The following is a 144,179-nucleotide window of genomic DNA, read 5'->3' on the forward strand; positions in this document are numbered from 1 at the left end:
TATATGTTTAAATATGTCTATAGTAATCATGTATTACTATATTAAGCATGTATTTAATTTAAATGTATGAATGAATAGTAACATGATATATTGCCATTTTGTAAAGATTGCCATTAAAACACACATATATTGAACAAAATGTTGCTACAATAGATGTTAATGGGGATTTTAAGGACAATAATTTATATAAAGTATAACTTAAATGAAATTAAAATAATTATCTTTGGTAGATTACTTTATTAATGATACTCAAAAACATCATGCCTCTCTGTATCTATCTATGTTTTAGTCCTCTCATACCTTGATTTGGGGCTTGGTCATGTGACTTATTTAGATCAATAGGATAATGCAGTCTGCTTGTGTCCCATTGTGACACAGCAGAAATGTTCTGCTTGTGTCCTATTGTGACACAAACAGAAAATGCAATCTTTGGGGCTTTTTTCCTTGGAATGCTGCCCTGAGACTGTCAGGTAGGAATAGAATAGCTTACTAGAGCAGGAAGAGGAAAAGTACAGCCTATCAACCAAACCTAGTTTGGTATATGTGTTTTTATAAATAAAGTTTTACTGGAACATATTCAATTTGTTCTCATATTTTCAATAGCTGTTTTCACACCACAATGGCAGAATTGAGATGTGGTGACAGAGAGACCCTATGGCCCACAAAACCTAAAATATTTACTACCTCAGACTTCACAGAAAATGTTTGCTGAATTATGTAAAGAAGAATAAAGGTTATGTGTAAGAGAACAGAGGTACACCTGCTGGCAAGCAGCACAAGCTACAACAGATGTGAATGAAGCCACCTTGAAACTTTCATCCCAGTCACATGTCTGGGTCCAGGTAGAACCAACAGAGAATCACCCAGCTAGATCACAGAATCATGAGAAATAATAAACCACTTGTCTTTCTAAGTCCCTAAGACTTTGAGTTGATTTATGATACAGTAATGGATAATTGAAATTTGTGCTGCTCTAAGAATAAAACATGTGTCAGTGACTTTGGGGTCATGTGGCAGGTAGAGTTGGAAAGGACAGCAAATCAACCATAGTTACAGGCTGACAGAACACTAAGAAAGTTATTAACCAAGGCTAGATAAAAAGCAACACAAGCTACATAGTGGTCAAAAAAATTGGCAAAAATGTTTGCCTGAAGTAACTTGGAAAAACAGAAAATTTACCAAATTGACTGTGTACCTGGCTAAGGACAGTTCTGGAAGAATGAAGGAAGTGCCAGCTAGCTCCTCTTAATTGGAAGCAGGACCTACTGGGTTAAAAAATGAAACTGTTTGTGTTACCGGAGAGTAGGTTCTTATATAGTCACAGAAAGAATTCAGAGACGAGACACAGAGGTAAGGAAAGTAAAGCAAGGATTGATCAAACGATAATATACTCTCTAGGGGAGAGCAGGCAGACTCAGGTGAGTAGCTGTTATGAGTTTGTTTGGCAAGCCAGCTACATGGGATGTAAAAATGAAAGGGTGGAATATTCATTGAAGAGGGAGGGGTTTTGGGTAGTATTCCCTGATTTTCATCCCAGCTGCACCTCCCTAAGGGGAGGAGGGATTTTTGTCCTTATTTAGTCTTCACAGGAAGTGTCATGGCCTTGGTGCATGATGGGTACTTCTTATCTGCAAGGCTAATTTTATTATAATGAGAGAATAATGTGCAAAAGGTCACATTCTGATGCCAGAGCTCTATCTTTTCCCACCTTTCTTTGTCTGCCTCCAGGACAGATGTCCCCCCAAAATGTGTGGTTTCCTGTTTGTCCAGTGTTCCTGTTTCTCTTTGCCCAAGAACCCTAGTTTATAAGATGTATTGTTTCCTGCAATTTGGACCATATTCCTCTTTCTCTGCTCATATCTAGCTATCTTCATGCTCTAACATTTGTTCTTCGTAGTCTCTCTATAAGAATAAACAATCTCAAAGTAAGAGCTCGCCTCAGTGCAACAATTAAGGGTAACAATAAAATTCCTTGTTAAGATCTCCCTATTAAAGAATTATAGTGTTTCCTAGTATATCCTCTCAGCCAGATAATAGGAATTCTAGGAATCTTAAGTTTCTTGCCCCAAGTAGCCTCCCATATGGCCCAAAGTCAGCAGTGATTCAACAACTAGTTAGAAGGATGCGGTTGGGCATTCACATGCTGTAAATATTCCTAATTTGGCTTGCAAAATTCTTTAACATTTGAAAATTGGATCTTACCACTTGTAGGTTACTGCCAGCTGGCTCCTGCATTCCACTGTAAAGTAGATAGATTTAGGATGCTTAGAGAGTTTCAGATACCATTATTTTTGTGTGTATGGAGAAGAAACCTCACCTCTCAACTTCATTCGCTATGACATCTCAAAAGCTATGCAAAAATAGAGCCATGGACCTGAGACTGACAAAAGGCAGTATCAGAGAAGGCTGAGATATTTGAAAATCTGACAACTTAGAAGGGCTAAACATGCTTTACAGAAGAGAAAATCTTTTGGAAAAAAAAATCACTCCCATGATAAAACGTAGATTTATGAGAGTGAAAATGGCAGAGATATTCCTAGAGGAAGTATGCATGAAATAAGACCTCTTACTAGTTCTCAGTTTTGCCTTTCCAGATTTGAGTGACTGGGGAGCAAAAGAAAGTGGAAGGCACTATAGAAAACTGCACACTCTGACACTGGGGGTCAAGGGGTTCAAAGGGTTTGAAAAATAAAGTAGAGGGAAAGTTTGCATAGTGTTATTGTGGTCTGCTGTTTGAGCTTTTATATTGGTAGGATATTCAATTGGTGATTTAATAACCTTAGTTACAACTTAAGGGAGATAAGCATAAACAATGTGAAGTAATCTATTAAGACAATGAAATCAAATTAAATCCTTTAGAAAATACCATTTCAAGGCAAGGACCTATATCAGGGTATCAAAAGGAAAAGAGAAACCAATATTCATCATTATAGAATTTAAAATCTGGGTGGATAAATGTGGAAATATGCTCCAGGCAAGGTGAGATTAAGTAAGTGTGAAACTTCATCTCAATTAGTCAGACTGCAGTTTTTAGTCTGCCGATAAGACTACGATGGTACGGACAATGGTTTAACTGTTTTCTATTGAATGGCTACCTGAAAGAGATTATATTAATTCCACTGAAACCTATATCCTTATAATAACTGATGACAAATACTGTTACACTACTGTTTTCTGACATATTTCAAACTGATTCTGGACTGTACAATTTTCCAGATTGAAAACATTTTCCACTCATAGGCCTTTATGATCAACTGACTTCTGATAGGCATGGGGCAATTTAATCATAATAGTGTTGTCTCTTAGATTCAGATAGTAGTTATCAGCATGAGATATATAAAGCATAGGGCCACACATACAATATACTTAATGAATGTTATAAGGCTATCCAAATTGTTATAAATGACATTTCTCAGCACAGCTATAGTTGCACAAAAAGGATTCAGTGATTAAGATGGCTGGCATTTTAAAATGGGTAATGAATAATGTAAAGTATTATAATTAATTTTAAGTATTCTCATTGCCATTGATTTTAAATTTGGAAAGGAATATAGCTTGACCAAAAACAAATTAATTAAGATTGTTGCCACAAAATATGTTTCCTTGTTTGTGTTAAAATATGCCATTAAAACAAATAGGCTTTACACGCCCACTGAGCTGATAAATCCCATTACCGACTCACTTTTCCCTGAAGGATATTTTTTATGGCTGCTATTCTGACACTGTTAATAACTTGCATGATAATAATCAATTTTTTTTTCACATCTCTATTGTGCTAAACTTTCTATTTTTTGCAAGAAATTCAACAAGAAAACACTGAAAGAGAGTCTAATTTTAATAGCAACTTGATTCTCACTTTAAAGAATTTGCACTCCACAGAAACGGATAATGTTAACATGGCTTTGGGGTGGAAATACAGCTTCAAAGTTCTGAATACTATTTTTCTAACCTCATAAAGAAGTCTTGGGACACTACCAAAGAAAAGCCTGCTTAGAATGATAATGTTTGTGACATAAAAATAAATGAAAGCATAGAACATGTTATTGAGATGCCCATCACAAAATCATATACTTGTGAAAGTAAAAGCCCATGAAACTGCTAAGATTAAATTAAAAAAAAAATAGCCCTGGTTCTTTATTTTATTATCTGGAATAGATACAGGCATACCTCAGAGATACAGTGATTTGGTTTCAGACCACAATAAAGCAAATATTGCAATAAAGCAAGTCACATGATTTTTTTGTTTTCCCAGTGCATATGAAAGTTATATTTACACTACACTGTAGTCTATGAAGTCTGCAACGGCATTATGTCTAAGAAAACAATGTACAAATCTTTTATTTTTTATAGTAGGTGCTTAATGAATATTTATTGAATGAATGCTAAATGCCTATTAAAATTTTAACCGAATAAACTACAAACAGGAAAACAGAAAATAAACACATGCTCCCTCTAATCACAGAAATACATTTATAAGCCTGCAAAATCACTGCAGTTTTTTTTTTTTTAACATCTTTACTGGAGTATAGCTACTCTACATTGTTGTGTTAGTTGCTGCTCTATAACAAAGTGAATCAACTATACGTATACACATATCCCCACACACTCTCCCTCTTGCATCTCCCTCCTACCCTTCCTATCCCACACCACTAGGTGGTCACACAGCACTGAGCTGATGTACCTGTACTATGCACCTGACTCCTACTTATTAGCTATTTTACATTTGGTAGTGTGTATATGTCAATGCCACTCTCTCACTTCATCTTAGCTTACCCTTCCCCCTCTCCGTGTCCTCAATCCATCCTCTACATCTGCACCTTTATTCCTGTCCTGCCCCTAGGTTCTTCACAACCATTTTTTTTTGAATTCCATATATATGTGTTAGCATACGGTATTTGTTTTTCTCTTCTGACATACTTCACTCTGTATGACAGACTCTAGGTCCATCCACCTCATTACAAATAACTCAGTTTCATTTCTTGTTATGGTTGAGTAATATTCTATTATATACATGTGCCACATCTTCTTTACCCATTCATCTGTCGATGGACACTTAGGTTGCTTCCATGTCCTGGCTATTGTAAATAATGCTGCAGTGAACATTGTGGTACATGACTCTTTTTGAATTATGGTTTTCTCAAGGTATATGCTCAGTAGTGGGATTGCTGGGTCATATGGTAGTTCTATTTTTAGTTTTTTTAAGGAACCTCCATACTGTTTTCCACAGTGGCTGTATCAATTTACATTCCCACCAACAGTGCAAGAGGGTACCCTTTTCTCCACACCCTCTCCAGCACTTATTGTTTGTAGATTTTTTGATGATGGCCATTCTGACTGCTGTGAGGTTACCTCATTGTAGTTTTAATTTGCATTTCTCTAATGATTAGTGATGTTGAGCATTCTTTCATGTGTTTGTTGGCAATCTGTATATCTTCTTAGGAGAAATGTCTATTTAGGACTTCTGCCCATTTTTGGATTGGGTTTTTTTTTTTTTTTTTCTTTCATATTGAGCTGCATGAGCTGCTTGTATATTTTGGAGATTAACCATTTGTATGTTGCTTCGTTTGCAAATATTTTCTCCCATTCTGAGGATTGTCTTTTCATCTTATTTATGGTTTCCTTTGTTGTTCAAAACCTTATAGTTTCATTAGGTCCCATTTGTATGTTTTTATTTCCATTTCTCTAGGAGGTGGGTCAAAAAGGATCTTGCTGTGATTTATGTCATAGAGTGTTCTGCCTATGTTTTTCTCTAAGAGTTTGATAGTGTCTGGCCTTACATTTAGGACTTTAATCCATTTTGAGTTTATTTTTGTGTATGGTGTTAGGGAGTGTTCTAATTTCATTCTTTTACAGGTAGCTGTCCAGTTTTCCCAGCACCACTTATTGAAGATGATGTCTTTTTTTCAATTGTATATTCTTGCCTCCTTTATCAAACATAAAGTGACCATACTGTCCTGATTACTGTACCATTGTAGTATAGTCTGAAATCCGGGAGCCTGATACCTCCAGCTACGTTTTTCTTTCTCAAGATTGCTTTGGCTATGCAGGTTCTTTCTGCTATATTTTGGAAGAGTTTGAGAAGGAGAGGTATTGGCTCCTCTCTAAATATTTGATAGAATTATGCTGTGAAGCCATCTAGTCCTGGGCTTTGGTTTATTACAAGAAGAAAACTGGAAAAAATCACAAATATGTGGAGATTAAACAACACCTAATGAACAGCAAATGAGTCAATGAAGAAATCAAAGGAGAAATCAAAAAGTACCTTGAGGTAAATGAAAATAGAAATATAACATATCAAAATCTATGGGATATAGCAAAAGAATTTCTAAGAGGGAAATTCACAATGATATGGGCCTACCTCAAGAAAGAAACCAAAAAGTTCAAATAAACCATCTAACTTACACCTAACTGAACCAGAAAAAGAAAGACAAATAAAGGCCAGTTTACTAGAAGGAATAAAATAAAAATCAGAGTGCAAATAAAACAAAAAGAGACTAAAAAGGAAAATAGAAAAGATCAATGAAACTAATGGCTGGTTCTTGGAAAAGAGAAACAAAATTGAAAAATGTTTAGCTAGAATTACCAAGAAAAATAGAGAAAGGGCTTTTATAAATAAAATCAAAAGTAAAAGAGAAGTTGCAACTGATACCACAGAAATATAAAGGATCATAAAAAACTACTATGGACAATTATACACCAACAACATAGTCAACTTAGAAGAAATGAATAGATTTCTAGAAACATACAATCTTCAAAAACTGAATCATGAAAATGTAGTAAATTTGAATAGAGTGATTACTAGTTAGGAGATTGAATCAGTAATCAAAACTTCCCAACAAACAAACACTCAAGACAAAACAGCTTCACTGGTGACTTCTACCAAACATTCAAAGAAGATTTAATGCCTATCCTTCCCAAACTCCTTGCAAAATATTGAAGAGGAGGGAATACTTCCAAACTCACTTTACAATGGACAGCATTATCCTGATACCAAAATCAGACAAGGATACCTCACAAAAAAGAAAATTATAGGCTAACATCACTAATAAACATAGATGCAAAAATCCTCAAAAAATACTGACAAATTGAATTCAACAATACATTAAAAGGATCAAACATCAAAATCAAGCAGGATTTATTCCAGGATGCAAACATTTTTCAACATCTGCAGATCAATCAACATGATACACTACATTTAAAAAATGAAGGATAAAAATTATTTGTCTCAATGGATGCATAAAAAGCATTTGGCAAAATTAAACATTCGTTTATAATAAAAAAATCTTAACAAAGTGGGTATAGAGAGAATGTATCTCAACGTAAAGGCTACATATGACAAGGCTACAACTAACATCATACTCAGTGGTGAAAAGCAGAAAGCTTTTCTTCTAAGATCAGGAATAAGACAAGGATGCCTACTCTCACCTCTTTTAATCAACACAGTATTGGAAGTCCTAGCCAGAGAAGTTAGGCAAGAAAATAAATAGAAGACATCTAAATTGTAAAGGAAGATGTAAAACTATAACTCTATGTGAATGATATGATTATATATATATATATATATATGTGTGTGTGTGTGTGTGTGTGTGTGTGTGTGTGTGTATATACACAAACCCTAAAGATTCCATCAACTAACTTTTAACACTAATAAATGAATTCATTAAACTTACAGGGTACAAAATCAATACACAAAAATCTGTTGTATTAATTTACACTAACAGAAAACTATCAAAAACAAATTAAGAAAACAGTCCCATTTACAACTGCTTCAAAAAAAAAAAAAAAAAAAACTGGGAATAAACTTAACCAAGCATGTGAAAGACCTGTACACTGAAAACTGTAAGATACTGATGAAAGAAAATAAAGACATAAAACAAACAAACAAACAAAAAAACCAGAAAGATATTTCATGCTCATAGATTGGAAGAACTAATACTGTTAAAACATTCATACTATCCAATGCAACCTACAGATTTCATGTATCTTGTATAAAAAGTTCAATGGCATTTATCACAGAAATGGAAAAAAAAAATCTTTAAAATTTGTATGAACACATGAAAGATCCTGAATAGCTAAAACAACCTTGAGCAGCAAAAGCAAAACTGGAGGCATCACACTACCTGATTTCAAACTATATTACAAAGCTACAGTAACCAAAAGAGTATGATATTGGCATAAAAATAGACACATAGGTCAATGGAACAGAATAGGGATCTCAGAAATAAACCCACATATATATTGTCAAATAATTTACAACCAGGGAGGCAACAATCTATAATGGGGAAAGGACAGTTTCTTCAATAAATGGGGTTGGGAAAATTGGACAACCACATGTAAAAGAAAATAGATTACTATCTTACACCATTCACAAAAAACTCAACATAGATTAAAGACTTGAATGTAAGACATGAAGCCATAAATCTCCTAGAATAAAACATGGACAATTAGTTCCTTGACATCTGTCCTGGTGACGATTTTTTCTATCTGACTCCAAAATCAAAGGCAACAAAAGCAAAGCCAAACAAATGGAAGTACATCAAAGTATACATCTGTATAGCAAAGGAAACTGTCAACAAAATGAAAAGGCAATCTCCTGAGTGGGAAAAATATTCATAAACTGGGTATCTGATAAGGGGTTAATGTCCAAAATGTATAAAGAACTCATACAACTCAATAGCAAAAAGAAAAAAAAAAAAAAAACTGCCTGTTCAAAACCGGGCAGAGGATCTGAATAGACATTTTTTCAAGGAAGACATACTAATGGCCAACAAGCACATGAAAATATTCTCAACCTCACTAATTATCAGGGAAATGCAGATCAAAACCACAATGAGATAACACCTCACAAGTGTTTGAATGGGTATGACAAAAAGGACAAGAAATATCAAGTCTTAGTAAAGATATGCAGAAAAGGGGACCCTCATGCACAATTTGTATTGGTGGGTAAACAAATTGGTTTGGTCACTATGGAAAACAGTATGAAGTTTCCTCAAAAAATTAAAAATAAAACTATTATATGATTCAGCACTTCTACTCCTAGGTACTTATCTGAAGAAAAGGAAAACACTAATTCAAAAAGATGTACGCATTTCTGTGTTTACTGCAGCACTATTTACAACAGCCAAGATATTAAACAGCCTAAGTGTTCACTGATGGATGAGTCAATAAAGAAGATGTGGTATACATATGCAATGGAATAGTATTAGCCATAAAAAAGAAAGAAATCTTGTCATTTGCTACAAAGTGGGAAGGACCTTGAGGAAATTATGCTAAGTGAAGTAAGTCAGAGAGAAAAAGACAAAATACTGTATGATTTCACCTATATGTGGAATCTATAAAACAAAATAAAAAACAAAAATCAGAGATACAGAAAACAGGATTGTGGTTGCTGGGGATAGGATGAGGTTGCGTGAAATGGGTGAAGGGAGTCAAGAGGTTCAAACTTCCAATTATAAAATAAGTAAGGCATGGGGATGCAATGCACAGCAAGGTGACTGTGGTCAGTAATATTGTAGAGCATACAAAGTTTCCAAGAGAGCAAATACTTAAATTTCTCATCACAAGAAAAATAATATAATTTTGTATGGGAAAGGATACGTAGACTTACTGAGGTGATCATTTCACAGTGTATACAAATACTGAATTATTATATTTTATATCTGTGACTAATATAATGTTATATATCAATTATACCTCAATTTAAAAAAAAAACAGCTTGAAGTTAGTATCCAATATATAACTAGAAAATACCTATGATTTGGTAAGTTAAGAAAATAACTTATTAAATAAACCTTTATGGAAAAGTCCTAATTGAAACTATAGAATATTTAAGTGAATTATAAGCAAAGGAATATGTATGAACACTTGTGCATTGCTATAAAAAGACATTATATAATCTTAGAAGCAAATATTAGTAAGAAAAAATAGTTTTAATTTCATGAAATTTCATCCATATTAAGAAGTTGGGAAAACATTAGATGAAAGAAAATAAAAAGATAAAAACAGAAATTAATGAAATAAACTATACTAGAGAAGATAATTTCAAATGTTTACTTTTAAAGGCTTTTAAAAGACTAAAATGATATAGGCATGAAAAAATAATAAAGATAAAGATATCAAGTACCTTCACTTTGATTCAATATTGAACTAAAGTTTCTAGGCAGTAATGCAAGAAAAAGAAATGATGTTATAAAAATCAGAAAGGAAGAAATAAAGCTCCCATTTTCCATGAAGATGTGGAACACACAACAGACTGAAGATAAATTTAGGGATTTAAAACTGGGTTTAGAAATCTTACAGAATACAAGAAGAAAGAAAATTCTATTGAGTTTCTATAAAATTACACACACTTGGGTATGTAAATGCATATATATTCTAATTTTAGGAATATATAAAAAACACCCAGAAAGTATCCAACAAAATGTGCAAGACACATACAAAGAAAATTATAAAAGACTAATGAGGAAATTAAGAAAAAGATAACTAGTTAACAGCAAAGATATATCATGTATATGGTTTGGAAGACTCAATATTAGAATGAAGCTCACTGTCGCAAAATTATTCTGATTTGACTCAATCTAAACAAAAAATCTAACAAGTAGACTCTAAAGCACATATGGGGAAAAGGGAACAAGAACAGTCAAAATATTCTTTAAAAATGGAAAACAGAAAATAATGGTTTTCCCAGACATCAGGAATTATTATAAATCTGAAGTAATTAAGACAGTGTAGATTGGGACATAAGATAATTTTTTTTAAATGTTGAATATAGCAGTAGACAGAATATTTTTCAATAAATAGTACTGGAACCATTGAATATCCATATATATATGAAAATAAAATCTGATTCCTTCTGTCTGCACAAAATTCTAAATAAATTATATGTCTAAGTTCAGATCTTAATTGTATATCATAATGTGAAAATACCTTCTTGGCTTGTACATAATATTTTTAAACAATACACAAAAATTCACAACAAATGTAATGATTAAAAACTAAATTATATTCTTATTAAAAACATAATCAAAAGAAAAAAATAAAGTAAAATGAATATCCTTTGAAAATATATGTAGCTTAACTAAAATATTGTTAATAAAATATACAGGTATCTAACTGTATGAGGAAAATATTAAACAAAATCAGCAAGAGATCTTATCAACCACTTTTAAAAAGAGAATATTCCAAGTTCTAATATGAAAAAGTTCTTAACATCATTATTTATAAGGAAAATTAAAATTAAAAAACAAAACGCTGCAAACCTACCCTGATTACTGAAATTCCAAAGATTTAAAATATAAAGAATTCATAAGGATATGGATCAATGGATCTTTTGGTGAAAAAGTAAACTGGCACAACTGCTTTGTAAAAATCTCTACTGAAGTTCAGAAGTATCTATTGAATTTGAACACATGTATTCAGACATATATCAGCATTTGCACTGAGAAATATGGACAAGAAATTTCTGCAAACCTTAACCATAGTAGCTAAATCCTGGAAACAACAAGAATGTCAATCAATCTATAATGTAAAAGTAAATTAAGATATATTAATGAAATGGACTTCTATTTAGTAATAAAAAATAATGAACTCCTTCAAGCTATTTAAAAGATAAATCTTACAGATGTAATGCAATCAATGAAGCCAGACACAAAGAAATAAACTTCATGCTTCCCTTGATGCAACAAGCATCAAGCATTCTTTCCTTTATCAACAAGCAAACCTAAACTGTAATTTTAGGTGTAAATACATAGGTGAGAAAACCCTAAAGAAAAGCTAATTAATTACACTGAAGGAAAAGTGAAATTGGCAAGAGGTATGTGGAATGCTTTGGGTTCCTAATAATGTTTTCTTTCTTTTTCCATGTGGTAATTACATGTATTTAATTGATAATAAATACAGTAAGTTGTACTTTCTTTCACCATAAAAAAGTGAAAATTCATTTGCACTTAAAACAGAGAGAGAATGGAAGTAAGAAACTTGAAATAGTGAGTATGAAAAGAAATATTAAAGAAATACTCAGTTCACTAAAGAAAGAGAAATGGTGGTAAGGGTGATGTGACTAAAGTTTTTTTGTTTTTTGTTTGTTTCTCAAAATTATGGGAGGCATTACAACATGGATATATAATAATCAATGTATTAGTAGATAGACTTTCTTATAAATTTATAACAGAATGATTAGTTATAATTAGGACAACAGAACCAGAAAGTTTACCAGTTTAAATAATAGAATAGAAAGCCATAGAAAAATATTTAGTATTACTATAGTAAAAAAAGATTAAGAACAATATTGAATGTCAAATATATTTTTAACATACCAGATTTGCAAAAATAAAAAAATATATACAGTGTGTATACTGGAGGAAAAGTGTATATTTTGAGGAGACACAAGCATTCTGATACAGTTATTTATAGTAAAATACTGTTAAATATTCCAGAAGAATACCTGATAAAACTCATCAAAAACTTTATACTTTTTTTTACATAGAAATTCCACTTTTAGGTATTTAAAAACAACAATTTCTTTCTCTATAATAATTATATACAATATTTTATTGCAACATTGTTAACAATTGCTGAAATATAAAATAAACATTTATGGGAAATTGACAAAATTTATTATATTTATGGATACATGAAAAGTCACCTGACATAGCTATTCTTAATTATAAAAGACACTTGCAAGAAAGCATTCTCAGTGTTACCCTATTTTGGGGAGAGAGAGTACCTCATATATTTTTTAGTTATCTACCTATCTTCCCACATATTTTCATAAAGAATTAAAAATAATAATGATAATGGAATACATTCATGTACTGCTTAATTCGGGTCAAACACAGTTTGGAAATCTTAACATTTATGCTTGTATTTAACCTTTACAAGTGCCCTATGATAAAGATATTATTCCAATATAATCTGTGTCTTTTCCGATTCAAAAATGTATGACACAAAAGGTTAATTAACTTGCCCCAAACAATCCCTAAGTGTTAGAGTTTGAATTTTAATTCAGACGTTTGCTTCAGCATTTATGGTCTTAAACACTACACTGAACTGTCATCACCACAAAGTATTCTATTAAAGCAATCAGGAAACAAACCATTATCTTGATAGTTTATTTTTTCTTATCTTGTCAGCTTTTAAATTTCACAGGTACCTCTTATCTGGAGAACTGTCCTCTGCTAAATGGAGCTGCCTCACCAGGGTAGTTCCACTCCCAACAGCAGCCTTCAGTCAATGCCTGCCTGACCTGTGGTTACAAAAGCTAGATGGGACCTTTAGAGGCTTAGCCTTGTGATGCAACTGATGCTCCAAGGGAGTCCCTCTGTGGGTAAGGCCAAGGCTAGGCTTTACCTGAAACCAAATCCTTGTTCAGCTCTCTCCTAGATTCCTGTTCTGCTTCACTTCTTCCCTTGTATGCATTCCATGAAAAATCCTCTCCCAACAAATCATATGCACTTGGACCCTTGTCTCAGGCTCTGCTTTTATAGAACCTGGCCTAAAACATTTAACCTTCTCACGCCACATTTTCAAAATGCAAATACATGGAAAATTGAGACACTAATGAAAATAAATGAAGTTGACTGCAGATAATCAACTACAGAACTGAGGACCTCTTAGAGAGGCAGCAGTTACAGGGGAATGCAGCCAGGTGTAAATTCAGCATCCAGGCTCAATTTTCCCAGATGTCTATTTTTAAAAAGATTCAGAAAATATTTAATTTGGGTGAAGCATGTGATGGCTAAATTTGACAAATTCTTCAATTAAAAAGTTATATTATGTGAGATAAAATATTTACAAGCTAATATGGCATGCAGGCTCCACTGTTAAATTTCTGTATTTCCTTTTTATAATCAGAAAATAAATTATAAAGTCCAGATGATATTTTAAATTTATAGTCTTATCTGATTAGGTTGGATTTTACCTAGCAACTAATGTTTATTGAATCCCCTAAGAATTTTATAACTACACACTTATAGGATCATCAGAACATGATTAATACTTATTAATTATTAAAATCATTATCATTTAGACAAGCAAACTGAAAATAGATACATTAACTAACTTAACTCTCTGTATGACAATGGTCAACTGGTAGATCAGAGTGTCAAAGATAGATCAGAGTGTCAAAGATTATGTTTTAAACACCATGCTATCTTGCTCCTGACCAACAAAGCTGTTGTTGTTTAGTTCCACTCTGAAATGAAATAAAGCGTATGAAAGAAAGTATCAATTAGAAAATGTCCCTAAAGGATGATGAACTGCAGTAGGACAGATTATACATTCATAGAATTAATCAGTTCTTCATAGGACCACATAATCAACTTTACTGACTGTTAGATTGAACTGACCAATTTAAATAGTCGACTTGTCTTCGAAAAATACGTCTTTGAAGAACAGTCACAAAGCCCAGATTTAAGGGGAGAGGATGAAAGAATATTAGTGCCAGATTTGAAAATGGTCCTATATACACAGAAGTACGCATACACACAATTTCCAACCTGAGTTTTCTGTTTTTTTCTCTTATGCTTAAATTTTTTTCATCACGAATCATTTTAAAATTTATTATTAACATGAGTTTCATATTTTTGAATGCCTACAATCTGTCTTATAAAAATAACTGGTTGATAATGAAAAGATTTATCAGAGGCCATTAGGCTTGGGCAAATAAGCTGAGAAAATCTTGAAGAATTAGTGACAGGTAGTGAGTCTACATTAGAAAAGAAAAATAAAATATAAAGTCTGCTGAAAATATAAACTGATCCATTAAATACATATTTGCAAAGAAGGAGAAACCAGTGAAGTATTAAAATAAAGAGAGAGCAGCTGTTCCCAGGTATGGTCCATAAACCGGTAGCATGGACATTATCTGGGAACTTGTTAGAAATCCAAATTTTTATATCCTATCCCAAACCTATGGAAATTCAATCTGAGGGTGAGGCCCAGAAATCTATTTTAATGATTCTTGCAACTGACCCTAACCTACTCAAGAGTTTAAAAATCACTGATATATAGAATATAATTTTTTGTGCATATTCAGCATGCCACTCAGCAAATTTTGCAGGTTAGACAGGCTCTTATTTGTTGTTCATTTGTTGTTTATTTTAACTTAAATTATATCTTAACAGAGATCATCAGAATTAAGAATAATTGTCTCTGCTAAGCAATCTCAAAAGAACTGATGCATTAATCAAAAGGCAACTATTAATTTCCTAAAATAGATGATTGGTATGTAAATCCAGGTTTTGTATGAGAACAGAAAACACTGCAGGCATTTTATTGAAATGAAATTTACAGAAGAAATGTGTTGCCCTCAAAACCATTGCAAATGGATGGAGAACAGCTATCATGAGGACCAACAGGAGGGAATCTGGTGGTATAGAAGTCATGGGCAGCTACCTCCAGTGGTCTAGCTGCCTGCATCACATAAGGTGATTAACTGTAGATGTCAGGGAAGCCACTGCCAACATCATTTCTTCTAACTGCCCAAGCAGTTAGCCATTTCTGCAGGTGTAGCATAATAGCTTATGCTTTTCTTCTAATTTCTAAACCTCACATATGTGCTTTTAATTTGGAATCCTGCAGTCAAGGGAGTCTGGGAAATGTAGTTGCTAGGTTTCCAGCCGTTGCTACACAGCAAAATGTTAGATGGGTAATGGTAGTTTTTTGGGGTTTTGGGGTTTTTTTTTTGTTCCTTTTTTTGCGGTACACGGGCCTCTCACTGTTGTGGCCTCTCCCGTTGTGGAGCACAGGCTCCGGACGCGCAGGCTCAGCGGCCATGGCTCACGGGCCCAGCCGCTCCACGGCATGCGGGATCCTCCCGGACTGGGGCAGGAACCCGTGTCCCCTGCATCGGCAGGCGGACTCTCAACAACTGCACCACCAGGGAAGCCCTATGGTAGTTTTTAATACAAAAATAAAACAGCCCACACAATCTGTCCCTTTGGATGCTCAACTTTCAAATACACCCTTCTATACAAATTAAAGTACGGAAACAATAATAACCAAAAACATGTTTCCACACTGTATGGTGGTAAATATTGTACAAATGAACAGATGGTCATCCGTTTCCCCCATAGGGAAGGCACAAAATCCATCAATCACTGGAGCCATTCCTGGGTGCCCTATAGAATCTTCTGTCTTCCAAATATATACCCCTTACCCGATAGCAGTCTCATTTCTTCTTGATCATGATAATAAAGATCAATTACCACAGTCACTGGTGATGCTTCTGTAGCATATGTCTCAGAACCCAAAATGGCCAGATGGCATGAAGAAATCAAAATGGAAAGGCGATAGTATCAAACTCTAGTTCAGTGGAACCATTACTGTTTCATGGTAGAAACACTACTACTAAATTAGGTAGAAACAATACCTCTAAATCACAAGAGGGTAAAATTGGGGAAATAAGAACTAAGGATAACTGAGAACGTAATTAGGAGTAGTAGTGAGAGAGTATTCGGCCTTGCATCTCTTGGTTCTTATAAGTGAGTTCTGGTTTGCAATAAAGTACTCTATTTTAGATGCAGATTTCAGGTGCATGGTATGTTTTTATAGATAGTATCTAAACATGTAAGCTCTTATTACCTAGATGGCAGTGTAAATGATATTTCAATATTCTGTTACAAATCTTTCCAAATGTCATGTATGTAGTAAGACTGCAAACTTCCTTGAGGTGTTGCTCGTTGCCTCTTTTGTTATACAATTACTGACTTGTCAAAAGCAATGTTGTGTGAGGTGGCAGGGAAGAAGATGAGTAAATCAACATATGAAAATGTGGACAGAACCCTCAGAAGCAAGGAAGGTAAATCAATATTAAGATAAATTCACTTATCTAATAAAGAAAAAATACTTGCACTGTTAATTTTGGGGAAAAAAACAAAAACCTCAGTGTAATCAATTTGCTACCAGGTAGCTAGCTTGTTCTCTTATGGAAAAGTAGCATATTGGTAACTCACACTGGTCTCTACCTTTGACAGAAGTGGTACTCAGAAACATGTCATGGTTAGTTATGACAATGAACAAGTATAGTATGGCTGAGAAAGCAAGCTGACAATCATATAAACAACTAGCTATGTGGTTCCTTTCATTATCAAGATGTTCCACTATGATGGTGAAATTTGGTGTACATACAAATAGGACACAAAATATGCTTGAAATACCAATTCTTAAACCTGTCACAGATCTTCAAGTAAACAAGTCCATGATCATACACCAAACCATTACTTAACTGTGTATAAATCAATGTATATTTTATCCCTGGTCATATTATATACCAAGGAAGGTAAGCAGCAAGATCCATTTTTGACATTCTAATCAATGGGAGGATTTTTTCTCCATTTTCTTACATAATCACATAAGTATAGGGTTATAATTCAGGAAAGGCATTGTCAACTCTTACCAGAATCTTCTAAAAACCAAGATTGAGGTTTGCTTGTTTGTTTGTTTTCTCAGACAAAATTTCTTTGGAAACCGCTATGAGACCAGAAGAGAGGGTTGATGGAGAAATCTAAATACATCATAAATAGCTGCCCAGCAGATGAAGTCAGTGTCAAGAACTGTATAGGGTCTGAGATTTTAAACTAGTTGCAAGCTAACAAGTTAGGCTGCCACGGTTTCAAGGATGTTGGTAGTTGACAGGAAATTCCTGAGTCAGAAATGAAGAGAAGTTTATTCCTCATGAAAATAGCTGTACGTAGAATATCAGCATTTTTTTAACCTACTTCCCAAGTCCAAATTCCCACAGGGAAATGGTAAAGCGAGTCAGATGATTACCAACACCCACATGGAGTAGCATTATAGGAGAGGAACACTGAGCTTAGGGAATCTGAATCTTTTACAATGGACACTAAACATGCCGTCCCTTTGCTCTTGAGGAATACATTTATTATACGAGATAATAAACATACCTGCCTTTTGCTGTAGAGAGAGTAACTGAAGTATGTATGTGTAATAAATAATTTGTATCAAAAATATAAAAACACCTTATGGCTCAGTAATAAGTAGACAAGCAACTCAAATATGGGCATATGTTTTGAACAGACATATCACTAAATATGGAGAAATATAAGCACATAAAAGTATGCTCATTGCCTTTCATCTTCAGGAAAATGACAGTTAAATTTCAGGAAGATTCCACTACACCCAACAGGATATATAATATTCAAAAGACTGAAAATACCTATTTTTTGTAAGGATAGGAAACAATGTTTTATCTTATACATGGCTGGTGGAATTGTAAAAATATACAACAATTTTGGAAAGACATATGAGAGTCTTATGAATATAAATATTTTTAATAAACAAATCACCAATGTCACTCTCTGATATTTATGTTATTCCTTACTTATTTATTGCCTTTACCCTGTTACCAGAATATAAGCAGTGTAACAAATATTCAAATAAACCTCTAAATCAGAGGTTCCCAATTTTGGCTAATTAATATCTGGTAATTTAACTATATATTTATAGTTATAACTATATAATTAAACTATATTAGTAACTGTATACTGTATATTACATATAATTTATGTCCTGTTATATACAATTTAATATGTATATATAATATGTATTATTAAGTATGTAACTAACTATCTGGAATTTTTAAAAATACCTATACCATTTATCACCACACACACACACAAACCACCCACCCGATGTGTAAGTCTCACTCCAAACAAACTGAATCAGAATTTCTGGGAGTGGGCCTGGGCATAATTTTAGTAGATAAAACAAAACATAGGATGTCAGAACTATGTCAGCCATGTCACAAGAGTCAGGATTCCCATTTGCTTTACATGTGTGAAAGAACAATTAAATAGCAATCCAAAAATCTGTGAGGCATATTTTGCATCTTTTTTTTTTCACAATAGATTTATTTTATTATTTCCCTATGTCCAGCCCTGCCAGTTTATACCTAGAATCTGCATAGCCAGCTTTCTTTCCCCTATACATATAAGACAAACATTTGAACATGCTTTGATTGTCATTTTCAGTTTCTTACAAACTCAGATACACTCCTACACTTGTCTAGTTGCTTCCGAACATCAGGTAGAATGACTGTTCTCTGCTGTCTTACTTAGAATCATTTGGGTCTTGGAATTAAAATTTACAACGTTTCCCCTCCATACAGCAGTGTCAAACAATGACACCTAATTTCCTATGGCTGTGTTCTTTGTCACTAATTATCTTGTAAAACTGAAATATTTAAAGAAACATTTCTGATATGACTGTACACTATTACTCTGTTAAAGTACCTATTGCAGGTACGCATGCATTATGTTAATGCAGATCTTTGGGATTTTTCAGACTTGAAAAACACCATTTCTTTTTACTTCATACAAAATTTTTGTTAACCTGAAGCTGTTTTATCTCTCCTATCTAACGTGATTGAGACTAATTCGTAGGAATCAATAGTTGTTAAGGGATGTCATAAGCTCTGAGGCAGAAGAAATTATTTTATCATGTCCTCCTCCTTGGATATTCAGTTTAAAGGAATGTAGCGGCTTTAAACCTAGGCAAGAGACAGCCCTGCATCTTGCCCCAAGTATATGGGAACCCCTGTCTTAGCTGCATTACCCCTGGAATGAATTTTGTCTAGATTTGAAAAGTTTTATTCTTGGAGAGCAGAATACTAGAGCATAAATCTTGACTCTAATATACTGGCTGACAAGTGTTGGGTGAGGCATTTAATTCTCTGAGCTTCAATTTTCCTCAAGTGTAATGTGGGGGATGATTTCCATCCCAAAGGAGTGTTGATTGACTAAGAAAACTCATGTAAAATCTGGTGCTGGCAAACAGAGAAGTCGAAATCCAGAAGTCATTACTATTCAGAGACTTACCAGGAGGGTCTGTGCAGAGGTCCTCCCAGTTGGAATTTACACCAGCAGAGGACAGGGGGAGGTTTAGAGATTATTGTCCAAGGGGTGACTCTTGCTGAAGTGTGGTGTCCATCACACGGGCTGTACTGTAGCCCAAGCCTTGGGACTTCTGCCTTAGTCTCAAGAGGAGCAGTGCAATAAGAACAAGTCAAAAGTGGAACCAGGGGCACTAAGATGCTGCAAGCAGAAGTAGGGATTGTGTTGCAGCCCGTGTATCACATGTGGCACAAGGAGCTGTAGGGCACTGTTCACACTTGGTCTGAGTGATGGCACAAATCATGGGGTTGATGATGAACTGGGAGAGGCTTTGAGGGACACCTCACTTGAGGAGCTTTGAGGCCCAGTCACAGCAGACATCCCACTGCTGCTTGAGTGGGAGGAAATAGGTATGACTCATGCATGGACTCATCAGAAGGACACATACTCAGAGCCACTGTGGAGGCAATGCTCAAGTATCCAACAAGAAATGGGGGAAGGTGGAGCCAAAAAGTATTTGCTCTTTCCAGGCTGCTGTGGCTATGGGACCCGGGTTATTTCTGCATTCTCAGTGATACCTCAAGGAGCTCTTCATTCTAGATATCAAGTTCTAGTTCCTCTCTAGTTGGCTTGCCATTTATTTTTTTCCTCCTCTATATTTGTCTATGTATCATTTATGCCATTCTTGGAATACGAATAACCACATGTCATTTCTTTGGATTTATTATTAGTTGGATTTTGCACAACCTTTGTAGTTTATAGAATGTGGAATATGGTTTTCACAATTGAAGTTGTTTTCATTCCTATTCCTCAGACTTGTTCCTTGAACCTCTCTATCCAGATAATCTTGGTTCTCCCTTATTTCTAATCTGATTTTTATGATTTCTTACCTTCTGCTAACTGGGGATTTTTGTTCTTCTTTCTCTAATTGTGTTAGGTGCAAGGTTAGGTGGCTTATTTGAGATGTTTCCCGTTTCTTAAGGTAGGACTGTATTGCTATAAACTTCCCTCTTAGAACTGCTTTTGCTACATCCTATAGGTTTTGGGTTGTCGTGTCTCCATTGTCATTTGTTTCTAGGTATTTTTTAATTTCCTCTTTGATTTCTTCAGTGATCCCTTGGATATTAAGTAGTGTATTGTTTAGCCTCCATGTGTTTGTATTTTTTACAGATTTTTTCCTGTAATTGATATCTAGTCTCATAGCATTGTGGTCAGAAAAAATATTTGATATGATTTCAACTTTCTTAAATTTACCAAGGCTTGATTTGTGACCCAAGATATGATCTATCCTGGAGAATGTTCCATGAGCACTTGAGAAGAAAGGGTATTCTGTTGTTTTTGGATGAAATGTCCTATAAATATCAATTAAGTCTATCTTGTTTAATGTATCATTTAAAGCTTGTGTTTCCTTATTTACTTTCATGTTGGATGATCTGTCCATTGGTGAAAGTGGGGTGTTAAAGTCCCCTACTATGATTGTGTTAATTTTGATTTCCCCTTTTATGGCTGTTAGTATTTGCCTTATGTATTGAGGTGCTCCTATGTTGGGTGCATAAATATTTACAATTATTATATCTTCTTCTTGGATTGATCCCTTGATCATTATGTAGTGTCCTTCTTTGTCTCTTGTAATAGTCTTTGTTTTAAAGTCTATTTTTTCTGATATGAGAATTGCTACTCCAGCTGTCTTTTGATTTCCTTTTGCATGGAATATCATTTTCCATCCCCTCACTTTCAGTCTGTATGTGTCCCTATTTCTGAAGTGGGTCTCTTGTAGGCAGCAAATATATGGGTCTTCTTTTTGTATCCATTCAGCCAGGCTATGTCTTTTGGTTGGAGCATTTAATCCATTTACATTTAAGGTAGTTATCGATATATATGTTCCTATTCCCATTTTCTTAATTGTTTTGGGTTTGTTATTGTAGGTCTTTTTCTTCTCTTGTGTTTCCTGCCTACACAATTTCCATTGTTTCAAATGGCAAAGAAAGAAAGAACCACATATAAAGAGAGGGAGGAATGGATGAAGGAAAAGTGGAAGGAGGGAGACAAGATACAATTGAAGCAGGAAGAGGTCCATGCTACAGTGTGTATCAGTTGTCAGACCCTTTTGTTGGTTGTGACATGCATGAGACAAGGGGCTTTGACTGTGCTGGTTTTAAAAGGACTTTAGTGCTGCAGTGAACATGGAGGTGCCTGTATATTTTTGAATTATGTTTTTCTCCGGTTATATGCCCTGCACTATTTATAACAGCCAGGACATGGAAGCAACCTAAATGTCCATTAACAGATGAATGGATAAAGAAGAATGTGGTACATATATACAGTGGAATATTACTCAGCCATAAAAAAAACTAATGCCATTTGCAGCAACATGGATGGATGACCTACAGATTTTCATAATGAGTGAAGTAAGTCAGACAGAGAAAGACAAATGTCATATATCGCTTACATGTGGATTAAAAAAAAATGGTACAAATGAACTTACTTATAAAACAGAAATAAAGTCACAGATGTAGAAAACAAACTAATGGTTACCAAGGGGGAAAGGGGGAGAAGGGATAAATTGGGAGATTGAGATTGACATATGCATGCTACTATGTACAAAAATGATAACTAATAAGAACCTACTCATAGCACAGGGAACTCTACTCAATACTTTGTAATGACCTATATGGGAAAAGAATCTAAAAGAGAGTGAAATATGTGTATGTATAACTGATTCACTTTGCTGTACAGCAGAAACTAACACAACATTGTAAATCAACTATACTCCAAATAAATTAATTTAAAAAAATAAATTAAAAGACTCCAGGAAATAATAAGTATGCAGAATTGTAAGGGTCATGTGCTTCCAATTTGCATATTTTAGATAACATGAAAAGATAACATTTTATTATGTAGTCTACATTTGCCACAATACAAGTTTAATATTTGACACTTATAATGTATGGATTTCAAAAAATAAAAATAAGCACTACTTAGTATAGACTATACACATTTTTTTCCTGTCTTAATATCAAAATTAGCTCATTGTATCAAAAGAAATCAATCACTGAGACTTTGGAAATAATAAAACACAAATCAGTAAATCAATGTCTACATATAGAAATGACTTCATTTGGAGATATGTAGCCTCTTTAAAGTGCATGCTGAGCAATTACCCCATTAATGTGATCAATGTTGACAGTAATTTGTGATGATTTAAGTTTTGAAGTTCTCTTTTATTTTTCTCTTAGATGCAGAGGGTTTGTTTTACTTTAATTATTTAGGTCATTGCCTTAATTCCCCATTTCACATTACTAGTAAAAAGATGTTCCCATTTCTAAAACGTGGCCTTTTCAATGAAGTTCTTTCTACTACTGACCTTAACCTTTAAGCTCCCCATGTTATGGCACTATATGTAAATGGCCACCTTAATAATGACATTTGGCACAGCTCTGGAAAGAGTAGTAACAGGAAAGCAGTGAACTTGAGCTTTTTTCCCTTCAATTTTAAATATATTGGACTGAATCATCATTTCTCTTGGAACTGAAAAATAATTATTCTTGGATATTTTTCTTTTAATTTCCTTTTTCCTCTCTTTCTCTTTCAACCCCTTTCACTCCCTTACTCTCTCCTGTTATATTTTAGAGTGCAGTTTTTATAAAGACTAAATTATATACAAAACTTGGACTTTTATTTGCACAAGTTTTAATATTATTTCCTGAGAAATGTCTCAATAATTACACATATTAGTTCATAAATTGTTATTGTTTAAAATTTACGTGTACTTCTTTATTAAATGCGTTTAAAATATGACATTGAATTTTTGTTTGTTATAAACTAAAACACCTCTATAAATGCATTTTCAAGATTGACTGAAAAACAATGAGTTTAGTAATTTAATGAAATGTGAGTTTTGAGGTCAAGTTAATATTCCCCCCAAAAGACAATGTTGCTTTATGTTCAGTTTTGTTATATCATGGCATACTTATGTGCCATTATTCTTTAACCCTATTCAGTTTAAAACTTTTGTCTTAGAAAAGTTTTATTGCTCTTTTTTGCCTTTATGATTGATAGATGTTCATGCCTTGAGGATGAAAATAACAAATTAATTTTTATATTTAATTCTAATATAATTACCAATGATAAATTGACAAAAGAATGAGGTAGTCACACCTAAGCTGAATTTTAGTTTTAATTTAGCTAAATTTCGATTTTCCATCTTATTGTGAGATAGAACAGCAGGATAATTTTCTTTAAAGTCATTAAGCAAGATTTTGCAATATCTAGGGTGATGTTTATACTTTAAAGGTCCATGTTGATCACTCTGGTTTATTTTTATAAGGGGCTTGGAAATCTTCTGGGAGGAAATTCACTCTAAGCAAAATAGAAACAAAGAAATCTACATAAGATACAGTTTCAGAGATTATGCATTCTCAAATCCTTGAATTTATCTTCAAATATATTTTCCTCTTGTCTACCCAACCACTATGTCATGCTGGAATCCTAGATCTTATCATTACCCGTAATAACACCTTCCAGAGTATCCAAGTGTCCCAAACTTCAGGCTGCACTCATGACTTTCCAGTATTCTAACCCTGTAGTATTTCAACTCCAGAGGTTTTTGGATAAAAATGTAGTCACACTCAAACACATTGAAGTACAATAATTCTTAGCTGTGCTTCCTCCCCACTTAATTGAATGATGAAGCATCTGTTGTCCTGTGTAAGGAGAGGTGCTCTTGTGTACAGGATACAGTGTATATTTGATTATTTGATCATATTACATATGTAATTGTTCCTTTGTACTTTTTCATGATTGACTATTTCAGCTTTATTGAATTAGTCGTGTCAATGGACAAGCCAGAACATGAAAAGAAGAAAAAGCAAATCCTTCCAATGATCCTATATCTCATTCAACCATGACTCATTTCTCTGCTCATTTTTACAGCTATAATATTCTATTCTTTCTTGAATCCAAGAAAGGATTTTGTCACCACCATTCCTCTCAAGCAGCTATTAACCTCTAAATGTTGAATCCAATCATCATATCTCAGAAGTCATCTTACTTAGACTGTGAGCAACATTTGAAACAACTGATTCTCCCAGTTAAGGGAATGCAACCATTTATAACAAGATATCTGTGTTCAAAGCTGCCTTGTGGTTCAAGATATTCCTGTTCAATTACCACTGCATTGTGGCACAAGATTTATTTTCCAAATTATCTTTCCAAGTCCTCTTATGGCATGAGATCTAATTTTGTTCTATGGCACAAAGTAACTCTGCCCACAAGCTCACCGGTATCAAAAGAAACCTCTCCCCAGACAGTAAATAAGACCCATCAAACTACAATGAAGTGTAATCTTGTAAAGATACCCTTCATTAATTCCTCATAACCACTGTGTCAGAGACTGCCAAGTATTTCTTGGTTACTTGGTATTCATGAGCAGATAGGATAAAAAATTTTCTCAGCTTTTCTGTGTAATTAGTTCAGTGCCAGATGACTGCATTTTGGTCAGGATTGTGTGGGAAGAAGTAGAGTTGACCCTTGAATAACATGGGCTTGAACTGTGTGGGTCCACTCTTAAGCTGATTTTTTTCAATAAATGTATATATTACTACACTATGCGAGGTTGGTTGAATCTGTGAATGTGGAATGACAGGTACAGAGAGCCAACAATGGGACTTATATATCTGAGAATTTTAGATGTGGGGAGGTCCTAGAGGTACCACTGCAGGTACTGAGGAAGAGTGTATTTGGAACCCTTCAGTCCTGGGCATAAAGACTCCTACATGCTATTCTGTAATGGCTCTCCTTCTGTGAAGGCTACATAGGTCATTTGTCTAAATGACAGCAAAACAGAATGACAGGAGATAAGAGCACAGTGCCATTTCTTGGGGAGTCATGAAACATGTACTGAACTGTGATCTAAGAAAAAAATATTGTAAGACACAGAGATATGGGATTTAATTCAGTAGCTAAATATAAATATATATAAAATTTCATACTTTTCTCCCATGTTGACACACATATCTATCATCCGAAATCCTGCTCTTGGAATCCTGATTAACAGCTGCAAATTGAAATAACTAAAACTTAATTCTTGATTTTCACTTTTCCCAAATAATAGGTTGTTCCCACACTGTTGCCTCATTTTATGTGCAGTTTAGGCCAAAAATCTTGAGTCAGTCTTGACTCTTTTCTTGTGCTTGCATGCTATATCTAGCATAACCGATTTCTTTGGGCTAAAACTTACAATATTTATAATCTCTATCCAAACACTTTTCCTTCCCATTGTTAACACCCTAACCATATTACCTCTTATCTAGAACATCTCAGTGACCTTCTAACTGATGTTTGTTTTGAATGTATCATACTTCTGACTAGATCTCTAGAGTGAATTTTCATCTTTTCAGACAAGCTAAACCATGTACTACAATGTTCACTGCAGCTCTATTTACAATAGCCAGGACATGGAAGCAACCTAAGTGTCCATCAACAGATGAATGGATAAAGAAGATGTGGCACATATATACAATGGAATATTACTCATCCATAAAAGGAAACAAAATTGAGTTATTTGTAGTGAGGTGGATGGACCTAGAGACTCATAAAAAGTGAAGTAAGTCAGAAAGAGAAAAACAAATACTGTATGTTAACACATATATATGAAATCTAAAAAAGAAAAAAAATGGTTCTGAAGAACCTAGGGGCAAGACAGGAATAAAAATGCAGACATAGCAAATGAACTTGAGGAAACGGGGAAGGGGAAGGGTGAGCTGGGTTGAAGTGAGAGAGTGGCATGGACGTATATTTACCAGCAAATGTAAAATGGATAGCTAGTGGGAAGCAGCCACATAGCAAAGGGAGATCAGCCTGGTGCTTTGTGTCCACCTAGAAAGCTGGGATAGGGAGGGTGGGAGCGAGATGCAAGAGGGAGGAGATATGGAGATGTATGTTTATGTATAGCTGATTCACTTTATTATACAGCAGAAACTAACATACCATTGTAAAGCAATTATACTCCAATAAAGATGTTAAAAACAAAACAAACAAACAAAAAAAAACGGTCTATGCTGGATTTGGCTCTAATGTCATATGGAAATTTCAGTAGGAATCATAGGAAAAGATTTTTGACCTAAGAATCAGCACCTACTTGTATCAGGTGGTAGAAGTTGGCTTAAGAAAGATGGCTAGAAGCAGGCAGCATGGATTCTTTCACTCTTAGAGATTCTGTATGAATGTGAATTTCCCCTTGCTTCTGAATAGAAAGCTCTTACAAACATATAATAAAGAATATTGGAGATTCTAGTGCAAGTTCTTAAATAACCCTATTTGTAACAAGTTAGTGTATTCTAGGTATTGTCCATGATATCAAAGGACCATGGTTAATTATGGCAGAGGCCACAAAAATATCAATTATCATGAAGCAAAGATATTTTGGAGATACATAGCTAAGAAGGGAAATCATGTATATCCTTGCATGTGAGTCTATGGCTATAAAAATATCTTAAAATCAAAAAGCAATATATTTTATGAAGATAATTTTGTCAGTTGGTCAGTGAGATAAATTGAAAGATCTAAGACTAATGATGAGAAAAGAGTTAGCAAGATACTGGAGGAATCCAGATAAGAAATAATGAGGATTCAAATCTCTGTACAACAGCAATGGTGTTGTAGAGGGAGTGATTGACAATAATGAAGGAAAATTATAAGAATTTTGTGATTTTGTGATTTGGGGAATGATCGAACATTGGACATAAAGAAAGGAAAGGGCTACAATATATAACAATACCAGCTTTTGGAAATTGGTGACTTGTGCAATCATCATCTGATACAGAGTTTATAAGAAGTGAAGTTTAGTTTCCCACTTACATATTACCAAGGATCATTTTAACATAGATTGCAAAAATCAACTTGAAAATTTAATTGCTACTCCTAATCTAAATTTCAGTAGTGGCAAACGGAAGTTGATAATACGTGTGGTCTGAAAAACATTTAACCATTAAAATGGATTTTTTTTCCTACTGTTCTAACCACACGAATGAACACCTTAATGTACCAAAAAAAGAAGAACACAATATTGAAAGAAACATCATCAGGTCCCTGATGCTAATAAGAACTGGATAGTTGTTTTGTCTATAGATTTTAAATTAAAAACCTAAATCTTTTCATCTACAATTAAGTGCAACTTCTTGGTATAATTCACCATAGTGATATAATTACTGATTTGGGGCATTCACACAGACACACACACACAATCACTCTTACATTTCAGAAGGTATTTAGACTTACACCTGGAAATCACATATAAAAGATGTAATTCAGGCCTCTGTCATATAGCTGGAAACAACTGTGAAATAAAAATTCTCTAAATACAACATACTATCAGGGAAAAAGACTGAAACTAAAATTTTCATTTTGTAAGATCAGGACAACACATGGTTACCGTGACTTTGTTAATACATATAAATAATTTGTTCCTTCATTCATTAGTTCCTCCTCAATTCTCTCAACTGGCTAAAGGGTCTCATTACTCTCTCAGGCTGTATTATCATTTTATTTAAAAAAAGTCAGAATTCCCCGGCAGTTCAGTGGTTAGGACTCTGCACTTTCAATGCTGAGGGCCCAGGTTCAGTATCTGATAGGGGAACTAAGATCCTGCAAGACATGCAGCACAGCAATAAATAAATATTAATTAAAAAAATAAAAATATCAAGGCAAAATCAATTGAATTGCTCTTGGGAAATATATCTGCTGGAAGAATCAGAATTAAAAATAAAATAAGGGCTTTCCTGGTGGCACAGTGGTTGAGAGTCCACCTGCTGATGCAGGGGACACAGGTTCGTGCCCCAGTCCGGGAAGATCCCACATGCCGTGGAGCGGCTAGGCCCGTGAGCCATGGCCACTGAGCCTGCACGTCCGGAGCCTGTGCTCTGCAATGGGAGAGGCCACAGCAAAGAGAGGCCTGCGTACCACAAAAAAAAATAATAATAAATAAATAAAATAAAATAAACCTTATAACAGTGGATACATTACATCATACTTTATCTTGATGTTGGAAGAAAGATAATAATAAAAGTAATAGAAATATTCTACTAATACAATAATAGGTTTGTAAGATTTAATAAGCAGAAACCTCAATTAAATACATGTGGGAAACTAGAGGGAGGAGCTGTCACACCTTGCAGTGATAGCAGAAGCCAATAGGAAGAAGAGAGACTCCTCTTCTTTCCTGGAAAGGACTCAGCCAATCAAAAGCTATGTTTGTTTACTGTAGCCCTCCCACTTTCCTTTCTCCCTCTATAAAAGACCTCTCCATGCCTGATGAGCCAGGACTTACATGTGGCTCTCCATGTTGGCAGACCCCAAATTGCCACTCTCTACTGATCCTGAATAAACCCATCCCTGCTGAAGAAATATCTGGCAGTCTAAGTTTGCAGCCAACAAGTATTAATATTAGTATTAAAAGCTATCTAAATGCCAAGTACTCTTTTACTTACTTAATGTTTATTATATGACAATTATCGGAACATCCTTCAGAGGTAAAGTTTTACATGAGGAATGGAATTTGTAATTAATTTTAAGGAAAAACGGTCAGTGGTGGTGCTACATTTCAAACCCAATTATAATATACTGGTTTCCTTTATTTGAAATATTCCTAATATTTTAGTGATAGAAATCATTTCTGATTTTGGCACTGTGGCATTTTGTATTAATGATTTTAAGATTTTCTTGTGGGTGTGCTTCAAGATGGCAGAGGAGTAAGATGTGCAGATCACCTTTCTCCCCACAAATATATCAGAAATACATCTACATGTGGAACAACTCCTACAGAACACCTACTGAACACTGGCAGAAGACCTCAGATTTCCCAAAAGACAAGAAACACCCCGTGTACCTGGGTAGGAAAAAGAAAAAAGAAAAAACAGAGGCAAAAGAACAGGGATGGACCTGCACCTCTGGGAGGGAGCTATGAAGGAGGAAAAGTTTCCACACACTAGGACGCCTGTTTACTGGCAGAGACGGGGGGTAGGCATGGGGAAGCTTCGGAGTCATGGAGGAGAGCGCAGCAACAGGGGTGGAGAGGGCAAAGCAGAGAGAGTCCCGCACAGAGGACTGTGCTGATCAGCACTCACCAGCCTGAGAGGCTTGTCTGCTCACCCAACGGGGTGAGCAGGGGCTGGGAGCTGAGGTTCAGGCTTCAGAGGTCAGATCCCAGGGAGAGGACTGGGGTTGGCTGCATGAACACAGCCTAAAGGGGGCTAGTGCACCATAGTTAGCTGGAAGGGAGTCCGGAAAAAATTCTGGAACTGCCTAAGAGGCAAAACACCATTGTTTTGTGGTGTGTGAGGAGAGGGGATTCAGAGCACCGTCTAAATGAGCTCCAGAGATGGGCACGAGCCACGGCTGTCAGTGCAGGCACCAGATGGGCATGAAATGCTAAGGCTGTTGCTGCAGCCACCAAGAAGCCTGTGTGCAAGCACAGGTCACTATCCACACCTTCCCTCCTGGGAACCTGTGCAGCCTGTCACTGCCAGGGTCTCGTGATCCAGGGAAACTTCTGCAGGAGAACACACAACAGGCCTCAGACTGTTGCAACCTCACGCTGGCCTCTGCTGGAGCAGGTTCGCTCTGCATTCCATACCCCTCCCTCCCTCTGGCCTGAGTGAGCCAGAGCCCCCTAATCAGCTGCTACTTTAACCCCGTACTCTCTGAGGGAAGAGCAGATGCCCTCAGGCGACCTACACGCAGAGGTGGGGCCAAATACAAAGCTGAGCTCCTGGGAGCTGTGAGAACAAAGAAGAGAAAGGGAAATCTCTCCCAGCAACCTCAGGAGCAGCAGATTAAATCTCCACAATCAACTTGATGTACCCTGCAACTCTGGAATTCCTGAATAGACAACGAATCATCCCAAAATTGAGGTGGTGGACTTTGGGAGCAGCTGTAGACTTCCGGTTTGCTTTCTGCATCTAATTTGTTTCTGGTTTTATGTATATCTTAGTTTGGAATTTAGAGCTTATTATCACTGGTAGATTTGTTTATTGATGTGATTGCTCTCTTCCTTTTTTTTATTATATATATAGATTATATTTTTCTTTTTCTCTTTTTGTGAGGGTGTATATGTGTGCTTCTTTGTGTGATTTTGCCTGTATAGCATCGCTTTTATCATTTGTTCTAGGGTTCTGTCCTTTTATTATTATTTCTTTTTCTTTGTATAGTATTTAGCGCTTGCTGTCATTGGTGGATTTGTTTTTTGGCTTGGTTGCTCTCTTGTTTCTTTCTCTTTTTTTATTACTTTTTAGTTGTTTTAATTTTTACTAATTTTTTAAAAAATATTCTAATAACTTTATTTCATTTATTAATTTTTCTTTCTTTTTATCTCCCTTTACTTCAGAGCCATGTAGCTGACAGGGTCTTGGTGCTCTGGCCAAGGGTCAGGCCTGTGCCTCTGAGGAGGAAGAGCTGAGTTCAGGACATTGGTCCACCAGAGACCTCCCGGCTCCACATAATATCAAACAGTGAAAGCCCTCCAAGAGATCTCTATCTCAATGCTAAGACCCACCTCCATTCAACAACCAACAAGCTACAGTGCTGGACACCTTATGCCAAACAACTAGCAAGACAGGAACACAACACCAGCCATTAGCAGAGAGGCTGACTAAAATCATAATAAGGTCACAGACACCCCAAAACACACCACTGGACACAGACTTGCCCAACAGAAAGACAAGATCCAGCCTCATCCACCAGAACACAGGCACTAGTTCCCTCTACCAGGAAGCCTACACAACCCACTGAACCAACCTCACCTACTGAGAGCAGACACCAAAAACAACATGAGCTACAAACCTGCAGCCTGAGAAAAGGAGACCCCAAAAACAGTAAGTTAAGCAAAATGATAAGACAGAGAAATATGCAGCAGATGAAGGAGCAAGATAAAAATCCACCAGACCAAACAAATGAAGAGGAAATAGACAGTCTACCTGAAAAAGTATTCAGAGTAATGACAGGAAAAATGATACAAAATCTTGGAAATAGAACGGAGAAAATACAAGAAACGTTTAATAAGGATATAGAAGAACTAAATAACAACCAAAAAAAATGAAGAACAACACAATAAATGAAATTAAAAATTCTCTAGAAGGAATCAATAGCAGAATAACTGAAGGAGAAGACCAGATAAGTGACCTGGAAGATAAAATAGTGGAAATAACTACCACAGAACAGAATAAAGAAAAAAGAAGGAAAATAATTGAGGACAGTCTCACAGACATCTGGGACAATATTAAATGCACCTACATTCGAATTACAGGGGTCCCAGAATAAGAAGAGAAAAAGAAAGAGACTGAAAAAAAATATTTGAAGAGATTGGAGTTGAAAACTTGCCTAATATGGGAAAGGAAATAGTCAATCAAGTCCAGGAAGTGCAGAGAGTCCCATACAGGATAAATTCAAGGAGAAACATGCCAAGACACATATTAATCAAACTCAAAAATTAAATGAAAAGAAAAAAAATATTAAAAGCAAGGGAAAAGCAACAAATAACATACAAGGGAATCCCCATAAGGTTAACAGCGGATCTTTCAGCAAAAACTCTGTAAGCCAGAAGGGAGTGGCAGGACATATTTAAAGTGATGAAAGGGAAAATCCTACAACTAAGATTACTCTACCAGCAAGGATCTCATTCAGGTTCCATGGAGAAATTAAAATCTTTACACACAAGCAAGAGCTAAGAGAAGTCAACACCACCCAACCAGCTTTACAACAAATGCTAAAGGAACTTCTCTAGGCAGAAATCACAAGAGAAGGAAAAGAACTACAATAACAAATCCAAAACAATTAAGGAAATGGTAATAGGGACATACATATTGATAACTACCTTAAATGTAAATGGATTAAATGCTCCAACCAAAGACACAGACTGGCTGAAAGGATACAAAAACAAGACCCAAATATATGCTGTCTACAAGAGAGCCACTTCAGACCTATCGACATATACAGACTGAAAGGGAGGGGATGGAAAAAGATAAAAGAATCCTAAAAATCATATCAGAAAACTACCAGAGGTAATCAATGAATTTGGTAAAGTATCAGGATACAAAATTAATGCACAGAAATCTCTTGCATTCGTATACACTGATGATGAAAAATCTGAAAGAGAAATTAAGGGAACACTCTCATTTACCATTTCAACAAAAATAATAAAATACGTAGGAATAAACCTACCGAAGGAAACAAAAGACCTCTATGTAGAAAACTATAAGACACTGATGAAAGAAATTAAAGACACAAACAGATGGAGAGATAAAACATATTCTTGGATTGGAAGAATCAACATTGTGAAAATGACTCTACTACCCAAAGCAACCTACAGATTCAATGCAATCCCTATCAAACTACGAATGGCATTTTTCTCAGAACTAGAACAAAAAATTTCACAATTTGTATGGAAACACAAAAGACCCCGAATAGCCAAAGCAATCTTGAGAAAGACGAACAGAGCTGGAGGAATCAGGGTCCCATACTTCAGACTATACTGCAAAGGTACAGTAATAAAGACAGTATGGTACTGGCACAAAAACAGGAATACAGATCAATGGGACAGGTTAGAAAGCCCAGATATAAACCCATGCACATGTGGCCACCTTACCTTTGATAAAGGAGGCAAGAATATACAATGGAGAAAAGACAGCCTCTTCAATAAGTGCTGCTGGGAAAACTGGACAGCTACATCTAAAAGAATGAAATTAGAACACTCCCTAACATCATATACAAAAAGAAACTCAAAATGGATTAAAAACCTAAATGTAAGGCCAGACACTATAAGACTCTTTGAGGAAAACCTAGGCAGAACACTCTATAACATAAATCACAGCAAGATCCTTTTTGAGCCACCTCTAGAGAAATGGAAATAAAAACAAAAGTAAACAAATGGAAGCTAATGAATCTTAAAAGCCTTTGCACAGCAAAGGAAACCATAAACAAGATGAAAAGACAACACTCATTATGGGAGAAAATATTTGCAAATGAAGCCACTTACAAAGGATTAATCTCCAAAATTTATAATCAGCCTATGCAGCTCAATAACAAAAAAAACAAACTACCCAATCCATAAATGGGCAGAAGACCTAAACAGACATTTCTCCAAAGAAGATATACAGATTGGCAACAAACACATGAAAGAATGCTCAACATCACTAATCATTAGAGAAATGCAAATCAAAACTACAATGAGATATCATCTCACACCACTCAGAATGGCCATCATCAAAAAATCTGGAAACAATAAATGCTGGAGAGGGTGTGGAGACAAGGAAACACTCTCACACTGTTGGTGGGAATGGAAATTGATACAGCCACTATGGAGAATAGTATGGAGGTTCCTCAAAAAACTGAAAATAGAGCTACCATACTACCCAGCAATCCCACTACTGGGCATATACCCTGAGAAAACCATAATTCAGAAAGAGTGATGTACTACAATGTTCATTGCAGCTCTATTTACAATGGCCAGGACATGAAAGCAACCTAAATGTCCACTGACAGATGAATGGATAAAGAAGATGTGACATATATACAATGGAATATTACTCAGCCATAAAAAGAAACAAAATTGAATTATCTGTAGTAAGGTCAATGGACCTGGAGATTGTCATACAGAGTGAAGTAAGTCAGAAAGAGAAAAACAAATACCATATGCTAACACATATATATGGAATCTAAAAAAAAAAAAAAAAAAAAAAAAGTTCTGAAGAACCTAGGGGCAGGACAGGAATAAAGATGTAGACGTAGATAATGGACATGGGGAGGCAGAAGGGTAAGCTGGGACGAAGTGAGAGAGTGGCATGGACATATATACTACCAAATGTAAAATAGATAGTTAGTGGGAAGCAGCCACATAGCACAGGGAGATCAGTTCTGTGCTTCGTGACCACCTAGAGGGTTGGGAAAGGGAGGGTTTGAGAGAGATGCAAGAGGGAGAAGATATGGGGATATATGTATATGTAGAGCTGATTCACTTTGTTATAAAGCAGAAACTAACACACCATTGTAAAGCAATTATACTCCAATAAAGATGTAAAAAAAAAATAATAAAATAAAGTGAAAAGAAAAACAATGGAAAATAGGAAATAGTAAAAACAAGAAACATTTAATAAAAATGGCATATCATCTTAGAATTTTAAGTATGTAAGCCCAAACTAAGCTATACATATATACAAATTTTAAAAATTCAAATTTTAAATATGATGTTTTAAAGCAAAAATTAAAACCAATATATAAGAGGAATTCTACAAGAACAAAAACATTGTAGAAGGAAACAAATCAAAAATTGATTTAATTATGTGAGTCTGATTGTTATCTGGTTGTGAGGCAGAGGTGCAGATAGGAACAGGAATGGCACACCTATAATGTGTCTTGAAAATGTTCTACAGGAGAGACTGTTATACTTGTGAGACTAATTGAACGTGTCTGGGAGACAAAAGTCTTACTATCTCCCAAGCTCTCCAAGGAAACTTTGAAAATGATAGTCACATTTCTCTTAAGGCATACAAAGAGACAGTGAGGGAAAATGCATAAATAAAGTTTAAGACTGAGATACCCAAAAACATCCCCTGTCCCAGACATGTTGAATTAAAGAAAATTAGAGTCATAGGAAAGCAAGGTACCTTAAATGTAGATTTGGCAACATGATTAATACTACCGTTACGTAAGACGGTTTGGTGACCTGTAGTGAAGTGAAATAATTAAGTTAGGAAATCTAGGACACAGAATAGGTCAAATGCAAGTATAATTTATAATTCCTCCATCTTCAAACACTTACCAAATGACACTCTAAGAAGGCTTATAGGTCTTTTAAGTTAAATCTCACTGTAGATTACAGGAACACATAATACACCTGCTATTCTAGATAAAAAAATATCAACTGGATATTGCAGGTAAGGAAACCCAGAAAGAGGAACACAAGACAGATGAAGATTTCAAGTTTTAGGGTCAGTATCCCTTATGTCTAAACTTATATTAATTTTGAATATGAGTTTGAGAGGGTACCTACTATTACTATCAAAAGATGGAGGAAAACTTTCAAACGAGAAGTAAAATAACACTTGTGTTAAGAGCATCTCAGAGACACATCTACATGGGATAAGTGTATAAACAAAAGTTTCTGAGTTGAAAATGAATTACTGGAAATCACATGAGATTTGCCTCATTTTCTCTATAATGTTGCATCCAATCACTGATTTGTTACTGGAGAAAATTAAATGCTCATGATTTGGCAAGAAATGGTAGCATCTGTACAGCTCAGATGGAAGATTACTGATTTTTTTTTTCACTTATGTGCAATTTGGTCCCATCCACGTATAGACTTCTATATTCCTATTATATATTCTTTCCATAGCTCATTATTGGGAGAAGTAAAAATGGAACTGTCACACTGGTGGGTGTTTCAGGGTTCACACTGCTGGGCAACTCCCTCTATTTCAGGGAAGATTTAAGAGATGTATAAAAGAGCCCTGGACTTGTCCCCAGTCATTTTCATAGATCTATGTATTGTGTCTGGAGCTCCTGCTTTATGTGGGACTGTTGGATTTAGGGAAGTTTTGAGAATTCCTTCTTGCTTTCATTCTCCATCTTTTATAGCCCCAAACTTGAATATCTCCAGCCTTAAATTTTATGCAAATTATACACTTCCTGAAAATAAAGTTTATAACACTAGATGTTCAAAGATCATGCAAACATATTAATATTACAATGATAGACAAATTACCCCAAATGATGAAAAATACTAATTTTGATATTGGATGGCAGTTTACCAACTGAGTTGATAATATGCCAGTTATATAACCAGAATTAAGGTATCTGCTGGGATTTCTGTTTCACGTGTGTCTCCAAATTCAGAGACTTAATAAATGGATAAATTTGAACTCTTGAGAAAATTTCTTTTTTAAACATCTTCAGGCTTATTCATATTCACACTATGTAGAGTAAAATGGGGTGGGAGTTAACAGGAAGAATTGTTTGCCCAAAATACTGAGTCATGAAAACACTCATCATTTGATAACAGCTGTTAAATCTTACTGCTGAACAGCTGGAATATGTCAAGGAACAAAGCAGAAAAATCTCTTCTCTCGTGGGGCTCAGGATTTAATGGCTTGTTTGTGTGTGACGAAAGGAGGAATAAACCAGTTTATCTAGCTACATTTAATTCAAATAATGATCGTAGTCTGACTAATCCAAGGAGATTATAAAATCTGCAACTTTTTTTTTCAATTGCTACGTGGCATACCTGCAGAAAGTAATAAAAATCTTAAGTGTATGGTTCGATGTTTGATATATACCCATGTAAGTCCCCCCGCATCAAAATATATAACATTTTAAGCACTTCAGAATCTTATCTTGTGATCCCTCTACAGTACTATCAATTCCCCTGATAAAGATGACTACTTTTTTTTAAAGGTTTGCCTTTTAATTAATTAATTAATTAATTTATGGCTGTGTTGGGTCTTCGTTTCTGTGCGAGGTCTTTCTCTAGCTGTGGCAAGTGGGGGCCACTCTTCATTGCGGTGTGCAGGCCTCTCATCGCGGCCTCTCTTGTTGGGGAGCACAGGCTCCAGACGCGCAGGCTCAGTAATTGTGGCTCATGGGCCCAGTTGCTCCGCGGCATGTGGAATCCTCCCAGACCAGAGCTCGAACCCGTGTCCCCTGCATTGGCAGGCAGATTCTCAACCATTGCGCCACCAGGGAAGCCCAAAGATGACTATTTTTATTTCTATCACTGGTGATTAGTTATGCCTGATGTGGCATTTCTTACTTTTTTTCATTCCAGGTTCTATCTGTGAGATCCATCAGTGTTTTACATGTAGCTTTTTTTTTTTTTTTTTTTTTTTTTTTTTGCGGTACGCGGGCCTCTCACTGTTGTGGCCTCTCCCGTTGCGGAGCACAGTCTCCGTACGTGCAGGCTCGGCGACCATGGGTCACGGGCCCAGCCGCTCCGCGGCATGTGGGATCTTCCCGGGCCGGGGCACGAACCCGTGTCCCCTGAATCGGCAGGCGGACTCTCAACCACTGCGCCACCAGGGAAGCCCTACATGTAGCTAATTTTGCTAAGCCTTTAGCCTCCCTGCTACTTCTTTCTGCTGTAATTCTTGGTAATTCTTCATCTAGCATACAAGTAATTTACAGGTAAGCAAATATTTGAAGGAAGGAGAGCTGGCACAGTTTGAGATTAATTTCATCAATGTTTCCTCCTCTCCATGATTCTATCCTCTAGATTTAGCTGCTTTGTCTACCATGAATTCAAATCTCAGATTCCTCATCCCATTTCTCTCTTCTGCATCTCAAGTTTCTCCCTTTTCTGGATTTTCTTCCACCATTATACAGACATGCATGGATGTCTTTTACAATGAAATCTATCACAACCACATGTGCATGCATGTATGCTCTCATGCCAAACATCTCTCTTTCTTCACATTTCTCTCCAGCTATTTATCCATTTCCTTATTTCTTTCACCCAAATCTCTGGTTTATCACCTCCTTTCTCTTCTTATCCCACTTCACTCCACACCATTTCACTCAAACTGCTTTTATCCATATCACTAATGACATTTATATTGCTGAATTTTGTGTTTGCTAGTCTGTAAACATCTTTATCAGCTAGTCAGCATCATTTGATGCAATTTTTAATTTCCTCTATACCAGAAGATTCTTCTTTTGGCTTTGATGTCACATTGATCTTATATGTATTTTTAAGATTTCTTTATCCACTGGGTGGACCACTGACTATAAAGAATAAAGAGTAAAAGGAGAGAACCATGTTAGGTGACTATTACAGCAATCCGTAAGTGACTTAGTCTTAGACTTAAGTGCAAAGAAGGATAGAGAGGTAAACACACATAATCAGGACATGTTTTCTAATTAGAATAGAAATTAAAGACATTATAGGCTGGTGAGGGAAAGGAAATAATGTCTCAAAATGGCTTTATTTTTAGATATGATAATTGGCTGAGTGTGGGTACAGCTACCCAAAATGAACATTTGCCAAAAGAGATCTGTGAAAATAAAATTTCTCATTTAACTATGTCAAGTAGAGGATAGGATATACAAGTTTTACAGAGTTTGATATATAAATGTGAAGTCCTTGGAATATAACGTGAGCCATAGAGAAGGACCTTTGGAAAGAAAATAGATAGCAAAAAATAGGGGGAAACAGGATTGAGCCCTCCCTTTTCCCAATATTTACAAATAGATCTCAGAAGATTAAACAGTTACTGAATTGCTCCAGACTCCACAGACATCCTTCTGCAAATCTGATATCCCATCTTCAAGTACTGAGTTACCTGTGAATTGAAGTATTAAAACTTGACTCCTTTTCACTCCTTCTCAACTCTTTTCCTAGGAAGATCATTTGAAAGCATAGGAAGTAGTCTGAGGTCTTGTCCAGCTTTGTAGGGCAACAGAGTTATTGGGTTGGCCAAAAAGTTCATTTGGGTTTTTCCGTACCATCTTAATGGAAAAACCCGAATGAACTTTTTGGCTAACCCAATAGTTTGTCTCAACGTAAACAGAATCCCAAAATCCCACAGAGCTCCACTGGGCCTTAAGCAGAGCCTTACCTATCAGGTATACCCTCCAATGCCACCTTGCCTTGGCTACCACTGTTTCCTTGTGTTGAAGTTGATAGAAAAATGGCTGGAGAGAAAAGACCTTAGTCAAATGATGAAAACTTGCAACACATTTAAATTGGTGAATGGTCTGTATGCTTTACATCTCTATATAATCTGCTGGAGATGAACTTTGCCCGTGTCTATGCTTGTACCTATCAGTCTACTATCCCATTTTGCACAGCAGGATTAGTAGGAAATGACATAATGATGACTCTCATATCTCCTACACCTAGAGGTGTAAGAAGAGCTATGAGAAAATGAAGGTATTGAATTCTCTCTGCCTTTAATAAAAGAAAATGGCTATAAGAAAAAGAAAGCATCTGGAACAAGCTTGGGACACAGGAGGGAGGTGCTAGCATTCAGTGATGAAGGTTAAGTAGATTTTTCTGGCTGGAAGAGATGAGAGTGAAAGATAAAATTTAAGAACAAGACATATTTTCTATCAACATAAGTAAAGAGAAACATGGATTACAGACTTAGTCTACTGTGTTGGTGAAAGAGGTCAACACCTTTACATTGCTAAAGTTTTTGATCGACTGTAAGAACTTAATTGCTAACTCAGGTTCATAGGCATGACTTCCACCAACCCTCTTATCCCCTACAGCTTTCCAAGGTGCCACAATACAAATGTTTAAGGCATGAAGTGTAAATATGAAAACACAGGCTCTTTCTGGATATAAAGATTAATTTAGTTTGGAGATTGTAAGTCTTATCATGCTTTATTCTCTACATTTTGTGACCATGCTACTCAAATCTTCAGAGAGTGGGTCTTTTTCTGTAGGACTATATACACATGAGCCAAATACAATATTTCATATCTGCCTGCCAACAGATAAGGTACTGGATAATAAGACTGTTCATAAGAACCTTGCCGACTATGATCTACAACTAAGATGCTGGACCAATTTAGCCAAATACCATTACTGGGGAAATCATCTTTACAGCATTTGGAAATGAGTGACTACATTTATCACTGGAGATCCGAAACACCAAAGTAACCCTAAAAGGAAACTCTGAGGGAAAAAAAGCCTTCTAGCAAGGATATTCATGGTTCTTAAACTACTGACTTTAAAGTTCATTTTGGAAAGGAATATAACAAAAATATTCAAATGTTGTTTATAAACAGTATCTTTTTACATTACCTTTTATTACACGCACTAAGCAACAGGATTAAGGTTTTAAATCAATATTTTCTGTTTTTACTACTTTAAGTTAGATATTCAGATATGAATATAACTCAAACTTAAAAAAACAACAACCACCCTCAAATAATGTAAATGAGAATTCTAGATCCCTACAACTTCATTATAAACTTAGTAGAAAATTAAGTTAATTGGGGCTTCCCTGGTGATGCAGTGGTTGAGAGTCCGCCTGCTGATGCAGGGGACACGGGTTCATGTCCCAGTCCGGGAAGATCCCACATGCTGTGGAGCGGCTGGGCCCGTGAGTCATGGCCGCTGAGCCTGTGTGTCTGGAGCCTGTGCTCCGCAACGGGAGAGGCCACAACAGTGAGAGGCCCGCGTACCGCAAAAAAAACAAAACAAACATAAAAACAAAAAAACTAAGTTAACATCAGTGTTACCTTGAAACTGGAAAATTGAGGCTAAATAGTAGCAGTTACCTTATGGTGTTATGGCTAATGGTATCAGGGCAAAACTATATTACTTTAACAATTTACTTAAGATTAATAGCAGGTTCTAATTTTGTAAAGGTAGAAGACAAATATAAAGTATCTACTGAGCTCAGTGTTCATGATTCTACCTTAGCTTCTTTCCTTCTGATTTCAAATTCCTATATTCTCAAATATATTAAATTTGTATTTTAACACATGTTGATTCAGACAAGGTATTATATTACATTAGGTATTATATATATATAAGGTAATATATAGGTATTACATAAGGTATTATATAATATACATAATTACCTAAGGGTAATATTGATATATATTATAATAAGGGTTTATATTATATTGTAAGGGTATTATATTCCATATAGAATAGTGTTAAGAGTTGTAAAGTATGCTTAGCTGTCGTGGCAAAGTAGTGCTTAATGTGTTTATAAATTTAAAAAAACATGAAAAGGAAGGCAAGGGAAGGTAGAATTTTGGTGTCTTGGAAACAAGTATAATAAAATATTTCAAGATCAATAAGCTATCTCCTGCATAAACAGTGGTGGGAAATTGACTAATATTGTATCAGAAAGGAGGCGACAGGGACTTGTCAACATGGAAGCAACTGGTGATCAAGAAATAATGTTGGTGACAGGGAAAGATGAAACTCAAAGTACAGTAGCTTGAGAAGAGAATGAGTTTGAAAAAAAATGAGACTACTTAAAACAACTCTTTAAAGAAGTTTGTTGAGGACAGGTGAGGAAACAGTTACATTTAATTCTTCGGTACTTTGAAAAACAAAGACACAATGAGAGATAGTTCTGGAGTAATACAACATGAAAATGAGGAAGGAAATTTATTATTAAAGCAGAATATTTAGACCAAGAATGGAGACTTTTAGGCTACATCTACCTGTATAAGGAATGCGAGAAACATTTTGTAGGACTTTCTTTTCTCTGTAGGGAAAAGAAATTGGCTCTTTTTTTTTTTTTTTTTAACCTGACCTGCACTATGTAATTCTTTAGGAGAGCTGCCTGTCTTGGCTAAAATAAGCCTTATGATTAAGTTATTCATTGATAGACTTTTGGGAGCACATCCAAATTGATTCTTAAAAGTCCTAAATCAAATAAAAACAGTGATTCTGACATGGAGATGTCTCCAAATAGTGTACAGTTCTCTGACACTCAGTAATTCTTCCCACCCCATGCCAGCTCCTAGAAATTAGCCACAGTTCTGGAAGACAACAGGCTCAGATGATAATCCATTAAGGATACAAAAGAAGAAAAAGAGAAAAAAATCAGACAAATCAGTAATCAATCAACGAGTCAAGATAAGTTGCGGCTTACAATTAAGTTTCCTATTTTATGTATCTTCTTTTTTATTACTCAGAATCAGTGATGGGCAAGGATCTGGGTATTTCTCCTTGCCTTGACTAGGTATTCTTTTTCTGAAATGAATTTTTCATTGAGGTTGACTTTTGAAAGCTAGTGGTTTACACTCACATTTTACTAAGCTTTTTTTGTCTGTTAGATATATTTAGGATTTGTTTTCTTTACAATGATGGTATTTGGTCCACATTTTAAGCTTGTGGGCCTGAAACAGATAAAGGCAAACCTGCCTACTGAGGTTAATATTGCCTGCGTGACATGAAGCGTCTCCAAGCAAAATTATAGGCCAGCCACGTTCTATACTGAATTTTGGAGTAAAATAGCAAGATACAATGTGGTCATGTTTCATCATCTGTTCACAAATGTCCCTTTTGGATTTTGAGGCAAGGGGTGGCTGATTAAGGACAGAATCACTTTTGCAGAACCTGATGTTACAGATGTCTATGTTTTTAATGTATCTGTATCCATTATTGGCTTGACTAGTGATTTCCCATTTCATTGTTACAAACATTAACTAAATCTCATATTGCATTTCTAGATTTTCATATTTTGAAGTGATGTCTCAATAGGTTTTGTTGTTGTTTGTTTTTTTTTCCTTTAATCATAGAAAATGTTCCTACTTAGGAGCAAAAAAAAAAAAAAAAAAAAAACAAAAAAACAAATCAGAGCTCCCTCACGCTCAGGAATGAGTTGATTATTTGTTGTAATTCTGAACAAATAGGAATGATAATTTAAATAGTGTTTCAAATGTCTGAAAGGAACATTAGCATTCGAACTAAAACCATAGCATTTTAATATTCTCATCAGGGCTGATCAGTTAATAAAAATGGGTCATTAGAAAATAACTAGCTAGGCCTCTCATTAAGGCACAAATAAGCCAAAATAATATTAATATCTTCCACATTTGCCTAATATTCATGGAGATGATAGTAGTCAAGCACTGACCTCTTTCCAATCTTATTAAATTTTCCTAATTTATATATATTGTATGTTTATTTGTTGATATAAAACACGGGGGAGGGCTTCCCTGGTGGTGCAGTGGTTGAGAGTACGCCTGCCGATGTAGGGGACACGGGTTCATGCCCCGGTCCGGGAAGATCCCACATGCTGCAGAGCGGCTGGGTCCATGAGCCATGGCCGCAGAGCCTGCGCGTCCAGAGCCTGTGCTCCACAACACGAGGGGCCACCGCGGTGAGAGGCCCGTGTACCGCAAAAAAAAAAAAAAAAAAAAAAAACACAGGGGAGAGAGAAAATGTGGGAGGCAGAAAATGAACTCACAGTCAGTCACGTGATTGCATAAAACTGGGGTAAAACTGGGGTCACTGGCTCTTAGCAAGTCAAGTGGACATTGTCAGGGCTTTTCTAATTTGACTTAGCAGCAGACCTCTTACTCCATCTCAGATCAAACTGTCCCCGGGGTGGCACAGTCCTTACACTCTCCTGATCGTCCAGCAGCTCCTTCTTTGTATCATCTTTGCCTTCATCCCTGAACCAACTAGAACACTGAGTTATCCATGATGATGCTTTATTCTTCATCCCCCACATCCAATAAACACAAGTCCTTGGAGATTCTCTTTAATAATATACAGTTCTCATCTAGTTTTCTTTATTCCACTGTTTTGGCCCAAATCACCAAATTCTGTGGTCTGGACACTATAATTGCTGTTTTTTTACTGGCTTCCACCAATGAATTCACACTTCTAGCTACACACCATCAATATTTACTGAGCAAAAATGTATTTTTATCACCCTTGTGCATATTACAGTAAAAGAGCTTCTCATTACTTTAAAATTATAATTTTTAAAATAACCAATGACATGGCTACCATCCCATGCCGTGTACCTTCCCAGTGTGTTTTCACCCTTGTCACACATTTGTATTCCATGATACAGTCTTTCAGATATTCCTTATGAGAAAATATGGTATGTTTTTTCTGGACTCAGCATGCTTTACTTACTGTCTTAGTCTTCTATATTTCTGTTTTGGCTAACTCTAATTTGTCATTTCAGTATCTGCTTAAAAGTTACATTACAATTAAGAATTTAATGACTTTTAAAACTGATTGAGTAACCAGAGTATATGGATTCATAACATGCTGCATTTTATGTTTTTAAAAATTAATAACATACTTAATAATTTATTTGACTGCCTATCACAGTAAAGTATATGCCCTAGGAAATAAGGGATGAGATGTCTTGTACACTAATATATCTATAGCGTTTCTTTATTGTTTGCTAAATAGGTGATAAAATGGTCACAAATGAATTAATTATTAAATGATTTAATACTTCTTACCTTATAATTCACTTGATTTTTGGAAGATATGGAAATGCAATTGATGTTAGACCTCCAAATGAATTAATAACTGTTCTTTATGGCAAGAAGTATCTTTTATTCCATAAAAATCCCCATTTATTGTGTTAAGATCTTAGAATAAGGTAGATGATTATTGTTTTAAAAAATCAGTAAAACACTCTAAGAGTATGTATAAGGGCATCAGTTAAGCATTCTGGAATGAACATACCAGTTTACAGCTGCTTTTTTAAAAACAAACTTACACTAAATGAGTAGGTTTAAACAATAAATAAACTCAAATACTAAGAAAATGAGAAAAAGAAAACAACAACAAGCTTTGGAAACAGGAAAGTATAGGGCTAATAAATAAACAAATAAATAAATAATATTATGCAAAAAAAAAAGAATAACACTGAAATTCTCAGAATGGCTCAGGAATTTGATGAGCCAAGTAACTAAGTACCTCTGAAATTTTGGGGTGTCTGTGAAGCTGACAGCCAGAGAAATCATATGAAATCTGTAAAAACAGAAAATAGACTCATGATACTCTTTACCATCCTTTTCAACTGGTAAACTCCCCTTCGCCCCCTTGAAGAGTAAACTAAATTTCCTCTTTGGAGACACTGAAACAGAAAAACTTAGAAGGGATCCTAAGACACAGTGGAGATTAAAGATGCTATGCTTTAAACATGGAAATAATTATAAAGTTTATGTTCAGAATACAGGTGAGACTTCCTCCCAAGACCCTTTCTCCCACTGTGAGAACATGGTAGCCAGGCTTAAAATCTCATGCAAGAGACCAAAGAATTGCTTTCTGGTAATAATTAGCTTTCTAAGAGAAAAAAAAAAAAGTGCAGAAATACTGTTCTTGAGGTGTCCTTTTATGTAAGGGTCTGGAAAGATCACAATAGAATTAAAAATCAACAAACTCTGTTAACCCAAATAGAACGTCCAATTAGCTAAGATACGGTCTTAGTCTTTAATATGAAGGAAGAACCCAGTCTCACCAGACATTGGCAGAAAACCTTTAACATGAAACAGATACCAGAGCAAGCAGACACACATAAAAAAGAAATAAAATTCAGGGAAAAGAAAAAAGGCAAAATTATAGTTAATTAAATAATATTAATGTACCACAAAATGAATATTAATTAGATTATCCATGGAAAACACCAATAGATTCTACAAAGAAACAGTAGGAGGACTTGAATAGTACTTTCTCCAAGAAATAGACAAAATTGCTAAACTAGATGGAAGTACTAAGTGGAGAGTTATACTTCTGGTGGAAAGATAAGGTATATTTTATTGTATATACACAGAAAATTAAGCAAAGAGCAAATGAGACTATTATTAATTTAGAGAAAACACAAACTGTATACATAAGGGAATAAAATCATAATATGATAGATTTACATCTATAAGTATTAACTATGTGTCCTTTACAATGTTATCATGTAATACTGAAGTAGCATGAAATTATGATACAATTATATCAAAAAATACATGAGGAATTGTGTACACGTGGGGAGAGATATGAGGGAGCTAACTGTATTTCTCTTTTTTTTAAATATCTTTATTGGAGTATAATTGCTTTACAATGGTGTGTTAGTTTCTGCTTTATAACAAAGTGAATCAATTATACATATACATATGTTCCCATATCTCTTCCCTCTTGCATCTCCCTCCCTCCCACCCTCTCTATCCCATCCTCTAGGTGGTCACAAACCACCAAGCTGATCTCCCTGTGCTATGCAGCTGCTTCCCACTAGCTATCTATTTTACGCTCGGTAGTGTATATATGTCCATGCCACTCTCTCACTTTGTCACAGCTTACCTTTCCCCCTACCCATATCCTTAAGTCCATTCTCTAGTAGGTCTATGTCTTTATTCCTGTCTTACTCCTAGGTTCGTCATGACCTTTTTTTTTTTTTCTTTCTTAGATTCCATATATATGTGTTAGCATACGGTATTTGTTTTTCTCTTTCTGACTTACTTCACTCTGTATGACAGACTCTAGGTCCATCCACCTTACTACAAATAACTCAATTTTGTTTCTTTTTATGGCTGAGTAATATTCCATTGTATATATGTGCCACATCTTCTTTATCCATTCATCTGTTGATGGACACTTAGGTTGCTTCCATGTCCTGGCTATTGTAAATAGAGCTACAATGAACATTTTGGTGCATGACTCTTTTTGAATTATGGTTTTCTCAGGGTATATGCCCAGTAGTGGGAGTGCTGGGTCATATGGTAGTTCTATTTGTAGTTTTTTAAGGAACCTCCACACTGTTCTCTATAGTGACTGTATCAATTTGCATTCCCACCAACAGTGCAAGAGTCTTCCCTTTTCTCCATACCCTCTCCAGGCAGTCACATCAATAGATTTTTAATTGTGTTACTTGACTGTCCTCCAGAGGTGCTTTATTCATATTCTCAAATAATTATATGAGCAAATTTCACCAAGAAAATAATTTTTTATCACATTTAAAGGGCCTAGGGAAAATTTCTTCCTTAACTCCTTTTTAGGTAAATGGAAATAAATTCGGTATTATCTAGCCTATACTTTCAATTATAAATCATATTTAGTTTATTCACAAATATTTATCTCTGAAATATTTATTTTAAGCTCTAGTCCTATCTTCTGAAAGAAATTTCATTCTGTATATTTTATGATGTGAGTATTTAATGAGTGTGATATTGGTTACCTCAAATCAATACAGCCATGACTTACTTTATTATGTTATTTATTGTGGTAAGGGAAAAGTGGTTTTAAGCTGTGTTATTTAAGAATATATAACTATTAAACACTGATACTGTTTTAAATTATACTATTTCCATTATATAATTTTGAAATAGTATTTATCAATGAAAAGAAAAGAAAAACAGGCTGAGTCTAATTTAAAAATCACTTTCATACAGAATTATCATTTACATATCGTGTCAAGGAGAGTGATAAACAAATGTGGGTATAATGTTTCTGGTGCAGTTCTCGCAAATCAATGAGTTTGGTTTTACAAAGAGTAAATATATATGCTAATAGAGCATTTTCTTATGTTCTATAAAATTTATTTAATGAATAAATCATCAAAAATATATACCTTGCTTCTTAATTAACTTTATATAGTTGAAAACGACATGAAAGTAAATAAGGGAGTAGAGAAGAGAGATTGACATGCATCCCAACAACAGATCAGAATTTTTCTTCATATTTATCTCCCTTTTCCCTCTTGTTCAATAACCAAGTATTGATAGATGTCCCAACTAAGTAGTTTTCAAATTCTGTCCAATTCTCTATCCCTACTATCACTGTTCTAAATCAGGACTTTGCCATGTTTGCTCAACTGCATTTTAACAACTCAACACAGCCAGCTTATTTCATTATCCACACCACTACTGTATTTATCATATTATTAAGAATTTATACTATTATGTTTAAAATAAATAAAATAAGCTACAAGGATATACTGTATAACACAGGGAATATAGCCAATATTTTATAATAATTATAAATGAAGTATAACCTTTACAAATTGTGAATCACTATGTTATAAACCTGTAACTTATGTAAGAGTGCATATCAAATATATCTCAAAAAAACAAATGTGTGTGTATATATATGTGTGTGACTAATACGTTCATAGATTAATATGAATATATATTTTTGTGTGTCACTCCTTCAATATTTCCACACAGCCTGTAGGTATAAAACAAAATATCTTTAAATGTTATACAAGACCCTTCATAATTCAACACGAACTTGTCATTGGAGACTCTCCAATAAAATCAATCTTTCTACTAATATCATTATATTTACACAATAAACACTATATAAGCATTTATAATTTTGTACTTAATTTCCCTCTTCTTTCCTGAATATCCTCTACAAACTATAGCATATCAGAAAAACTTGCACAGAAAGTTTAAGCTCAAAAGTTTCCTTTTCTTTATCGCTTGTCCTTCACCCTCTTCCCGAGCAATTTGGGTTATTTTTTCTCTCTGTTCCTAGTGTGCCATCTACACACTTCTCATATCAACTGAAAATATATTTAAGTATAAATATGTATATTTGTTTCTTTGTGTTTAAATTGTTTATTTTTACCTCCGTATATTGCTCTAAGCTTCTATTCTTCAATTTAAATTTTGTATCTGTATTCCCAACCCTTTAGAATGAGAATATAAAAGAATAACTTCATAAATATTTATATATTTAATGAAAAACTCTCATTACAATATCCTCAAAATATTCTGTAAAAGTAAAAGAATGTATGTGAAGTTATATTAACTTTAAGAAATCATGTGGAATGTTAAAGAACAGTTTATCTTCTGTATACATGTAAAACAGATGGACAATAATTTCAAATTCACTTTTTCTGCTACCCAATTAAATTGGTCTCAAAAACAAGCCTTCATTAGCGGTAGAAATAGAAACTGTTTATTCAGGGCATACTGTTTAACAATTAACCACTCTGCATACAAGTGAGGTCAGAAGGTTCTCCAATGAAAACCAGTGTGCTTTCTCATATTCATCACTGGGCTTCATTATGTTATGAATGGCATGTGCTATGGTAGCAAGTTTTAGATTCTTGTTTTATTCAACAGTAATACTCAGTGATCATTCATTAGTAAAGCATCCTATTGGAATTCTAAAGAGTGAAGGATGTAATACCTTAGCAAATATGGCTAAAAATCATACAGTTAACTATTTAAAAAATAGATTGTTTTGTTGCATCAGAGTTCTACTAAAGATGAGAAAATAAACAAAGGTGGGAACATATATTTATAGGAGTTACAAAATCACTTGAATTTTGTAGATGTGCATTTATTCCATTCAACAAATACTTGCTTTGTTACATAAACTCAACCAAATTAAACTGTTGGAAATTCTAATAATAAAATACTGAATCTGAAAACTAATTCATTTAATCAAGAAGCTACAGAAAATTTGTGAATGAGTATTACATGCAACCAACTCTAATTCAATATGACTTTGTTTCTGTAAACACACACACACACACACACACACACACACACACATACATAAATTGACATACAGAAAGGCAATTTTGTTGGAGTATACAAATGGGAATAAAATCCAAATGAACTCTGGTTTTAAACTGGTTGTTAAAAAATACCATTATATGATGTGTAAAAGCTCATCATCAAACTCTTCTTTGGGCTTTCAGTGATAACTTAGACTTGGCAAAAAGATGGCATTGAATATTTTGTCCTAAAATGCACTCGCTCTATCTATCTATCTATCTATGCACATATGTAATAGAGAGGGAGGGAAACATATTGAACAAACTATAATTCATAGTACTTAATTAATTATAATAATTACAATAATTACAATTCAGAACCTACCAGTATACTAGACCAGGTCTCTCTCCTGTGTGACATTTTGGTTTCAATTTGAATTTCTAATCCAGTGCAGTTTGTTTTGGCACTGCTTCCATTTCTAGCATGGACCACAGCAGAAAGTATTAATATATAATTTGCCAAATAAAACTTTAGTGATCATTCACAAGATTTTAAATATATTCTCATTGTAAATCAATTTTATATGTCTAATAAAGCATTAAATGCAGTCTCACTCTGCTCTACCATGTCCAAAGATAATAATGAATTCTGCATTTGTTCTTTTCCTCCTGAATACCTGTAGATAAACTTTATTCAAAGCCCAGTTGTTTGTTGTTTTCAGCTATCAAGTTGTCTAAGAATATCCAGAATTTCTTCACTTCTGAAATTAAAAAAAAAAAAAGAATCCTGAAGCATTTCAAAGCTGCAAAAGGTTTAGGTTCATCTTGTGCTGAATTAACTCAATTTGGGGATTTCCTTTGGAAGACAGTACAAAGGAATGTACTATCCTTTCATTAAGATAGTACATAATGAAATGTATGTTTTATATGGTATAGCAGTATTCCTTTTAATACTTTGAATGAAATGAATGTTTAATATGGTATAGCAGTATTCCTTTGAATGAAATGTATGTTTAATATGGTACAGCAGTATTCCTTTAACTTCCTCAGGGAACTAAGACAGAAACAGAGCAACCTATAGAGACTGAGCATTTTTGTTGTTGTTGTTTTTTGGTTTTTTTTATTTTTTGTTTTTTGGCCGCACCACAAGGCATGCGGGATCTTAGTTCCCTGATGACCAGGGATCGAACCGGTGCCCCCTGCAGTAGAAGCTTGATGTCCTAACCACTGGACCATCAGGGAATTCCCCCAAGAGGCTGAGCATTTTTAAAAAACTTTGTAGAATTTTTTTTGTTCTAGAGGCTACACGCACCCCCCCCCCACACACACACATACATACACACACAATCTAGTCAGTGTCATTTAACTGATTTAACTCTAAAAAGGTCAGGTTACTCTATATTTTTTGGACCTATCCAACCCCTTGTAATTTTGGAGGAATTATCATTTAAGCTTTTGCAAAGAGTTATATAACTCTATGAAGCTTTTCTCTTAATAGAGATAGACATTTTTTTCTTCTGCAAAATATTAGTACATTTACTTGTGCAAATATTAAGTATAGCATGTAGTGTATACCAATTTTTGGTAACTTTATAAGATTGTAAACTTCTGGAAGATAGCATTTTTTTTCTTATTTACCACTGTATCCTTCCTTTCAGCACACTGCCTAGCACAAATTTGATAGGTATTCATAATATCTTTGTTGAAATGACAGGTTTATAAGTTCCAGTTATTTAGCTATTTGAACTGGTCTACTACATATTTACCAGGCAATGTACAAAATAATAAACGCATATAATAGCATCAAAGCATATTATGCACCTAAGATGTAATCACTGAGCTATCCATTGAGGTGCAGAAATGTTACTTGTTGCTCCCTGTTCACACAAGAAACACACACACACACACACACACACACACACACACACACACACATTGCTGTTGAAAGAATTACATTGCTTTCACCAAAAATGTAAACTTAAGCAAGAGTCATAACAGAACAACTACATTATTGAAACCCTGTAATTAACAAATAACGTACCCTATAATTAACAAATAACATACTCATTCACTAAAGCTGGACAATACTATTTGGAATTACTTTAATTCATATATGTAAAAAGTATCATTTCAATAACACTGAGATTCCATATTTATCTATAATTTCAAATGTGAATGTGTAAATATAATTTAAAAATATTACTTAATCTTACCCAGTTACATCATTATAGATTATCTATTTAATGGGAAAAATTTTAGGGCCAGTGGCTTTGGGGAATGAAGTTGGGCTCAAAAATATTCTCTGCAAGAAAAATAAAGTCACCCTGAATGTCCAGACATGTTTTACACTTCAATACTATGACACTAAAAATGATGGCTAGAAGATTATATAATCTAAAGGGAACTGTGATTATGAACTTTATGTGTCAACTTGTCTGAGCCATAGTGTTCCAGTGCTGAGTCAAACATTATTTTGGCTGTTTCTGTGAAGGTATTTTTTGGATGAGATGAACATTCCAGTCAATGGACTTTGCATAAAGCAAATTATCCTCCATAATATGGGTGGGCCTCATCCAATCAGTTTAAAGATTTACCTTCCCAGACCAAGAAAGAATTCTACCAGCAGACTGCCTTCAAAATGCAGCTCTTCCCTGGATCTCTAGCCTTCTGGTCTACCCTGCAGATTTTGGACTTACTAAACCCCACAATCATGAACCAATTATTTAAAATAAATCTACAATCTATATACACATTATTTTGGTTTTATTTCTCTGGAGAACCCTGACTAATACAGGGACTTAAGAGTAACCTGATTACATCTGTAGACTCAGCTGCTAGAAAATTATAGTAAAACTGTTTTCCCAAAAAGAGACATTTGATATTAAAGCTTGCTAACTTCTTAACTGGTATCATTGCCAATTTGTCATTATTTCATCAGGTTTTGGTGAAATTTGACTAAATACACTTTAAAATATATTGGATACATATAAAAAGATTTGGGTAAATGTACAGAAGCATTTTAAACTCAAGCACACATAAAATGATACACAGAATCAAACCAATACAGATTACTAATCATTAAATTTATAGTCTTATTCCACATATGAGCTGATGCCTCCTATATTGCTTAATAACTTATAATTAATAAGCAAGAAAATGTCTAGCATTTACCAAGTGCTAATTGTGTACCAGCCCTTAAGCTATGCATTTTACATTCACTTTTTTAGTAATGAAAATCTATGAGGTAAAGACTATTGGTAATTACATGTGAGGAAACAGGCTGAGACATGGAACATAAATTCTTTAGACTTACAATAAGTGACTGTACTGGGAAGCAAACTGAAGTCTCTCTTACTCCAGAGCCAGAGATCTCAACCTGTTGGATAACAGCCTATGCTAAATTGTTCACAGTAAATGGCTCCTTAATAATCAGTAGTTCTTGTAAATCCTCAGCTCACTTGCAGTCATTTGGAAATATTTAACTACCATTTTTATTTCAATTGTGCTAGAATATTCATTTGCCAAATTTACTACTACATATGTTCCTCAAACTTTGTCGTTTTATAGCATATGATATCAGCATCTTGGATTTTCAAGGATTTAAAATTTTAGCTCATTCTTATGAAAAGCATGGACACAATATCCTGTTTGATGCTTTATGTTGGATAAAACCTAATCTGTGTGTTTTACCAAACACATTTTACTAATGATTGATTTGAAAGATTGTAGTGAGACAGGGTTAAGGGCATGGTCTTTGGAGCCAGAATGTCTGGGAACAAATCTTAGTCCCTCCACTGTCTAGCTGTGTGAACTAAGTCAAATCACTCAAATCACTGGGTCTCAGTTCCTCCAAGTGGAAAAACAGGATAGTAAAAGTCTCCACCTCAATGGGTTTTGTGGGATTTATATTAGTTCATACTTGTAAAGTTCTTAGAATAGTCATAAGCATGGTACAGGATTTGGTAGTATTTTAAATAAATACCATAGTATTTCAAATAATAGTTTAACACATATATAAAATAACCAGATATTCTGAGGTAAAAATATAAATTGTTTGTAATTTTAAAGTACTATTTCACCCTTTACTGTTTTGCCTATTTTGTCTATATTATAAACTTTATCTTATTCTTGGTTCCATTCAGTTTACGATCCTTGCTTAGTCAGCCTTATAAGCCAACCCTAATTCCAGGCAGAGATTTAGCCATCCATTATGTTAGCTCTGTTATTTGGGATCAGTGGTTAATGGATTTCTGATGTAGAGGGAAGTTTTTGTGTAACTGAGATATAATTTTGACAGATGAGGTCACAATAGGTTTAACTGATGTTCTCTCAAGCCTGAGGAGTGCTTGCTTAAGTAGGTTCAGCTGAAGCATTTCAGAAGCAATGCATGGTACCTACCAATCTAGATTATTTTATACAGATACATATCTTTTATTGTTTAAATTTTGTTTCAAGGCTTTTTAAAAGTTTTAAAAATGGATAAAAAACAATATTCTTGTTAATTAAACAATCTTTAATGGATAGTTTGAAAGGACTAGACATCTGCACTAGAATAAAATGTTGTCTTTGATGCAATTTTCATTAATTTGAATTCAAAGTTATTAAATTCAGTGTCTTGTTTTTAAACAAACCCCTGCTATTTCATTTACAGTATTATATGTCCTGAATAAAATGTGCTAAACAAGAACAGCTAAAAAATAAGATTTTATTTGAAATCTTATTTTTTTCCTTTCTATTAAACCATCACTATTATCACAGTAATATTAAGGTATAATGTAATTATGATGTTCAGGAAACCAAGGCATTATATGTTTTTAGATCATTTTCTTTATTAATAAAAAAACAAACAAAATTGGAAAATTACTTAAAAATTTTTATGCTACCTTGAGTAGTCAAAATATCAACTTATAGTTCAAATGAGCTCAATTTAACATTTTTGTTGTACACTAAAAAGAAGTAGTATGTGTGTTGACAATTAAAATAGCAGAATTTTCAGACTAGTGAATCAAAAGAAAAAATTACAATGTACAAAAAGCAAATAAGTTTTAAAATGTAATGCTCTCAGTAGAGTTCATCCTTATAAGTTCAACCACTTATAAATGAAGTAGAATGTTGTGTGGATTTTGTATTGAAATGAATATATTTCACTCTGTCAATAGCAAGAAATAAAACAATCCAGTGTTTTGTTTCTGTTGTTTTGTTTTTAGAGAAGGGAAAATTGATGATTCTGGAAAGAGTGGGTCAAGTGGAGATACTGGCCTTACTCAGGAGCATGGACAATTTAACTGCTGTAAGAGAAAGAAAGTTAGAGAATATATGGGTACGAACAAAGGAGGTCACAAAACTTGGTAGAGGGAGCACATAAAAGTTCTTTTTAATTGCTTCCATTTTTCAGTGAAATAAAAAAGTAGGTTTATTAGCTAGGAATAAAAAATGGAGAGCCAGTACTGGGAAAGTAAGAGAAAGTATAAAACACTAAGTAGAGCAGAATATTAATTGACTGGGGCACATAATAATAATAATCCAGTGCTTTCTAACCTTTCTCTTCCTCAAAGTCACTTGAAGTATTTGTTGGAAACAGAGATTCTCATGAAGACTTTGATTCCATGTGCAAGTTTGCCCAAGAATCTCTTTTTAAGGGACCACAGTCAATAGTAAGATTATCCAAAATTAGAAAACCACTGTTAAATAATCATTAAGAGTGTTTTATACAAGTAGTGCATTAGATAATACCAAAGTTTAAAAAATGAATAATAGTTTTTTATCCTAAATATGGGAAGTATGATATATATATATATATATATATACACACACATATACATGCATATTAACAAATGTAATTTCAAATAAAATCTAACTGTAATCTGAAGACTTCAACTGTAACTGATGAATATAATACTATGTAAATAATTCAGAGGAGGAAACATGACACTCTGGATACATGAGTAAATGATCACGGAAGGAAGGAATAAAGCTGCAATGCAGGCTTGAAGTTTTTTGTTCTTATTTTTTAAATCAGAAGACTAAGCAACTGAGAGGAAGGACAGGAAGGCATTTTATGTAGGGAATCACATCAGTGATGGCAAGGAGGGAAGGATGCAAGGTATCTTTAGAAGATAACAGATCTCACTGAAGGAGTTTTCATATAATCAATAATAGAAGATGAGAACAGAGAGTTTTAGAGTACTTTTATATATTGGGTATATATTAATTGCTCATAACATGCAAAGCACAAAGAATAATGAGGAAAAATGAAAATAAAAAAAGATCTATCCTCAAGGAACTCGTAATGTTGTGTATTAACAGGCAGTTAAGCTATGGAGTGATTTGTGTTACGGGAAGGTAAAGCAGAGTATTCTACAGGAGAACATAAAGAATGACCATCTATATATGGAGAGGAGGGCTAAGAGAGAGGCTGGTGATGCAGAGTTTAGGGAAGCCTTTCCTGATGTCTAAACTGGAAGATCATTGGAAGATGTCTAAATTGGAAGATGATAATCTACAATAGCATGTGGACATAAGTGTGGATGTGTGTGTGTGTGTGTGTGCATGCATGCACATGCATGCACATCTGTGAGTACTGGATCAGATTGGGCTTTCTAAGCAAAGAAAGTTCAACTCAATACAATGATACTATAATGACATGACCATATTTATATTTCAAAACCTGTCAGTCTGACTGAAATATTAAATAATGAAATGAAAAATTCAAGTCTAGAAAGAAAACAAAAATAAAGAAACTAGTTGAAACAGCAGAAAGAGTGATGGAATAATGCAAGGAAACATTTTCAACAGTTGTTTGTTGAACAACAATTGCTTCCAAAGTATTTTTCTACATACAGGAATATAGACAAGATTGTTGTTACCTTGGTACCTGTTAAAGGGAAAACAATGAGACTGAAACATAGATAAATAAATGAACAAGATGTACAGTTAGCAGCAATTATTATAAATGGGATGAACAATGACTGGAAGTGAGTAACATTAGTAACAAAGACCCCTCAATGGAAGTGGCTGATAAGCTGATTAAGCAGAATAGGTCCACCGAGACAAGATCCAGGGGAAGGATTTCACCAGCAGAGGGGAGAAAGCATTAAATCAGACCACGCTGGGTGTTTGAGTAGCAACAATAAAAGCCTGGCATGATCTGAATATAATATAAGTAAAGGGAAAAGTGTGAGTGAGTTTAGAAAGGCATCATGATTGTGAGTTTGAGTAAAGTGGTAATACTGGAAATGAACAAAAATAGATCTATTAATCATATAAAAAGCAGGATACATCAGTCAGACTTTGGGGCCTTTGGAAGGTAATTAGGTTTAGATGAGGTCATGACGTTAGTCCTCATTATGGTATTAGCATCAGATGGTAAAAGAACATAGTTCTCTCTCCATCCTCCCCCATCAAATGTATAAAGACAGCTCAGAGAAAGTGGGCTTTCTGCAAGCCAGAAAGAGTTCTGAGCTGAACCGAATCATGCTGGCACCCTTATCTCAGAATTCAAGCCTCCAGAACTATGAGAAACATATTTCTGTTGTTTAAGCCACTCAATCTACAGTATTTTATACTGTTATAGCAGCCTGAGCAGACAGAGACATGAATTATTTCAGCTTTCTGTGAGCTTTAAAACTTCCAACCCCCTCCTATTTGTACTTTTTGGACAAATAGTTTGTTGTTAATCATCTTTGCTCTTCTAATATGTTATTTTTCTCTGTATTTAATAGTATTTTTGAGTTAACATTTACTTTCTCCAGCTTGATTGTGATATGCCTTAGCAGAGGTATATTCTGCTAGGTGTACAGAATACACCTAATATGCCTTCCTGTATTGTGGTTTGGATTCACAGAGCTTTTAGACTTTTGAGTTAATAACTTTTTATCAAACTGTAATACACACACACACACACACACACACACACACGTCAATTTTTTTTTAGTCTCCCTTCTCTTCTCCCTCCTGGAAGTCTCATTACTCATTTTTAACACTGCTTGATAATGTAGCACAGGTCACTGATTTCTCTATGTATTGTCTTTCTGCCCTTAATTTTGGGTGGCTTTTATCACTGTATCTTCAAGTTCATTGGCCTTTTTATCTGAAGTGTCTAATCTCTTATTACTTGCATCAAATGACATTTTGATTTTAGATACTGTGCTTTTAATCAGTGCTTTCTCTGAGTTTTAATTTTTCTATTACTCTTTATGCTTACGTTTCCACTTCTTGAACATAAGAAGTATCATGTTTAGAAGAGTTGTTTTAAGTCCTTTTCTGCTATTTCTATTATCTTGCTCATTTCTTAATCCAGCCTAGTGATTTTTTTTACATGTATGTGGGTAATATTTTCTACTGTTTGAATGTCTGGTAATTTTTAATTGTTTATCAAATTTCATGTTGTTGGATGTTGGATTTTGTTGTGCTAGCTTAATGTTTTATATTTAATTATATGCAATTAAGTTACTGGGAATCAACTGGGTCATTTTAAGTTGTGGATTGTTTTAATCAACAAACTTTATATCTCAGAACAATTTTAGGTTCATATAATTTGATTAGACATACTACCTTAATAATTTGTAAATTTTTTCTCATTATTTTCTGCACACATTTTTAGAGAGCAATAATCCCATTTAAAGGGACAATCAAAAGAAAAATTTCTTCCTACAAAAAAATCTAGACAACCCTAAGAAATTGAGTCCTAGCTCTTCCATTCTCAAATACTACAAATTAAAATTCGTTCAAAGGTAAATAAAAGCATATTAAGACAAATACTTTGGAACATGCAAAAGTTGTTGACATAGATTATGAACTTATCAACAATATGTAAACCATATTAGATAGAAATCAAATTCTTGAATCTGGAGAAAGCAATGTATATTCTAAATTTTCCTTTAGAATTACCAGAAAGTTTTATAAATTGTTCCTGTTGCTACTCTCCCAATATTTATTTAGTCCTTTTGAAAATGATCATTGTAATAAATAATAATAGACTACTAAGTAAAGATATGTTAAAAGTGTCTTCAATTTTCTTCCATTTCTCTTGACATTGATGCTTTATTATCAACTAATTAGAAAAAAAAAGTTCTCAAAATAAAATTAAATGACCACTTTAAGGAGAATAAAGTTTCAGGATAAATATCAAAGATTCCTAAGGTTAGATCTTTAGATGATTTAACTTAGACCTTTGAATTTTATCTATATTTGACAATAAGAAAAAATATTTTACACTGAAACCATATATATCATACATGCCTATGATACAGATATAGATAAAATCTTAAAGAAAATATTTAAGATCAAACATCTATGGGAGGGGACGAGGGGAAGATGGCGGAAGAGTAAGACACGGAGATCACCTTCCTCCCCACAGATACACCAGAAATACATCTACACGTGGAACAACTCCTACAGAACACCTACTAAATGCTGGCAGAAGACCTCAGACCTCCCAAAAGGCAAGAAACTCCCCACGTACCTGGGTAGGGCAAAAGAAAAAAGAATTAACAGAGACAAAAGGATAGGGGCAGGATCTGCACCAGTGGGAGGGAGCTGTGAAGGAAGAAAGGTTTCCACACACTAGGAAGCCCCTTCACGGGCAGAGACTGCGGGTGGCGGAAGGGGAAAGCTTCAGAGGCACGGAGGAGAGCACAGCAACAGGGGTGCGGAGGGCAAAGCGGAGAGATTCCCGCACAGAGGATCGGTGCCAACTGACACTCACCAGCCCGAAAGGCTTGTCTGCTTACCTGCTGGGGCAGGTGGGGTTGGGAGCTGAGGCTCGGGCTTCCTTTGGAGCGAACGGAGAGGACTGGGGTTGGCGGCGTGAACACAGCCTGCAGGGGGTTAGTGCGCCAAGGCTAGCTGGAAGGGAGCATGGGGAAAAGTCTGGACCTGCCGAAGAGGCAAGACATTTTCTTCTCTCTTTGTTTCCTGGTGCACGAGTAGTGGGGGATGAAGAGCGCTGCTTAAAGGAGCTCCAGAGACGGGCGCGAGCCATGGCTATCAGCGCAGACCCCAGAGACGGGCATGAGATGCTAAGGCTGCTGCTGCCGCCACCAAGAAGCCTGTGTGCGACCACAGGTCACTATCCACACACCCCTTCTGTGGAGCCTGTGCAGCCCGCCACTGCCAGGGTCCCGGGATCCAGGGACAACTTCCCCGGGAGAATGCACGGCGCACCTCGGGCTGGCGCAACATCATGCCGGCCTCTGCTGCCGCAGGCTCGCCCTGCATCCGTACTCTTCCCTCCCCCCAGCCTGAGCCAGAGTCCCCAAAGCAGTTGCTCCTTTAACCTGTCCTGTCTGAGCGAAGAACAGACGCCCTCCAGCGACCTACATGCAGAGGCGGGGCCAAATCCAAAGCTGAGCTCCTGGGAGCTGTGAGAACAAAGAAGAGAAAGGGAAATCTCTCCCAGCAGCCTCAGAAGCAGCAGATTAAAGCTCCACAATCAACTTGATGTACCCTGCATCTGTGGAATACATGAATAGACAACCAATCATCCCATATTGAGGAGGTGGACTTTGAGAGCAAGATTTATGATTTTTTCCCCTTTTCTTCTTTTTGTGAGTGTGTATGTGTATGCTTCTGTGTGAGATTCTGTCTGTATAGCTTTGCTTCCACCATTTGTCCTAGGGTTCTATCCGTCCTTTTTTTTTTTTTTCTTTTTTAAAATAATTTGTTTTCTTAATAATTATTTTTTTAATTTAATAACTATTTTGTTATCTTATCTTCTTTCCTTTTTTCTTTCTTTCCTTCCTTCCTTCTCTCCTTTCTTCCTTACTCCCTCCCTCCCTCTCTTCTTCTTTCTTTCTTTCTCTTTCTTTCTTTCTTTCTACTTTTTCTCCCTTTCCTTCCTTCCTTCCCTCCTTTCTTCCTTACTCCCTCCCTCCCTCTCTTCTTCTTTCTTTCTTTCTCTCTCTTTCTTTCTTTCTTTCTACTTTTTCTCCCTTTCTTTCCTTCCTTCCCTCCTTTCTTCCTTACTCCCTCCCTCCCTCTCTTCTTCTTTCTTTCTTTCTCTCTCTTTCTTTCTTTCTTTCTACTTTTTCTCCCTTTCCTTCCTTCCTTCCCTCCTTTCTTCCTTACTCCCTCCCTCCCTCTCTTCTTCTTTCTCTCTCTTTCTTTCTTTCTACTTTTTCTCCCTTTTATTCTGAGCCGTGTGGATGAAAGGTTCTTGGTGCTCCCACCAGGTGTCAGGGCTGTGCCTCTGAGGTGGGAGGGCCAAATTCTGGACACTGGTCCACAAGAGACCTCTCAGCTCCACATAATATCAAACAGCAAAAATCTCCCAGAGATATCCATCTCAACACCAGCACCCAGCTTCACTCACTGACCAGCAAACTACAATGTTGTACACCCTATGCCAAACAACTAGCAAGACAGGAACACAACGCCACCCATTAGCAGAGAGGCGCCTAAAATTATAATAAGGCCACAGACACCCCAAAACACATCACCAGACGTTGACCTGCCCATCAGAAAGACAAGATCCAGCCTCATACACCAGAACACAGGCACCAGTCCCCTCTACCAGGAAGCCTACACAATTCACTGAACCAACATCACCTACTGAGGGCAGACACCAAAAACAACGTGAACTACGAACCTGCAGCCTGCAAAAAGGAGACCCCAAACACAGTAAGATAAGCAAAATGAGTAGACAGAAAAACACACAGAAGATGAAGGAGCAAGATAAAAACCCACCAGACCTAACAAATGAAGAAGAAATAGTGAGTCTACTTGAAAAATAATTCAGAATAATGGTAGTAAAGATGATCCAAAATCTTGGAAATAGAATAGACAAAATGCAAGAAACATTTAACAAGGACCTAGAAGAACTAAAGATGAAACAAACAATGATGAACAACACAATAAATGAAATTAAAAATACTCTAGAAGGGATCAATATCAGAATAACTGAGGCAGAAGAATGGATAAGTGACCTGGAAGATAAAATAGTGGAAATAACTACTGCAGAGCAGAATAAAGAAAAAATAATAAAAAGAACTGAGGACAGTCTCAGAGACCTCTGGAACAACATGAAACACACCAACATTTGAATTATAGGGCTTCCAGAAGAAGAAGATAAAAAGAAAGGGACTTAAAAAATATTTGAAGAGATTATAGTTGAAAACTTCCCTAATTGGAGAAAGGAAATAGTTAATCAAGTCCAGGAAGCACAGAGAGTCCCATACAGGATAAATCCAAGGAGAAATACACCAAGACACATATTAATCAAACTGTCAAAAATTAAAAACAAAGAAGACAAATTAAAAGCAGCAAGGGACAAACAACAAATAACACACAAGGGAATATCCATAAGGTTAAGAGCTGATCTTTCAGTAGAAACTGCAAGCCAGAAGGGACTGACTGGACATATTTAAAGTGATGAAGGAGAAAAACCTGCACCCAAGATTACTCTACCCAGCAAGGATCTCATTCAGATTTGATGCAGAAATTAAAACTTTTACAGACAAGCAAAAGCTGAGAGAGTTCAGCACCACCAAACCAGCTTTACAATAAATGCTAAAGGAAGTTCTCTAGGCAAGAAACACATGAGAAGGAAAAGACATACAATAACGAACCCAAAACAATTAAGAAAATGGGAATAGGAACATACATATTGATAATTACCTTAAATGTAAATGGACTAAATGATCCCACCAAAAGACATAGATTAGCTGAATGGATACAAAAACAAGACCCTTATATATGTGGTCTACCAGAGACCCACTTGAGACCTAGATACACATACAGACTGAAAGTAAAGGGATGGAAAAAATTATTCCATGCAAATGGAAACCAAAAGATAGCTGGAGTAGCAATTCTCATATCAGACAAAATAGACTTTAAAATAAAGACTATTAGAAGAGACAAAGAAGGACACTACATAATGATAAAAGGATCAATCCAAGAAGAAGATATAGCAATTGTAAATATTTATGCACCCAACATAGGAGCACTTCAATACATAAGGCAAATACTAAGAGCCATAAAAGGGGAAATCGACAGTAACACACTCATAGTAGGGGACTTTAACACCCCACTTTCACCAATGGACAGAGCATCCAAAATGAAAGTAAATAAGGAAACACAAACTTTAAATGATACATTAAACAAGATGGACTTAATCGATATTTATAGGACATTCCATCCAAAAACAACAGAATACACATTTTTCCCAAGTGCTCATGAAACATTCTCCAGGATAGATCATATCTTGGGTCACAAATCAAGCCTTGGTAAATTTAAGAAAATTGAAATTGTATTAAGTATCTTTTCCGACCACAATGCTATGAGACTAGATATCAATTACAGGGAAAGATCTGTAAAAAATACAAACACATGGAGGCTAAACAAACACTACTTAATAACGAAGTTATCACTGAAGAAATCAAAGAGGAAAAAAAAATCCTAGAAACAAATGACAATGGAGACACGACAACCCAAAACCTATGGGATACAGCAAAAGCAGTTCTAAGAGGGAAGTTTATAGCAATACAATCCTTCCTTAAGAAACAGGAAACATCTGAAATAAACAACCTAACCTTACACCTAAAGCAATTAGAGAAAGAAGAACAAAAAAGCCCCAAAGTTAGCAGAAGGAAAGAAATCATAAAAATCAGATCAGAAATAAATGAAAAAGAAATGAAGGAAACAATAGCAAAGACCAATAAAACTAAAAGCTGGTTATTTGAGAAGATAAACAAAATTGATAAATCATTAGCCAGACTCATCAAGAAAAAAAGGGAGAAGACTCTAATCAATAGAATTAGAAATGAAAAAGGAGAGGTAACACCTGACACTGCAGAAATACAAAAGATCATGAGAGATTACTACAAACAACTCTATGCCAATAAAATGGACAACCTGGAAGAAATGGACACATTCTGAGAAATGCACAACCTGCCAAGACTGAACCAGGAAGAAATAGAAAATGTGAATAGACTAATCACAAGCACTGAAATTGAAAAAGTGATTAAAAATCTTCCAACAAACAAAAGCACAGGACCAGATGGCTTCACAGGCAAATTCTATCAAACTTTTAGAGAAGAGCTAACACCTATCCTTCTCAAACTCTTCCAAAATATAGCAGAGAGAGTAACGCTCCCAAACTCATTTTACGAGGCCACCATCACCCTGACACCAAAACCAGAAAAGATGCCACAAAGAAAGAAAAGTACAGGCCAATATCACTGATGAACATAGATGCAAAAATCCTCAACAAAATACTAGCGAACAGAATCCAACAGCACATTAAAATGATCATACACCACGTTCAAATGGTTTTTTTCCAGGATGGCAAGGATTCTTCAATATACACAAATAAATCAACGTGATACACCATATTAACAAATTGAAGGAGAAATACCATATGATCATCTCAATAGATGCAGAGAAAGCTTTCAACAAAATTCAACACCCATTTATGATAAAAACCTGCAGAAAGTAGGCATAAAGGGAACTTTCCTCAACATAATAAAGGCCATATATGACAAACCCACAGCAAACATCGTCCTCAATGGTGAAAAACTGAAAGCATTTCCACTAAGATCAGGGGCAAGACAAGGTTGCCCACTCTCACCACTCTTATTCAACATAGTTTTGGAAGTTTTAGCCACAGCAATCAGAGAAGAAAAGGAAATAAAAGGAATCCAAATCAGAAAAGAAGAAGTAAATCTGTCACTGTTTGCAGACGACATGATAATATACATAGAGAATCCTAAAGATGCTACCAGATAACTACTAGAGCTAATGAATTTGCTAAAATAGCAGGATACAAAATGAATGCACAGAAATCTCTGGCATTCTTATACACTAATGATGAAAAATCAGAAAGTGAAATCAAGAAAACACTCCCATTTACCTTTGCAACAAAAATAATAAAATATCTAGGAATAAACCTACCTAAGGAGACAAAAGACCTGTATGCAGAAAATTATAAGACACTGATGAAAGAAATTAAAGATGGTAAAAAATAGATGGATAGATATACCATCCTCTTGGATTGGAAGAATCAACATTGTGGAAATGACTCTACTACCCAAAGCAATCTACAGATTCAATGCAATCCCTATCAAACTACCACTGGCATTTTTCACAGAACTAGAACAGAAAATTTCACAATTTGTATGGAAATACAAAAGAGCCCAAACAGCAAAAGCAATCTTGAGAATGAAAAACGGAGCTGGAGGAATCAGGCTCCCTTTCTTCAGACTATTCTACAAAGATACAGTAATCAAGACAGTATGGTACTGCAACAAAAACAGAAAGATAGATCATTGGAACAGTATAGAAAGCCCAGAGATAAGCCCACACAAATATGGTCACCTTATCTTTGATAAAGGAGGCAGGAATGTACAGGAGGGAAAGGATAACCTCTTCCATAAGTGGTGCCGGGAAAACTGGACAGGTACATGTAAAAGTATGAGATTAGATCACTCCCTAGCACCATACACAAAAATAAGCTCAAAATGGATTAAAGACCTAAATGTATGGTCAGAAACTATCAAACCCTTAGAGGAAAACATAGGTAGAACACTCTATGACATAAATCACAGCAAGATCCTTTTTGACCCACCTCCTAGGGAAATGGAAATAAAAACAAAAATAAACAAATGGGACCTAATGAAACTTCAAACCTTTTGCACAGCAATGGAAACCATAAACAAGACCAGAAGACAACCTGGTGTGTTTAGTGTTGTCCCAGAGGCCTCTGAGATCGTTTTCAATTCTTTTCATTCCTTTTTCTTTATTCTGCTCCTCAGCAGATATTTCTACCATTTTGTCTTCCAGCTTACTTATTCATTCTCCTGTCTCAGTTATTCTGTTTTATTCTGTTATTGATTCCTTCTAGTGTATTCTTCTTTTCAGCTATCGTGTTGTTCATCTGTTTGTTCTTTAGTTCTTCTAGATCTTTGTTAAACATTTCTTGTATTTTCTCAATCCATGTGTCCATTCTCTTTCTCAGATTTGCATCATCTTTACTACCATTACTCTGAATTCTTTTTCAGGTAGATTGCCTATTTCATATTTATTTATTTTGTCTTATAGATTTTTACCTTACTCCTTCATCTGTGACATATTTTTTTGCTGTCTCATTTTGTTTTTTATTTTAATGAGTGGGTTTGTGTTCCTGTCTTACTGGTTGTTTGGCCTGAGGCTTTCAACACTGGAGTCTGTAGGCTGTTGGGTAGAGCTGGGTCTTGGTGCTGAAATAAGGACCTTTGTGAGACCTCACTCTGATGAATACTCCCAGGGTGGTCTGAGGTTGTCTGTTAGTCCAGTGGTTCAGACTCAGAGCTCCCACCGCAGGAGCTTCGGCCTGACCCCTAGCTCATGAACCAAGATCCCGCAAGCCTTTTGGGGTAGCAAAAAAAAAAAAAAAAAAAGAAAAAAGGAAAGATAATAAGAAAGTAAAAAATAAAATTAGACTAGGAAACTAACAGATATGTTAAAAAGAATATAAAAATAAAAATATAGGGCTTCCCTGGTGGTGCAGTGGTTGAGAGTCCACCTGCCGATGCAGGGGACACGGGTTCATGCCCCAGTCTAGGAAGATCCCACATGCCATGGAGCGGCTAGGCCTATATATATATATATATATATATATATATATATATATATATATATATATACATACATATATGTGTGTGTGTATGTATGTATATATATATATATGAATCAGCAACTGGAAGGTACATCAGTCCCACAATAGTAAAAGAGAGGAGGAAGGAAAACAAAAAGAAAGAAATAAAAGGGGGGAAAGACCTTGGCTATGGAGGGTGGGGCCTAAACAAAGGCGAGGTTTGGGTGGTGGGTTGGGCCTATGCTTAGGTCCCACAGGGCTGGAAAACGTCCTGAGGGCCGTGGGCGGTGGGGTTTAGGCTCAAGGAACAGAAGGGGCCCAGGTGTGCCCCCCACCCCTGGTCTCAGAGGGCGGGGCACCTCTCCTGGGAGCCCAACAGTCTCCCCAGGCTCGAGTGGGTGGGAAAAACGCCCTACTCTCCTCTCCTGCTCCTTCCGGTCCTGGAGGACCCCTCCCGCCTGTCTCTCTTGATCTCCCTGGCCTCCCTCCTAAGCCCCCAAGGACCCACGCAGCCTGGATGGGTCTTTGGAGGGCAGGGGACGGGCCTTGGAGCTCAGCAGGCTCCCTGTGCCCAAGTGGGTGGGGCAGACACCCTCCACTCCTCTCCCACTCTTCCCAGAGGGTCCCTCCCACCTGCCTCCCCTGATCTCCTCCTCCTCAGGGGCACTGATCCTTTCTGGCCTCCACTTCTCCTCCACACTCAGGCCCCCTACATCCTACCGGTTCACTAGGGGTTTCCTCCCATCTTCTTGGGAGTCAGGGTCTCCCACCAGCAGCCGGCAGGTGCCCTAGTTGTGGGGAGATGCTAAATCAGCGTCTTCCCACACCACCATTTTGACTCCACCTCCCAAACTCTGGCTTTGTTGATTTGCTCTACTGTACATTTATTTCCTATTTCATTAATTTCAGCTCATATCTTTATATGCAATTACTTCTAATATCTCTGATGTTAAACTATTCTTTATAGTTTCTTAGGATGCATGTATGCATGATTGATTATGGCCTTTATTCTTTTTGCATACATGCTTTTAAGTGATAAATTTCTCTGAGCATGGTTTTAGCTTTATCCCACATGTTTTTATACTGTAGTGAGATTTACATTTTCAGTATCAATCACTCCAAAGTATCCAATTTCCAGTCTGATGTCGCCGACTCATGGATTATTTTGAGCAAGGTTGATAAACAGATAAATACATAGGGTCTTTTGAAATAGTTATGTGCACTGTATTCTAAAAAAAAAAAAAAATCAATTGTGGCCCCAGAACATACATTAAATAATCTTTGTCATCAAACTGTATATAAGGGCAGTTGTATGAGTAATTCTCAGTTAATCTGTGTTAAAAATTGATAAATTCCTCATCTTTAGAGAATCAGCCCACATATCTCTTTACAAATTTCTGGATAAAAGAGTAAACATTTTCTATGCAGTTGTATACAAACTGTTTTTGAGTCCTAGTAAGAAATAGAGATAAAACGGAATATATCATATAATTTGCTCTGATGTTTGCACTACTCTGAAAATGTCACTTTTCAGGATCTTTAAAAATGTTCCTGGTTGTATGGGAATCTTTGAAAAATTAAATGTGACTCACAATTTATGATGATTTATAAAAAAAAAATAATTAGGTCTTTTAAGCAGATTTATTCTCCTATATTATTAGTAAACTCAGGTTTTTTTTTTCCCTCTGTGGCTCTCTTTTCCAATATGATTATATCAATACTATTGCTATATTTTATAGAATATAAATCAGAAATAAACTCCATTTTGAATCTTCAGTATTGATCTTCCTAGTAAATATAAAATCATCAAGGGTAAATATACATAATATGAAGTACTCAAAAGTTCAGTTTTCATAATGTATTTTTTAAAGCAAATTTTACAGCATGGCATCATGGATCAAATCATTGTGACTGATGGTTAGATATGAATCAGAATTATTTTCCATAATATACTTATCTGTTAATTTAATATTAAATCATTTATAAATAGAAGGACAATCATTAGTTAAATAAAAGGTCAGTAGAGCAATAGAAGCTTATTTTCCAAATCAAATAATTTCAGATGATTTAAAAGTTAATTTTACTGCCCTAATATATATCCATTTAGTTAAATCTCTTAATTAAATAGGAACAGATTTTTAAAAATCTTTTAATGTTCAGAGCTTTTTTACAATTTAAAATATCATGAAAAAAATTATAATAAAATTGTGAAGAAATAAATTTGATTCATAAAAGCAAATGTTGTTAAACAAAGTAACAACATTATTTTTAGTAAGTATTAAAAGAGGCCATTGGACATGATATGTGGTTGCAGAATATTAAAGAATTTTCATTAAAAATAGGTCAATTATCAATGACCCATACGTCCTTTACACACAAAGGATAACTGAACACTCTTTAGAAAGTCCCAGCTCTAAATCTGGTAGCTGAAAACAATGGGTTAAGAATCCCTCTGCTGAGATTCCTGAAGTAGACCAGTGGGACTTCCAAATTTAGTGATCACCTGGCACAGATTATGAGTGATGTGTTTATTTGTATTTTTTTAATGGAAAAAATATTGATCCTCATTGCTGAATCCTTCAGAAGAGTACTAAGGGTGAATCCATTTGAAAACAGGTGTTTTCTATTCCAATAAACCAACCAAATGTAATTATTTTGCTATGCTAATAGAGTATCAGTAGCTTCCCTTTAAAAAGTCAGGGGAAGGATTATTTTCCTTCATTTTATACAAACACACACACACTCCTAAAACATGTAATTCATTTACATTAGAATCCAGTAAGACTCATATGTCCCATCTTGTTTGCTTTGGATTTGTTTAAGAGAAATTTAAGTATAACATTAAACAGCTATTTCTTCTTTTTATCATCTAATATTACTTTATTCCCTCATTATTAGCTACATCCTTTTATTCTTGCAATGAATTACACATTTAACTTATTTCTCTTTAGTTTTTAATGTATCTCTAATCTGTATGTAGTAGACAATATATTTGCACCAATCCACAGCAAAATTCCTCCCCCTTCCATTTTATATTTTCTCTGGAAAATGATTCTTTATTCATCTGTGGAAAGAATATGGAACTGGGCAGTATCCAAGTTTCAGAAATGATCTGTAACGTTCACAGTTGACGTGAATATACTGAGATTTGGGAGATTGTCTCTCTCCCTCTCTCAAAATGTATATTCCCTGCATCTGTCAATTATAAAAATGATTAAAATGCTAATGATGAGTATGAATGTAAACCATTATTTGTTATTGAACTATAGTAAGTTGAGAAAATTCTTTAGTATTTGTGTGTCCGTTTTCCTGTCTCTACAGTGATAACAGGATCCACTTCATAGAATTATTAGGTAGAATTGTGAGAGAAGCCCTTGCATGGTTCTTTGAAAAGTGGAACCACCCAATTACTTTTTCACTCTTTTCCCTGCTTGTATTCTACTCCTACCCCCAAACTCTGTTGACGTCCATAATCCATACAGAAGCCAGAGTTACTGTTCAAAAAATTAAGCAGTATTTGTCTCTTTCCTGTACAGACCCTGTAATGGCTTCCCATCTTACTCAGAGTATAAGTGTAAATTCTTACAATGGCCAACAAGGCTTTAGACAACCTTGCCCCATTCATACTTGGATCCATCAGCTACTACTTCCCACTTTACATCATCCCCCAGCCACACTATCCTCTGGATGACACTCAAACATTTTCTTCCCTTGGCATCCTTTGATAACTGTTCTCTCCACCTGGAATTGGTTTCCCCACACATCTCATGTCAAGTCCCTTTCCAACTTCAGGTCTTTGTTCAAATGGCCCCCTTCAAAAGATAAGGCTGACCATGAGGCAGACACATGTTTGGCAGTTTTGTTTGATAATACACCTCATGATCCTAATGTGGCACCAGGAACAAAATAGGCACTCAATATATATTTATTGAACAAATGAATGAATGAATGTCAATGTAGAAAATTCTACAATTTTAATTTGTCTAATTAAAGTAGAAAATCAGGGTTCAGTAGTGCCACAGGAAACATCAGGTACATGCAGGTAAAGTTATTTTGGGGCCACATATTTATAACACAAAGACATGTATGACATTAACAAAAAAAAACTATCTCAATGGAAAGGGGGAGGCTTAGCTCAATGAGTTGTATTTCTTTCAGAACTAATGAAACTGTTTATATTTATGTTGCTCATATGACACAAATAGAAATATGACAAAATTTTAGATAATTTCTGAAAATCATTTGAGGTGAAACAATAGTGCATTCAAAAACATGTATATATGAGCCAGAATCACTCTAAGAACAAATATCCTGAGAAACTGACTTAAAATATTTTAGCTTTATAACAAGACGAAACATTAAAAACAGAATATAGTTTAGAACATAAGCTATGCCTTATCATGAATATCAGTTGGGAATTTTAAATTCCCACTCTCCAGCTAAGATGACCATTTCACAAGGCATAAGGATTTCAGTGAGCTCTGCTCTAGTCTATGAAGTCCTTGCATCTCTTGTTTTATAAATAAGTGACTTATTGCAGATCAAATGCGTTCATTACTGTTTGAGATTAGATGTCTGTAAAATAAATTATATATTGTTAAATGATGCATGTTTAATTAAAAATATAAGGAAAGTTAATTTCTAATCTTTCTCAATGCATGTTTAACCTCTTATTTTTGGCTTCATTGCTAATGTTTTCTGATGCCATCATACTTTGTTTATCATGGGAAGGTAAAGTTTCTGTAGCCTCAATAGGTATTGACAAAGGATTTAATTACTACTGCAATTTGGATTAATTTAATTCGATTCAAATGAGTATTGATTGGTATCAGCATTATAATTAGGACAGTTCTCAAAATGGACTCAGACTCAAATATTTCCTTTATTTAATCGCCCTATATTTATATATGTAAACTTCTCTCTCTTTTTTTTTTTTTACATCTTTATTGGAGTATAGTTGCTTTACAATGGTGTGTTAGTTTCTGCTTTATAACAAAGTGAATCAGTTATACATATACATATGTTCCCATATCTCTTCCCTCTTGCGTCTCCATCCCTCCCACCTTCCCTATCCTACCCCTCCAGGCGGTCACAAAGCACCGAGCTGATCTCCCTGTGCTATGCGGCTGCTTCCAACTATCTATCTATTTTATGTTTGGTAGTGTATATATGTCCATGCTACGCTCTCGCTTTGTCACAGCTTACCCTTCCCCCTCCCCATATCCTCAAGTCCATTCTCTAGTAGGTTTGTGTCTTTATTCCTGTCTTACCCCTAGGTTCTTCATGAATTTTTTTTTCTTAAATTCCATATATATGTGTTAGCACACGGTATTTGTCTTTCTCTTTCTGACTTACTTCACTCTGTATGACAGACCCTAGGTCCATCCACCTCATTACAAATAGCTCAATTTCGTTTCTTTCTATGGCTGAGTAATATTCCATTGTATATACGTGCCACATCTTCTTTATCCATTCATCTGATGATGGACACTTAGGTTGTTTCCATCTCTGGGCTATTGTAAATAGAGCTGCAATGAACATTTTGGTATATGACTCTTTTTGAATTATGTTTTTCTCAGGCTATATGCCCAGTAGTGGGATTGCTGTGTCATATGGTAGTTCTATTTGTAGTTTTTTAAGGAACCTCCATAGTGGCTGTACCAATTCACATTCCCACCAGCAGTGCAAGAGGGTTCCCTTTTCTCCACACCCTCTACAGCATTTATTGTTTCTAGATTTTCTGATGGTGGCCATTCTGACTGGTGTGAGATGATATCTCATTGTAGTTTTGATTTGCATTTCTCTAATGATTAATGATGTTGAGCATTCTTTCATGTGTTTGTTGGCAGTCTGTATATCTTCTTTGGAGAAATGCCTATTTAGGTCTTCTGCCCTAAACTTCTCTTAAATTAGACAAATTAAAATATAAAATAGTAAGTACCTATTTCCATAAAGGTAAACATTTTTATAATCTTTATCCTATGGTAGATAGCTAATTGTTAAAGAAAACTCAAAAGAGTTATACAATTTTCTTAAAAGAAGTTGATCAATAACTAATATGCCTAAATGAGGTGAGGAGAAATGGATTGCCACCTTTGTGTAAACCAGGGAATCATTACATTAGCAGTTACATTAGTATTACATTTACATTAGATTACATTTTTTTTAACTTGATAATAATGATAGAAGCTATAGGTCTGGGAATTAAGTTCAAAATTTCATACAAAAAGGTGAATTTCTGTCAATCACGTCCTGACTGTACAATATTATGACAGAAGGACAAGAATAAGCTAGGTTATAAAAGCTCCAAAATATATCTAAACCAGCAGGATTAAGAGGTAGATAACTCCCTGTCTACCTTCCCAGACTTTTTCTGCTCCTTAAATTAGCAGGAGATAAGGAAAAAAATCTGTTTGTTAGTAGGAAATATAAAAATATAAGAAATATGAATAAAAATACTTTATCTTGGCTCTGTCTAACCCACTTCTTTTTCCCTGATGTTTTATCTAAGGGAGATTTGTTTTTAAATTTGGCAATACCTTTCCAGATGCCACTGTATATCTGATTATGGCTATGGTTCCAGTAAATCTAACTTTCCCTCAGTTTTCTGTTATGAATTGTAATAGTTATTGTGCTGTGTTGCCAAATATTTTCATCTCTCTGCCTCCCTATTCGATGTTATTTTACCATTTATTACTTTATATTTGCTTGGTCCTTCTGACTAGTTTAGGCTAATTAATTGTAAAAAGCAGTAGTGTGGGTCACTGCCAGATAGAAGAATTTAATAGAAAAGCCAAGTGCCATCTCTTTCCATCGGTCGCAGTGACAGAAAAATTTCAATTTAGTGGCTCCTCCAATAGACTGGATGCCTGGAGTGAGGAGATGTGGAATAGAACTCCTAGTTTGTCTGAAATGGACAATGTTAACAAGAGTGAGAAGTTAATCCTTATTGTTTAAGGTCACTTTAGTTCTAGGATTGTATTTTTACCTCTGTAACCAAATATGATACTTGAAATAATTTAACTCTTTGAAAAGGACCATCTATCATTCTAAGCACAGTTAATACATTGGTGAACATGACTGATAAATGTCATGCCACAGTGGTTAAGACCATAAGCACAAACAATATACAACCTAATATAATTTCAATGACATATAAGTACTCTGAAGTAATTAGAACAGGGTAATGGTAAGGAAAAAGTAAAGGAGGTGTCTGAAATAGTGACATGTGAACTAGAAGACAAAGAAGAAACAATATAAAAATGTGGAGAAAGTGAATTTTAGATATAAGAAAACAATTTGCTCCAATTGTAATTATCACAGTAATCTGAGGAAACAGAACAAAGTTCCATATGGTTGAGGATGCCAGAGAGAGAAGCATAAAGTTAGAATGAAGAGAAAGATGGAACCAGTTGGTATAGGACCATGTACAGTATGGGAAGATGTTTGCAGTAAGAACTTACTGGAAAGTCCCAATGAGCAGGAAAGTGGTCAGATCTCATCTACATTTTGAGGAGATTATCTGCTGCATTGTAGAAAATTAACTTTGATCAGGCAAAAATGGAAGGAGGAAGATTGTTAAGTCCCTCCAGCAAGGGGCAATATCTAAGAGGCTGTTGACGGAGAATAGCTTTGTATGATGGGAAGTAGTAAAAAAAGGGAAGACTTGGAGCTATATTTGGAGGTAGCACAAAAAGTGCATGCCATTGTTTGGGTTAAGTGGTGTTAAGGGATCGAGATAGAAGAATTAATCTAGTGTTTTGGCCTGAGCAAATGTGCACATGGTGATATAATTTGGGAGAATAGGAAGTAAGGTGGAAATTTACTTTTGTCATATTTATTCTGAAAATGTTCTTTAAACTTTAATAATAGAGATATAAATTTTCAGAGCAAGAAAAATGGTATAACTTTTCTTCTTCTAAGAACACACCAGAGATGTTACTTAGCACAGTTTATAAAAGGTGTGTCTCAAGAACACCCATCCTGCAGAACATGTCTTCAGTATACTAAGGACTGACACAAAGGCAGCATCTAGGTGCATTAATATGATAAATATAAATGCATTCAGATATATGCCATTAAGATTAATGTAAAAAAATATAATTGCAATATTAACATTAAATAATATTTTCAATATTACTAATAATTACTATTTAGGGCCAAATTTTTCTGAATACTTTTATATATATTTTACTAGCCTTTTCAACCCTACTATTGGGCATGAATAATTAGCTTCCTATGACAATTGAGAAAACACATCAGATATGTTTGAATGACTTGCTAATAATCAGTAAGCTGGTGGCAGACATGTTATAAAAAATCAGAAGTGATGACTGCTAAACTAGTAAGTTTAGTTGCATAGCACACTGTAGTTTAGTAAACTTTCTTCCATGGAATAACATCACACATTGGAGAACAGGAAGCAAGGTCAAAAGAAAAGAAAGATGAGTCCTATTTATTACAAAAGTGTCCCATTTAATTTCCTATTTGCAGACAAAACTGTAGGTACCATTTTTCCAGAAGATAAATAGATATCAACATCTTAGAGGAAAAAGAAAATGACCAGAAGCATCGTAACAGATGAATTTTCTTTTTAAGGATATTCAACATTACACTCCTTAACATTTCTATTCTAGTAAAATCTGACATGGTGTATCCAAAAGTAACTCTAAATTTTGTTTGATTTTCTTGAGTAGCAATACGTTATCAAGAGGAATGTGGATATAATAAGTTATCTCAACTTATTTACATTTAGGTAGAGGAAGAAGAAGGCTTTGTGTGATAGAAAACAAGAGGATGAAATTGTTTCCCATCTATTTCTAATTCCACAAGACAAAGGATTTGGAGACTTTCTCAATTCCAAATTCTTTAAAACTCTTAAGTCTTGCTTTGTTGGACCATAGTTCAATATATATGAAGGCCTTAATATAATCTTGTCCACGATAATAAGTATACTTGCAAATAATGACAATACTGTTTATTATTTGTATATTATTTGAGAACAATGATCAGAAAAAAAAGATATCATGTCACCAAAAGTCTATCCGATATCTAACCTTTTTATTTTTGTAAGCAAGGCAATGTTTTTGTCAAGCGTATTTAAAATTCAGTTATCAGTTACTACCAGAGAGTTCTAATTAAAATGAATTAAAACAGACAAGCATTTTTACTTCCAACAAGGAAAAAAATATTTTGTCCAGGAAGTCAAGTGTGTTATCGCTGACTTCTAGAAGTTAATATTAAATATGTAATTGTAAATATATGTACTGAAATAAAAGTTTGACCTGTGTAACCTGGGAATGAGGAGAGCCAAGAGATCACATGTTTAACTATGATGAATCTTGAAAAATCTTTGTTAATTATATGTTGGGTGGTCAAAGCTAATTTTGTTTTTTCTGTGAGGATATCAAATTGCTCCACTCATTCTTGATTGAAAATATCAATCATTGTCTAACTAAACTGCAGTGGCAGCACTACTACAAAATGTGTGTCTACTATGTTACTTAGGTCAATTTACCTTAAATTTCATTCAAGCCAATGACTCTAGTTTCACTGAAGTTTTCAGTCTGGTAATACTACCATATTTTATTCTTTAAATTGCCATTATAAGCTTTAAAGTCAGATTGTAAATTAGGAAAAACAGCCTTCAGATGACTTGAGATTTTCTTGAATCTACAGATCAATACAATGAAAATTAAGTGATTTCTAAAAACCTAATTAACCATACAGAATCTTTTAATGCTTGAACATGGCATATTTCATTAGATTCTTTAATTTTCATAGAAAAAATTTTCTAATGTGTATTACATTTTCTTATTTGACACAGGAATTAATTAAATCCACTGTGATCAGAGAATATGCTGTATGATGGCAATTTATTTGGTCATACACTGGGTATGAAAAACAATTTTAATAAGTGAAGGAAGCGTTTTCTGCAGGTTTTGGATGTAGTGTTCAAAATATATAAATTCCTTGATAAATAAAGATGTAAGTTCATAATCATGCATTCAAACACTAGGTATCATTAATACATTTTTCTGCCTGATTTACCAGTCGCTGAAAATGTTTAGTTAAAATTTTCAATTCTGTGTACTGATTTTCAGATTTTTCCTTTTAATACTTCCAAAATCTTTGTTTTAGAGAGTCCAAACCTGTATTATTAGGATCATATAAATTTAGGAGTAGGCTTCTGTTGATTGAAAGTTAAGTCATTATCCCCCAAATGTATGTATTCTTAAGGTTTATTTTGTTATTAATAGAGTGACAGAACCTTCCATTCATTAGTATTTAGAAATTAGAACTTCACAATACATCTTTGCTCTTTTGGATGTATGTTCTTATAGTAGTCCTTGTAACCAGTGTATAGCTAGATGAGTCTATTTATGTCTCACTTGGAAACCTCTGACTTAAAACTCTATCTTTAGATAAGTTTAAACACTCAAAAAAGATGGAAATACATGAAAGAGTTGCTGTTTGCTTTTATTGTTTCCCCTCATGTTAACCCTGTACATTCAAAGAAATGGCTGAAAATCCATCTCACTGAGGAAAATCTCTTTCCTTACTTCCTCTACATACTGTTTCTTCCACAGCCCACCAAAGTTTTAACAAATATGACATATTTCAGTGTTTCCATTTATTTCTAGTTACCAAAGAAGGAACTGTCACCTCATGTTACCTACAACATTCTATTAGAAAACAAAATGTATTCACATTTAAATTGACTGAGGTTGAGAAACCCTTCCAATGAAGGGTTTGCTAGTTAATTACAAGTTAATTAGCAGTATAGGGGAAACATCTTAGATTCTTATGAAGTATTTTCCATGGTAATGTATAATAATTCAAAGGATACATTATTTCATATGATTAAGTACTATTAATATTATTCTTCACAAAGACACCAACTGAACTTTTCTTAGTTGGTGTATACTGGAGCATTATGTCCAACTGTGTGAGTAGGTATACATGTACTTATTTTCCCACTCTTCTTGGTTTGCCAAGTAATCAATGCTTGGATATGAAATATGGATTAAAAAGGAAAAGAAGTGCTTTTGTAACCACTAAACCAACCAACCTCACATAGTTTCTATAGAAATCACAAGTTGGCTTCTTTGTAAGCAGAGCAAACTATTGCTAATTTAACAAAATTTCTTGGGTGTTATGAATATCCTATACACACTTAATCTCTCCCACGTCTTCTTCACTTTCTTCAAGATGCTTGCAATTCCATATAAAAGGCTTGTTTATTTAGATTCAACTTATTATAGTTTTAATGTGAAGATACAACATAAGATAGAAAATAAGCCATTACCGAAGCAATTTTGTTTGGGGGATGAGGTGAAAAACAGTTGTGGGCTGGTAAGACTAGATAAGAGAAGAAAGAGGAAAAGTGTGAAAGCAATGAGAAAGGAGAATTATTAAGAGGCTGGAGGCTTGAAAGCAAACCTTTTTCGCTGTCCAAAGTGATAGCAACCTGGGTCTTATTGGCTAATTCATCTGTCACTAGCTAAATTTCCAACAATTCTAAAAGAACTTAAGTTGCTTGAGATGATAGATGTAAAACATTAACAAGAAATCCAAAGCATAGAGATAAGTGAAATCTTTCCTGTCAATGATTTTAGAATAAAATGGAAATACTTTTATTACAAGCACAAGAATATGGTGCAGAGCCAAATTTGTTTAGTGTTACTGCAATCTCTTGAGGTGTTGAACATATGCTGGAATGAATGAATTTGCTGAATTGAGGTAGCATTAATCATGAAAAGGGGAGGAAGAATAAAGAGAAATTGGCAGTGCAAAAGATCCCTAACCTAAGATTTTAGGTAACTCTTCTTGAGATCACCCTGTGTTGTATTTCTACATATTTTCTTAATTGGTGTACTGTTATTATTAACTATTCTAAACCTTTTTTTTTTTAGAATTTTAGAATTTGTAATTTGTAAGGATTTTCACATATGGAAACTTTGTACTCCAAATTATTATTTTTCAAAAATGTAAATGGAACATATGTCTTTCTAAACAGATTTAGTAACTAAATCACTGTCACTTTAAAGGACGACTTTTGATATTCTTTAATGCCAATTACCAAGTCATTTGCTTTCTCAGCTGGCTTTCTTTTCCTTTTCTGTTAAATCACAATTAGTTGTGCCACACTGTGATCTTCTCATTAACACTTTAGACACATATAATTAGCACATTGTTTACTGCTTTTATCTAATTGCCTAGTCAAAAAGATTAACACTTTATATATCCTATTGTAGTAATCAAAGATGAAGCATGTCTCTTTAAACTTTCTTTAGGATATCAGCTTATCTGGGGGTAAGCAATATACCAAATATGATTTGTAGCTGTAGGAAATTCACCATGATTTGATTCATAAAAAAATACACTTTGTAAAATTATGATATGTACATCTAGGTATATAATATACATAGATACACAGATATAGATATGTATATATATGTATATCTATGTATATGTTCTATATCTATTTCTCTATACAGATATAGATAACCTCCTTTACTGAATTTTCTTCAATAAATTAGCTTCATGTGGTTTCATATTACAAAGAAAATTGCTAAGAAAAGGCAAAATTTGTAGAAGTTTTGAGTGTAACTAGCTCTCAAATATTTATAATTAATATTAGTAAATAGGCTCTATTTCCTATGCCAGTTTCACAGAAGGCCCTTTGTTTAGACATTAATATGTATGGATAATCCTCAGAAATAGCTCTTCTGTCAAATACACTTTCATAAACACTTGAAAGTTTTTGTTAGGAGTTCAGCATACTTTTATATAAAATAAAATTGTATAACTATCTCATTTTACACAAATTCAAAGTAATACATATAAATAACCTTTTAATTAGTACTATATGAAGTTTTTATATATCTAATATTGATACTGAAGACAGTATCCCTCCTGTATTATGGATACTTTCCCATTAAAAAGTTTTGTTATTTTTTTAATAGAAAAAGTCATTTAAAATTTGTTTGATATAGGTTTTGCAAAGAACAGATCTATATAAACATAAGAACATAAGGAAAGAAAAAGACAAATAATCTGCAAAATGATTAACAGGTGTTTCAATTTAGAGACAGCTTTAAAAGAATAGACTCCATATAGTTTCCAAATAGACAATTTTGGTTTCAGTGAAAAAGGGTGTTTTTATTTTCTTGGTTCTTTTGTTGCTTTCTTGGAATATCTGTTAAAATAGATTGACCTCAGGTCTCTTTCTGGCTACCCTCAATTTACAGGGTCAAGGGAACAGAAAAAGAAAGATTAAAAACAAGAAGAAAAATAAATAATTAGTAGGTCTGTATTTTTAAATAGCAAGAATTTTCAAAAAAAAAATTGCTTCCATCTAACTAAAACAGTAGACTTGAGATAGTTAGATCTACTCTATTTAGAAATAGCTCTAAGAGATCATGGCTATGAAGTACTCATCTTTGTTTCCAGTAGCAAATACATCATCTGGTATATTCAAGTTCCATGAATTTTCACATGACATTACTTGAAAGGAAAAACCAAAAACTCTGTGTGTGTGTGTTTGTGTGTGTGTTAGAGGGGGAAAGATGGGGAAAGAGGGGGAGAGAGGGGGAGAGAGGGAGAGGAGGGTAGAGGGAGAGGACTATTCTCTTTCCAGAAGTAGTGATTTGAACCTCACTCACTGTGACATAATTATCTTCTATGTGCTCCTCACTTGCTGAAGATTTTAATATCCATAAACTCTCACACTGTATCTGGCAAATTAAGATACTATTAATTTTATTATATTTTAAACAGTATCTTTCTTACATGACTTTGCATCTACTCTTTTTCAATTGATCCTGTCATTTTTAATGTCAACAATTATAACCTTAACAAGAAAATATATTTTATCTAGATTAATTGAATATAAATTAACAGTAAAAATAAATTGTACCTTATGTTTTGCAGTGGAAACAAGAGACTTTACCTTATCTACTGTCTCTTCTAAACCTTAAACTGGATCATAGTAACATGTGCATCTAAACAGCTTGCCAACTCACGTGTCTTCTGTGAAAAGATTGACAATATCAGTAGTGACAGGTGCTGAAGAATCCAGATAATATTCTAATAGCCATGTAAGATAGAAATCTAGTGAGCAGGTGGTAAGACACAACGGTTAAATGTGCATCTTAAACTCATTAAGAACATCAAGGATGGGGGGAAAAAATCGAGAGAAAAGTTATAGATGCTAAACAAAAATAAAAGACTATCAGGTATAACTCTTCTCAAAGGCCAAAACTATTTATTATATTATAGAAATATTTTGCTATACTCAACGAGATCATGTTTTCAAATCATTTTTAAGATGTATCATACATAAAATAAATTATTATCTAATTAATTCTCCCATTAAAATATATAAAGTATAATTTAATATGCTCATTATGTTTAGAAGTGGTATCTGTAGCTTTTACAATTCACTTAATCAAAAAACACTGAGGTTAGCCAATTTTCCATCTTATTTTAAGATTTTTATTTTATTTTTATTTTATTTTTATTTTAAGATTTTTATTTTATTTTTCCATCTTATTTTATTCAAAGCAGCCAGTATTCAAATAATTGTGGTATCAATTACCTATACTATACGGATAAGTCATGTAATAGCAGTCATTACAGGTTAATTCAAGTTACTGAAATTTTTCATACAGTGGTTTTCCACACATTAATGGTAATTACCACTAAGTACAATGGTTAAAGTTGTTTAGGATAAATCTCAGTAAGTTTGTATGGAGCAAGTTAAGTCAAATTTCTGAAACATAATTCTCTTAAATGAGGATACTAATATTTTATATGATTATTGTGAGCATTACATGGAAATACATGCAATAAAGCTTAGTAGAATGAGTGGCAAAAAGTAACAGTAAAAATATTGGTAAAACAAATTAATGTTTTACCAAAATGTTACATAAATTACATATTTAAAGTTGTCTTCAGATCCTCTACTTGTAAATTTCCCTAACTCAGTACTTAATGCGCAAAAATCTATTCTTCAATAATTGCATTTTACTTTAAATGTTCATTTGTCTTTATTTTTATATATGTAAATTTTAATTTTATTGAACACTTACAAATGAATTCTTGCCTAACAAATATTGTTATGACTACTTCAGATACTCTGAGTTAAAGTCTGTTATTTGATACTACACATGTCCTTCACATATTATTTTCCCAAATAAAAAGGTTTTTTTTGACCTGTGATTGAGACATTATTTTTCAAATTTTATTTTGAAACAATTTCACACTTACTGAATAAATGTTACAAGAATACCAAAAAGAGCTCTCATATACCCCTAACTCTGAGATCCCACTCAAGTTTTGTTAAACTGCTCCAACAGTGTCTGCACCAAAATGTGCTGCACTTGGTTATATTTTTCCATCTCCTTTAATCTTGAACAGTTCTTCTGTCTTTCTTAACCTCCATGACCACAGCATTTCTAACCACTGCAGACTAGCCATTGTAAAATATTCCTCAATTTGGATTTGTTTGATGTCTCCCCGTGACTAAGTCCAAGGTATGCATTTCTGGCAGGTAGCTCACAGGAGTCATCCTGTTCCTCCCAACACATCACATTGGGTGGCATGTAATGTTAACTAGTTCCATATAATTAAGCTTTATTAATAATTTCCAGATTTCTCCATTGTACAGTTACTTTCTTCCTCCCATTTTTTCCCACATGTTTAAGACTTAATTTTTTCAGAGCAGTTTTAAGTTTACAACAAAACTGAGAGGCAAGCACAAATATTTAAAATGTATACCCTGCCCCCACAAGGCATGGCCTCCTCCATCATCAACATCACTCATCAGGTTTTTTTTTTTCTTTTTTATCCAAGGATGAACCTATATTAACACAATGTATTCACCCAAAGTGTATAGTTTACCTTAGGGTTCTCTCTCGGTGTTACATATTCTATGGGTTTGGAGAGACGTACAACGATATATATATACACATATACATCATTAGATTATCATACACAGTATTAAAAAATTCTGTGTTCTACCTATTAATCTCTACCCGTCTTACCTCTACTTCCCTCTCTGGCAACCTCCAATCTTTTGACCATCTCCATAGTGCCTTTTCAGAATAACTTATTGTTGGAAACATTCAGAGTTCAGCCTTTTCAGATTGATTTCTTTCACTCATGTCTTTTCATGTCTTGATAGCTCATTTATTAGAACTGAATTATTCCATTGTCAGAATGCACCACAGTTTATCTACTCACCTACTGAAGCGAGCATTGGTGTTTCCAAGTTGTGGCAATTATGAATAAAACTACTGTAAATAATCGTCGGCAGGTGTGGACATAAATTTTCAGATCCTCTGGGTAAATAATGAGAAGCCTGATTACAGGATCATATAAAATTTTGTTTAGGTTTATAAGAAACCACCAAACTGTCTTCCAGAGTGGCTGTACCATTTCAAATTCCCAAAAGCAATGAATGAGGGTTCCTGTTGCTCCACATCCTCCCCAACATTTGGTGTTGCCGGTGGTCTCGAATTCAGCCATTCTAATAGGTGTGTGGTGGTACCTCATCACTGTTTTAATTTGCATTTCCTTGATGACATGATGTGGAGCATCTTTGGCCCATTTCTTAATCGGCCTGTTTTCTTATTGTTGACATTTAAGATAATAGTCCTCTATCAGATGTGTCTTTTGCAAATATTTTCTCTCAGTCTATAGATGGACTTCTAATTCTCTTGATATTTTCTTTTTCAGAACAGAAGTTATTAACTTTAATGAGGTCCAGTTTCTCCATTCTTTATTTCATGGATCATGCCTTTGATGGTATATCTAAAAAGTCATCACCAAACACAAGGTCATGTAGATTTTCTCCTATGTTATATTCTAGGAACTGTATAGCTTTGCATTTTATGGTGACGTCTGTGATCTATTTTGAGTTCATTTTTGTGAAGGGCATGAGGTCTAGCCTAATAAATGTTGTGCTATTATATGTTAATGGCAGTCTATTTCAAAATTTGTTGATGTCATTTTAATGGAGATGATTCAATACAAAATTAAATATGATTTTTATTTTTTAACATCTTTATTGGAGTGTAATTGTTTTACAATGTTGTGTTAGTTTCTGCTGTATAACAAAGTGAATCAGCTATACGTATACATATATCCCCATATCCCCTCCCTCTTGCGTCACTTACGGTTAAGGTGACCATATGTGCATGGGTTTATCTCTGGGCTTTCTATCCTGTTCCATTGATCTATATTTCTGTTTTTGTGCCAGTACCATTCTGTCTTGATTACTGCAGCTTTGTAGTATAGCCTGAAGTCAGGGAGCCTGATTCTTCCAGCTCCATTTTTTTCCCTCAAGATTGCTTTGGCTATTCGGGGTCTTTTATATTTCCATAACTATTGTGAAAATTTTTGTTCTAGTTTTGTGAAAAATGCCATTGGTAGTTTGATAGGGATTGCATTGAAACTGTAGATTGCTTTGGGTAGTATAGTCATTTTCACAATGTTGATTCTTCCAATCCAAGAACATGGTATATCTCTCCATCTATTTGTATCATCTTTAATTTCTTTCATCAGTGTCTTATAATTTTCTGCATACAGGTCTTTTGTCTCCTTAGGTAGGTTTATTCCTAGATATTTTATTCTTTTTGTTTCAGTGGTAAAGGGGAGTGTTTCCTTAATTTCTCTTTCAGATTTTTCATCATTAGTGTATAGGAATGAAAGAGATTTCTATGCATTAATTTTGTATCCTGCTACTTTACCAAATTCATTGATTAGCTCTAGTAGTTTTCTGGTAGAATCTTTAGGATTCTCTATCTATAGTTTCATGTCATCTGCAGTTTTACTTCTTCTTTTCCGATTTGGATTCCTTTTATTTCTTTTTCTTGTCTTTTATGATTATTCTTATAGAAAGAAAAATTCAAAAGCTATAATTCACCAATTACAATAATATCTATGTAATGATTTTCACAGGAGGATATAGAGCAATCAGTTATATTTTCTTCTTACACACAAAGATATCCATGATGCATGGTCAGATGTATAATTATTTCATGAAACAGGTAGTGTAAAACCTTTTTTTGTAAATGTATATACATGGGTAGTAAAGTAAAAGGTCTGAAGGATGCACTATCAATGTATTTAAAGTCATACTTCTATATAATTGGATTATACTGCCTTTCTTTTTTTAACTTCTCTTTTTTAAATAATAAATAGAATTTATTGTATAACAATATTTATTAAAGTAACACCAATTTCAGAAATGTTATTTTCACATTTGAAATCAACACTTTTTGAAACAAAAATATAATTATGTACATTGGCTATGTAGCTGAGGAGTCCAGGGGGAATATGGAGATATAAAGAAAACATTCCAAGCTCTGACTGTTCCTCTTCCTGCAGCAATTCCATAATCATAATTTTCTTCACATGTTGTTTGACTTTAAAGTGAACACTTGTCTCCTGCAGCTAAAGAATCAGGGAATTTCTATGGATTTTATAAATAATGCTAGCAGGGTTTGGAAGGAGAATTTCTTTCAGTTATTCCCAGACTGTGACACTACACGTCTAGGAATGTCCCAGCTCTGGTGGGATGTTATAGGAAGTTGTCTCAAAAGAAAATAGTAGTAATACAGGTTTACTCCAAATTTTTTGCACATAAACAGGGTATAATCCTTTTTTTTTTAAACAAGGCATACCTGAAGCTGGTTTAATTGCTGAAAGATAATGTTGATTACTGTATAAGTCTTTGTATTTCCATTATTCAGTTTAATGTAATTGTGCATTCTATTATTTTTCAGACTAAGAAACTAAGATATTGCATTATCACAAATAACTAACAATTCTTGAACAAAGTATTTAAAGTTTGCCAGTACACACATACATATATATGTATATGTGTATATATGTATACACACAGATAAAAGACTAGAGGAGTTGATCATTAAAACCATTTGAAGTTTCAGCCTTTTGTTCAAATAATGGGGTTAATAAAAACAAATTATTTCCATGGAGGAATAAAAGAGATATTGAGGCATGATAAATAAGACAGAACAAGGACTGCTCCATAATCTGTGCCCAATTACTTACATTTAGTACACCCTTTCACCATACTTGTGGAGGCTAATATAGGGTGAGAAATCTTTTGGCTACTGTCTAAATAGTATCCTTAGAGAAATCTTTTAAGAGTAAAGAGATCTCAAGCTAAGAAAACAGCCATAATCTTTAAGATATTTAAGAACATCCAAAACCCTCCTAGGAGAAAGTGTATAGTCTAAGATGAAACAAATGGAAGAGACTGGCTTGTAGTTGGTGGTATTTGCTCCAATTAATGTGGTATTTGCTCCAATTAAGCAAAGGTGATAAAACAAATCTATTCCCATGCCTAAAAATGCTCTGATTATCTTCATAGAATGTCAGACTGGGATTAAACTTGAAGGAATATAGTTTTATCTAATTCTAATTCTTTTATCTCTTGGGAGAATAAGGATCAGAGATTTAAATTATAGTCTCTCTATTTAGGGAAAGATAATTAAAATCTATAATTCCTAACTCCAAGTGAGTGCTCTCTTCAAAACATCTGTGTAAATGGTTTTGTCTTTCCAATTCTATCTGAGTTAACTGCCTGACAAATTGCATGTTCAACATATGGGAAGTGTGTATAAGAAATCTATCTGAAGAGATTACCTTCTCCTTTACCTATCCCAGTTTTAAAGAAAAAAAAACTTCCTTGAAGAACGACTTCCTTTTTTAACTTTTAAATCACCTGGGCTTAGTGAAATGGATTTAGTATCTTACTCCCAACATAAACTGCATAATCTTTTTCATCTCTATTTTATTCCTCATTGCCCAAATGTAATTGACTAAAATAAAATTAGTTCAGCAGATTCTTATTCAGATTGTTGAAGCTGCAAACATTGATTCCTGAACTAACAGCATTTGTTATAATAATGATACAGATAAAGATCAGCATCATTAGATTATGGAGTACAATTGACCAAATATTCGCAGAAAAAATAAATTGAAAGTGACTATTAAGACTGTCCTCACTGCAGTTTCTTGAAAACACAGAATATCTATTGCAAACTTGGATACAAACCATTACTTTGATATTAAACAATTTTAGTCTAAATGACTATAGCTTAACACAATTATTATCTCATTACACAGAATGTTTATTTTATGTAGTATACAGTTCAACTCATTTTCTATTTCAAAAATGAAACATAAATTAGAGCTTCAAGAGACAAAATGTACACTAAATTAAAAGGAATTAAATCTTTGAATAAGTGAAAGCTAATTGGATAAAAGCCTTTATGATGCTATCTTCTAAAGTAACAAAAATAATCAAAATAACTAAAATAGCTAGGCTCATCACAGAGTCAAAAGTCAGTTCAGAAAGCATTGACTATGAATGGAGCACTTTAAAATATCAGCATGTTTGCTGCAATCACCAATAAATCCTTTGATATATTAATATTTATTGTCTTTAAGAAAAAAATCTTTAATTTAGTTGAGACACTAAATTATGAATATACTGAACAGAAATATGAACATTGTATTATAGTTTTCTTACACTCAGGGACATTACTGCAATTTGTAGCATAATTAAAATGAATTTTTGTCAGCAGTCAGTCATTAAGTTATCTTAATTTTCCATCTCAAATGAAAGAGAAAAAGCTCTGTAGCAGATGTAATGTGTAATTATCAAAACAGTCTAAATCTTCAAAACTGCTTGAGGGATTTTTTGCATAAATGGTCTTTGAAAATTAACACAAAAATTCAACTTTTTTTCCCATACCTGTTTACACATTTTGTTCATTAAAAAACTGTATCTTATTTTAAGTATGACTGGTGCTATAGATTAAACTGTGCCCCCGCAAGAAAAGATATGTTGAAGTCCTAACCCTAGTGTCTCAGATGGTGACCTTATAGGGTCATGCAAGTGTCATTAGTTAAGTTCAGATGAGGTCATGCTGGAGTAGGGTGGGCCCCAACTCCAATAGGACCTGTGTCCTTATAAAAAAATAACAGGTGAAGAGACACACACAAGGAGCACACTATATGACAACAAAGGCAGAGATTGGAGTTAGGCAGCAGCAAGCCAAGAAATGCCAAAGATTTCCAGTAAACCTCCAGAAACCAGTGAGAGGCAAGGACTGATTCCTCTTCAGGGTTCAGAGGTCTCATGGCCCTAATGACAGCTTGATTCTGTACTTCTAGCCTCCAAAACTGTGATGCAATAAATGTTTACATGTTTAATCTACCAACCTTTTTACTGGGGCCCTAGGAAACTAATAAAACTTATATTTAAAATTTTCAGCCCTCAAAGAGACTACGAAGTTTAAAAAAGAAAATTATTCCAAACGATCATCAGTGATAGATACATAAAAAGCACGAGAATAGAAATATTTATCTGGATGCTTTTACATGTGTGTTTGTCAGCAATAAATACATCTGTTTGCTATTTTCTTCGGGTATGCATTCATGCTAGGTATCTGCCCAATGAGTATCTCATGCATTTGGACCATTCAGTCCTACATAACTACTTATAAAATTGAAAGTGGGAGGGAGGGAGATGCAAGAGACAAGAGATATGGGAACATATGTATATGTATAACTGATTCACTTTGTTATAAAGCAGAAACTAACACACCATTGTAAAGCAATTATACTCCAATAAAGATGTAAAAAAAAAAAAAGAAAGTGAAGTAATTACATTGCTATAGAAATGGTTCACAATTCTTCTATAGAGATGCTTGTAATCAAGCTGGCATTGCTATTGTAGTGTACAAGGTGGCTCTTCTTGTCTTTCAGACCTAGCCTTGTACATATGCTGTTGCAATAACAACTTCAATAGTCCCTTGTTTATATCATTACTCCAGATCTCTCTCCTAAAGACAAGACTTATAAAATCAGTTGTCTAACTGTTTTTTTTACTTGGATGTCTGGTAGATGCCTCAAAGTCTAATGACCCTCTCAAGGTCAACATGACCAAAACAAGACCTCCACACTTCCCTGACACTTCTTCACCACATCACAGTAAATTATGGCATCTCTGTCATTCCTCCTGCTCAGGTCATGAGAGCATAAAGCCGTTTTCCTTTACTTCTATTTTCTAACTTTGCATATTCACATTATTCATCCTATTAAAAAATACTATTGGCTCAATCTGAAAATATTATGCAAAATTCATTTGCTTCTGCAACTAATACAATCCACCAATATTTCCCAATGGAATACCATGATATTCTTGTAATTGGTCTCTCTACTTCTTCCTTTGCCTTATTTTAATTCTCAACATATCCACCAGAGTGAGCTTTCAAAATGTAAGGCAGGGGTCTTCGAGTCTAGGGAAGATGTCAGAGAGTCATTTCTCTCTGCTTGCCCACATTAAGTAAAAATATAAACCCAGGGAGAGAAGAAGCAAAGAGAGAAGCAAAGAATTCCTCTGAAAGTTGGGGGGAAAAAGGCAAAAGAGTTAGAATGATCATCAGCAAAATGTCTACAAATAATAAATGCTGGAGAGGGTATGGAGAAAAGGGAATCCCCCTACACTGTTGGTTGGAATGTAAACTGATGCAGCCACTATGGAGAACAGTACGGAGATTCCTTAAAAATCTAAAAATTGAGTCACGATATGATCCAGGAATCCCACTCCTGGGCATATGTACACAGAAAACTAATTCAAAAAGATATATGCATCCCAGTGTTCACTGCAGCACTATATACAATAGCCAAGACATGGAAACAACCTAAATGTCCATCGACAGATGAATGGATAAAGATGTGGTGTATATATACATAATGGAATATTCCTCAGCCATAAAAAGAATGAAATAATGCCATTTGCAGCAACATGGAAGGACCTAGAGATTATCATTCTAAGTGAAGTAAGTCAGAGAAAGACAAATATCATATGATATCACTTATATGTGGAATGTTAAAAAGAGAAACAAGTGAACTTATTTATAAAACAGACTCATAGACATAGAAAACAAACTTATGGTTACAACAGGGAAAGGGGATGGGGGAGGGATAAATTAAGAGTTTGGGATTAACAGATTCACACTACTACATATAAAATAGATAAACAACAAAGACCTACTGTATAGCACAGAGAACTATATTCAGTATCTTGTAATACTGAATATCTTATAATACCTTGTAACCTATAATGGAAAAGAATCTGAAAAGTATATATACACATATATACTTTTAGAAACCCCAGGAATGAAAGAAGGGCACCTTACAACCAGAGGCTCAGCATTTCCTGATTACCAACCTATCAACAAAAAGTGGCCCAGTTCATTCCACTCCCACAATGAAGGGAAGTCAAGTCTGCATCAGGAAAGTACAGCAGCATTGACAAAGAAGATCAATTATAATGACTCCTACAAAATAAGTGGCCAGAGGAAGGTCTCTCCTACTTAACTAAGTTTAAAACTTCCCTCCTCGATCTAGAAGCACCACATGGCTGAGTACACCCTCAGCAAAGTGCCCAGGAGGCACTTCTCCTCTCTGTGGGCTGGAGACTCCCTTCCTCTGTCACAGGTATTCAGGCCGAGGAAGCCACATCTGCCTTCCGGGGCAGCACCAGCAGGGACTAGTGAACAGTGGAAGCCCATCAGCAGGAGATAAAACAGAGAGATGGAAGTAATATCACAAGCCTATAAAAATAAAAGTGGCATTATAACCAGAGCTCACAAAAGTGGGCTAGGACCTGTGCACTTAACCTAAATAGGTGGACTTCCTGCCAAATAGAACAGAAAAATAAACAGGACCCAGAGTGTCCTAACATGAGAGTCAAAATATCAAGGACACAGTGAAATATTACCTGTTATACCAAAGACCAAGAAAATAACAACTTCAATGAGAAAAGATAATCAGATGGGACAGCACAGAGAAAAATTAAATACTTCAATTTTATGACAAGGACTCTTAAAGCAACCATGATAAAAGTAATTTAATAAGGAATTAAAAATTATCTTGAAACCAATGGGGGACAATGTCATCATAAATAGATGTTATAGAAGAGAACCAAATGGAAATTATAGGAGAAAATTTTGTCAAAATAGCTCATATTCATGACCATAAAATAATCCTCAACAAATTTAAAAGAATTAAAATCATAAAGAGAATATGGAGGATGTTCTCTAACCATAATGGAATCAAACTAGAAAACAGTAAACAGGAAATCTCTATAAACTTGGAAATTAAACACAGCACAATTCTAAATAACCCATATATAAAGGAAGAAGTCTCAAAGAGAATTAAAATAAAGAAAAAATAACTAGAATTAAATGAAAATAAAAATACAACAACTCAAAATATGTAGGATATGACTAAAGCACTATTGATAACATTGGCTACATTAAAATAATATCAGAAATCAACAATCTGGGATTCTACATCAAAAAAAAACATAAAACCAGCAGAAAGGACTAAAAAGCAGGAATCAATAATATGGAAAGCAGTAAAACAATAGATAACAAAGCAGCAAAATGTGGTTCTTCAAAAAAACAAACAAAAAAAACTGATAAAGTTCTAAAAAGAATGGCAAGAAAAAAAGGGAGATGATATAAATATTAGGAATGAAACAGGAAATATCACTACAAATATTTCAGCCATCAGTATGATAATAAGGGCACACTACTAACAATTTCACCCACCTTATTCAACAATGATAAAGAAACAAGTTTTTTCAAAAAACACACAGCCAAAATCTAACCATGACAAAATAGAAATAGTGCTATAAATCACTTAAGAAATTGAATTTGTAATTAAAACGTCCCCCCCCCAAAAAAAAGAAAACTCAAGGCTCACACGATTTCACTGAAGAATTCTGACAAATATTTAAGTAATTAACACCAACTTTACACAATTACTCTTGCAGGGTAAAAAACAAGGGATGCTTTCCAGGTTATTTTATGAGGTCAGTGTTAACCCTGATTCCAAGATCAGCCTAAAGTAGTACTCAAAATAAAACTGTACTCCATTATTTCTCATAAGCTAAGGCACAGAAATCCAACAAAATATTAAAAAGCTGCATCAATGTACAAAAATAACTATATACCATAACTAATTAGGATTTACTGCAGATATGCCATGGTGGCTCAATGTGTGAAAATAAATCAATGTAATCCACCATATCAAGAGCCTGAAGAAGAAAAAACTGATTATATAAAATGACAGAGAACAAGATTTTGACAAAAGTCAATATCCATTTCTATAAAAACTCTTAGCAATCTAGGAATAGAGGGGAACCACATCAAATTGAGAAATAATATATATTTTTAAAGTATATAATTAAATCTAACATTATACTTAATGGTGAAAAATTAAATGCTTTCCTGCTAAGATCAGGAAAAAATGGCAAGGTTGTCTCATCTCCCCTTTCTTATTTAACCTAGTGCTGGAATTTCTAGTCACTCAACTAAACAAGAAACTGAAGTAAAAGGCATACGGATAGGAAAGGAGGAAATAATGCTGCACCTATTTGAAGATGCCATGACTGCATCGCATCTCAAGGAGTCTACAAAACAATCTCCTAGAGCTAAGTGAATTTAGCAATGTTGCAAGATATATGATCAACACAATTATGTCAGTCTCATTTCTATATACTCACAGTGATTATGTGGAAATCATAGTTAAGAGCACAATACCACTTACAACTGCTCTAATGAAAATGAAATCCTTAGGTATACACTTAACAACACATGTATAAGGCTTATATTCTGTGAACTACAAAATGTTGATGAAAGAAAATATATAAATAGAGACATATCACATTAATGAATTAGAATATTTCACATAGAAAAGATGTCAATCCTCCCAAAATTCAATGAACTTCTAACAAAATCCCACCAAGTTTTTGTAGACATAAACAAGTTCACTCTACGATTTATAAGAAAAGGCAAAAAAAAGTATAGCTAAAATAATATTGAAAAAGAACAAAGATGGAAGAATCACTCTACCTCATGTGAAGTCTACTGTATAGGTACAATAATCAAGACAGTGCCATGTCAGTAGGGGGATAGACACCTATCAGAAATAGACCTACACCCAATTGATTTTTGACAAAGTTGCAAAGTGATTCCATGGGGGGAAGGAAAGTCTTTTCAAAACTGTGCCAGAGCAACTGAACATCCAAAAGTTTAAAAAAAAAGAAAAAAAAAAGAAAGAAAATAACTGTGACTTAAACCTCATATCTTACATAAAAGTCAACTCAAAATATATAATGTCAAATAGACTTGAAAGTAAAATTGTAGAAGTTTTAGAAAAAATATAGGAGAAAAATCTTTGAGATCTAGAGCTATGTAACGTGTTCCAGATTTAATACCAAAGTACTATACATAAGCAAAATATTGGTAAATTAGGCATATTCAAATTAAAGAATATTCACTCTGCAAAGGATGCTGAGAAAAGGATAAGAAGAAAAGCTAAGACTGGGATAAATTATTCAAAAACCTCTATCCAACAAAGAACTGGTAACTAATATGGATAAAGAACTCTCGAAACTCAAGGAGACAATGAAATTGTTTATGGGCCAAAGTAATGAACAGATATTTCACTGAAGAGGATATACAGATGGCAAATGAGGATATTAAAATATACCTAACATCACTAGTTTTAGGGGAATATAAATTAAAACCAAAATGAAATGTCACTATACAGGTATCATAATGACTAAAATAAAATATAGTGAGAATACCAAATACTGGTGAGGTTGCAGAAAATTTAGTTCACTTGTATATTGCTAGGCATACAAATGGTACAGTCACTGTAGAAAATATTTTAGCAGTTTATTGTGAGCCTAAATATGCAGATACCATATGATTCAACAACTGCACACTTTGGCATTTATCCCAGAACAATGAGAACTTATGTTCACATAAAAACCTGTACATGATCATTCAGAGAAGCTTTATTCATAATAGCCAAAAACTTGAATCAACTCAGTTGTCCTTCAATGGATGAATGGTTAAACAAACTGTGGTGCTATAAATATTACTCAGCAATGAAAGGGAATAAACTATTGATACCCACAACCAATTAGAGGAAATTATGTTGAGTGAAAGGTCAATCTCAAATAGGTAACCACATATTGCCTGATTTCACTTATATAACATTCTTGAAATGACAAATTTTTAGCAATAGAGAAGAGATTAGTAATTACCACAGTTGAGGGACTAGGGCAACACTAGAGATCCTTGTGAATGCTCTGTATTTGACTATAAAGAGTGACTATCCTAGACGTGAAATGTACTATAGTTTTTCAAGATTTTACCATAATGGTAAACTGGGTAAAGGATACATAGGCTCTCGCTGTATTATATCTTACAACCTCATGTGAATATACAGTTATCTAAAAAATTAATTAATTAAAACATACAAGGCAGGAAAAAAATATCATTCCTTGGCTTAAAGCTCCACAGTGGGTCCCTATTTCAGAGAGAAGAAACCAATTTTCTTAGAATGGCCACAACACACTTCATGCTTTGGCCCCATATTACTTTATTGACCACCTTTTCAAAAGTCAATTTTTATATAAATTCCATTCAATTACTTAGGGAGATTTCAGCGCTCCTAAAGGCTTACTTATAGCTAAAATTTTTTTCATTATTAATTTTAAAATATATTTATTTTAAATAAATAAAATAGTTCCCAGGAACTATACAAAACTTGCCTTATAGTATTTTTTTTTCTCAGAAATGTATTGTTTACAACAAATAAAATATGAGTGAATTAGATTTCTTACACAGCAGTATTTTCCTGTAAATGTGTCAAAAAATCTACAAATCAGTATTTTCAACTTGTAGCCATATTCAGAGTCTAGGAAAATATGATGTCAGAAAATTCTGGAAGTTATTCTCCATGATTATAAATTCATTTTGGTTGCTAAATGGTTAGAGGATCCTATAATTTATTAATCAAGCATGTCCACATTTTTGAATAAAGGAGGTGCTATTGTGTAAACCTGACATAAACTAGGTCTGTTGTAGTCAAACTGAAACATACAGTCATGTTCATTCTAAGGTGGTATGATTTGGTTTCTGTCTGACACCCAGCTAACAACATGCTACAGTCCCATTTAATTTCTAGGCGCAGGTGCATTAGTTTTCTTTTACTCTCTTGAATACATCAGATTTGTACAGAGATTTTCTAGATGCTTATGCATCCCATTGCATCTTACTGGCCACTCTGGAAGTTGAACTGTCCTGGCCTCCCTTGCAGTTAGTCTGGGCCATGTACCATCATTTGTGGTTGCATTTCCAGGCTGTTCATAAAGCCACAGTAGACCATTGGTATCCTTGGGGATTGGTTCCAGGATCCCTGTGGATACCAAAATCTACAGATGCTCAAATCTCTTATATAAAATGGTGTAGTATTTACACATAACCTATGCACATCCTCCCATGTACTTTAAATCATCTCCAGATTACTTCTAATACCTAATAAAATGTAAATGCTATGTTAAATAGTTTCTGGAGCATGGACAATTCAAGTTTTGCTTTTTGGAACTTTCTGGAAATTTTCCCCTGAATATTTTTGATCCCCGGTTGAATCCTCAGATGCAGAACCTATGGATACAGAAGGCCAACTGTACTTGTATGGCGTCCTCCATAATTTCCCTCTTTTCTCCTTTGTTCTGCAGATAGAGAAATGCAGAATTCCCACGAATGACTCTCAGAGATACAATTTAAGTGAACATCACTCAGAAGAGCTAAGAAACTACTTTGCCCATCTCAGGACCTCTTCCTTTGCCACATCAGTTTTTTGAGAGTCTCCTCTCCTCAGCTGTCAGTTGTCTACCACTCTTACTCTATTGTGGGTTTTTGCTCAGAAGTCACATGGGCAAAAAGGCTTTCCTTTACTGACTCTCATAGAGCATCATTTACGTAGTATTATCACACTTTGAATTTTCCTTCACAGCGCCTATCAAATATATGTTTATTTGTATAGTGAGTTTTTAAAGTATGTATATTCTCACAAGAATGCACACCTCATAAAATATGATTAATTTTGCAATCATGCTCTTTTCCCAATAGTATCAAATTGGTGGTGAGGTAGGCAATTAAGAGACATTGTCTCACTACCATTTTATATGATATAGCAGAGTCATCTGTACATGAGAAGTTCGAGTGTGAGAGATAAGAGAAATATAATGATGAAGAACCACTAAAACAAAAAACAAAACAACAACAACAAAAATTTGTTGACTAAAGTATAGATGTTCCTGCTAAGGAAAACCACTGATTTAAGTAACAATAAATAAGGTATTATATTTTTCTTAAGCAGTATTCAATGACAGAGGAAAAAGATGTTTATGCAGGTGGTTTGTTGATCAAAGATCGGCAATCTGTAGGCAGGAAAAATTAAGAAAAAACAAATTCAGAATTGTGGGAGACTAGTTCAAGCAACAGTCTGGATCTTTGAGTAATATTAGGGAAGTTAATGAGGAAATATTATGAATATTTAAATAAAGCAAGTCACACTAATTTTTTTCATTTCCTAGTGTACTTAAAAGACTTCATTATAGTGTAAAAATAACTTAAGTGTGCAGTAACATTATGTCTAAAAGTCAATGTACATACATTAATTACAAATAATGCTGTTAGAAAATGGTGCCAACAAACTTGCTCAAGAATGGGTTGCCACAAACTTTCAATTTGTAAAAACCACAATAACTGCAAAGCACAATAAAGTGAAGCACAATAAAATGAGGTCTGCTTGGACTACAGAATGAAATGACTGGAGGTCTCAATATAAAGGTAGAGAGAGAATAAGGGAGGGATAAAGCTTAATATTGCTGTAGAAACTACAATAATTAGGTATAACATGTCATAGTCAGTGGTTTTATTAAAACACTTACATTCAAAGACCATATGTAGAACAAAAGATTTGTTTATAAAAAGAAGAGCAAATTGCTAGACAGAAATTTAAAAGAAAAAAAAGAACCTAAGGTGTTTTCACCAGAAATAGGAAAGCATTTGGTATGGTATTATCATTGGTACTATTTTTTTTCAAATGAGTATATATTGATAAGATTTCATGTTTTTCAGTATTCATCAAGCTATACACTTAAATTTCTTCTACTTTGATAATGAAAAAAGAATCAGAAGGCTGCTATTCATAGAAATCAAATTGTTGAGAGTGTGAAAACTCTAAGGGCTTCTACAGATTATGGAGTCCGCCCTTCCCCATTATGTAGATCTGGAAATGGAGGTTCAGTAAACTTGTGACCATCCAAGGTTGCAAAGCATTCTATGCTAAGGCCAGTCTTCTTCAATTACATGTTATCTACTTTAGTACATAAGTAAACTAAATAACTTAGTGATTACATCTGGATTACCTTCAAAATGCATTCCATTTAAGAAATATAAGTAAACTAGTAAGTAAATTAGTAAGATTTTATTAATAAGTAAAATCTAAATATATATTTAAATTCATTCATACTCAATATTTATATATGTAAATAATGAAAACTCAGATGAATAAGCTTGATATAAAACATATTTAGCATTATTTCATATAAAAATTAAATCTTATATGAGTAATACAAGTAGGCGATTATAACTAACAAAATAAATTTAGGTATTAAAAAGGTATGCTGTTCCTGATGAATAATGGCAATAGTAGTAATACGGATCTAATAAGAGAAAAAATGAACTGAATCCACTGGATCTTTCTCCTACCTGCAGAAATTAAAATGGAGTTCAAACTTATGATCAGTATTCCTTTAGCTTCCTATATGATATTTTGAAAACCATGAGTAATTATGATTCATATTCTTTCTGTCATGCTTTATTTCTTTTTCATAATAGTATATATTCAGTCACTTAAATGATTACCATTAGGAAATATATGAACCATTAATATTAAACAAAGTAATGTGAATTTGAGAAATGACAATTAACACTTTTACATTGATCTGTATTCTTTTGCTTAGCAGAAGGCATTAAAATGCCAGAATTGTGCTTATTTACATAAATCTACAAGTCTAGTTGTAGTGCTTTAAGTATCAATGGATTCATGATAAGTATCTTAGAAAATCCCATCTGTTATAAAATGTGACCTTATTAATTCAGAAAATGTCAATTAAAAATATTGTTATAAATAGAAATGTACTAGGAAACAGACATTTGATTTTCTCTGCAAAGAAAATCATTAACAGTAGAGGCTTAGTGGAATTTGTGAAGAAACCTTTCAACTTTGGTAATTATTAATTAACACTGATTACATTAACACCTAGATGGGAAATATTGTGTAGTTTTACACATATAATCAATGAACTTCATCAGTCAAATTTACATTCAGTTGAAGACAAAACTGCTCTGTAAGAATCATTACAAATTAATTAGTACTTAACACTTAATTGAAATGAACACATTGAAGCTCAAATTTCATTTTCAGAAAATAAGCTTAACTATCATGGATCATTTGGTTTGCTGTTCACCCTCCATTTTACTTCCAAAACACTTTTTAAAACTTACTCTACAAGCAAAAACAGATCAGACTGTCACTCAATTTTTTCCTATTTAACACTCACTACCACCAATTACCCAATTGGCTGTGGTACTAAAAGTTTGGTTTATGAAAAATATGAACTCAAGGAACAACAATCCTTAAGTCTAATTCTCCTGTTTTCACAGTTTACACTTTCCTCACTCAAGGCTTTTGGTCATCTCTCAGTTTCCTTGAGTAGGGTCTCCCTTGCTCATTCAGCATGCATAAGAACGTTCCTCCCAAATTCTCCTAATCACAGATTGTGCTTATGTTGGGGAGATCCTGCTGTAGGATGTTTATCTGATAAGGCTTTTATGATAGACTTGTAGAAGCAGAAGAAAGATTTACAAGAGAGTAGAAAATGTTTCACCCGTTAGAAACATCCATTTTCTATTCTACAGTAGGGTAGCTACATTTATTTGCAATAATAGGGCTCACGAGAGGATAAATTCACTATAATGATAGGTATAATAATGGACACTGGAGTTTTGGTATTGTGGGCAGAGAGTTCAACATAATCACCCTCATGTACAGTCTTGTCTCTACCAAGCCATACCTTCTCGGCTGTATTTAGACCATGTATAAAATTTAGAGCCTCTGCAGTTACCAGAACTTCCCATGGTATAATTCCAGCTGATAAAACAATGTTTCTATGTACAAATGGTGCTTGAATAAGCCATACCCAGTACAACTACAGCTTCAATGATGGCAATAAAATTTGAGAGGCATCACCACAAAACCTGAGAATATTGGGAAAGCACAGGAAGTCAAGAGATTCAGCCTGCAGTCCAGACATAGAAACTTAATATGAAACTTGCCCCTACTACCTAGGTTTTCAGGGCCTTAGATTTTCCATCTGTACCACGAAGATATGTTTTTGATTATCTCCAAGACCTTTTCAAATAAAAATCACGCATTCTATGCTTTACGGCAGTGACTTTTAGACCCATTATTTATCATGCCACACAGTGGTATTTACCAGTGTAAGTGATATAACTATCCAGTTGAAAGTTTCCAAACTGAAAACCAACTCTATTGATTGGAAGATATGGCAAAGAGTAAACTAGAATATTTTTCATTAGATAATATATATTTTAGGCTTGATGATTTATTTCTTGTTTTAATACTTCCAGCATTAGTTTAAGCACCTACACATGTTCAGCATTTTAATATTTACAATCAGGATTTCAAGTGATGTTTCTTTTAGAGTGATGCATCTTAAATTTATTTCTCATTGAGTTACAAATCAAATCACGTTTTGCAAACAGTGAGGTGAACACTGGAACAGTTTTTAGCTTGGTAATTGTAGCTCATACCTTTCACTGACATCGAGAATGAGACTAACAGGCTGCCTTACAAATAGGACTGCTTACTGATTTTGCAAAGGTTGGAACAGAAGAGGCTGTACTCTTTTTCCGTAACTGTAACAAGCCCTACCTTCCTATATTGATTACTTACTCTTCAGTGTTACAGTAAATTGCTATTGTGGAAGCATAATGATGCTGAACATTTGTAGCCCAGATGATAGGGTAATGTTTAAACACAGTGTGCCCTGTTCTTTGTAGATTTACTAATAACCTCTTTAATCATTTCTGTTCAAAATACTATGAATTCTGAAGCAGAAACCAGCCTAATGATACAACTAATATATGGAGCATAACATTTAATCATTTAGAAGTAAATCACAGCAATTATTTTTCCATCCTTTAGACAGTGGGCCAATTTTTTTTTCCTAATACTATTCCTAATAAACCTAAAATAAATTCATAGAAACCTTCATTCTATTCCTGCTCTTTTGTTCTTAAACCAAAGTTGGCCAAGGTAATTGTTTCGATTTTATAACATGAATTATATGTTTGAAGAATGTTTTCCTATCAAAAGAATATAAATATTTGAAAAATAAGCACATTTAAAGATCTATCAACCCACGTATAATGCAATGAGGTGTCACCTGAAATAAGGTGAATATAGGGGATATAGGAAGATTGTCATGAAAGATATTATATCTTGTTGTAACAAAATGTAATTTTTACAAAATGTTCCTCCTTCAGAAAGACACCAGTATCTCATCTATTATATGAATTGAGTTAGTTCAAATAAAAGTGATTATTGAGGATGAAAGCCATCCTATTATATTTTTCTTGTAGATATGAAATACAACTGAGAAAGACGAGTAAAATAAAGAATATTTAATAAAACAGAGCCTGTAAAAATTGGAAGCAAATCTGAAAAATGAAAACATGTATAAAGTATGTAAAAAAGAGGAATTCTGGGGCTTCCTTGGTGGCGCAGTGGTTGAGAGTCCGCCTGCCGATGCAGGGGACACACGGGTTCGTGCCCCGGTCCGGGAAGATCCCACATGCCGCAGAGCGGCTGGGCCCGTCAGCCATGGCCGCTGAGCCTGTGCGTCCGGAGCCTGTGCTTCGCAACGGGAGAGGCCACAACAGTGAGAGGCCCGCGTACCACAAAAACAAACAAACAAACAAAACAAACAAACAAACAAAAAACAGCAACAAAAAACATTTTCGAATCAGATTTGTTGTCCTCAGTCTTACATTCATTCTTTCAAAATATTAATATTTTGAAAATTCTCTAACAGAAATATTAAGGGAAGGATCTATAGGGACAAACAAAAAGAATTAATAGGAATATATTTAAGTTTGCCTGGAGAATTCAGACTAGACTTCCAAGTTGAGGTGTTACTTAAGCTGATCTTTACTGTGTTTCTTCATTATCAGTGGTTTGATTTTCTATATTAGGCTAAGTGTTTGAGCTCTTTGAAAGTCATACAGAGTAATTTTAAAATAATGGCTTTTGTGCAAAGGCTTCATAAGTCAACAGAAAGAGTTGCATGTATATAATCTGCTTTAATGTGTTTCTTAATGTACCCTTGATGTGTTTAAAATTAATTTATGTGTGAAATTTGAATAATAAAATTAAATACTGAACATATGATATGCATAGAAACATAAAAGTATTCTTAACAATACATGTGAATTAGTTTTTAAAATTTTATACATTGTGATATTTATCTAAATTTTTTCTTCTTAAATATTGGTTTACATGATACTCAGTAGTATTTCTAACATGGAAAATTATTCAACTTAGCTTTATAAGTATTTCCTTTAACAGTATTTCCATTTTACACTGACAATGAGAGCACACTGACATTACCATCTTCTATTGATTTTTTAATTAATAAATTTTGTTGTTTTAGAGCAGTTTGAGGTTCACAGCATAATTGAACGTAAAGCTCAGAGTTCTCATAAACCCCTGTCCCCATGCATACACAACCTACCCTACTATTGATTTTATCATTTTATAAAATATTCAGTGGCTTAAATATTAATTTTTTAAAACTAGATTTTCCTCAATGACTTGAGAAATATGTATGTAATTAGAATTCTAACACTAAACAATGCCTATATCTTATATATAAAAAAAAATTCAAAGTTGGGTGATTATTTATAGCCAAGGTGAATATACTTAAAATTAATTTCAAAAGCTTTACCTAGATAAAAAACCAAAATACATAAACCATTATTTTTTTCATTAAAGAATATTTGCATATGTATTCAAAATTTAATGGTTTTGCCATTCTTTTACTGTATATATCTTTTCATACTTACTTGCATATTTCTTGAGAAATTCAAATGTGTATAATCTGTAGCATTTTTATATTGCTAAGAACCAAATATAAAATTCATTTCCCAGAGGCTTTTATGAGTTAAATGGTAAATAAATTTTTAATGTATGTATGTAGTTAGAAATTGTATGTAATTAGAATTCTAACACTAAACAATGCCTATTAAAATTTAGTTAAACTAAAAACTATCCACAAAGCATTCACTTTCTATCAAATCTACACTCTTTGCTCGACCCCTATATACAATACCCCATATTAATTTTCGAATTAGGGATTTGTAATAATCTGCAAATTTTTAAAGTATGATTTACCCCATTCTTAACAGTTAATCTTTATTTTGAACAGTTTTAACTGATATTCTTTCCATCAATTTTTTAAGACTCAGATTTCATCCCTTATAAAATACTGAATTTAAGCTTACTATGCTTTATTGCGTATCACCTTCACATACCTGTTGTCATAATGTTCACTACCTCAGTTCCCATTCACATCTCAACCCACTGCAATCTCATTCCACTTACCACTGAAGTAGCTCTCCCTAAGGTCACTAATAAATGCCTGCTGAGCTCGCATGTGCGGGGGTGGGGCCCCGTGGCTTCCCCCTGTGCCTCCAGGCCACCGGGGTCCGCATCAACCCTGTGGAGTTCAACCCCGACTTCGTGGCTCCTACGGTACCCAAAGTGGAGTGGGCGGAGCTTCTGGAGGCTGCCAACACCTTGCATCTGGTCGAGGTGCACAAAGGCTGGAGGTGAATGTCCTGGAGGGCACCCTGCAGTGTCCAGAGTCAGGACATCTGTTCCCCATCAGCTGTGGGATCCCCAACATGCTGCTGAGTGATGAGGAAACTGAGACTTAAAAGCGTGTCCAGCCCCGGTTTTTCATTGCGAGCGTGTGTATCTTTGTTTACGTATATCCTGTTTGCTACTTCTATCCTGTGTATCCCCAACCCTTGGGCCAGTGACACACCAAACACACAGTGTTCTTGAGCTCGGTATTATATATTTTTTCTCATTAAAGTTTCAAAGCCAAAAAAAAAAAATTACTGGTGGCGCAGCCGCTGCCGACTCCTCTCCATCCTTCCCATGGGACGAGGGGCTGTGCCCGTGGTCAGACCCTTCTAGGAGGGTTAAGCCAAGTAACTGTAGTTGTCCTTTTCACCATCCACTCACTCCAAATATTCTTTCTCAATCAGAATGTCAATGCATGTCTTAATTACTGGGACCCGAGGCTTGAATCTTGAGGACAGCTGGGTCAGTACTTCTCCAAGTGACTGCTGGTGCTTTAGAACCTTCCTCATTTTCATAATTCTCACAATAGCTGCCTGGCATCAGTAGTTTGAGATCTTCCTCGATGTTTTTGTGTGTGGTTTCTTGTTGCTGCTTCTATTCTGTTTCCAATCTTTATTTGAATTTTAAGGAGATGCTCCACATTGAGCATACTTTTCATCTTCAAATTTTCTTTCTTTGGTTTTCATGTCAATGAAAACAACTCTTGTTGATAGGGATTTTTAGGGCTACAGTGTAATGTGTATGAATCCAGTGTGACAAAATACATAGTTAATTGACCACATAATGTCTTATGTCAACATAGAATTAGGGTGGACCACACCTACTGCTTAATTTTAAGAAGAAACCCTATATAAATGTTTGTTACATAGGCCTCGGCCAATGGTTACTCTGTATTTGCTAATGACTTTCCAATTTATTATCTTGATGCACAGAAAGAGCTAAACAATTAAGAGCGTCAGCAAGGCTTTTGTATCTACATTTTAATGGTGTTGGCAGAGAGTTAACAAAATTGTTCCTCTTCTGCATGAGAATTTTATTTTCAGTTAAATTTCCTAGCTTTGTTTCCCTAGAAACGGGGAAGGACGCTATTTGTCAACTAAGTTACTAAGCAACACTGCTTACAGTAAAACGACTGCTTAATTGAAGGCTGACTTAAACCAAGGGACAATACTTGATAGGAAGCCCTACTGTGAGGTTCCTCTGAGTGTAGAGACTCATAATTGGGCATGTACCTTGTACAGTCCATGAAAGGTCTTTCTACGGAGTTGGTACAAAAGATTATGGCTCCTGTGGAATGTGAGGCTTTTAATCAAGGGTAGTTTCCACACCTGTAGAGTCTGTATTTTATCTCCTTTCCACCTCAGCTGTTACCTGGGTGGAAGAGAGCTCACCAGAGCTGTATAGGTTTACAAGAACTGCTGCAAGACTCCTACTGAGAGGAACACCTACTGAGGAGGCCCTCCTGGCAAGCTGAGGTTCCTGCCCTAATCCTTTTGATTAGACTGGTACAACTGAAATATTGATTCAACTTCCAGATGCTCTGACATTTCCAGATTCTCAGCTTCTATATAATTTTCATTCAATATTTTTCTCTGTGTGTATATTTGTAGGCCAAATTTTCAAATTATGAAAAATCTTAACTATAGCAGGGTTAAAATATTTAGACTCACATAGTATTAACAATAACTATTATGATATAGGGGATTTGAGATCTCTCTAATATGAAAACATAATTTTTCATGCAGATTCTGAGTTGCAGCCTAGACAAAGTAGGAGAGAAGAGAGATAGAAAAATATTATATCTTTCATCATATTACATGGATTAACAGCCTATACCATGAGTTGTATGTTTGATAGAAATGGAATCAAATTTTAATTTTCAAAACATAAATGTTGAAAATATACTTAATTACTTGAAGGTTTTATATAAAATACACATAATTTGCCATATGGGTATTTTCAAATGTGCTTTATTAATTAAGTATATGATTCATTCAGTAGTCTTTTTTTCTCTCTTATTTTAAATTATAATTTGGAAATATAACATGTGCACAAAATCAAACATATTTAGACCATGTTTGATAACAATGTCAGAACTAATCAAAATCTTAGGCAATAAAATATTCACACTTGATATTATATATTGAGCCTAAATTTGTCTACTTTTCAACATGGAGACAATCCAATGCTGCTCTAATTATAAATTAAACTTATTTTCAAACATTAAAAGTATTTAAAATGCAAATGCCCTTTACAGCAATTTCAACTTCAATATTTAAGATATATCTTATTCAACCTTCTCCCACAACGTTTTTTCATTTTGTTTCTCTTATTTGCCTTCAGTCATTGTTTTTTTTTTTATTTGTGTTAATACGTGTTTAAACTTGTGGACTACATATCTAAGAAGTACCCATAAACATGGCTATGTTTAATTTTGAGTATATAATTCACAGTGAATTAAGATAAATATTTGACAAGTGTCTGGGTTGCTTGAACAGTTATTTCTATTCTCTTAGTGAATGTTTATGTAATTATCCTTTTGATATTATCATAACTGTCTATGTTACCTGAACACAAGTTCTGAGATATTTATTTGCTTCATTAATTACTTTATGCAGAGAGAACATATTGGACTTCTGGAATGCAACCAAAGAAATAGCAAGTATAGTAGATTTCAGGTACAATATTTTAGAATAGCAGATTTTTTCTCACTGCCAGAACAAGGTAATTCATTCCATCGTAAAGTGACGATCAAAGGAACGTTATCAGTCACACTAGCTGATAAACTTTTAGTCAGAGATTAAGAATTGGACTTAAATTCCTTAATTAAAGTAATAAGCATAGATTTCATGATTTTTTCTTAAAAGCAAACTTTTCAATCTAATGTATGAAAACAAATGAGTGATACAATTGGCAGAAAATATTCCTGGACAAAGAAGTATGAAAATGAATGTCTTCCAATCTGTTTGAATGTGAGTTAAATGAATGTATTCAAGAGCAAATTAGGTCCCTAGTGATAATTACAGTGGGCTCTAATATGTTCAATACAGTATAACCTTGTTTGTATTTTGGCTTTACCATACTTTTAGTATCAGGTTAAACAATCTTCAAAGAAATGTACTTTCTCTTTGAGCTATGTATAGTAGTAATAGTAATAATAGTAATATGTCAAGATACATGAACAGAAAATTACTGAGAGTTTAACCAGACATTCAAAATAAAACTATTCTTGTTAATAGCTAAAAAAAACAAAAACTGAGACTTAGAAGATTATCAAAAGATGAATGCTCCAGTAATGTCTCATTTTCAAAGTTTTTATTTTAAGTATGAATTATGAGGCTAAGTATTCAAGTTACCAGAATTATGTCTTAAAGAACAACTTAGAAATGTAAGTGGAAATCACCAGGATCTATAACATATGTGTTATTATCCAATGTAGTGGTTAATTTTATGTGTCAACTTGACTGGGTATGCCTGTGAGGGTGTTTCAGGAAGAAATTAGCATTTGAATTATTAGACTAAGTAAAGAAGATCCACCCTCATCAATGTGGGCAGGCATCGTCATATTGGTTGAGGGCCCAAACAGAACAAAAAGGTGGAGAAAGGGAAATTCTCTCTCCCTCTCAAGCTGGGACATCATTTCCTCCACCCTCAGCTCTCCCCCCACATTCTCAGTTCTCAGGCCTTCAACCTTGGACTGGGAGGTCCAGCATCAACTCCCTCGTTTCTCAGGCCAACAGACTCAAGATGAATTACACTACCAGCTTTTCTGGGTCTCCAGATTACAGATACCAGATTGTGGGACATTTCAGTCTCCATAAACCAGTTCCCTTAAAAAGTCTCTTCTCATTTATCTATATAACTATCCTATTGGTTCTGTTTCTCTAGACTTACTTAACACATCCAACTACATCACTTATCCAATGTTTTTCTAATCTAGTTTCTAAATTGAAAAGAAAAGAGACCACAGAGTACTTCTGTGTTTGTCTTTCAGCACATCTGAAGATTCCTTTTTCTATCCTGGAGAGCAAGATGGCAAAGCTTAAACTGGTTGATAATATTGTAGACTAGTATGATGTTTAGTTAAACAAAGCATGCCAATTAATATTAAACTGAAAGGAGACTTTCATTATGTCGTACAGGTTTTTATACTTGGTGATATAATTTTCTAAAATATTTTCTAAAATATTTATCATTTTTGTAATTATCCTTTTTTATTGTTTTCAGAACAAAAGAGAAAATAGATGATTAGTTAAATCAATAACTCTCAAAGTGTGGTCTTGTTAGTCTTTAATGGCCCTAAGACTCTTCAGTGGGTCCAAAAGTTCAAAACTATATACATAATAATAGTAGGACATTATCTTTTTGCTCTCATTCACTCAGTAGTGTCAGTGAACGTTTTCAGAGGCTGTAATAGTATGTGATGAAATGCAAATACTTTTGATAATCCAGATTTCTTATATTAAGCATTATATAAGGGAGATCTGAAAAATGTAAAGAGATACTACTATTATCAATTCTTTTATTTTTAAAAATACAGCCATCTTTAGGAAAAGAAAAATGTTATCTATGTTTACAGGAAATAAGCTTATTGTTATATTTAAATCAATTAGAAATCAATATTTTAATTATTAGTTTTACTTTCTAATATAGTAACTATTGCTAGAGATAATCTACATAAATGTTTCAGGATCCTCAATAATATTTAATTATTCTGGTTCCTGAGAAACCAACAGTTTATGAAAAGAAAATGTTTGAGAACAAGTGACTTAAATCATTAGATTTATAATTCAATAATATCAAAGTAAGACTAATGGCAAAATATCATTAATGCCTAAAAAGCAATAACAAAGTCTCATATATGTAGAAGATCAGGGGAAGTGGTATCTTTGCCCATGCCAGGTACAACCATAAGACTACATGTTTAAACACATAATTCCTGTCAGGATCCAAGGCATCCATGACTGGAATTAAAGTAAATAACAGTTTCCCCTAACTCCAAATGTATCTGAAATATTGTATATCATTAGAGTATCATTTCTGAATTATTTTGGTAAGGTAATGCTCTAGAGAATTTTTGTTTGCCATCTATGATTGCATTAACAAAATACCACAAAATTAGCATCTTACAAAAACACACATTTATTATGTCACAGCTTCTATGGGTCAGGAATCTGGGAACAGCTTAGCTGCATCCTCTGCTTTAGTCTCTCACAAGCTGCAATGAGTTTGTCATCCAGGGCTGGACTCTAAACTGAAAGTTTGGTGTGGGAAAGGACCCACTTTTCTAAGTTTATATAGTTGCTGACAGAATTCAGTTCCTAGAGACTGCTGGACTGTTGGCCTCAGTTTCTATCCGACTCTTGGCTGTGAACTACTCTCAGTTCCTTGTCACATGGGTCTCTCTAACTCAGCTGCTTGCTTCATCAAACTGCGGTAGTCAGAAAGCAATAGGGAGTCTTAGAAAGACACAAGTCACAATCTTCAGACTAATGGTCTCCCAACTGAGCTATTTTGGCCACCCTACAAGTCACAATCTTATGTAACCCAATCACAGATATGATATCTCATCCATCTTGCCATATTTTATTGCTTATAAGCAAAGCAGGACGGCCAACTCAACTCACTGCAACAGGAGGAGATTACACAAGGGTGTGGATACCGAGAGAGATCGTTAAAGTCACTTTAAGTATACCTAGTAATACCTGACTAAATTCCCAAGCACAGAAAAAAACAATGTCCAGTTATAATAAAAAACATGTTTTCACTCATGCATGCATTTTCTGATCATCGATTTTGTGATAAGCTCAATTTATGATGTGACTTAGGATGAAAAGAAAACCATGCAATTACCTTCTGTTCTAAATAAATATGAATTTCCTAGATGAAGAATAATAAGCAAATACTATCCTTTAGAAATTCTAATAACTTGCTGTTGGTACACTGGGCAATGGTATATCAAGTTAACTAAGGTCATTGCTAATGTGACACTAGAATTAAATCTTGGTGGACTAGGGAGCATTAGTGAGGTAAAAAGTTATCTTTGAGAAATAAAGACTGTCATGTAATGGGACTAGCAGAAGCAGATTCACAGGATGAAATAACTTGAAACCTTCTGGAAATTGCATCAAGGGGACAGGTTTTAAAAGTTAGGAAGGGGGGCTTCCCTGGTGGCACAGTGGTTGAGAGTCCGCCTGCTGCTACAGGGAATGTGGGTTCACGTCCCGGTCCGGGAAGATCCCACATGCCGCGGAGCGGCTGGGCCCAAGTTAGGAAGGGGTAAGATAATGAAGGATGTGTCTGCTAATAAAGGTCATTCAATCTTTTCACCTGAAAGTTACTGAAAAATATAATTTCTAATTATGATAAGTTGTACTTTCACAATGTAATCCATCAATCAATTAATGATAATATTTAGTGACATCATGCTGGAATTAATGGAGTGAAATGATTTGGGGAAATTAGATTACTATCACCAGGAAATTAAGATGCCTTCTATAATTATCCAGGTAAGAAATTTTGAAGATTTGAAGAAAGATACACTCTTGGAAAATAGAAGTAGGATCACATAAGATAGGTATTGACAAAGTGGGCTCTGTTAATAGATAACTTTCTGAGAAGGTGATAGAACAGTGTCGACATTTCTCCTCCCTCAGCCCCCAAGTTAATGTATCTCCAGTTCACGTGTGGATTTTATTAAAATCTGACTTTGTAGGTCTGGAGTAAGACTTGATAGTCTCCATTTCTAATAAGGTCCCAGGTGATCGTTAGGCTGCTGCTCCTCAAAACATATTTTAAGTAACACAAGACCAAACTAACTTTTTGTTTGTTTGTTTGTTTGTTTGTTTTTTGTGGTACGCGGGCCTCTCACTGTTGTGGCCTCTCCCGTTGCGGAGCACAGGCTCCGGACGCGCAGGCTCAGAGGCCATGACTCATGGGCCCAGCCACTCCGCGGCATGTGGGATCTTCCCATACCGGGGCACGAACCCGTGTCCCCTGCATCGGCAGGCGGACTCTCAACCTAAAGGTTTTATGATTAGAAATGGTATGAGCGATCAAGACAAAGCATGTAGCATACACAACCACATACCCACACGCTCACATGGATCTAAAGAGAAGAATAAAAGTAGCTAAGGAGATACATGGACTAAACCACCATAACAAAAAGTGAGGCTAATGACAAATAAAAGTACAGGTATTTGTATCTGGAGAGGCAGATTCTCAGAGTGGTCTTATCAGTTGCAGGATGATTTTAAGGTAACTTTGGTGATGTGCAATCTATTTTACTACTTCCTTTGGTTCAAGAAAATTAACTTCTCATTAATCTCTACAACTGAAAAAGACCAGGTTAATGTTGGGAGGTATACTGGAAGGAAAGAAACAATGTATGTGGCAAATGGCAATTACACTTTTGATTAACACTGTTCTAGCTTATTTCCTCATTTTCTGTAAAGAGGGATGCACATAAAACTCCAAAAAGAATGGTAAAGATGGAATGAATATAAGGAAAGATTTCAAATTTATCTCTTGAGGAGAATGGAAAACAAAAGTTTGACTGAAAATAATTAAAAGTGTTACTAGAAAGAATTGACAAGTACTGTATATTTGAGCTGTGGATTCAACTTGTAGTAGCAACGGTGTACATAACTGTTTCACTTTTTATTCCCCCCCCCCTTTTAGAGCAAATACTTTTTATTTTTTCTACCCCATATTCCTTTTTCTCTGGAGGAGCAGTATCTTCAGTGTGGTAATTGTGCTTTCTTCCTGCTCCAAATATATTTCCTATATAACCTGCTAATTTCTGATTTAACTCTCTGTTTATTGGGGATAGTTGATTAGGTGTGGGATAGTTAACTGCGTGTGGGAGTCTTTTCCTGGAAACTTCTAAACTGAAGCTGAGATTGCCTCTGTTGGAATTTCTAATATGTAAAATTTGGAGCAGTGAGTCCCATCAGTTGACAAATTCGGTTGGAAATGAGAACGGAGCCAGTATACAAAGAAAAACAAGCATATGAGATTATATAAATATGAATTAGAGATTCTTGTTCTAAATGATTCTGCCATTCTCTGGCTTTTCTAATTTCCAAGAGTTTTGATCCGCAAATGTTCCACAAACACTGCAGACACATAATCACCACTACCTCCTGAAGTCTATGCCAGGGCTGGTAAGAATTTTCTTTGGCAGTAAAAAAGGTATGACAAATTCAACCTCAAAATAACATTATTCACAGTAAAATACAAAATAATATATTTTCCATTGATTTCCTTTTCTGAATTTTATCATAGGCACTACTCTATAGGGTTCAATCAAGTTCATTTTTATGTCAACCAAACTTGATTGATTTAGTTCAGCTTCATGGCTTTGCACTGAGGTATTACCCTCAAAGAACGCTAATCAAGTAATTCCATGACATCTGTATAACCTTGCAGTAAAAGTACACCAATGTAAATGTCAGTAAATTACAGTCTATTTGATGCTTGATTTACCCCACAGCTGTATCCAGCAATGAAATATAGCAGCTAGGAGCTAAAGGTTGGGTGGTTTTCAAACAAATTAGGAGTTATATGGTAAAGAGGGTAGATCCCTGGGGGAACACTAAGAATGAATTGGGTTATTTAAAAACTCTTGGTTTTGTCAGGACCTGGTTTACATTTGAATTTTCTTCTGACTAAAATAAGTTAGAAGTTGGACAGACACACATATTTATATTTCTTTGCTAATCTACTTAGAATCACTGAGGAGTGTTTCATCAAAGCTACTGCAGAAAAGTTTAATACTTAAAAATATTGACTGATATAAAAGAAAAATAGGATATGCTTAACATCAGGGGAGAGCTAGTTTCTACCTGTGCCACTGCCAGTTAACAGTACCACTCAGGGCCTGTTCAAATACCCCTGAGTGTATATTTGCTCTGAATGTTTACTGAAGGGAATTTAGTTTCATATTTTTGAAAGTGAATAATATTGCTATTGTATTATAAAAAGAGAGGCAAGCTTCCTTTATCTGTAGATCAAGTTTAGAAAATTCAACAGTGGTATAATTTTCTGACATGTTTCTACAGTGACATGAAAAAGACACCATTATGATATCCAACCAGTACTTTTAGACATCTTGTTTTACTTTTGAACCTTAAGTAGCAATTTACACCTTGAGGAAATTGACAACTGCCTGATTAATGTTCATGCTAATCATAAACACTTTTTTACAATAGAGATATTAAACATTAGTCAATTGAAAATCTGGTATTTCCAATTCTTATGCATCAAAGTACTGATTTGGAATATCTCTTAAAATGTAATATGGAATTAAACAATTCAATCATATATAGAAGAATGAGGTCATATAGCTTTACTAGGCAAAGAAAAAGGAAATTTAATAGTAATTAATCTAAAAATAGTTTTTTTATCAAAGGTATCAATTTAGAATCAGTATTTATACTGTTTCCATAAGGTTCATCATTATATACATGGAGTAACTAAGAATTTATTTATAATTTTGATGAAGCATATTCAATTCATAAAACAAAGGCAAGTTTAAACATAAATTACATGATTTAAAAATTAAGGAAAGTTCAACTTTTAATATCTTTGCAGTTCTACCAGGTATCTGAAAACATAATATTGTGTATATAGAATATTTGGGTAGTGATATAGCCTATGGTTCATTCAACAAGAAAATGATTAGATATGAAAAAAGAGATAGTATATTTAATATTAGTATAAGAAAACCTGGTACATCATTTAGAGATAAAGAAATAAAGGATATTTTGAATTTTAATTGCACTGTAACTTACAACAGTCTGATATTAGACATGTCACTTAGGCTGCCATCCCTTCTCTTTTCCTTGGGTCACATCACACTCTTTCTTTAATGGAAAGCCACCTAAAATTACTTCCTTTTTCCTTTTCCTATTAACTGAACAAGAGATGAAACATTTCTTTAAAAAAAAAGGGGTTCACAAATGCTTTAATTAACTTAATAAAACTAATTACCCTCCCTCAGGCATCACTGGAGTTATTGTTATACACAATTAGTGATTGTATTTCATGATTATTCAAATTAGTTTAATGATCCAAAGGTAAGTTTTTGCCAGTAGGTTAACCTTGCCCTTATTTGGAACAGTTCTGAATTGTGAGATGCATTTCCATTCAAATTTCAGATTTCACAATCTCTATTGGCCAATTTGGTTGTGTAAATAGATGTTTTATTAATAATGCTCTTCATGCAAGATTATGAGCAACTACTTTGTAACTAAAATATAATCTGCATGAATTAAAAACACTGACACTGTATAGAACAGTGAACTCTACTCAATATTATGTAACAAACTAAATGGGAAAAGAATTTGAGAAAGAATAGCTACATGTATAACTGAATCACTTTGCTGTACACCTGAAAGTAACACAACATTTTTAATCAACTATACTCCAATATAAAATAAAATAAAATAAAAGTAAAATAAAAATACTCTGACGAAATTATTATTTTTACCTAACAGCTAAAGAACAGAACCCTGGCAATATTAATTTGTGTAAACATTTCAGAATCAACCTGCTCATGTGAAACTTTGGTTAATTCAATCAAAAATCCACATTGACAATTTGTGTTATTTAACTGTTTAGATAAATAAAATGAAAGAATGGATACTCATAAGGAACAATTTTATATCCAGCTAAGTTATGTAAGATTATCTCAAAACTCCCACCATAAACAAATTGTGGTTTATCCATGAGAAGATATCCCTCAGAAATTAAAAATGATTAAAATATTGATACATACAACAATATGATGAATCTCAAAATATTTATGCTGAGTGATAGAATCTATGCAAAAAGAGTACAGATTGTATGAAAATTCAAACTGAAAGATAGTGGCAGAAATCATAGCAGTGATTACCTGAATTACAAGGGGACTTGAGAATTTTTGTAGGTGATTGACCAAAACCGCTATGTTGACATTTTGATTCTAGTGATGGTTCTACAGGTGTATGGATATCTAAAAATGTCAAATTTTAAATATGTGCAGTATATTGTATTCAACTATACGTCAATAAAACTAAAAATAATTTATGAAAAATGGAATGTTATTTAAGAGCAAGCAAAATTTCAGGAAAGCAGGAAAATAGCAACAATTCCTTGGGTAGGAAATAAAATTTGTAGGGATTTGTGGGGATTTGTGTGAATGTTCTATTATACAAGTAGATTGTGAGATCTCAAGCTATTTCCTTCTACACCCACCCTGGAAAGTGTAGCAATTATTTTGTAGTAACCATCAAAATCTATTTCAAATTAATTTTGACCAACTTGCTTTAAAATCTGTATTTTTAATAGTATAGCTTCATATATTAATTTTTGCATGGTTGCTGTAACATCCAGTGCATATAAACCCAATCAAAGTGTTTTCTTTAAAAGTCATATGCATTTTAATTAAAAAAAACAGACCATTTATTAATTATTCAAAATTATTTAAAATTTTTTTCCCAAGTATTTAACACTCAGTTTTTTCCTGTCCAGTAATTTGGTTTGAAAATTGGGCAGTGTATATTAGTATGTAGCAGCTCTGGATTCTATTTTATTCCTCTGATGGGTTTTTTAATTTGTTTAAATTTACTTTAGGAGGTAATTAACTTGACAGCAATCAGACTGTAAAATCTTCCTACAGCATCATGAGCAACCATTGGTTCTGATTTCTATGCTCAGCTTGTCTCTGTTTATCTGTCTGTCTTTAACTTTTGTCACTCTGTCTAGCTCCCTAAAGATTTCCTATGCTTTTATAGTGTTTACCCTTAGCCTGTGATTATATGTGGTGCCTTGAACCATTAAGGCTACAGGCCACTGCCCTTCCAACTGAGAATGAGCAAGAAGCATATTCAAGGCTGTGTCACATTCATAATTACCCTCAGGCCTTCTATTCTTCACTGGGCTTTGGGCTTTCTCATGAACATGCAGAGTCTATGAGTGGTCAGAGATTATTTCAGCCTCTCTATGGCTCTCACAATTCCAAAATCTACTCTTTGAATATTCAGCTGATCTGTAACATCTGAACCTGGTGGGGGAGGGGATGGGGAAAGGTGACAAATATGCCATATTTATCAGGAGCAGTAGCAGTTTTTCATGAGTAAATAATTCTCTACTGTTAACCAGTGTACTAAAATAATTGTTTTAAATAATGCACTCCAGTTTTATCTGTTTTCTATATAGAGGAATTACCTAATTCCATGCCTCTATAACCAGAAACAGAGCTCTATGAAACTTTATTTTCATGTATTATAAATATTCCTTTAATTCACTATCAATGTTTAAATTATTGTGCAAAATTGTCAAAATTATACTTGTTCTTTTCAAAAAAATTGATCTACCCAACTATGTCTAACATATTTTATAATAATTTTTAAGTTAATCCACATCTGGCCCCTGAAGGAAGAAGTACAATGCCCTTTGGAAGGATTAATATACAAAGCATCACAAATACTTAGGCTTTCTAGTGGTTGAATGGCTAGAGGGTGATGAGACACTGGATTTCATCTAAGGTCCTCGTTGAACATCCTTCAAAGGGTTTCCTTGCTACGATTAAGCCATGATAATATAGAACAGACAGTGACAAAGGTTTAAATGTCTCCAAATGATTATTTTAAGAGTCTTAGCTTGGCAGACCAAGTTCTATAAACCAAAACACTTCCACAGATAGAAAAACTTCAAGGGTTTTTATACAAAATGACAGTGTTTATATTTTTAACAGAATTAATGACTCTGTTGTGAATGAATATATCCTAAGAAGATAAAATGGGAAAATATGACATATCTAAGGAAAGTGAATCTATTTTGGTAGGAACAGTGACTTTGTACTTGAGAAATAAGTATTTAGTCCAAAGCCAGAAGAAAACTGTATGTTAATTGTACATGTGATTTTACTTTTACACTTAAGATAGATTTCAAAAACAGTTACTAAAAATATATTATTCAATGATGTTTTCATTAGTAGTTTCACTTGTACCTAATAATTTTCTTATTTTATTTGGATTTACTTCTTAGGAAAATAGCTACAGATATCTACTCTCATCCCAGACTAAGTAATTTCAGTATACATGGTATCTCAAAATGGGCTTAACAAAATGCAAGTTAGTACTAACAGCACCCATAATCCTTTGCAGAGACATTTCTTAATAGTTTATTATAATATTCTTAAAAAGTATTCATGTCTAATGTTAATAACTTAGAAGAGAAAGACAGATATCTAGACCTTGTCTCAAATCATTCTCCAAATCCAACTAACCACTGGCAGATGTTCTATTCACATTTTTTTGTGTTGTTTTTTTTGTTTTGTTTTTTGTTTTGCGGTACGCGGGCCTCTCACTGTTGTGGCCTCTCCCATTGTGGAGCACAGGCTCTGGACATGCAGGTTCAGCCACCATGGCTCACGGGCCTAGCCGCTCCGCAGCATGTGGGATCTTCCTGGACTGGGGCACGAACCCGTGTCCCCTGCATCGGCAGGCGGACTCTCAACCACTGTGCCACCAGGGAAGCCCTCTATTCACATTTTTAAAGATGTGTTACCATTACTTTTTTTTAAGTGTTTAACTTTTTATAACATTGTATCTATTATAATTTAGATAACTATAAATCAATCTGTCTTCTGACTCTTCCACTCCCCTTTTCTCTCACTCTTTCCATCTATCTGTCCAGTCATCTCATGATCTCTTTCTAACAGTGGAATTTTTTTTCATACCAAGTCCATGTAAAAATAAATAATATCCCAGCCTTTAGCACAGTCACTATAATAGAACTATTTCCATAATAGAGGGATACTAACTAAAATTGGTCCATTAGGCCCTTGAGAGAAAAGGGTAACAAGTAAAGTGCTGATTTCCTTATTGTTTGACAATGGAAAAAGAAAAGATTGAATCTGTTAAACAAACTATCATCTTCACTTTACTAGCAGCCTTTGTGGTATTGATTTTGACAAAAGCCCTTTCAAACAGAACAATTTTGTTTAGTTGCCCAATTATCCTTTGGAATTCAGGTGTTTTCCCATTACAGAAGTTCAGAGAAGTTCTTTTAGTTGGCGTGTGAAATTATTTCCAAGTGAACATCAAATCCTAGACTTAGGAGGAAGTTCAGATGCCTTGACTTGGCCTCATATTCTCCAAATCTAAAACACTGCTGGCAGATACTCTGTTCATGTTATTAATTCTTTAAAATTGATAGTCCGTGGACTTTCTAATATCCTCTTGTACTGAATAATCATGACAATCACAAGTTCCTATCAATATTAATTTCCTGTTTAAAATGCAATTCCTTTGGTCTTTTTATATGGCATATGGACTCTAGGATTTTAATAGCTTCTTTAAAAATGAGAAATCACAATATATTTTTCTTTTAAACTGATTTATATTCTACCTTTTTTTTGTTGTTGTTGTTTGGCGGTACACGGGTCTCTCACTGTTGTGGCCTTTCCCGTTGCAGAGCACAGGCTCCGGACGCACATGCTCAGTGGCCATGGCTCACGGGCCCAGCCGCTCTGTGGCATGTGGGATCCTCCCGGACAGGGCCCAAACCCGTGTCCTCTGCATTGGCAGGCAGACTCTCAACCACTGCGCCACCAGGGAAGCCCTCTACCATTTTTTATACACATACATGTGTTACAGAAATATTGATTTTTTATAGAAATATCACATAAAATCAAGATACAATTTCTTCCCATTTGTTTATCATTTCACACAGTTTAGTTGGTCCCTAATTTTAGAATACATGGCAAGACAGTATTGAGAAAATTCTGTCACTATCATTTAAAAAATATTTTTAGGAGAAATTATTATCAAGAACAGTGAATAAATGGAAACTGATAAAGAGTTGGAAAAAATGTAAAAATAATCAAAAACACTTATCAGGAAAAAAATGCCTATTCTTTCAAAGTTTTGGTCAGTGTTACATGAAAAAATTATTAACAATTTTATTCTACCTTTTCCCTGTCATAATTTATTACTAGGCAGGAAATTCTGTCAAAAACAAATTATGAAATTGTTGAGATATCACAGCACAAACAATGGATAACTCAAGCCTTTTGTCCGTTATAATTTCTAAAGTAGGAAAAATAAATCTATCATCTAAACGGTGTATTACAAAGAAATCATGCAAATTCAGAGTGAATTTTTTATTTCTGTAATTCTGGCATGCTTTGCTTCATATTCTATATTGCCATACATAAACAGATTTGTTTTTAATTTTTTTGTTTTAATTGTTTTATTTTGTAATTTGACTGAAATCAATAGTGTCAGGGAATAGGAGAGGGAAAAACAAGCAACACTAAGAAGGTGATAAGGAGGTAATTTAACCTATTATTTCTTGCTGAAATACCAATAAAGAAGGAATTATCAAAAATTACACCTTTACCTCCTACAATTCCACACTCAAGTGAAATTTTTCCCCAATTGGTGAGGTTTTAACTTGAATTTGAGTATGTTATTTTTTTTAAATTAAAAATGGTGACATCCAATTTGTTGAGTTAGAGAGTGAACAATTAATTAACAAAGAGTCCAAGCATTGTTTGACATTTTAATTTAAATTTCAATAAAATTATACTTCCAAACTCAGATATTATACTTACAATATCTGCTGATATATTCTATTCCATTGTTTTGCACATTAAGTAAAATAGAAAGAATAAAAATAAAGACAAATCTGTTTTCACCTGCAACATTCAAATACTAACAGAAGTTTATTCACAGTGAAGAGTAAAATGTCTCTTAAAAAAAAAAGATGTGGACTACACATTTCACAATGAATTTATCTTAAATGTAAACTTTGTAGAACACATTTGGCTACCTTTATTTGCCTTTCATTGTTTTTGGAAAGGGAATAAGTATACTCTAACAACTCAGTGGACTCTTATTAGAGAGATTTGTAAAAATTATATTCAATTAAATCTAACATTATTTGTCTCCTATGAAAAACTGAATTATCACATTCGCTAAAGTGAAACATTGTTTCTTTCCTTTTGTTTACAACAGGTTCTAAGATTTCCATGACCAAAGCATAACTAATTTCAGAAATTCACAACCAATCAAGGAGTCAATTCATGTCAGGACTCGCTGAGTATTAAAGAAGATAGATTAATTCTATCTTTGAAGAGATTTTCAAAGTATTCTAACATTTAAGCACTATCCTAACAGAGACAAGGAAAACACAACTTGGCCTCCCACCAAAGAAGAATATTTCTTCTTAATGATTAATGGATATTCTAATTTTTATTGATATTTCATATGTTGTACATCATGGGAAATATTAGCAGTGTTACAAATGGGAGAAAGTGATAGGCGAAAATGAAAGCTGGCTCTCTCCATTGGTGCTATGTGTCTAAGATAATGACAATGAAATATACAGATAAGAGCAGAGATAGAAACTAGAATGGCCCTTAATGTATTTTTCTATAATTTTATGTTTTTTATTCTAATCTTATTTTTTTTTAATTTTGGAAAATAATTCCAGCAATATTTAGTTAACTACCTGAAAACTTTACTGATGTAAATGGTGAAATGCTAAGGTTGGTTTTTTTGTTTGTTTTTAATGGTATTTAAAAAGCATACATGAGATTTCAAGAAAGTATGGGGAATTCTCAGTTGCCAAAAATGAGGTGTTTATATGAATCCAAAGTGGGTGTTGAAGCCAGGGGCTACCACAGGACAACTACCAGTCATAGTGTCACAATGGGAAAAGTTTTCATGGTTGTGCTGAAAACAAGAGATGGGGCATAAGCCCAACTTATTAAAGCAGTAGGTCCCTGCAATCAAAGCTCTCAGTGAAAATCTACCAGGAAAAACAAAATCAAAAAAGGAAAGAAAAGTGACATATTCAAAGTGATTGAACGGTGATACTTGCCACAAGGTTATGGATGAATGAGAAAATTTTCTCTGAGAATCCTTAAACGGGGTGGAGACTCATATGAGTTTAGGGTTAAAGTTCACACTATAAGCACATGCAAAGGACACCAATATGATACATTTATTTAAAGTGTTCCAGATGATCCACAACCTTATTCAAAATATAAACAAAAATTCTCTGGAATAGTAAGTCCTCAGACAGATTTGTTAGAATTTTTCCAGATGAAGTTCAAATAAGCATGTTTGCAAGCAAATGAAAAAGTCATACCATGGAACAGGCTGACATTCAAGAATAATTCAACAAATATTATTTGAGCACAAATTATATTCTAGATACTTTTCCAAATTCTAGGCATCTTATAGTAAACAACAAAGGAAAAATAACCCTTGCATTATGGGACCTATGTTCTGGTTAAGGAGAGACAGAGGAAATTCAATATATAACTGCATGATATGGATATAGTTAAAGGTGGTATCTTCTATGGGAAGCTATGAGTGAGCTACATGGAGAGTGTAGAGCTTAGAAATATCATAATGATTAAGAAGCAATAGAAACCAACCAACCAAAATAACCAACAGTTCTCCAATGTCTTTTGCTACCAGTGACATCAAACAGAAGAATTAACCAGCAAATTAAACAGATGAAGCCAAAAAATAAAGAATAAAATTGAGATGTGAAATTACCTAGATTATGTCATATATTGCAAATATGATAGAGAAAATAAGGGGTAAAGAATACTAAATCAAAAAAGTTTTTCAGGGCTTCCCTGGTGGTGCAGTGGTTGAGAGCCTGCCTGCCGATGCAGGGACATAGGTTCATGACCCAGTCTGGGAGGATCCCACATGCCATGGAGCGGCTGGGCTGTAAGCCATGGCTGCTGGGCCTGCACGTCTGGAGCCTGTGCTCCGCAATGGGAGAGGCCGCAGCAGTGACAGGCCCGTGTACCGCAAAAAGAAAAAAAAAAAAGATGTTTTTAAATTATGCTTTATAATAATCCAGTCAAGTAGAAAATGAGAGAACAACCCATTAGAGAGCCAGCATTTTACCTATACAGTATTGTAGAATTTCCTAGGACTGAAGAAACCCATGATTCAGAAAGCACAGTATCCCCCCCATCAGTACTAATAAAAATACTTTTATTAGTAACTAAAGTAACTAAGATAAAACTAGAGAATAACATATGGAGCATAATAGTATGGATTATCTACAAGAAAGATACTAAAACTGAGAGCAGATTTCTCAACAATAGAGAAGGAAAAGTTGTTAAGAAAATATCTTCAAGATGCAGAGAGAAAAAGTTCATCTAATTGGACTGTGAACTTACTATAAGACATATGCATAATTGCAAAGATCTCTGTAGACTCCATTTTATTTGACAGAAAATAGTTGAATTGAAGGAAGACTGAAGCATGTCATGTCTGGGGTTACCAGGAAAGTTTCTTCCCTCATTGAGTGAAAGCTTCATGACACACCATTCCCAATACATTATTCTGCAGAGGTACCAAAAGCAGGATACACTCTGAAAGTCACTTCCAGACATTAACTAATGAGCATATGCACAAGAAAATAAATGTCACATTTACAGAATGACAGATTCAGCTCCAGGTGCTCTGGTTGTCATATATGATCTTTCTACTAATGTGCAGTTGCACACTTGTATCTACAATTGATCAAAATTAGGTCTCTCTATTATTTGCAGGTCTTGTTAAATCATATCAACTACACTATAGTAACCAATTTAATTTAAAAATTTGGAAATGGGGGCAAAACAAACATTTTCAGAAAAAATGATTTAGTACAATAAGAAGCTCATTTTTAAAATCAATGAATAAATTTTGAAAAGAAAGGCAACACCTGCAAAAATGAATGTCTGAAATTCAACATGAAAAGATTAACAAAGAAATTGGTTAACCTCTGGATAAATCAAAATGTCAATGGATTGCATTCTAAAATATTTAATACTTAGCATCACATATGTAATAGTACTTGCTAATACATAAAGTAAATATTAACAGACATAAAGAGAAAAACTTACAGTAACACATTAATTATAGGAGTCTTCAATACTCCACTTAAATCAGTGGATGGATCATCAACATAAAAAATCAATAAGGAATCACTGGTTTTAAATGACACATTAGACAAAACAGACTTAATATATAGAAAGAACATTTCATCCAAAAGTGACAATACACACTCATTTTCAAGTGCACAGCATGAAACATTCTCAGAATAGTTCACATGCTAGGCCACAAAACAAGCCTCAGAAAGTTTAAGAAAATATGAATCATTTCAAATGTATTTTCCAACCGCAATGCTATGAGACTAGAAATCAACTACAAGAAAAAAAAAAACAAACTGTAAATAGCACAAATATGTGGAGGTTAAACGTATGTTACTAAACAACCAATGGATCAGTGAAGAAACAAAAAAGGAAATTAAAAAATACCTGGAGACAAATGAAAACAGAAACACACTATCCAAAATCTATGGGATGCATCAAAAGCAGTTCTAAGAGGGAAGTTTATAGTGATACAAGCTTACCTCAAGAAATAAGAAATTTCAAATAGTCAACCTAACCCTACACCTAAAGTAATTAGAAAATGAACAAACAAAACCCAAAGTTCGTAGAAGGAAATAAAGATTAAGGCAGAAGTCAATGAAATAGAGAATAAAAAGTAGAAAAATATCAACAAAACTTACGAGCTTTTTTTTTTAAACAATAAATAAACTTATCCAAAGAAAACAAAAACGCCAATTCAAAAAGATGTATACACCCTATGTTCATTGCAGCACTAATCATAATATCTGATATTTGGAAGCAACCTATGTATCCATAGATAGATGAATGGATAATGAAGCAGTGGTATGCATACACACACACACACACACACACACACACACACACACACACACACACACACAGTAGAATACTATTCAGCCATAAAAAAGAATGAAATCTTATCATTTGTGGCAACATGGATGGATCTCAGGATATTATATTAAGTGAAATAAGTCAGAAAGACAAACACTGTATGATTTCACTTATATGTGGAATCTAAAAACAAAAACAAATATAACAAAACAAAAAAGTCATAGATACAGAGAACAAAGAGATGTCTGCCAGGGGGGAGAGGGTAGGGGGTTGGGGGCATAAGAGAAATAGGTGAGGGAGATTAAGAGGTACAAGCTTCACCAGTTACAAAATAATTAAGTCTCAGGTACAAAATAAAAATAGTTGAAGGAGTAGTTCAATACTTGTAAAATATTGTTTATAATTTGATGATTCCTCCTAAGTGTTAGTCTTTCAATTGAATTTTATAAAATTCCAATCAATTTCTATTTGTGAATATAATCATGATTTTATTTCAATGTTCCAGTTTCTTAGTTTCATTGGCAAATATTTATATATCTTACTAATGGGAATTTAAAGTTCATTTGAAAAATAGGTTTCCTTATAGAAACTCAACATTATATCATGAAAGTATGTATTAATCTATTCAGTGAATAAAATTGTAGACTATTATAAAATGTTATTCAATTTTAAAATTTATTTGTAAGAATCTTAATTTATTCAAGTCAACTAGGTATTTTGCACAGGAAAGAAGTGAAAGCTAGATAACCCATATGTGAGTAGGTATGGCTGTGGATATGCATGAGACATTCAAACACGAATGTCTAAATTTTTTGCTTATAGATTACAGGGACTTATATAATATTGACATTACAATACTCAGAATATTCATGATTATCACATTATGAATATCATATTTTGTATCACCTCATTTTCTTCTCTTCTCAAACTTACACCAACAGTGTAGTACAGCCTTGACAATTTTTGTATATTTCCAATATTCTTCCTCAGAAAACAATATTAGCAATTAACAATATTATCCTATATGTGATGTTATGTATGAATATTTTACAGAGTTATTACTCATTTCTTACTACTATTTTACATCACTTGAGAAAATTTAGTTTCACTAAGCTAAATGTAATCAGAGTATATTTTATATCAGTCATATTTTCATTTTCTTAGTCACATTATCTTCCTGGCACTCTCTCCAGAACTTGCATTTTCCCATGATCAAGAAATAGTATGTCAAATTTCTCCAGCCAAGTTCAAATCTATATACATTCTGAGTTACATCCATCTGTATCATCATTTTTTTCTCTCGAGGGAAGTTACATTATAATCCATTTAAAATTAAGACTTTAAAAGATACATGGTAAACCATTTATGTTAAGTATGTTTGTAGGTTTTTATCATTTTTATTTTCCTATGTTTTAGAAATCTGAAGTAATTTTGGACATTATTAATATTTTTCAAATGTGAATTATACTTTAAACTGATATTCTTATTTCCTCTCATTTCACATTCAAAAGATAATTGCACAATTTTACTTTGCTATGACATTTATACTCTACCTGATGTGTTATGTTGATTTTTAAAGGACCCTTGATGAAAACTTTTTAAAGTAATTTTTAACATCAATAAGTATTTTAACAGGATATCAAAATAATTATTCACTATACCAACTGCAGAAACATTAAAAAATGCAGAAAAGCAAAAATAAGCATAAATGTTAACCTATTTTTTGCAATCCAACATAAAATGTAAAATAATGGAAAAATTTATGAAACATAGTGTTGGGAGAATAAAAAAAATATTAAATATTTTTGTCTAGGGTAGTGAAAGAAATAGTACCACTACACAATGTTTCAAAATTCTTAATGAAGTAACCAAGCAAATGTTGAATGGACAGATGGGAAGCACTTCTAGAAAAGGAGAAGAATACACAAAAGCATGAAGAATACTCTGTCCATGTGGAATGAACTGTAGATATTCTGTTTGCCTCCCCAGATCTTTTATCCTCTTAAAATTCTGAGTCCTTGAAGTGGTGACTCTACTTGTAAATTCTAAGGAGAGTTCTAACAAAGGATCACCTAGGAGGAGCTCAGCTGTGGGTCTTAATGAAGGAAAAGGCTACAACTCTGTCTGCTTCTAGGTTCTAGTTCCAAAATCCACTCTTCTCCCTTGTCCTTTCAAGCCCAGTGGTCATAGTGCTCTGTTCCCTCCCATGGTTGCAAAGCTGCAGCATGTTTCAGTATCTCATAGTTTCCTCTTCAGCCTGCTCACACTGTTGTCAATAATCCCTGTAGGAAAATCTCCACTACTTTATGTGAATGAACTATTTGCTTCTGTCAGGCCATTGATGATAAAAAGGACTATCATTTTACATTTCTGGGATGTAAACTGTTAATAGAATTCAAAAAAGACAAAATGAAAAATTACACAGGGCTCATAGAAGTGAGAATTTTGTTTGTCATGACAAAGGAAAGGGAATTATGGAACCTCTAAAATACTTTAAAACCTGGTCTGATATGGCCCTATTAGCATTTCCCAGGAACACTGAACAACAGATTCACCATTTTCAAAACTGGTTGCAAGGGGATGAATATGAACATAATACCCAAATTTCATGAGGACATGAACTAACATTATGTTCATGACCGTGGAAAAGGAAATGACTGTAAAATATATTTCTTAATAAAATTAATCATGTTACATTCAGTTTAACGAGTTTCAGAAAAGACCACTGCCACATTATCCGTAGCAGAAGTACTATCAATATTACCATAGATCAATGAATCTTATTCACAAAATATATTTTAGGAGGTAAATTGATCAATATATAAAACAATAGTATAATATACTGCTGAATAATAGAAAACATGGAATTTGTGATAGTCAAATAGATAATGACTTTTGCTAGTAAGTATTCTTGTGAAATCCATATGTAGATAAAACACCAGACAAGTAAATCAAATTGCAATCTCAAACCCATCATTTAATAGTCTTAACATCTCAAATATAAAAAATATGTTATTATTATTAAAGTCAAACATTAGCCTCCATAAAAAAATATCAAAATTCTAAATGTTTTCTTTCAAAAATATTTCTAGGTAGAAAAATTTCAAAACCTGAAGCAGAATAGATTATCTTTCCCCCATATGAGTCTTATAAGCATATATAATTTTAAAATAAAAAATATATAATTTTTTAATTAAAAAAATAAATACTTGAGGTCCATTTTGCTTATAATCTCTAATAGCTCTTAATACTAGACTTCGTAATACTATAATTTCAAGTTTTACCTTCCCCAGATGACTATAAATATTTAGCATGAAGAGGGAGAAAGGGGGAAATGAGCCAAGGTTGGTGGGTGACCTCCAGAAGCTGGAAAAGGCAACAGAATGGATTCCTAGAGCTCCCAGAAAGGAAAGCAATCCTGCCAACACCTTGATTTTAACCCAATGAGATACATTTCAGACTTTCAACATAGTGAAGATAATATATTTGTATGCTTTTTGTCTTAAAGTTTTTATTATTTTTATTTTATTTTTTTAAATAAACTTATTTATTTATTTTTGGCTGTGTTGGGTCTTCGTTTCTGTGTGAGGGCTTTCTCTAGTTGTGGCAAGCGGGGGCCACTCTTCATCGCGGTGCGCGGGCCTCTCACTGTTGTGGCCTCTCGTTGCGGAGCACAGGCTCCAGACGCACACGCTCAGTAGATGTAGCTCACGGGCCTAGTTGCTCTGTGGCATGTGGGATCTTCCCAGACCAGAGCTCGAACCCGTGTCCCCTGTATTGGCAGGCAGATTCTCAACCACTGTGCCACCAGGGAAGCCCCCCAATTTTTTTTTATTTTTTAAGAGTACTTTTCAGCTCACAGCAAAGTTAAGAGGAAGGAACAGATTTCCCATATACTCCTTGCCACTATACATGCATAGCCTCCCCAGTTGTCAACATTCCCACCCAAGTGGTACCTTTGTTACAGTTAATGAATGTACACTGACACATCAACTATTAGTCCATAGCTTACATTATAGTTCACTCTTGGTGCTATGCATTCTATGGGTTTGGACAGATGTATAATAACATGTAGCCATCATTATAGTATCATACAGATTATCTTCACTGCCCTAAAAACCCATTGTACTCTGCCTATATATTCCTTCCTACATTTGTCTTGTTTTAATCCATTGTAGTAATTTGTTACAGTAGCAATAGAAAACTAATATGAAATGGCAAAGATGATGATTATGACAATAATGATGAAGTGATATTAATGTATGTGATACATTCTAATGGAAATCAGAGTAAACTATGCTTTTCTTTAATGACTTCAGACATTTTTCATATCATGACTTTTTGCCTGACCCTTCATTAAAAAAATTGCAAAAACATATCAATTTTCAATATCATTATATCTATGTTGTATCTACCAAAATATCCTCAAATATGTTTAGTGTGTGGATGATACCTTGCTATAGATTTTTAGTGATGTAGTTTTTGTTCTTATTCATTTTGAAGATTATCCAGAAAGAGGGAAGTAAATGACTATCCATCTTCACAGATATTAAGGTTATTAATTCTTTATAACTTAATTTTCTAAAGTGCAACACAGAAAATTTATACCAATTTACATTTCCGCCAGCAGTGTATCACTGCCAGCTGTTTCATACTTAAGTCAATTAATATATGCATTAACATGATTCTTTTTTAAACTTTGACAATTTGGCAAAAAAAAAACCAAAAAAACTTCAACTACCATTCTTTAATTCTGATTGATGTTGGCCATTTATAACTGCTTATTATTTGGAGACATTGTTTTTAACTGTTGTCTAAACAATTCAACACAAGTGAAAAGATTGTAAACTCTATATTTAAGGCAATTTCTGTCTGAAACATGCAAACTGTAATAAAGATATGAAGCATATAAATGACAAAACATTTAATGACTCATTACCTGTCTATATTACTTTATTAGTGAGAGAAAATACAAAATGAGAAAAATAAAGCAAAATGAGATAGGTGTTTATACAAGTTGCATGTGAAAAAATATAGTTTTGGAGAAACTATAAAATTATCCCATTTTATATTGACAGGATCAGGCCCTTTGTGGGGGTGACAGAGTGATATTCAGAAGTTTATATGAAACATTTAATGTTGATATATTGAAAGCAATGGGGAAAATATTCAACTTAACTATTGTCATTATGAATGTAACTCAGTAAATATTAAGATGTTTATAAGAAGTTATATCAATAATCAGTTCAATAATTTATAAATGCATACATTTTAAATTTCCAAAAATGAACCAATACTTTTTTTAAGTTTGCCATAAAATGCATTGAAAATAAAAATTATGGAGTTTATAGGTGAAACTCAATATTAACTTAAGAATTTATGTCTACATCTACACGAATAGAGAGCAAATATCCTTACATTTCAAGTTGTGTTCTCTAAAATAGCAATATTTGTTTATAATAAATTCAATTTTTAGCCAAATCTAAGAAAGAAAAATAGTTGATTTTAACAGTTAAAAACATTTATGGCAGTAATATATAATTAACATATTGACAAACTATAGTAACTTCTTATATATTTTTTAGTAAACTTTTTAGCAGTCCATGGTGTTCTATTGGTCATATATTTTTTTCTACACTAATTTGCTTAATACAAACATAGAAATATGTGCTTCACTTAACGTTCTTTTCATGAATTGCTATGAAAAATCAGTTATAAAACATTTTACACATGGTTACACAGGATCCACAGCAATCTATAAAAATAAAGGAATTGAGATACAGTCATTAATACTGTAATAATAAACTCTAATTCTCTTAACCTGAAGATTTGTTTTACATTGTGGCTGACAAACAACATATAATGATTATAGTTACCGTTTTCATCCACAGAGAGGTTATTTAATTACGCTGTAATCTACATTTTCACATGAATAAATTAAGAAAGACGTTATAGCCAAATGCACAGCATTTCCCATAAGCTGCAGAGACAAGAAAATAAATCAAACAATTATTTCCTAATCACACTAGCAACCATGAATAGCTCAAGAAAAGCCAAGAAGTAGTAATCACCACCTTAGGCTAGATTTTTGCTTTATTGTGGTGGCAGTATGAAATGGAAGTCTCTGAAAAGACTCAGTGAAATAGCATATAAAGCATGGTCAGTAATAGTCTAAAATTAGTAGAACAATGCAATAAGAAAAAAATTAAATGATAGAGTTGAAATATTCAAGAAGAGCTATTGCTGATTACATGTGTATAATAGTAGTGCAGTGAGTTATTTCTGATATTTTAAATGGAATTATCTGTGTTCACAATACACATAACCAGTACGTATGCTCAATATAGCAATGCAATTTGATTAAAATTAACTCTACCCTCCAGGCACTGTGCTTTCTTCAAAATCACTTTGGTAAGAATATTGAACAGAATCTAGTTGGGCAAGTTAACAGATATCCAGTACAGTCTCCCCATCAAATAATATTCCTTAAATGAAAAACTGAAAATAAAAATCTGGAAAAAATTGTAAACATGCTGGAAGAGTTTTATAAGATTTAGTAATATTGCATGTATGAGGAAACTTTACTATTGACAATGTGGGTGGAATTGTATTATTTAAATATAATGTAAATGCTCACTCATCAAAAAAGTGAAAGATGATCTTGAGGAAATTTGAGTTAATTTTTACCACAAAGTTTTGAGGATCCCATGCAAGACAGATTATGAGAGTCTGAGAGAATTAAGCTAACTCACATATATAAGTTTAAGTTTACTAGGAAGACTGTGAGGTGAAAGTAAGTACCTTGTTGCAGTATTCAAACCAAGCAGGGAAAAAAAACAATGAAAAAGCATACATTACAGGTTAGGAAAAGGAGTGGTAAGTAAATATGTGATCTAAACAAAACCTTATTTTGTGAAATATACTGTAAAAACTCCCTCCTCAATTCCCAAACTATTGAAATCTAAAATGTAAAATAAATGTGTTGTGTATATAAATATAAATAAAATTTTCCTTAAAAGAGACATACAGAAATTTTGATACTTTCAAGTAGTAGCTGTACTTGAGTTCTGAGTGATTCCACATCTAATTTAAATGAATACGGACCAACTCTGAATGCATAGACTGCCTCAGAAACAGTTAAGCAAATAGAAAAAGAAGTATATTCAATTTTTTTTGTATTCCATTAAATGTGAAAATCAGAGACAATTCACTGTGAAGTTAAGTGTAACAACAACAACAACAAAACTAGTTCTGAAAATTTGAGTCATACGTTCAGTAGGACTCAGGAAGATTTTGTACATGTGAAACCTGAGCAAGCATTTATTAAAAAATAATCCAATGAGGAATGATTACAGAGAAATAAAAAATAAAAACACATTTTCTGCTTTCAAATTATAATGAAGATAATGAACAGAAAGGTATCACTGCAGAACCTTAAACTATTAATGATGTCCTTTCTGGGGCATGCATTCACTTCCCAAAATAGAAAGGGTCAGACGGTAATTTAAAGCCATGGTAATCCAAGTGTGGTTCAGAACTAGCAGCATTGGTTTCCTCCAAGAACTACTTAGAAATGCAGTATCTTGGACTCTGCTCCACAGAATCAAAAACTCCTCTTAAAAAAAGAAAAAAAAAGACTCACAAGTAGTTTATATGCAAATTAAAACACCCGAGCACGATTATAACACCAAAGGTTCTAGAGTTGTCTACAAGTCTACCTACCAGAGTACTTTGCAGCCTGTGAGGTAAAGAATAATTTCTGTGGAAGCAATAGAGAACGCAAATGAAATAATAGACCACTTGAATTTAGTTGCTATCTGTAGGACACTACGTCCAAAAAAGCCAGAATATATGTTCTTTGCAAGTGCACTTGTAATGTTTTCCAGGATAGATCACATACTATGTCACAAAACAAGTCTTAATATAAGAGAATATAAATTATATCAAACAACTTTTCTGACCACATTGGTATGAAACTAGAAATCAACTGACGAGGGGAGAAGAGCAAATACATGGACACTAAACAACATGTAACCAAACAAAAAACAAATAAAAATAAAAGAAAAAAAAAACAAAACGACAAGGGGTCAATAATAAAATCAAAGAGGAAATAATAAAACACCTAGAGACAAATCAAAATGAAAATACAACTTTCCAAAATCTATGGGATTATGATGCAAATGCAGTTCTAAGAGGGAAGTTCACAGCGGGAGAGGTCTTTCTCAAGAAACAAGAAAAATCTTAAATAAACAATCTAAGCTACCACCTGAAAGAATTAGAATAACAAAGCCCAAAGTCAGAAAAAGGAAATAAAGATCAGAGAGGAAATAAATAAACTAGAGATCAAAAAAATAGAATAAAACCAAGAGCTGGTTTCATTTGAAAAAATAAATTGATAAATATTTAGCCAGGCTCACCAATAAGAAAAGAGAGGAGACCCAAATAAAATAAGAAATGAAACAGGAGAAATAACAACTGATACCACAGAAATGCAAAGAAAAAAAATCACAAGGGGTTACTACAAACAGTTATGCGCCAATAAAATGGACAACTTAGAATGACAAATTTCTAGAAACATACAGCCTGCCAAGACCAAATCAAGAAGAAACAGACAACTTGAACAGATCAGTGGAAAAGAAATCTAATCTATAACAAAAAAGCTTCCCTACGAACAAATCCCAAGACCAGATAGCTTCACTGGGGAATTCTACCAAACATATTAGTACTTATACCTATCCTTCCCGAACTATACCAAAAAACTGAAGAGGAGGGTACACTCCCAAATTCATTCTATGAGGTCACCATTACCCTGTTATCAAAACCAGACAAAGACACTACCAAAGAAAATTACAGTTCTGTAACTTTGATTAATATACATGCAAAAATCCTCAACAAACAAGCAAACCAAATCTAACAATACATAAAAAGGATGAAGTTGGTTTTATTCCAGGGTCACAAGGATGGTTCAAAAGCACATATCAATTTGATATACCACATTAACAAAAGGAAAGACAAAAATCGTATGATCATCTCAATACATGCAGAAAAAGCAATTGACAAAATTCAATATCCATTCATGGTAAAAACTCTCATCAAAGTGCATATTAAGGGAACATATCTCAACACAGTAAAGGCCATTTACAACAAACGCACAGCCAACATCATACTCAGTGAAAACCTCAGACTCTCCACTAAGTTCAAGAACAAGACAAGGATATCCTCTCTCTGTTTCTAGTTAACATATTATTGGAGGTGCTAGCCATAGCAGTCAGACAAGAAATAAAGGTATCCAAATTGGAAGGGAAGAAATAAAACTGTCACTGTTTGCAGATAAAAAGATACTCTATATAGACAACTCTAGAAACTACTTAGAATAAATGATTTCAGCAATTTTGTAGGATACAAGATTAATACACAGAAAACTGTTGTGTTTCTATACATTAATAATAAAATATGAGAATAGTTTAAAAAAATCCCCTTTAGAATTGCATCAAAAAAAAAAAACACCTAGGAATAAACTTAACGAAGGAGGTGAAAGCACTATGCTCTGAAAACTATAAAACATTGATAAAAGAAACTGAATATGATTCAAAGAAATGGAAATATATCCCATGCTCTTGGGTTGGAAAAATTAATATTGTTAAAATTGCCAGGCTTCCCTGGTGGCACAGTGTTTAAGAATCCGCCTGCCAATTCAGGGGACGTAGGTTCGAGCCCTGGTCTGGGATGATCCCACATGTCACAGCAACAAAGCCTGTGCGCCACAACTACTAAGCCTGCACTCTAGAGCCTGCAAGCCACAACTACTGAGCCCACATGCCACAACTACTGAGGCCCATGCACCTAGAGCCCGTGCTCCACAACAAGAGAAGCCACTGCAATGAGAAGCCCACGCAATGCAACAGTAGCCCCCACTTGCCACAACTAGGGAAAGCCCGTGAACAGCACTTAAGACCCAATGCAGCCAAAAATTAATTAAATAATAATGATAATAAAATTGCCATATTATCCAATGCAACCTACAGATTTACTGCAATCCCTACCAAAACACCCAGGACAATTTTTACAGACCTAGAACAAATAATCCTAAAATTTATATGGAACCAAAAAGACCTCAAATTGCCAAAGCAATTTTGAGAGAAAAACAAGAAACCTAGAGGTATAACCCTCCCAGACTTCAGACTATTCTACAAAGCTACAGTAATCAAAAGTCTGGTATTGGCACAAAAACAGACACATAGATCAATGGAACAGAATAGACAGCCCAGAAGTAAATCCACATACCTACAGGTCAATTAATCTAAAACAAAGGAGGCAAGAATATACAATGGAGAAGACAGTCTCTTCAACAAGTGGTGCTAGGAAAACTAGAACGCCACATACTAAACAATGAAATTAGAACATTCCCTCACACCATATATAAAAACAAGCTCAAAATGGTTTAAAGACCTAAATGTAAGACATGAAACCATAAAACTCACCAAAGAAAACATAAGCAAAACACTCTTTTATATAAATCTTAGCAATATTTTCTTGGACCAGTCTCCTAAGGCAAAAGTAACAAAAGCAAAATAAACTAATGGATCAGCTATGTATAGCTAATACACTTTGTTATAAAACAGAAACTAACACACCATTGTAAAGCAATTATACTCCAATAAAGATGTTTAAAAAATAAATAAACTAATGGGACCTAATTAAATTTAAAAGCCTTTGCACAGCAAAAGAAACCATCAATAAAATAAAAAGGCACACAATGAAATGAGAAAAATTATTTACAAATGATGCAACCAACAAGGGGTTAATATCCAAAATATACAAACAGATCATGCAACTCAATGTTTTAACAAAATCTAATCAAGAAATGGGCAGAAGACTGGAATAGACATTTTCCAAAGAAGACATATAGATGGCTAACAGGCACATAAGAATTTGCTCAACATGGCTAATTTTTAGAGAAACGTAAATCAAAACCACAATGAGGTATCACCTCACACTGATCAGAATGGTTAACATCAAAAAGTCTACAAATAACAAATGTTGGAGAGGATGTGGAGAAAAGGGAACCCTCACACACTATTGGGGGGGATATAAATTGGTGCTGCAGACACTTGAAAAACAGTATGGAGATTCCTTAAACTAAAAACAGAGCTACCGTATGATCCTAGAGTCCCATTCCTGGATATATATCCAGAAAAACATAAAAACACTCATTTGAAAAGCTACATTCATCCCAATTTCATAACATCACTATTTATAGTAGCAAAGATGTGGAAGCAGCCCAAGTGCCCATCAATAGGCAATTGGATTCAGATGACGTGGTGTACACACACACACACACACACACACACACACACACACACACACACACACAATGGAATATTACTCAGCCACAAAAAATACTGCAATTTGTAGCAACATGGATGGGCCGAGAGAATATAGGACTTAGTGAAATAAGTCAGACAATGAAAGACAAATACTATATGATAGTAGTTATATGTGTAATCTAAAAAATAATACAAAAGAATGTATATGTATATAAATTCAGATATAGAAAAACTTGTGATTACCAAAGGGGAGAGAGAAGAGGAAGGGACAAATTGGTGGAATGGAATTAACAAACTACTATATATAAAATAGATAAGCAACAAGGATATATGGTATAACACAGGGAACTACATTCAATATCTTGTAAAAACCTATAATGGAATATAATATACAAAAATACTGAATCACTATGCTGTACACTTGAAACTAAAACAATATTGTCAATCAACTATACTTCAATTTTAAGAGTAATATCTCTGAGAAAATGTAAATTTGAAAAATGGAAATTAATGGCAACTTTTTGATCAATTTTGTATAAAAAGAATATGATCTCCTTAGGTTGTGTATAAAATAATTCCTCATTCACTCCTCATTAATTAGTTGACACAGTCTTTTCCCACAGTCTTCCCTCAATTTTTGCAATGCAGAACTTAACAGACCATCTTTTGCTCTTTTCTTAATAATTGCTATTTATTTTGCATTTTTTGTGTGATTATGAAGTAATTATTCTAAAAGCGGTCTCCAAGTTACTCTTCAAACATCTCATTTTCTTTTTTGCCTTCATTTTTATTTATTTATTTATTTATTTATTTACAGAATGCAACATTCCAAAGTTTTTAATGCCTCTTAATTGTTTTGGTTTGTTTTGTTTTTACCCCTGGAACACAGGATCCTGGCTTTGATGACTTTACTCATTTTAATTATACTTAAAAAGCCTGAAACTGTTTCTTAGTAAGATAGATTACTGTCAAAATAACCAATGCATTAATTAAGTAGAAGATATTTTAAAACCTTATCACAAGTTAGACAGACTAAAGTAAGAACCTGGACCAAACCAGTTGATCCAATCTATAAATAATAAGATTATATAGAAGGGATATGAACAAAATATTTAAAATGATTCAACTTTGTCATTTAAAATTTAAAAACTGAATACTTGCAATATATTACAGACAAAAGCAATATAATGAAAAAAATACCAAAAACACTGCCTATACAGAATCAAGATGTTCAAAAAACACATTGGATTAGAATCATCATTAGATAGAAGGAAATGTAGCAAAATTTACAGAGCTGTGAAAAAGTGGTTTAGGTCCTATATACAGTAAAACATATGACAGAACTAGGTAAACTTTCCAAATAAATGACTTGAAGGCCTGTATCCAAAGTGTGAACTATATCAGGAGAAAACTTTTGGAAAATATTTTTTAAAGATGACAGACAATAATTATAAAATATGACTGAGTTTTCTAAACAGTTCTGAATGCAACAGAATTTTCTAAACAATTCTTTAGAATGTGGTTAACATGAGGTGGTAGAAAGAATCTGGGCAGTGAACAGATTGGCAGAAGTTTTTATTATTTAATACATGGATTTGAGAAATTGAAATTCCAAACATATTTCAAATAGAAAAATCTGGGAAAATCAAATAAAGTAGTATTTTAAGAATATAAACTAGAATATGTTTTTAAAAAGCACATAGTTTTATGCAGCAAAAAGTAAATTAAAACAATGTGAGATAGCATGTTACATTAAAATCTGGAGGGTATTACGCTAAGTCAGACAGAGAAAGAAATAACCTATGATCTCTCTTATATGGAAACTAAATACATACACACATACATACAGGAATACATACAAGCTCATAGGTACAGAGAATAGATTGGTAATTACCAGAGGCACAGTGTGGGGGATTGAGTGAAATGGGCAAAATCTTTGTTTTGGTTTAAATAAGTTGAATAAAACAAATGAAAAGTAGAGTTAAAATAAATATTTGCAGAAAATGTTGCAGTGGAAAAGTTCAGGCACTGATGCTAAGAGCATCAAATGATATAGCCATTTTGGAGAGCAGTTTGTCATTGTTTAGTGAACCTCAGCTCTGCAAATCTAGCCCTGGGAATATACTGCATTAAACTCTAGCATAGTTATGAGAAAGGACATGTGTGAGATTATTTTTTACAGTATTATGTGTGATATTGAAGACTTTTTTTTATGCAAGAACATAAATGTTCATCAATTCTTGAAAAAATAGATAAAAACTGGCATATGCACACCATCTAGTATTATAGCTTTCAAAATTAAATTGATTAGTCTTTCTCAGAGCAATTTTGAATGGTCTAAAGAAGTGTTGAGCAAAGTAAATGAGAGGCTCAATAACTCAGCACAATTCATCCATATATATATATATATATATATATATATATATATCCAGCCTATACACATAACAAAAATACATATTATTTGTAGAGCTATCATTATGTAAATATGTTTGTGGCAAATTGTGTGTAAAAGCATAAAATAATTATATGAACATTATTCCTATAGGGAAGAAGGCTGAAATACATGCATATTGGTAGCTATTGATTACAATGCTAAGAACTAATTTTTATTTACAGTAATTTTTAAAAGTAAAATGGCATTATAATTTTTCCTCATTGGAAACTTAGTTTCATGTTGATCTTTCATCTTGATCTTTTGGGAAGATTCTTTTGGAGGAGGACAGAATACTTCCAAGTGGCAAAGCCAAAAATATTTCTTATAATATCTGAATATGGCATCAGATTACTGATGCCTCGTGTGAAGTGCATGTGAATTTCAAATCTTAAAGGAACGTGAAGAAAATAAGTATTTGAATCCCTGCAGATGAATGCAAAAAATTAAAGATATTTGAAAATTTTAGCAGCTATGAAAAGTGATTGCTGTTGTGAAGCCTGCTGTTTTCTCTTAAAACACAGCAATAATGTGTAAATTAAATCACAACAGAAAGTGTATATTATAGTATACTATCCTAGTTGCTTTTCATAGAGATAGATAAATGGAAAATATATGATTATACAGCAAAAAAGATAAAATTTATTTAATCAGCTAAAACCATTTAAAATTAGCCACTAGCAGAATGAAGATAAATTAATTTTAAAAATCAAATTAAAAGGGATTGTTTTAAAGATAATAGAGATTCAAGAGAGATATACTGCCTAAGATATAAATTTCAACAAATTTAATGGATATGTTATTATTCATTAATAAATATGTTTCTTATATGTTAGAAATAAAAGAGATTAGTCAATTTGGTACTTTAAGCTTAATAGGCTATAAGTGAATACATGGTGAAGTAGTTTCTCCTCACAAGATGGATATTACAGGAATGTACTCTGTGTAAAGTATGCTAAGATAATGATTATTTCTCCTCTGAAGTACATTAAAATTTGACAACAAAACTGTTTCTAAACTATAGCAAAAACTGTTTCTTGATATAAGATAAAAATTAATAATTGATGTGATTAAAATTAATATTGATACTTCTGAACAACTGTTTGGCAATATGGTCTCAATTTTTAGGTAGCAGACTGATGATTAAAGTAATTAAGAAAGTTGGCCACTATCCTTGAGAAAGTCGAAAGAATGGATATAAAATTATATGAGATCAAAATGTAATGATAAAAGCAAATTTCCCTGGGAACAATCATAGAATATCCATTATGTTTCCTTGCTCTTGTCAGGTCAGAAGTGAAAAATATATTACCCTTGATTAACACCTACTTAAGCACTTGTGTACTCCCTCACAGCAGCAGATCCCTAGAATACCTTGACACCTGTAATGACACCTGTTGCTATAGGTTGTCACTCAACCTGATCTTCCACTGTGTTCAAGATGCTGTTTTTGAACCCAGCCTCCTCCAAAGAATGAAGGGACAGATTGTTCTCTATGCCCCAAAGTCTCTACTGTCATACTTAACCTGAGGAATTCTAATTTAGCTTGACAGGTTGTCCCTTTGATCCAGTTATTGAGAATTTTATAGCTGCTTTTCGATACTGCTGCAAAAGGCAGGCCTTCTGAATAAACAGAGTTCAAGGTTTGACGAAATACTGTTTGTGAGACTAGGGTTAAGCAAATCATGGGACTGGGAGAAGAGGGAAAAAGTAGTGACTATCCTTAGATATCTCAATCAGGACGGTTCTATGAGACAAAAACTATCTCATAATATGGCTAAGATGTCATTTGTATTATTTGCCTTTATCTCCATGTTGACATTTGGTTTGACTATGCAAAAGCAATGGATGAGGGGAGGGAAGGGGAAAAACTGCTGGTGCCCAAAGTAAGGCAATCACAAGTTGACCTAGCTGTGATCTTCAATATTAGATACAGGAAAAAAGAAAATTAAAAAGCCAGTTTCAGCAACAAATATCCTTGATGAAGCAGTAAATATTAATTTTCTTAAGTCAATGTTTTAATATTTCATGTGATGAAATGAGAAATACACATGACACACTTCTGCTTCCTACAAATGTACAGTAGTTGCATCAAGGAAAAGTATTTTTGAAAGAATAACTAACAATAATTATTCAGAGTGGGTATTTGGCAGCTATTTTCAAAACGAATGAAGTGAGCCTGCCATTTAAAGGAAAATGACAAATTTGTTGCCAGTAATAACATGTGAACTTTCAAGTACAGATTAGCATTTTGGAAAACTTGCATCTGCCATCTTAAGCTTGACATGTTCTCAACACTTAAAGAAATTTCTGATGACATTGGTTGTGATTAATGAATGTGATCTTGTTTAATGAAATATATCAGCATTTGGAAGAACTTAGAATCAGTAAACAATATTTTTTTTTAATTACAAATGCATAATATTACACAACCATGCATAGACAAAGTAAGAATCTCACAGAGCAAGACAGATCAACAGTTTTTAAGGAAAGTACAAAATGTTTTAGTATGGCTTTAGGCTCCACATTATAACTAACACTTAAGAAACTACAAATAGTCAAGTATTGTTATAGTGTTAAAATGGAATATTCATAATTACCTTAATTTCAATTTTAAATAATCCTTTTTTCTCAAGGTCATATACTTCAAACAAATAGCATATTGCAACATTTTGAATGCAGAAGCAGATTAAGAAAATCCAGCTGGTTTCTACTGTGCCAGCAATTTTATAGTATTACAAATATGTTTAATAGTGCTACTCTTCGCATTAAATTTTCATTATAGAAAATATATTTTCCTAAAAATATGCTAATAATGAGGTTCATTTTTAAAATAAATATTTTTAAATTTCTCAGGTTTTATTATTAATATGACATTAACAGACATGACTCACATAAAAAGGGTACTTTGGAGCTCCAATAATTTTTAAGAGATTAAAGAGTGCTGAAATCTGAAAGCTTGAGAACTTCTGATCTCTTACTACCAGAGTGGTTACAACCCCTTCAGAAAACTGTGCTTAGCGGCATAGCACAGGGAGATCAGCTCGGTGCTTTCTGACCACCTAGAGGGGTGGGATAGGGAGGGAGACACAAGAGGGAAGAGATATGGGGATATATGTATATGTATATGTATAGCTGATTCACTTTGTTATAAAGCAGAAACTAACACACCATTGTAAAGCAATTATACTCCAATAAAGATGTTAAAAAAAAAATGAAAATTTTTCTAAAATTAAAAAAAAAAACAGAATTAGCATCTGAAAAGAAAAGAAAAGAAAACTGTGCTTGCTGTAGGTTTCTAGGCTGATTTGATGCACTAGGCATATCTTCACATTTTAGTGAGTAAAGTAGATTGCCTGGTGGGCCTTGCCTTTGCATGCAAATCTTTACACCTTTACAGTGAGGCCAATTTGTACTGCATTAGTGAAGTACTGTTTGGAAATAAATATAAAAAGGTAAATTTGGGGAGAAAATATCATTTTATGGTATTAAACCTTCTCAACCTCCAGTATGTTTCCATCTTTTGCTCACTTATTTTTGTAATATTCTTCAATAAGTTTTGTTTTATTAATGTGGATTTTTGTGTTATTTATTTATATCCAAGATTGCAGTTACTTTTGATTACTGCAAATGCAAAACTTTTCTATTATATGTGGCTGTGTGTTATCAGAAGAGAAGAAAATGTTACTTTTGAATAGCTATCTTTAACCATGTAACCAAAATCCTTTATTAATTTTAGTATTTTTATATTTTTATACTATATATTTTTTAATATTCTTCCAGTGTTAGAGGTATTTTGTTGAATTTTCTTATGGTCATTTCAATTTTATTAAGTTTATTCCATTGATTGTATTTTTTTGATAATACAAATGATTGCAATAGCAGATGTCCTTCTCCAATTCCTGATTTTCATAGAAAAATTTTTAATATTTTACAGTTTAGGTTAATAATTACTCAAATATTGTTAAATGATCTTCCTAACAGTCATTCATTTCTTTCCTATCTTATCAGAGTTTGTCCAAGAAATATCAGCATTTCTGAAGCAATAGCTTGAAATTCTTTAAATTAAATTGGAATGTTCAGTTCTTTAAAGCTAAGAGGATATTATGATCAAATCTCTCCTACGTTAACTCTAACTTTATTCTGACCATTTTTATTTTGATATAATCATCCCTTTTTGAGCCAAGAGCAATTTCAAATAATGTTAGTTACTTCTACTACTGAGTCATTTTTTCACTATAATTTAAATGCTGGTTTTTCGGTATCTATACAAGTCTTGCTTATATTTTTTTCACTATATGTTTTATCACTATGAAATGTGTCTTTAGATTGTTAGTTTTTTTTTTCTAAAATTCTACCTTGTGTGATAAAAAATATATATTTTTCTTTTTCTTTCGATTGACTTAATATCCTTTTGCCCATGATTTTATATGAATGTTTTATTAATTTAAGTCTGTATTTTACATGTATAATAGACTTGAGATTTGCTTTTTAATCCAGTTGAAAACTATTTTAATTTAGATTTTAATTGGAGAGCATTTATTATAATGATGGGTATGTTTTGATGTCTTGATTAATTATTTTAAGTTATATAAAGAGTAATTGAACAAGCAAAATGGAACAAAATACATTTCAGATATAAATTTGAGTTTCTGAATTATTTTACCTAGAAGAACAGAAGTGTCAGAGAATGATAAAGTCTAGGGTAGGGTTTTAAGTTGGTGGCTAAGATGATATGGAGAAAAATATCACTAGACATAAAGAGCTCAAGAAACTGAGGATTCAAGATAATGGTTTGTTTATCTACATGGACATTAAAGTCTCCCAGGGACAATGAAACAGTGAGTATAGAAACAAAAACTGAGTTAAGCACCACAAAAATAAAGGAGGAATACAGCTGAGGGATCTTGAGCAGTTGAGTATGGTGAACCTGACATTTTAAAAATAAGTCTTTATTGTTTTTTGGATACACTTTTATTGATATCGTGTTGTGTTTACAATCTTAGCTATGTTTTTCACTTCCAATGATTTCACCTCCGATGATTTCACTTCCAATTAATGGGTTCAATTTACAGTTGGGTTCAATTTATAGTTCTAGAACTGCATATGTAATAGAAAAGTTATTTTACTTATAGTAATTGTCCATAGTTTATCCTAGTTTAGCCTGGAAATTGCTCTGTTATTTTGTAATCCTTAGTATGCCAAATACTACGTAATTTGTGGGATTTAGTCCAAGTGAAAATATGAGACCCCCTTGTTCCCAAATAAGAATTTCCAGACAGTGATAGTAGAGTGTTAAGCCAAGTGTGGCATCCTTTTGATCATAGGGCTCTATACAATGACATAACCGGTGGATTAGAAAGCCAGTCTTGTTCCAAGGTAAATATTTAAGATAATGTACATTGAGTTTGTTATTCTGACGCTTCTGTGAGTTGTTTTGTTTTCTTCTTTGTTTTGTTTTGTTTTTTGTGGTACACGGGCCTCTCACTGTTGTGGCCTCTCCCGTTGCGGAGCAACAGGCTCCGGACGCACAGGCTCAGCGGCCATGGCTCACGGGCCCAGCCGCTCCGCAGCATGCGGGATCCTCCCAGACTGGGGCACGAACCCGTGTCCCCTGCATCGGCAGGTGGACTCTCAACCACTGCGCCACCAGAGAAGCCCTGTTTTGTTTTCTTTTAAGGTACTAATGCTTATGTCCCTTGCCGATGCATCTAACATTAGTCACTTCTGCTTAGGGAAAAAGTTATCATGGCAGAATGATAGAAACAGAAGAAAAGGGAAAAATCTGGGAATATTACTGCTAAAAATCTGCCATGTCTTCAGCTATCACTTCCTCTAGTTGTCCAAAATCAGATAAAAAAACAAACAAACAAAAAAAGCACATTAAAAGATGTTCAACATCACTAATTATCAGAGAAATGCAAATCAAAACTAGAATGAGGTATCACCTCACACCAGTCAGAATGGCCATCATCAAAAAGTCTACAAACAATAAATGCTGGAGAGGGTGTGGAGAAAAGGGAACCTTCTTGCACTGTTGGGGGGAATGTAAATTGATACAGTCACTATGGAGAAGAATATGGAGGTTCCTTAAAAAACTAAAAGTAGAGCTACCATATGACCCAACAATCCAACTCTTGGGCCTACATCTGGAGAAAACCATAATTCAAAGGGATGTATGCACCCCAATGTTCATTGTAGCACTATTTACAATAGCCAGGACATGGAAGCAATCTAAATGTCTATCGACAGAGGAATGCATAATAAAGATGTGGTACATATATACAATGGAATTAGTTCTAAACTAATTAGAACTAATTAATTTTTACTCAGCCATAAAAAGAAACAATATAGTGCCATTTGCAGAGACGTGGATGGACCTCGAGACTGTCATACAGAGTGAAGTAAGTCAGAAAGAGAAAAACAAATATCGTATAATATCGCTCATATGTGGAATCTAGAAAAATGTTACAGGTGAACTTATTGGCAAAGCATAAATAGAGTCACAGATACAGAGAACAAACTTATGGTTACCAAGGAGGGAAGGGGAGGGTGGGATGAACTGGGAGATTGGGTTTGACATATATACACCACTATGTATAAAATAGGTAACTAATAAGAACCTACTATTTAGCACAGGGAACTCTACTCAGTTATCTGTGGTGACCTAAATGGGAAGGAAATCTAAGGAAGTGAGTATATGTAAACGTACAACTGATACTTTCTGCTGTACAGTAAAGTGTAACAACACTGTAAAGCAACTAAACCCCAATAAAAATTATAAAAAACAAAAACCACTCCAGTTGTTGAAAGGGTGAGAGAAAACTGGAGGGGAAAGGAAGCAAAAAGGTTGCCACTGGTGAGCATCTCTGAGCAGAAAACCTTCCCCCTGACTACCTAAGTTAGCTTCAAGGGGAATGACATAGATACAGCAAACAGATTTGGGGAAATAAGCATATAAGATACCAGTGTCACAGTTACCCTCTGAGGGGCTACAGTATGGCACCAAATTTCCAGACCATGAGGCTGACAAAGTGGTAAAGTAGAGTCCCCTTGGAGGAATGAAAAAAGTGGAATGATCCCCAAGTTCTTTCACAAGCCTAAGGAAAACACAAGGTTGAGTGAAGCTTCCCATGCCCAATAAGTGGCCTGAGAACTAGCTAAGTGAGTATACTGCCTGAAGAGGTCTTTTACTTTTCAAAGATGGGAAGCCTCCATTGAAATTGTTTTGACCACTTAGTCAGACATCCATTCTTATAGTAGGGCCTTAGACAGTTATCAACATGGAGATATGGTGATACCTGAGAAAGAGAGGGGGTCTTTAAGATCCTATTAGCAGGACATATCAAGACATAGGAGTAAATACCTCCTCTCCAATGATGCCACTGACTTGATAAACCTTGGTGTTTAGAACTAATCCTAGGAAGGAGGTAGGAAAAAATGACTTAGTTTTCTGGAGATTTTATGAATACATTTTCTTCCTCCTAGTGTAATTAATGCTCATTAATTTAAAGTATAAAAGACTCTTTTCCATGCATATTTGAGGTTTTATTTAAAAACTATATTCAGTAAACTAGCATTTGCATTTTTTGTCCACCAAAACCTATGCTTTAGAAGTAATTATTTATGCCAGTAAGAACAGGAATATATTAATATTTTAAAGAGATTTTCAACATCTTTCATGAAAGAATTTTATTTTTATAAAACTTAATTACTGAATACATTTTAAATTGCTCAGTATAAATGGTTTATCATGACAAATTGGTAGAGTTATACTTTGATAAAGTGATTCTATTTTTGAACAATCCAACATGATGTATTAGGCAAACACTTTTTAACCTCAGGATAACAAGTTTTCGTATTACTTTTTTTCAGGTTTCACTCTTTTGATTCTCTTATGCCAAGGGCAAATAATAAAACATTTGCTATTTTTATTTGTTTTCCATTTATCATCTCTATTTTGAAATGACTCAAAATTTTAATATATTGAACTACTGTGTTCAAAACTGAATCTAAACTATTAAAATGCTGTGAAGGAAAAATGATTCTATGTAATATATGTTCAAATCATCAAATCACATTGATTTGTGGTATAAATTCAATAGAAGAGCATATGTCTGTCATGGAATCTATTTTGGTTAAAGAATTTATCCCAATCATCCATATTTAATATAACTTTATTACTCATTATGTCCATTGATTAATTAAAATTATTCATAGTACCTGTATTACTTTGCTAGGGCCACAATAAAAAATGTTTTTACAAACTATAGGGCTTAAACAACAGAAATTATTATCTCACAGTTCTAGAGGCTATCTGAGATCAAGGTGTTTACAGGGTTGGCTCCTTCTGAAGACTCTCAGGGAGCATCTGTTCCATGCTT

The 144,179-nt window shown here is 34.0% G+C and overlaps 1 pseudogene across 1 annotated transcript; it reads left to right on the forward strand.

The window, feature by feature from the left end:
- Window positions 1-101,958: 101,958 nt before the first annotated feature.
- Window positions 101,959-102,352, forward strand: LOC307186403 (multifunctional methyltransferase subunit TRM112-like protein; annotated as a pseudogene). The gene has a single exon. The product of its transcript is annotated as a multifunctional methyltransferase subunit TRM112-like protein (transcript).
- Window positions 102,353-144,179: the final 41,827 nt, after the last annotated feature.

This window comes from Stenella coeruleoalba (assembly GCF_951394435.1).
Source record: "Stenella coeruleoalba genome assembly, chromosome: 5".
Classification (NCBI taxonomy): domain Eukaryota; kingdom Metazoa; phylum Chordata; class Mammalia; order Artiodactyla; family Delphinidae; genus Stenella; species Stenella coeruleoalba.